Source organism: Eucyclogobius newberryi, unplaced genomic scaffold, assembly GCF_026437365.1.
Source record: "Eucyclogobius newberryi isolate DKJ021-1_F unplaced genomic scaffold, fEucNew1.0.hap1 SCAF_19, whole genome shotgun sequence".
Classification (NCBI taxonomy): domain Eukaryota; kingdom Metazoa; phylum Chordata; class Actinopteri; order Gobiiformes; family Gobiidae; genus Eucyclogobius; species Eucyclogobius newberryi.
The window spans coordinates 12,779,857-12,924,035 of NW_027315823.1; the positions used below are offsets into that span (position 1 = coordinate 12,779,857).

Below are 144,179 nucleotides of genomic sequence, written 5' to 3' on the forward strand. Positions count from 1 at the left end.
ACGTGATATATCCAAAATATCTTCAGTTACCAAATTTTAGTTACCAAAATGGTTTTCTAACTGACTTAATTAATTTGTCTGAAGCCATTATTCAGAGCTAACAGCTTCTCGAGTTAAAATCACCAATAAGAGAAAACAAGTGAACAAGGACGAGCACGCACACACAAACCTCCGCTGACTACGCTTGCCTTTCATTAGAGCAGATTTAATTAACACTATCTTAATTGAAAGTGCACACCGTCGTGAGAAAATGGCATCGGGCTGGAGAAGAACAGGCAGAGGACAAATCAGCTCATTTAGAAGGAGATTTAATTAAATGGCCTTATTTCAATTCCGGGGAAATTTGTATCATTGTTATAAAGCCTGCATAGCCTAGTTAAAAGTGTGGCCAATGTGAATGTGATGGGAAATGTGGACGCGCTTCAGTTCTGGGTGAGAAATGATGGAATGGGCTAAAAAGAATGAAAAGAATGAAAAGTTAAAAATACCTCAAGTATGAAATCAATTACTTTGATCTTAACTGTGTGAAAAGCAAAAAATGTAAATGCTATATTTCAATTTTTGTCTTTTCTATTTGATGTGTGAACATGGGTTGAAGTAGAATATTTTAGTTTTGGTGTATAAACTGTATAACTGCCGTGATGCATGTTGACCAAAGTAAATCACTCACTCATATCATTCATTATGTTATTATTTGTTATACTGTCTAATATTTTGGTGGAGCTGCAAAGTCATGAACTCTCCTATTTGCATTGGTTTTGCTGATTATCTAATCACTCCACAACGTTTGCCCAGTACACGGACTGATCATTTAAAGGATAGATGTTTCTGAGTTGTATTTCAAACGTCCAGTCAAAACTCATCCGAAGGCACAAAAATCATCGATAATAATGTAACGATAACTGTGGTATTCATAAAAATCCTACAGCCATAACGTATCCTAATACAGACTAAGGTTGGTTTTAAGGTTATGTTGGTAAAGGTAAACTTAAAGATCCCTGTGGTCAAATGAATACTCAGCAGCCTCAGCACCAAGGCCAGCGACACATCTTCAGATATTAAGCTAGAGCTGCTCAGGACGGTCTCACCCCATTTCTAAACTTAGGCCTTCACCTTCCACACCTTCTCCAGCTCCTCTCTGAGTCCTTGGTATTTCAGATTTCCTCTGCTGTTAATCCACCACCACAATGTCTGGTTGGTTTGCCATGACCATTCTGTCTGTCTGTATCTTGAAGTGACCACAGGATCTTGGCTCGGTCATTCTCTACGTCCTTTAGGGGTTTTTTCCCACACCCACAATGCCAGCCAGTTTTTAATGCGTGTGTCGCCACTATAACCATCCTCCTAGTGTATCGAGACAAGAGGCTGATTTACACCACATCTTATTCAATATTCTGGTATACAATTGCCTAATATCTATATTTATTGAAAGACCCATCACAATTTCGGTGCACAAAATGAACTGAATTCACTTAGCCCTAAGAGTTAATAATGAATCCCCCTCCCAGTTTGACTAATAGCGCTGAAATAAACTACAAGCAATTACCGGAAACAAGCCATTCCTTCTGCTGCACTATTTGTAATCAGGGTGCATGCATATTAGCCCAGCAGCTGCTAACATCCATCTTCCTGCCTGCACGCGGCGCTTCACGGTGTGCTAATGGGGCTATGAGGAGCTGGCAGATTGAAACATTAACATCAACATTACAGCGCGGAGGTCGTCGCCGGCGAGATGGATGAGGCGGGGTCGTGTGACTACACGCTCTTCCCGGCGTGTGCGGAGTGACGGGGAGTTGGCTGACAATGAAGTGTCCGTGTGGGACCGGAGCCAAAGAGGACAGCCTCCGATGGGCCGGGACGAGGGGAAGGCATTATTCTGTCCGAGGGGTCTCGAATGGGTGAAATATGGTGGTGATTTATCTCCCGCACAAGACAGAGCAATTAACAAAAACGAGCGAGAGATGGAAAAATATGCGAAAAAATATATAAATATGATGTAAAAAGTCAAATTGGGCTAATTCTTCATGTTCTTTTCTACTTTTGGAAAGTACTTTTTGACTTGTGAGGAGTTATGTGTCCGGCAATGCTTTCTGAACTCTCTTTCTAATATTTGCTTTAGATCGAATTGTACAGGCTAAAAGGTCATTGGTAAAACTTTATTATTTATGCTATTAGTTTGTTGAGCATGATTTAGACTACTTTAATCCTAACCCTTAACTCAAGTAGTTACTAAGATTAAATCATTCTTTATAAACTATTGGTTCATTATGAATTAAGTCCTCGTTCACGCCTTATTATGGTTAATTAAGTTGTAGTTATCATAAAGTGGTACCAAGTTGTTTAAAATATAAAACGTTATGGTTGTGGATGATTGTGAGGAATGAAGTCAGAAGATATACCAGAAGGTTGCCAGTTTGATCCAGAACATTTCTGTATTTGTGCCCTTGGGCTACACACTTGCCACAGTCTTCTTATGGGACACATTATGCTAAGTTATGAAATAAGTATGACATTTTACGTTTTACACATTTGTTTTGGACTACAAATCACTGCGTTACAAACATTAATCACCACATAGTTGCTTTGCCTTTATTTAGCTAACTCTTAAATTAGCCTCAATATTTGAATTTTTGTAAATCCTCACAGCAAAATTGAATTAAAAATGTATTTCCGCAACCACTGCAAAGACAAAACACTAATTAATACACAAAATGCAAGACAAACAAATGTTCTAATCATCAACATAAAGTGTTTTTCGACGAGGAATCAAAGGTTTAAAAATATGGTGTCTAGTAGTAAAAATATGATGAACTACACAGTCAAGTGAATGTACTATAATAAGTGTAACCACCCACTTCCGAATAAACGTAAATGTAAAGATCTCTACTTACTTCTAAAACAGGGCTAAATTCACACACACACTGACGTACGAGCTGAACCGGGACGAGCCTTGTTACCCCAGGAGCCCTCTGCCTCCCTGTGCTGTGTCGGAGACGTGGTGCTCCGGTTTGGGACCCTGGCTCAGCTCCGGGCAGGCTCCAGGCTAAAACACATGGACAGTGATGTATATTACAGTCAGAGCGGGCCTCCCTGTGGGTCCAGCACTTATTCTCATTCTGTCAGAGGGCCGTGTGTGCGCTCATACATCTGCACTCGTCACATTAACGGCCTCTTATCTGAGCTGTTTCCCCATGTTTTATGGTCATTTAAATGGGTTTTTCCAGGTTTTAAAAATGTGTAGAATTTATTGCCGGGTATTGGTGTTCATAATCCGACATAAAACACAGAAAACGCCCAAATCCTTCTGGAAATCGAACCAGGGAACTTTTATGGTTATGCAATGGGGTTTGGCAACTTCCTCGAGTGGTCTACAATATCTGCTGTAGGTGAACATTATCATTCAGGAATTTATGCTGAGTAACCCAAAAACGTATACCGTATTTTCCGGAGTATAAGTCGCACAGCCAAAAAATGCATAATAGAGAAGAAAAAAACATATATAAGTTGCACTGGAGTATGAAATGCGGTTGCAAGTGTGAAAATAACAAATACTTTGTTGGATTATGGTGATGGATTTATGTTAAAACAGCAAACTGTCTCTAAATACTGTGTTTCATTGGCTGCTAAGATTTGTAACTTGTTGTGGTCGACTCACATCACTGTGACCTTTATACCAGGGTTAAGATCTCAGAGTTTCACTCTCTGGATAACTTCAATTTATAAGTCTATTTCTGGTTGTATGACGACCTATCTGTGCCCCAAGCTCACGTCATATTTACAGCTTGACTGTCCTTCAATCGGACTGTCTGGGGAACGATAGTCTTTCTATGCTGCTCCCATAGCTTGGAACTTTCTTCAATCTGAACTGAGGTTATGTGGGCTGGTGTCACTGAATTGTTTTTGCTCTATTTTAAAAAACAAAGTGTGAGAATCCTGTGGAAATTGTCTTGTACCTGTTTAAATAAAGATTAATACAATAAAATAAAAACATAACTGTATAATATAAACTAGAGTAAAATAAGGTATGTATAAAAAAAAGGTGATGAATTAAAAAACAAACTTTATTGCATTATCCATTCACTTTTCCGTCCATTTCCGAAGATATCTCTTTTGACTTCTCCGATCACATTCTCTAACCACATGCATACAGATCATGACGTGCCTTGCCCAAGGACACCACCGCGGCGTGCTGGAGGAGCGGATGAAACTGGCAAACGTTTGTGTCTCACTCTGCTGGCTCGGAGACAGAACAGAGAAGCATCATTAGAGGGAATCAGAAGAGCCATAGGAGCTCTCGGGTGCACACGAGCGCTGCTATGCTACAGTGAGTTAGCGCCTGGGGCAGACCGCGCAGGCTAAAGCAGGTTAAAACGCTCCTCAGTGCTTTGGGAAAATGTGGGCTCGAGGGAAGCAACACATTTCTGTCCGACAAAATGAACTGCACAAGCTTCTAATGGTCCAACGCTGCAGGGGAAACAGAGATAAGTGTGGATATTATGTGTCATTGTTGTTGTCTGAAGTTCTGTTTTATATATTAGCTCAGTAGGTTGTCATTAACCTATGATGGTGTCTGCTTGTTGTTTGTTGAATTTGAGGGTTTCAAAAATGTGGGGGGAAATGTACTATTCAGTTCAGTCTTCAGGCCAGTGGCAGTATGATGAGCAGGGACTCCTGACTGTTTTTGTTTTGCACAATTGTAACTTTTTCGGTGGGTCCACCACCTGCCTGTCTCCATGGAGATGTCATTGCTTTGCCCCTGGACTCGAGTCAGACTTTTTACTTTGACAGCTTAAGACTTGACTTGACAAAATGGACTTGGGTCTGTCAGTGGCTCAGGACTTGACTTCCTGTGACCTGAGACAAAACTCAATTTACTTTCCCTCTCCATTTCTCCATTTCCCCCATTTCTGCATCTTTCTGTTTTTGTGCAAAAATGTGAGCTGTATTCAGGATTTTGGTGTAAAGATTTGAAAGGACTTGAAAGTCAAAGTGGTAGAACTCCGGACTTGACTTGGATTTGCCTGTCTTTGACATAGACCCTGGACCACGACTTACCTCTGTTGCTTTGCCAGGAAGGTTCCACCAAAGGCATTATACTTATTTGTCTTGTATGTATTACATTCTGTTGTTTTTATTGCTCAAAAATACCTTGAAAACCCTACGGTGAGTGTGCTTGCATCGCCATAGAGCTCACCTGTAACTTGGCCTGATGGCCTCAAGGAGATTGACATGTGTAATGCCATTCTATAATATAGGTACAAACCCTTCATCTAAAACTAAAACTAAAATGTTTAGCGGAGGCTCTTGACTCTTCTAGTGTCTAGTATTTTGGTATGAAATGTCAATAGGTTTTTGTCGATTCATTTCATTTTATTTGTCTGATTAGCTGCAGGCATTCCATTAAGTATAGAAAACAATATTTCCACATGACATATTTTAATCATTATAATGCCTAAGCTCCATGACACACATCTCACTCCTCCCACTTCAAACCCAAGTCTTTTCTCTCACCTCCCACACTGCTCTGTGGACATTTTCAGAACATCACCTCCATCCACAGAGAAAGGATTTGAAGGATTAGCTATGAAACAGATTAAATGTGTGTATAATATTTATTTATACATATACAGTAGCTGGGATTCTACCAACACAACCATTACATCAGCCTCGTTACAAGAAACTGGAATGAGTAGCCCTAGTGGGTTAGATTTTTCAACGTTTTTCTCCACAAATAGCAGCTTGATTTATGTAAAAAATTATAACGTATATGTGCAACCGGTATAAAGACACCAAATAAAGTCAAAATTGGAAAATGATAACTTAATTTAAGAACCAATGAACATCAAACTCCTGCATTGCCTGCCTTTCATTTCGTGCAGATTTTTCAGTTATTTATTTGCAATCCTGAACTTCAAAATCTGTAAATACAATAAAAAAAAAGAAAAGTCAAATTGCCAGCATTCCGGTTGTGCCTGTCCTGGTGACCCTGTCCATTCACATGACAAATGCAACACTTTAGACTCACACTTGCAAAGAAACTGTCCCCTGAATCGTCCCCAAAGTGAACAGATGTCTGGACAGCTCACGCGGCGGCCTTGCACTGTCTGTCGAAGCAGCTTTTTGGACAGATTTAGTGAAAGCTGTTCCGCAATGTCCCTGAACGCCTCGGGCATCAACACCTGCTGCGGCGCGTTCAGGTGCCGCAGGAGATAAGGATGTGTGTGCGTTCAAACACAAAAGCCTCAAATGATGTGAGACCAGCTCGGAGGGACGATTTGACACAAAGAGTTTGCGGTTTGTAGTTCAAGTTTGGTTCAGAGTTTTTGTGTTTTGTTTTATCGTCTCTGGAAGAATGCAGTTCAATAAAGTGAGGCTGCTTCAAAATTGACACGAGCTTGTTGTTTATAGCTAACTTTAGGCTGGGAACTCCAAACACAGATAACACTAGCGTTGAAGGTGTGTTGTATACTTTTTGCGCTTGTCTCCATGGTGATGTTAGTGCTTGCCTGGAATGTTTGACAGCATTAAACTGGTTTTATCTGCTCCTTTTCTCGTTATAGTCACACGATGGGCCGTTGTCAGGGGCGCGGAGAAATCTCTCAATAGGAAATTCCCCTCTTTTTAGTGATGCACTTGCACAAATGTACTTTCTGAAAGACAAAATAAAGTTAAATGTGACAAAAACAGCCAGATAAAAATTTAATCTTGACTGGTGATGATGTTCAACTGTAACTGTACAAGGATTTGTCCGTAAATTCTTCTTCTTCTTCTTCTTCTTCTTCTTCTTCTTCTTCTTCTTCTTCTTCTTCTTCTTCTTCTTCTTCTTCTTCTTCTTCTTCTTCTTCTTCTTCTTCTTCTTCTTCTTCTTCTTCTTCTTCTTCTTCTTCTTCTTCTTCTTCTTCTTCTTCTTCTTCTTCTTCTTCTTCTTCTTCTTCTTCTTCTTCTTCTTCTTCTTCTTCTTCGTTTTATGGCGGTTGGTATCCGAGTGTTACATTACCGTCACCTAAATATAAAGTTGTTGGTGGTGTTTTGTAGTTCACTCTGGAGAGACTCAGACACAGAAAGCAGAAAAGATGTTTTAGCGAACTTTATTGCAAAGTTTATTTGGCGCTCAGACCCCGGTGGAAGGCGTGGCGATCATGGGCACTCCATGATCTGATTGAATTAGATGCCTTCCCCCCGGAGCCTGGAGACTGGTGGTGTTAGATGTGGAGAGAAGGTAGAGAGGATGAGGGGAATGCAGAGGAGGAGGAGCAGGGGAGGTGGTGGGTCGCAGTATGGTTTGAGCGGTCGAGCCATCAGCCTGGGGGCTTAAATGCGACCGCCTGGCTCTGATTGGGAGCGGGGATGAGTGACTTGAGAGCGTTGATCGAGGATGAGGAGCAGGTGCGGGGGCCGTGACACAGACGTCCCCTGTCCTTCCACCCTCCTTCTTGGCCGGGAAAAACTGCAAAAACCTCTTTGGGAAAAATCAGAAACCTGGAAGAGTCCATGGTGAAGGAGGGATCTGACTCTCACAGAAGGACAGGTGGACGCCCGCTTGAGTGCGATGATAGCGCTGGGGAGAGGGTCCTTCCATGGTGGCCGTCTTCCAGGTGAACTTATGCAGGCTTCATTTCTCATCATGGGTCTTATATCTTGATATTCTCAACCACGCGTTATCTCCATGGAGACCAGCGGGTGACGCCACCAGGTCAAGTTAGAGGTCAGATCTGTGAAGAGGCGACTCCGCTCACAGTAAGGGTGCATGTTTTTCAAGACTTACAATATGTTTAATGTCACGATGTGGAACATTCCAGACAAAGCAATAACATCTCCATGGGGACGAACGGTTCATCCATTTCAAATTCATTGATGGCGTTGTATTGTATATTTTCTCTATGAAGCTGTAATGTGCACTCACTCTTCTTTGTTAAATATATTGATCGATTGATTGTTACTGAAGTGAAAACAGACTGATAATTCATTGATTTTACTATAGTTCCACAAGAAATATCCACAAAGAAAAACCTGCTGTGCCTTAGGGATCGGGTTCATGATATAGGCACGCTTTGTAAATGAGACCCCAGATCTGTGACTTAACTAAATAGATTTTTAGTTTTAGTCAAACTGACACTTCTGGTCCATCAGGTCCATCAAGTAACAAATGCATGGTTAGAATTATACTCAATCACAAGTACAAGTACATGTCTGTGTCGCCCAGGTTGCATATATAGCAAAATAAAATTGAAAAAACTTACATCATAAAAAGTATAGTTACACAAAGAAATCCACTCAATTAGAATCACGTGAGTATGTGTAATATGTTACTTCTCAGGGCAGTTTTACACCAGTTAATATCGCAAAATCCAGAATAATGATGTTTACTACCGTAACTTTTATGCATTATGGAATTTTCTGAAGGCCAGAAATGGAATAAAATGTACATGAAAAACATAACGATGCTACGATACCAGCATCTAACACTAATCTCTTGTACAAGGACCTGACTGGGAGGGAGAGCAGTGACAGCAGCAGGATATACACTGCCATACTGCGCCCTACTGGCCAAGGGTCCACTTCCATGGGCTTTCAACCAAGTAACAGAACTTATCCTTCTCATTAACACACTCAAAGTTGTATTTAGAATGATAAAAAAAAAGAAAGAAAGAAAGAAAGAAAGGAAGGAAAATATAAGTTGGAATTAAATTTACTTCTAATACATTTTTAATTATTATTTAGCGAGCCTAATTGTACAATAATGTCTTGTATTTCTAGTAAATAAAGGTGTTCAGGAGCCCTGCTTTAGAGTAACTCACGCGTTGTCTGCTTTAAAATCTTACTTTAGGAACATTGAGGAGTTTGCATTTATTTCCAACTGGGCAGTGAACAAAACAAACAATCAGCATTTTTACTGTGAATGTTCACACAAAAAGTCACAGAATTCAACTTTAATGAGAGAGAGAGAGAGAGAGAGAGAGAGAGAGGAGAGAGAGAGAGAGAGAGAGAGAGAGAGAGAGAGAGAGAGAGAGAGAGAGAGAGAGAGAGAGAGAGAGAGAGAGAGAGAGAGAGAGAGAGAGAGAGAGAGAGAGAGAGAGAGAGAGAGAGAGAGAGAGAGAGAGAGAGAGAGAGAGAGAGAGAGAGAGAGAGAGAGAGAGAGACCAAGAAAAAGAGCATTAAGAGGAGACGAGAAAATAGAAAGAAAAAGAGAGTGAGAGACAGACACAGAGAGACAGCGAGAGAAAAGACAGCGAGGGCAACAGATACAAAGAGACAGAGAGAGACAAAGAAAAAGAGAGAGAAGAGAAAGAAAAATAGAGAGAGAGAGAGAAAGTGAGTGAGAGAGAAGAGAGACAGAAAAAGAGAGCGAAGAGATAGAAAAATAGAGAGAGAGACAGAGAAATAAAGTGAGTGAGAGAGAGAGAAGAGAGGGATAAACAGAGAGAGAGAGCCCACAGAGACTAGGGCTGGAGCAGGAGGGGGCTGCGTCCAAACACTAGCATCACATCCACAGGTCAGGTCAGCCTTCAGGGTCAAAGGGCACTGACGAGGGAAGAGAAACAGAGGAAACAACCACCCATAAAACATCCATGACAACCACAGCAAGGTCACTCTTCTGCTGTGGAACTGTGGTCCTTCTGCTGCATGTGCTGGGTCATACTGCCCTCTGCTGGTGATGACTGATGCTACAACATGAATTTTCCTGTGAAATGCCTGGGGACAGACAGCATTGTACTGGCAGTGTGTCCTTGGGCAAGACACTTCACTAGGTTTGTTCATATGGCTTGGCTAAAACATTTTCTGACCAGTTATTTTGCTACAATTCTTTAAGACTGTGGGAAACATGCATTTTAGTTTTAATTTCATTGACTAAAATACTTCAAAGTTCTCGTCCATGTCATACTTTGCTGACTAAAATTACATAAAAACTCAATAAATCACAATGACTTAAACTATAACTAAAATTTCATGTAGTCTTGACTAAATGAAGAGTTCATTAACAAGATCAAATAAAAAGACATTGAGTGGATTTTCTCAAGTTTTTTTTATTTTTTAACAAATGAAATAGTGATTCTATTGCATTCTATTTAAAATGAATACAGCTTTTTGAAAACACTGCTAGACAAAAAGTAAATTGTAAAACCCTTCCACAATTCATTTAATGTTTTTACCAAAATAATACAGTATTGTAATCAAGTAAAGATAAATGAATGAAACGAGTGAAGACTAGAACGAGCTTCATTTTCAATCTCAGAGGCCCAAAGCGGAGCATAAACCAGCTCATCGTCTGAAGAACGCTCCTGCACATGTCCCATCAACTATGACAATTCATCATAGTTAAACAAGTATAAATATATATTTTGGTTGACTAAAATCGGTGCTTAAATTGATCTCCCATTTTATGAAATCTCAGAAAGGGAAACTCTGTGAGAAATGATAAAAGTGTGTAATGGGAGTGATCCTCTTCCCCAATTCACGACACCAGAGCAAAAGTGCACCAGGAAGTGATTTACAAAAAAAACCTGACAAAAGATTTAATAGCATAATATCGACTTAACACTAGAATACTTAACGCTATACTAAAACTGCAATGAATTATTTGCCTGAAACTAAAAATTAATGTATTAGTTATTTACAAAGCATGCCTACGTACAAAAACTTAGAAGAAGAAGAAGAACAATGATGGTCCAAGAACTCCCACTTGCCCTTGAGGGTTTCCGGAATTAGGCAGAAGAATTTGTGTTTCATCCATACATTTTTTAGTAAAATCCAGCGAAAAGTTTTATAAATGAGACCCCAGACGTGTAACTGGGCCTGGTTGTGCACATGCTTGTTTCCATGGAGAAGGATTTTATGCTTAAAGGTTAATGCAACACTCTGGAACATTTCAGACTTCATGGGGACGAGAAGCCGGTGACGGAGAGCCTTTACCGTAAAGTGACATAGTGCCTCTTTAACAAGCAGAAAATAAAGAACCTGTAGAAAGATCATATTTTAAGTCGTTATTTGGAATATTTAAGGATAAAAAATAAGACGGGAGTATTTGATCTGTGAAGAAGAATGAGTGGTTTCTTCTTTTCTCGTCTTTGAAATGAAAAAGTAGGACCTGATCTTCTGCATGATTTTAATTTTTCCACTTTCCAATTATGAAAAACTCCACCCATTTACCCCCACCAATCACACCACGTCCCACCAGCGCACGCTTTTCATCCTTTTTCTCACACCGCTCACAGCTATTCAAGAGGGAAATGTACTGATCTGGTTATTTGACTGTTTTATTTAAAAAAAATTAATACAGCTTTTTTAATGTATATTTCCGTTTGTTCAAAGTCCACATTTGCGCTCAAAACCTTTACGCAGGATGTCATGACGAATTAACTAAAGAATAAATTAAAACTTTTCTACATTTTGGTCCTCATTGTATTTTTAAAAACGCAGCAGAAAAGTGCAGAGAACTGTTTTCAAATATAGGGAAGTAAGAGTAATCTACTTAGTAATTTAAGTTATTTTAGTAAAGAACAGATGACTAAAATTACACTCAAGTACAGAACGGCCATCAGTAATATACTAACGTTATATTAGTAGTTTGGAAACAACCTAAACTCTTCGTAAAAAAACCACCCAAGCAAGGATTCGTTTTTAAGTCGCGAGCTATAACTGAGCCGTTACCCTTAATTCGTTCTCTAATCCCACATTCAATTATAGAAGGCAAGAAACCATTTATCATCCTGTGACGCCGGCCTCATGGGAAAGTGGAAAAGGCGGGAAAAAAAACGACATTGAGTTATTGCTTTGTTTCGGTAAAGACGTCAAATTGTATGATTAAAGTCACGAGTGAATGGGCTGTGGTGATTAAACGTGCAAATGTTATCCTGTAATTGCACAAAATGATGAATGTTATAGGGTTACCAAGGAGACGGTGGCCTGGCACTTGAGAATTGAGAAGAACTACAATCAAAATTCTACAGAGCCATGTTTTGACGTAATGAAGTCATGTTGTTTGTAACGTTTTAGTCAACGGTCGATGAATGGAGCCTTAGCAACAACAGCATCGCGACTCAGTTCTTTCAGAATAATGGAAAAGCTACTACTTTGGTACTTTGTTGACAATGAAAATGATCTTGTACGAGATAACTTTTCTGCTCGTCTCTGGCGTGGATATGTTCGCTTGGCAATGAGTCAGATATGAGGAGAGGTGACCACACAGTAAAAATGCATCTTTTTTAGTAATACAAATAATAAATGGCAAGATAGATCAATTTAATGCCATACTGTGGAACGTCGTAGATGAAGCAATAACGTGATAATGGCCACTGAGAAAAGTTAGTGAACCTTTAATGTTTTGAGTCGTTTTTTTCCATCTACAGGAAGTGTTTTGAAATGTCCGAGTAGCCTTATATTTATTATGTTACGTCAGTTCGGCCAGTCCTTTCAAAATAATGGAAGAACTGTCCAGTGCCTTTGGTCACCCCTGGTACATAGAATATTTGTGAAATTGTACTAAAATTGTAAATGTTTTAATTCCTTTCCAAGACGTTTACACCGCCAGCATTAGAATGTTCTGGTCTTTGGCACATAAAAACATGACAAAAGATTACATAAAGGAGTTTTATTGCAGAACGTGTGTCTTACAGAAAATACAGTTGTGCTTTACTTAAACATGAGGACAGATTTTTGTCATTATTGCTGTAGATAGTGAAAAAATAAACAATTTAATTTACACCAAGTTGAATTATTTTCAACACACAGGACTAGGATAAGTAAAACAGGAATACAAAGTTGTGTAGATGCTACACAATAAAGACACAAACATGCTGTTATCAGCATTTTCACACAGAAATCTTATAACATCTCAAAGCAAGAGTAAAAATATTAAAATTACACATTGTCTTGCAGCACAAATAAGGGATATTAAAACTTGATTTATTCATATGTTAAAGACTATTTACATGTTTTAGGAATGAGCAAAATACTATGGCCTTCAAACTAAACTTCTTTCAGGTACAAAAAGATAAAACTTATTGTAAAATCGTATTGCGGTTGAGGCGTTTGTTAAGGATGTGGTGTAAAAACAGTTGTGGGCGTGAGAACCGCCAATTTAACATCAGACCGTATGGAACCTTTGAGATTAAATTAAAACAACCATTGGATCTCCACATCGTCCCATATTGTTTGCCGTGTTTAGACATATCTGACTAATTTGACTGGATTTAGCGTTTAATACTGTAGCACTTTTTGCCACAGATTTGGACTTGTTTTTGTCGTTTTGGCTGATCCTTAATAAAATAAACTTGGATATAACCTATAGAATGTACAGAAGAAAATGGGGATCGTGGCATTCATGTAGAAGCAGAATAAATAGATTTGACAGGCGACCATGCGATTACGTGACTTGTTCTGCTCGAGCGGCGTCGTGCAGAGGCGATCAGTGACTCTGCCTCTCCGACACCACGTCCTGCAGGCGCTTCAGCAGAACGTCGGGACTGCTGCCGTTCTCGGGACACGCCCGCTTGCTGGGAGAGTCGCACGTGGGCGACATGGTGACGTCGCCGTCGATGTTGAAGGCCCTCTTCCGGCTCACGCAGCCCTGGCGGATCATGCGGTTTATGTCGGACAGCTCCTGGTGGACGGGAAACGCGTCGTAGAGATTAGTGCGAGTTCAATTAGAGTCGATGTGAAGCGCCTGTAGAAGCCTGATCCAGACGGAATTCGTTTTACCTCGCGACTTCAGCTAGATTGTAATATTTAGGAACATCGGCTGTGTTTCTAGGCAAGTGAATCGTCCATGTCTAAAATCGTCTCAAAAAACTCCCCCGTATTTTAGATCCTCGGGTGAATCTAGTCCCGTGCAGATGCTCCCGTCGTTGTCTCATGTGAATTGGGCGGTTTTAGTCTGTGCCTTGAAGCTTATATCAATTCAAAAGATCCAAGTCCATTTTACGTTTAAATCTGAACTAAATTCAGATCATTAATTCACCACGGAACCAAAACAATAACATATTTTGTCTACAAGTAAAAAGTAAAAGGTGCACGACAAACTGCGGTAAACATTTGACCCTCCCAGGAAGTACTACCCTGTTATCGTGGCAATTGAAGGGATGCGTCTGCGTGAATGATTTACAAGAAAGGCTCCGGCCGTTTCATAAGCAAGCCGAGCGTGCGGATGTCACTTTAATCGTAACGACGCCGTCAAAGAAAAAGCGCCTCACACTAGTAGTGTGTGTGTGTGTGTGTGTGTGTGTGTGTGTAAGTGTGTGTAAAGCTACGTACAGACCGCCGCGGCCTAATCGCGCGTGTACATTTAAAAGGTTTACGCACCGGACGCGCGCTATCGACGCCCCGGCCACTGTACACAGGCGCGCGTATGGCGCGCTTGAGCTCTCTGCGCACATGCTTGAGCTCTACGCAGTAGTGGTGTTGTCGCATGAGCAGTAGAGTCATGGATGTATTATATTATCGTGGAGTTGTTGACGGTGTGGCCTTTCATTGTGTAAAATGGCGGATATCGAGAGTGTTATTTTTGCGTTTTTGGTTTGTTTCTGTCTCTGTATTCCACCGTGAATACATGGTACAGCTCCTTTCTCCCACAAACAGCCACAATCAATCGTTCGTCTGCCATTGTTGACGAGCAAGGAAAAAGTGGCGCTTCTTGGGGAATTCTACGGGGAATACCGGAAATGCGAGGGGCAATACGTACGTACGTACGTCACTGGAGCGTCAGCTCTGATTGGCTGCTGCGGCGGCTGCTACGCTTCAGCGGCAGAGACGTGCGCTCAAAGCGTCGAGAGCGTAAAAAACTCACCAATCGCGCTGCAAAAACAAAGAAATCGCGCCGCGGATAATGCACTACGTTTACCATAGACTTTGAATGTAAATTGGACGCTTCGGCCGCGGCGTGTGGAAGTGTGTGTGTGTGTGTGTGTGTGTGTACCTTGGAGGGGCTGCTGTTGATGCAGTAGGTGTAGGCGTTGGGCGACAGGCAGCTGGGGGAGTTCTTATGAGGAGACACATACAGAGAATGCCTCTGAGAAATCCTCCGTGGAGACAGAGGCTGAGCGCGCACCGAGGGGAACGGGGACTGGGGCGGGGCATCCAACTGAAACGGGACAAGATGCAGACGTTTCAAGGGGTTTTGTTCTCAGTGTGTCAAATAAAGAGTTGTATCATACACTGGCCCGTAAACAATAGATATTGTTCCAATCTGCAGCTAACCTTGTTGTCGTGACTGGCGTATTTGAGGGCAAAACTCTTCATCTTGAGCACAAACACAGAGTTGTAGAACTGGATGAGGTCGCTGCGCTCCTCCTCTCCTGATTGGTCAGTCTCAGAGCCCTGGCTGCTCTTCTCCACAGCTGCAAAAAACACACAAAATACATTGACTTTTTATTCTTCTTTTTATAGTTTTGTTTCGTAGTGGCCATGTCATTTAAAATGTTCTTTTTTTTCGCTGTGTTCATGTGGATTTCAAAATGTGAAGTGGAGGTTCCGACTGCGTTCCATTTGCCTTTTATCTCGGGATTTTGATGTGACAAGTGAAAAAAAGTCTTTAACAGCGTTTAATAGAGCTAAGCAACCATTTTTGTTGTTTTTAGCCTTCTCAAATGCTAACCCTAGTCATTTGTTTCCATTTTCACGTCAGACAGCTAAGGTTACATCTTAATTAAACTTAAGCGTCAGGTCTTAGTGTCGTTCACAAATCTGTTGCTCTTCTACGGACGACACGGCAGCAGCTTTTGACCCGAGTTCCTGTGTACTTTTCCCCACGTGTTGGTGCATTCAGTTCCCGAAGACCGCATGAACGCAGCACGAATGTATCACAGGGAATATTTTTAGTTAAAAAAAGGTGATGCATCAGCTGTTTTGCGTGCTTAAAAAAAGGTGAAAAACAGAATGAGTTCATTTTAAACTCCTTGCAGCATTCCGCGTGTAACGCTCGAATGCCTAACACATTCCAAGTCTCCTAATTATTCAATTCACAAGCACGTTTCACAACTTTCAGAGTGAGCGTGGGGTAAAGCTAAAAACATTAGCATGCTAACAGCGCACTTCCTGTAATAAAAAAAAATTTCTGTGATTAGCACACAGTGGACATATTTTCACCCTCAGAGCTGCTTTTACAATTAGTCTGCACTTCTTTAATTATGATTGAAGGGATATGTGGAAAAAACATTGTATAATCTGAGCACTATTCTTTATCTAAGGCTGTACAATTAATCAAGAGTATAATTTTAACAGTGATTAACATGAATGTGTAAAAACATAAATGCTGTTATGATAAGGCCACTTTTATTTCCTGTTCTTGCTGCTTTTTATATTGAAATGACTGTATATTCTCATGTTTACTTGTGGGATTGTGTGAATGACGTTGCAGCCATGTTTTGAAACGTGTTTAGTCTTACATTCTCCTCCAGACACCGGGTCCACCTCCATGTTTTCATCTCTGGGACTTCGTCGGATCAGTACGCTCCTGTAAACCTGCGCACATCGCACCACGTACAGACATAAGCCGACATGAAAACTGAAGACATTTAGAGTTGGATTTGCTTTGCTTACGTGGCTGTTGGCCTGTGGTTGGCTTCTGTAACACTTCATTATGTCCTGGAAGGTGTTTGCTTCTTTGGTTACCTGTGGAAAACACACAAAAGCAAAAAGAAAAATCTAAGTTTGGATAGAATTATTTATAGAAAACGGCAAACTAGAGCATCAACTTTGAATACATGTTCCTATTCAAAGCTTATACACATTCTTATTCTCATACGCAATCTTTTAAAGAATAAATGTCAAAAAAACTATCTCAAACAATGCTTACAATCCAAAAGAAAAGATAACTTAAGTATCTGACTATGATTGGGGAGTATGGCTGCTCATAATGGCAATAGTTACAATCACAATTTTTTCAAACCATTACTCCTATACTGTCTCCAAGAACCAGTAAAAGGAAGTATAGACCAAATATATTGTATTAATAATGTTTGTAACACTTTTGTTTATAAGCCTAGGGGTAAATCAGGTGAAGCTGGACACTTCTTTGATAATAGAGTCAGGAAACCTCCTTAAAACATGCATTTATTGTACTTTAGGTCTTGAATTATTGATTCGAGCAATAAACCCAATATTCCCAAAAATGTCTCTTCCCCAAGCCAATTTCGAATGTTAACGCCTGCTCTGCACAATCTACTCGCTCCACTGCATCAGAAACACCCCGAGAACATCCTCTGCCTTTTCATTCTGAACTATCAGACAGTGGAATAAACTTCCAAACAGTCTGAAATTCATAATTAAATTCATAATCTCAGTCGAAAGTTGAAAAAGCACATCCTAGATCAGCGATCCCCAGTCTTTTCTCATAAGCACCGGTTGAAGGGACAGGGCCAGTGAGAAGGGCATAAAATGTGTGCAAACCCTTGTTCTAAATATGTTGTCATTGTCTTATTACTGGACATTTATTTGGCTCTGTATTTCAATAGTAAAACACAATGATAAAGCAATAAACTATAGAAAAAAAGACAGTAGATTTTAATATATAACATTTACCTCTGGGGCCCAGTAGCAGATGGCCCACAGCAAATCATCTGGACATTTAGAATTTTTTTGGTTATAATAAAATGTTGTACTTTTAATGAAATGTGTACTTTTTATTACTGTTGTGTTCACCTGCCCCGGGACTGCAGATGGAAAGGAGCAATAGCTAAATGTGGTACGGATCATCTTTTCTTTTGAAGATAAAGGATTTTGTACACAACCCCTTACAAATAAAGACTAAACCCATAATGAATCGTACAGTAAATACATAAATAACACTGAAAGCATTGGCGTTACCAGTTTACTAACTATTGACCACAAACTTCTAAATATGTAATTCAGGTGCGGATTATTAAAGAAAAAACATGAGTCAACAGAAGCGTCCTGAGACTCTCTGGTCTGTGGCAGAAGGGCCAGTTGAAACGTGGCTTGAAACGATAAAACGACGACAAAGAGCAGACACGTTCGGATTATCACCTTGGAGATGATGTAGATGCTGCAGAGGAGGAGCTGGTCCAGGTGCCGGTCCTTCATCAGCTCGGTGCAGTGGACCACGGCGTGTTCGAAGCAGGTCCACACCTTCCCCCTTGTCTCGGCGCCCACGTCCAGCTTCAGGCACAGGTCACGGAGACGCACGCTGGCCAAGTGGTACACCTGCGCGCGCAAAAACATGAAATACTTTAGCTTTTTACTCTTTTTAGTCAGTTTTAAAACAGGCAACATTCTAGACGTTGGTTGGGTCTTCACTTCAGCTTTATCTGGGCCAAATTTAGTAAAAAAAAAAATTTAAAAGCAAATTAATTGGCTGGGGGACAAGGCACGGATCAGACCAAACAGAACAGGGTGAAAGATTCAAATTTAAAAGGACACATATTATGCTAATTTGAGCTTTTCCCCTCAAAAAACATACCTGGAGTTGTCTTTAGCTTCCTTCACGCTAGTTTGATTAATCCCGTTAAGTAATTTCTCTCTTTCTGAGCCTAACAAAACACTCAGTTCCAAATTTCCCAGATTTGTAACATCATAGGTGGAGCTTCGAGATATTCTGTGCCGTTTTTATGTCTCCAAACTAATTGTAAATGTGTACTTAGAGGATCTCCATGAGCCTTTAGAAACGTTTCATGTATATAATTTAAAGTTAGGAAAATGTAAAATACCAATGCCAAGGTGACCAAAAGCATGTTTACAAGCCAATCAATCGCACAAGAACGCATATTGTTCTGTAGTGTAGCTGTGGCACGTGCGAATGCTTTTGTGGCGTCCTTACCTTCCTGAAGAACAGGGCTAGGGAGCCGGTGCGCCGCGGCCGCCCTGCCTGGGGGTCAGCGGGCGGGGGGACTATGTTGACTCGACTTGGGGACGTGGTGAGCAGGAAGTGGGCGGTGACGGCGTTTGAGGAGTTCACTTGCTGCATTGGGATCAGCGTGATGGTCCGGTCTGTGTTCAAACCTGGAAGAGCGGATTGTGACGATAAAACGGATTTAAATGGATTAGTACAGGAGAGTCCGCTCTAGAGGATCGGCGATGGCTCTGGTTGCCATAGTAATGTGTAAACTTCTGTAGCAATGAACAGGCCTAAAATGTTGCCTATTTGATTGTTTTGCGTTTAAAATTTTATTTTGTGAATTGAGATAAGGCTAGCAGATGACAAATGTGTCTTTTTAACCCAAAGCTTGCGCATGCGCACTCCCCCCGTGCGGACCTGCACAAGAGCATCGCGGCTAGAAGTACGTTTGTTTATTAGCGCGACGGATCGCATCGCATCTCTCGTCTCAAACTGTCTTTCTTTTGTCCCGTACACTGAGGGAACTATATTATGATGGATCCATGCGCTTAGACACAGGAAACATGCTGCTCTCCTGGGGACGAGCCGCACGCGGCTGCAGGTGAGCAGTAGGTGCGTTTTATGATTGATACGTGACAGGACTAATCGGCAGTCCACGCCAAGAAAATGAGACTCAGATTTGGGCCAAAAAATCGTCCATTACGAAATTTTTGGATCTTTTCATTATGACTTGGTGTAAAACTATTATTTATATTTACAACATGTATAAATACACCAAATAATGTATTTGTGGAGAAAAAATTTAAAATCTGTAGAAAATTACAGGAAGGCGACACACAAGGGAAACTCATTCAACAAAGGATACCTTTTATTTGTCAATGTGAAGTCATCAATTGCAGTTTTTGTTGTTGTAATAAAATATGTATAATTTTGGGCAACATTGTAAATATATTTATCTTAACTGCATTTTAGTTCAATAAGAAGTCCAACCTGTCATATGCACTTCAGCAATAACCCAATTCCTAACTATACTTCACTTAAACTGAACCAAAACCTTCAACTTCATCACCTCTAATTACCCACCACAGCAAACTGTTCATCCGGAGAGTTCAAGTTCACTTGGACTAGCCATCCTCGAGCTGCACTAAGTTTAGCACTCAGTAAAAAAGGGGTGTTTAAGAAAATGTATTCTTTAAAAAGCATTGCGGTTGTACGTCTTAAAGATTCTGGATCGTGGAAGTCAGAGTTTCTGCTGCATTCACGGTCACAATAAAATGCCTGTCTTAAACATTTCACATCATAAATAAACTGGTAAAAGCCTATGTGGTATTAACATAACACTTTATATGGTCTATGAGTATTAACGAACACTTTGCATTTGCAGATTGTAATGAATAAATTTCAGACAATTTTCCCGTTCTCATTGTGATTCAACTCTGGAGGCGTGTGCACACTGTTGATGTTGAACCTACCTTGCAGTACCACGGTGCCCTGCGTGGGCTGGGGGGCGATCTTGAGCGTGCTGGTGGAGCCGAACGTCAGCCTCTTTGCGGGCGACGGCACCACGCTCCCGTTGGTTGTGGGGGGGTCGTCACCGAAAAGGCGGCGCTTGGCACTTCCTGCTGCGGGGGAGCTGTACCTGTCGTGGACCGTCAGAGGGGAGGCGGGGATCGCTGGGGGACAAGGCACGGGTCAGACCAATCAGAACAGGGTGAAAGGTTCAAATTTAAAGGACACACATTATGCTAAAATGACTTCTTTCCTCATCAAGAACATACCTGGAGTTGTTTTTAGCTTCATTCATGCTACTCTGATGAATACTGTTTAGTACATTTTCTCTTTCTGGAACTCAGAAAACCCTCCGTTCCGCTTCGAGATCTTCTGCGCTGTTTTTACGTTCCCATCTAAATGCTCATTCTTAGCATTTCTGCCCGCAAATCACCTTTATTATAACTGCGGGCCTAAATTAGCATCAGGGGCAAGCAAGGTTTGTTTATCTCCCCTATGTAATTCCCTTTGCAGCCAGTAGATGGAGCTCCAACTCAATTCCTACTAAAACGACCACAAAAAACCTACTTTGCTTCATAATAAACATTATTTTCGGTTCTAATACACAAGATGCCAAAGCAGATGTACCAAAGAACATGTTTTAAGGACAATAACATACAAAGAAGGCACAATATTTGTTCTTTAAAATGATCAAGCGTTCCAAAAGTTAAAGTCCTCCTTACTTTTGATAGTGCTGCCGATGGTGGTTCTGAACTCTCTGATACGGGGGTGGATGATGGGGGACAGAGCAACCATGGGCAGGTGAGTCTGGGCTGGGTTTGAGCCAGTGGCCCCTGAGGCAGAGCTGGCGCCCGTGTCCAGGCTGGAGGAGAAATTCACCTGGAGACCACACAGCAAAGCGGCAAATTACTACTTTTTCCCAGCTTTGAACCCTGCGGCCCATAAAATGGTGAGATTATATTATAGATTTTTACAGGCTAACTGCCAAGCAGGAAGCGCAAGCGTTTGACACACAGTATAAGACGACCTCAGTGGACAATAGTAACTGTCAAGGCTTTTAAGCTTCATAACGCTGTGTGTTTTATTACAATCAGACCCATATTCACTGAGAAATAAGTCTAATGAAGAGAATCTAGACGCAGCAGTTTAGAACCTGCTGCATTGAAATCAGACTTCATTGGCCCGACCTGACCATCACTACCATGAACCATATTTCTGTGTAAATATCTCATGTTACAACTGAACAATCACTTGCTAAGCACAAGCAGATGAACCAGATGTGAAGGCACAGACACAGGTAATCAGCTCACACAGAGTAACCAAGGACAGAGGGGACAGTAGAGACAACTGTGATGTGTTTAAGCTTCAAAATGAATACAATCCAACATTCCATACAATTTAATACAATCCAACAATTTGGCCTAATCAGACCCCCGGTTCAAAAGACAATCGGCGTGTACTATATGTGTAAATATCTCTTGTTACAACGTGAGCACCTGCGGTTTATTGAGAGGTGCGGCCCGTATATGGACAATTTATTTTTACATAGTACATTTTGTTGCAGCTGCTTTTATGCAGGAGCGCTGTATAGTAGTAAAAAAAAAAAAAAATACGAAAGCTTATACAAAAGCTACTAAAATAATGCGTGCTAGTGATACTACACAGAGCAATGAGCATAAAAATGGAAAAATCCAGAGGCACTCTGAGCAAGTACTTTATTTGAGAAAGGTTTTTGCCATTTTACTTGATAGTGACACTCTATTTGGCATTGTTTTGGTCTTTTATAAGTAATGCTTTTTGCTTGATGAGAACATATTGTGTTATAGTGCTCAACAAGCTCTGTTTTTAATAAATATATAATGTTTGGAAACAGGAACAACATTTTAACTGATATAGAAAAATAATTCTTGTTACATTCTTTGCCTAAACAGCAATTAAAAGAGCAGTCGAGACATCAATTTTAGTAACTTAATAATGTAATCAAACTTTGGCTTAACTAATACGTTTTCTCAGTAAGTTAATATTTAGCCCACCTCTACATTGGACACACTGACTTGCAGCCTCGATATGTGTAAAGCTCATACGTGTAAGTGTGTTTATAGTCCTCACTGACCTCCTCCACAGTGGGCACCTTGTGGTTCGCGGCCTGCAGGGCAGTCCACAGGGCTGAGTCTGAGGTCCAGGCTCGACTCTCCAGGACCTGCTCCTCGATCGAGTTCAGGTGCTTCACCATGTCCCGGGACAGGCCCTCTTCCGCCCGGATGAACACCTCGATCACCTGCAGAAAGGAGAGCGTTAGTAAAGCTGCAAAAAGAAGTGTGAGAGTTGAAAAAGACTTATTATTTAAGTGGCTGAACAAACCTGTAGTCAAGGCTACAACGGCATTTTTTATGTCTCGCACACAAAACATTTTATTGTGAAGGGACTGATGATGTTGTTTAAATTGATGTTAATAAAGCAGATGGAAGCATTTCTTTTAATACACTTCCCCAGCACAGCCTATATTTGCTGTTTCATATTGCACTTTATCACCAAAGAAAGTCCCTAGTTTGCGAATCCTGTTTTATTCACTGACAATGGCAATAAACCTTTTCCTGATTCTGATTGTATGTATGTATGTATTGTTTACATAGAATACCAAAATGCTATTTCTATTTAATCTATTCTACTAGGGCTGGGCCATATTGTACATCAAAATATCAGAGTAAATGTGGTAGGTGAAATTTTAATTTGATTTCCACAATGTCATTTGCATGTGCACTGCAGCTGGCTTTCCTCTCAGAGATGAGGGCGCGGCTAAATGCTACGGCTAACGACCAAGAACACTTCTAATGACAGCGACATCCTGGAGTGGAGGCTGAACTTTGACTACACCGAGCACTTAAGTCTGACTGTATGACTCCATCTTATGCAGCTGAATTACGCAGTGGTTTTTAGGCAAATTAGCCATGTGCTTTGCTCTTAGCGTCTTTTAATGGGCTCGAAATCAAAGCCTCCGCAACTGCAGCTTCAATAATGCACAAGCTTCTGCCTCGATGTGGTTTGTACGACGGCTCGGAGTCAAAACGTTGCTAATCAAAACTATAGATGCACAGAATTTCTAGTGATCATTTAAAGCCTACATGTGTTATGAGGTAGACCAAAAGAAAAGGTTAGAAATGATGTGGACGCTAAAGCAAATACTAATCTTTGGTATTTATTTGTAATCTTACAATAGAGCAAATTAAAAACTAAGAAATGAACGAATGCAGTCATAAGTCCTTAAAAAATCTGCACAAAACCTACACATTCTACTTTTAAAATGTCGTGTATGTGCATTTGGTTTGGTTTGGATTGAACAAGTTTGTGTTTGTAAATTATTCATGTCATTTCATTATATTGCCTTTTATAATGCTATGGCTAAATTTCTTACATATATAATAAAAAACCTCATGAAAGAATCTGAACGCCGTGACACTGGATCCTCTGCACCGGTTTGGGTTAGACAACAGGTTCATTTCAGACCTTGAAGAAGTAGAAGGGCGGCAGTTTGAAGATTCTGATGATCCACGGGAAAGTCCTCTGTGAACTGTAGGCGAAGAGCACCACCTCCAGGCAACAGGCCATCAGCGAGCAGTGGAACATGTCCTGCTCCAGCAACACCTGCAACAGCACACGCAGTACCAGATTCAGCATTTCTCTTAAATCCAAGATGAGAAAAAGTAAATTGTGGCTAAAGGACAGCTACAACAGACTACCAGTATATGAATGAGTGAAAATCGTTTGAAAACGTGTCTTGATTTGAGTAATTAAAGGGGTTGTACTCAAGTGCTCCCTCTGAAAGTTGTGAAAAGTGCCTTTAAACTAATCACGGTGAATAATTCAGATGCATTAGGCAAGTGAGAGATACATGTGGACCGCTGCAAAGAGTTTAAAAATGAACTCTGTATTTTGACGCTTAGAAAAAAAAAATCAGGTACAGTTTGTTTTCCCAACTCCTTTCAGTTTGTCGCTCTAGTTCTGCTCATTTTAGATGCTGCTTTCAACTTTTTGTTTTTACATTTTAAGGCTACATGAAAATGTTTTACTTCATTATTTTTCATTGGTTTTTCAGCCCGTTCTCCAGGAATCTCGTCAAAGTCCGGGCTCGCTTTTCACACCGGGGACCGTTTCGTTTAGCGAGGTCGGAAAAGAGTAATGCCGTGTCCGACGTCGCAAACTTAGTCCAATTTGTGTTGGAAAGACGTTCATTGTTATCCCGCTGAACTTCCTGTTGCCCAGAGGAACTCGCTACGGAGAGGCCGGGAAAAATAAAAACTATTTTCATCCAGACGAAAACGAAATTTGATTAATTGATTAGAATCGATGCATCGCCCAAGCACATTTCAAGAAAAGCTATCAGAGGAATGAAGGATTTTGCTTACCTCTCTTACCAAATCTAAACAAAATCAAAACTCTAAAGCTATAAAACGCACCCAAACTACATTGTATTTTCAGTTCCTGGAGTTATATAACACACATTTGATCTAAATAACCAAACTGAGAGCACAGCGACACACTTACACTCATGTCTTTTCCCTGCAGGCGTTTGGTCTCTTGAACCATGACGTTTTCCAGGACTTTGTAGTAAAGGATTTCAGCCAACTTCATTCGGTTTTCGGCAAAGTCTAACGATAAACACATTTAAAGAAAGGTAGATTCAGAGATAATTGGACAAGCTTTGGTAACACTACACACGGCATCCAAACAGTACCTATGTGTGACCCTGGAGAGTCCTCAGAGTCGTTGGTGTAATTCTCTTTGAACGACTGTCCCAAACTTTTGACTCGAGCCAAAATGGATTCCGTGGGATCTCGAGTGCAGGACCTTTAGACACAAGACAACGGAAATGAGCACGATTCATATTTGAAAGGAACGATTCAAATTAAAATCGAGCCGAAACAGTGGTAGGTGATAGAGACAAAAATGTATATCTCGATTTATTTTTGAGAGTATGACGATATTCATCCTGATCTATTCAGAAGATGAGTCAATCCAACAGAAATGTGTTAAAATGTGTCTTTAAACATAGTGATAAACTTTTTTGATGGGAAAAAAGTAAAGACTCAGTTTTTGAAACAAAAGGCTGCGTTCCGTTAGCCTGGTTAGCATTTTCAATAGGAGAGTTAGCATTAGCCTTTTTATCGGTTTGTTGTTTATGTCAAATGAATCATTCAGAAGGTTTGATTTCAATAAAGCAGGTCACATTGAGGAACAGTAATGTTTTAAGAAAAACAAGAAGGACAGGACATTTAGTATTGTGCCGTTATCGTTGTCATGATGTAGATATTAGTTACACCAAAATGTGAAATCGTGACATTCCTACTCACACATGTTACTGTTGAAATTAAATGAGGGTAGATGCTAATTTTTAAAGCGAACGTTATTAATCGACCTTACACGCAGCGGGTCACAACAATATGACTTTGAAATGTATGTTTAGTTTCACCTATACCTACAGTAATAAGTGAACTATAGAAACTTGAGGTTGAAGTAAGATATATTCATAGTTTTTACTTGTTGGCAAATGTGATGTAACATGTAACATTAAAAACAACCATGTGTCTGTGTTGTCTACAAACTAAAAAAGTATGAGGGTACAATTAACAAAAAATCTCATTCACAGATTAATCAAATGATTTCAAACAAAACAATTAGTTGAAACTCAAAAAATTACACTTCATATTTCTGTAAATATAGTCAGAATAATTTCCAACCCACATTCAAATGTCTATACAATTTAGTTCATAAATGTTAAAAAGGTTGTAAAAGTGTACAGGTGAGGGAAACAAAGATCAGAACTGACTTGAATATCTGCTGGAGGTTGTCGCTGGGGGCCGTCCTCAAACGGGCCACCATACTCTGCAAGCGGCTGACGCTCTGAGTGGCAGACGACACCGGCGTCACCAGGAGGTCCTTCTCCTTCAGGTAGACTCGGCCTGTCAGAGGCGTAGAGGGCGCCAGCGAGCCAGACTGTGGCACAGCCGAGACAGATAAGACAAATTAATAAATGGATGAGACAAACGGCATTAAAAGGACTGGGCCATAACTGACATTCGGACAATGGGAAAAAAATCACTTTGGACAAATAGAAAAGGAACTGGACTGAATGGGACAGCCACCTCGGACGTTATGTACCCCAAAACATTTTTTTAGATGCCATATTTTTCATAATTATTGCCATAATTTATTTTACAAAGATATTGTTATTTTTATTAAAAAAAATATATAATTTTTTCTCTGTTCCTGTCATGTCCGTTTTTGTGTGTGTTTTTTTAAAGAAGAAAACGATAAATATTTGTCGTTTTTTTTTTTTTTATGTGTACATATTGTCTGAACTTTGTAGAAAAGATTTAAGATACAAATGCTCAATACATAACATACTTTGCCTTTGGATAACAATGCAGTATTTAAAGGAAATAAAAAAATGGAAACCCACATATACCTTATCAAAGCGTATAAATAAAATATATAAAAAATGATCAGCTTTTGAGAATGTCACATCATATCCGTTTAAGCCCTTCTATTTCCTCCCTAATATACCATTGCTGTCTGGCATTAACACAGCTTTCGTTTTAGTTGAAGGGACTAAAAGCGGTGTGTACCTTCTCGACGTGCTGCTGAAGCTGGTGCGCCGCCGTGTGGGCGGGTTCACGTACTGCTTTTCTCGGTGTTCCGATTTCCTCATCGGCGTCTGCGCCGAGAAACACCCGTTCATCGAAGTCTCCCACGGTCAGAACGTACTCCTCATACTCCCGGTTTAAGGCTTTACTGAAACACAATAAGGACAGTTAAAGCTTCTTTTTGTACTTTAAGATTGTAGTACAAATAGAGCAAGAGGATATCACGACTTACTTGTTATCGATAAAGTTGTGAGGGTCCAACATGTCGGTCAGATAGTCCTCGTTTCCTCTGAGGATCTGAAACAATCAAGCATCAGACATTTTAATCATAACTTTTGTTGTAGCAGAAATAGCAATCATCTGGCTCCAATAGGGAGAAGAAAAAAAAAGGTGGATTAACAAGCAAAATATCTATGCAAATGGGTTAATCTTCCCATAGCTACTTTCTATTAACATTGCGCTTTACCCTTTGTCCATATACCTTATACTTTAATTATTCTAAAATTAATTGAATTGAAAAATTATTGTGGTTTGTAATGTAAAAAGAGCAGCGTTCAAATAGATTTAGCTTGACTTTTATGGAATTTTAAAAGAGGAAAATGTGAGTGGGAAATGTAATCACATTTTTTATTCAGTTAACTTAAACTATCCATTATATCGGCGGCGTTAGTGTCTGTACAAACCCCTCTGTCGAAGAGCTTCTCTATGTAGGGTTTGAAGTAGTGTTGTTTGATGCCTTTGGCCTCCACCACCAGCCCGTCGTGCAGCTCGCAGAGTCTGTCCAGAACGCAGGGGGGAGGTCCATCTACGACAGGCCCGTCCAGTTTGTACTGAGCCGGGAGACCTGGGAAACCAGGGAGAACGGGTGTCAATCAAGCGGATTTCACAAGTGCCACAGGACATGTGAGGGGGAGTGGTTAAAGCACCTTAGACAGGTTGGACGACGCATTGGACTAAAATGCAGTCAAGATAAATGTTTAAAATGTTGCTAAAAATATGAAACATTTAGTACCAGAATAGCTCATTTTTTCGGTTTATAATTGTACTTCCTGTATGTGATTGATGACATCACACTAGGAAATTACCCAGCAAACACTGGTCAAAAACTCCTCTAATGTCACCATTTTTATGAGAGCACCTTTATTGTGTTAACCTAATGTTTAGAGGATTAAAAAAATGTGTTTATTTTGTGAAAATTCTGCATAAACTTTGTCTGGAATAACTTCCTAGTGTGATGTCACTTCCTGTCGACTTTTCTCCACAAATATCTACTCGATTGGTGTAAAACTATAATTTAGATTTACAACCGGTATAAATACACCAAATAAAGTCCAAATTTGAAAATCGTAAAAACCTGTCATAGGCACTTTAAGCACCGGTCTAGTTCTGGATTAGACCTGATGGTTCTGATGTGGACCAGGGTGATTTTGGTTTAGTCATAGTTGTACTTTAGACATGATTAGACATAGTTTCATCCTGCTTGCTTTTTTTTTTTTTATCATCATCTTGTTGTTGTTTATAGACATAATGCATTTATAACAGCATTTCATAAAGGATTTGTGGGAGCACCTTTGAATGTGGGGTTAATGAGATCCTTCCTGTTTGAACACAGAAGAGCGTTGCCAAAGACCAGGTCCAAACAGCAGAGCAGCAGGTGATAGGAGTTCACCAGGTCGTCGCCGATCATACTGAAATTACCTGAAAGGACATACGATTTTATCAGCGGTTCACGTGTAAAAGCGATACATGAAAGAAACGAAGAACAGAAAAGACCAGAAAAGCGAAACTGGAACTATAAAACGCTAAAAGGGGTTTTTGTACCTTTGGTGTAGACAAACAATGTCCAGCAAAACTTGAACACATCACTGATGTGACAGGGCAGCCGCCTGGAGAGGACACATGGACAGAGGCATTAGTTTTGTCATTCATTAAACCATTTATCAGTTAAATCTATTCTGTATTTGTTTGTATTGTGATTTTAATGCATATTTTGTTTTGTGTGTTACTTTGTGCTCTAAAAATAAACGTATAGAAACTGATATTGTCCCCAACCCAGTCATTTATATGCATTTAAAATATAACTGCATTAGTATTATTTACATCAAATAAAAGGAAAGCGTTATTGTAAATAAGTTAAATTGAAAACAAACTGCAGAAGGGTCCAAGTTTCATTTCCCTCATACAAATATCTCGACTCCATCATCAACGACACAAACACATTCCCGTAGTATCTAGCCCTGCGGTCAGTGCCTCACCGGTGTTTGCGGCTGCGCGGTTGCCGTGGCGGCTCGGCTGCCTGTGGGTTCTGAAACATGTCCATGAATATGGGCTCAAACTTCCTGAAGATCACCGTGGAGACCTCGAAGTTCCTCTCCAGCCGGTCCATCCTCAGCCTGAAGTCCTGCGACAGGTTGGACATGTCGGCCCACTTCTTCATCTTAGAGAAGAACTGGATCAGGCTGCAGAGAGCGGAGGAGACATCAAGAGGCAGAGATGTAATACCAGCACTTTTCCTCTATTCACGGGGTTCAATTTACTGTTTGTAGGCACCTCTTTGACCATGTTTGACCACCAACACAGTTAGTTGTTGTTTGAACTGTAAATTGCAATTAGGGCTGGAATAATTAATGAGGACTAGTCTATGAAATAATGGTTGTCGTATTTTGATCATCGTAATTGTCATACAAAAAAGACTTTATTGAACAAAAACCAAAAAATGTAAAATAAGAACAAGTGCTGATTTTATCAAAAGCATCAAGAGAATATTCTTTATCTAGAAGCCTTCAATGTTTTAACCTTTATTTTCTTTGATTGATCAACTAGTCAAATGATTATATCAGTTATAAATTAAGACTTTTTAACCAAATAATCACTGAATAGTTGATTTGTAGCTCACATGTTGTCATGTTACGGTTTCAGATGCTGTGGACCTGGACACGCCTAAAACCGCCTGGATGATGCTCGGTCCTGGTTAATCTACAGCCTGTCTGTCCCTGGGAGTAGGATCTCTCCTTCACTGTGGTTCTCCTCGAGGTTTCTACTTTTTCCCACTGGGTTTTTGTAGTTTTTCCTCTCAGAAGCAGAGTCTAAGTACACGGGACCAGGCTTTTAGCTAGAGGGACGTCTTCCCGTCTTTTGGACGGGGTATTTCGACATGTGGACGGGCATTTTCGAGTACAAGGACGGTGTAATTTTTATTAATACATTTTAGAAAAGGGAATATCATCATTAAATCGGGTCGGGAAGCGTTTGACGATAGTCCGCCGTGGTCCACGCCGGAGTGTGATCCGCACGGCCGAGAGGCGCAGGCGGCGCGAGAGTATGGAAAGTCAATATGATACGAGAGGCATGCGGGCGGCGTTCTAGATCGCCGTGTAGGCGCCTCCGTGTTAAAAGTGCCGCTTTATTTTGTAAAAGCGTCGAAAAAAGGTCGTGATACACATATTGGCTTTCCATAGCTTTCCCGAAAATGTTTTAAGCCCCCGGACAAAATTATTTGGACGGGGTTTTTTCAAATCCTAGCTAAAAGCCTGCACGGGACGCTCTTGGACAGCTCTATTTGCTTAACTCCTGTGAACGTTTGTTAATCTGCTTCTGTGTCATTGACCATTTTCATTGTTTGATTTTCAAACTTTCTGCCGGTAAAATCAACTATTTTGTACAGCCCTGCGAGGCGACCACTGTTGTGATTGCTGTACGCTACGGAAACAGTGCAAAGCTGACTGTGAACCCTATGAATAACTATGATTCCATATATCGTGTACATTTTTAAGACCGACAGAAGAATTGGCCACTCAAAACCACCTCAGGTCACGATTACCTCAGGTTTATTGCACGTACATTTTGACACAGACATAACACAATATTGTAATTACAGTTCTGTTTGGCCGGTGCAGAGACTCACCTAAGTTTAGAGGAGGAGCGAAGGATCCTGGTCAGAGACACGCAGTTTCCCTCCATCAGGCCTTTACCCACAGTGGGAACGGAGCCTTTCCTGCAGGCAGCGTACAGAGCACAGGCCAGCCAGTGCACCACCTCCCCCTGCACCACCACAACAAAGTCATGTTAGCAGGACATTTCACACCAGAAACAACTTTGCAATACAGTCGTCACTACTCATTTGTTCCGTTTTTGTCCATATTCTCTTCTCTTTTACGTAAAGTTTGGCAATATATATTGAGTTATTAAAAATTACAGTGGGTGTTGTTTTGAGGACTGTTGAAACTTGAGTATCAGGAATATTTTTTATCATTCTGAGCTCTGATTCTAATAAAAACTATATCAAAATGTGGCTACAAAGGATGATTAAAGTAAAACAAATTTGTGTTCAAACAAGGAAACTTGAAGATATGCAGAATTTGCACATCTTCAAAACAACATCCACAATATTATCGATAATTGAGTACTTACATTACTTACAGCACAGCAGTATATTTCCCACCTTGTCTTATAACCAGGGCTCTCGCTACATACATAAATACAGGTAAATCAAAAGGGCCCGCCAGCCGATTTGACATGGGGGGGAAGTAAACCATCTCTAAAACCCAACTTCATCCCATATTATAGGTAGCGCCATCTTTAAAATACTACTTCAATAAACAAGTCTTAGTGTTTTTATCACTTATTAGCCTAGAAATGTCATGCAAGATAGTTGGACAGGGGTGTGCATTGCGTCGATCGCGGAGGCAGTGGCAGTCGATACCAAAGCAAAGTTTATTGTCTGGCGCCAAGAGACAGTAGATTCACACGCTGAGCGAACAGCAGACAGCATGAGAGAAACATGAGTAACAATCAGCGCCAGGAGCCTACAGTTGTTATTTTGTCCACTTTCTCAGTGAGTTTCGGAAGGAGCACACCACGACACGACCTAAAGGAGCTGACTTTTTCTATGTCTCAAGCCCCTCCTCCCAGCGTTACCATGGAGCTTGTCTTATTATAATAACTATTATCATAGTTAAAAAGAGCTTTAAGTGAGGTGATTATAAGCTGCTTATAATACAACCGTCTAATATTTAGTCTAGTTACTATTTAATTCATTCAAAATAGTCCTATATTGTGTTTCTATAGTTGTTCATAGAAATAAAAAAGTAATATAAATCTATAGGTAGATCTACGGGCCTTGCAGAATCTAAAAGAAGCTTGTACGCTGAAAAAGTGTGGGCACCACTGTAGACGAAAATATATTACTAACAGCTAACTAGCTAATATATTACAGAGTAAGGGATTGGTTTATCACTGAAATCACATGAGGTTTCAGCCAATCACAGAAGATTCTCACTGAGACAAAAGCACATGTGGGAATACATTTAAATGACTATGTTTATTTATCATTTCCATGATACCATTAAGTTTTGGGTAGCCAATATTCAAATTTATTGATAGTGGATAGGCCTATACACCATGTAATAGTATGTTTAGGATGCATGTACCTTTGGAAATAATGAAGGTACATTAAACAATCCTTAAAGGAAAATGCCACATATGAGGCATATTTGCCATCCCTTTAAAAGATTCTGGGGAGAGCACGAATAACACAGTAACATTTGGTGAATTTTGTTGAATTAATGTTTAGAAGGTCAAAATTGTGTTTCTTTTTTAACTTATTTCTATTGCACATCGAGACTTTTAAAATACATTATCAACTTAATAAAGTGAGGAATATAGTGATTGCAGGCTTCCAGACAGTTCACATTTAGAAATAAAGTATGGAGAATAATGCATTTTTAACGATTATCAAATTATGACTATATGCCTAAAAACAACAACAACACGATTAACCGTTACAACCCTTGTCCCTCAACAAACACATATGACTTTTGTATAAGTTTAGCAGTTCATATTGCAGTCCCCTCTCCAACGTATTATCCAAACTATCACAACATAAATCGCAAATCTACTCGCGATCGCAGAAAAATCGCGTTTAGACATTTTTGTCCAAGAACATGCAGCAGTAGTTTCTCATTTGCGAAAAACAACAACACAAAACCCAATTATAAGTCTGTGTAAACAACAACAACAACAACAACCACCAGAAGATGTTTTGGAAATGCCCTCTGAAACTCCCAGTATGTCGCGTGTGAACGACGACAGCCGCGTGATTCCGTGCAGCAGCTGATGGGACAATGACGGGCACCTTTAACCCTTTCACACTACGTTTGTTGGGGCTATTTCGGAACTCGGTCGGTGCGGCGTGTTTTGATTCCGACCCGCGGACTGCCCCCCCCCCCCCCCCACGTTGGCCCGCAGCTTCGGCGTCGCGCGTTACGGGGCCGCGTACCTCCAGCGTGTAAGTGTTGCAGATGGCGGTGAAGTTCTCCATGGCCTCTATCGCCGTCTGTTCGTCCAGGTTTAACTCCTGACACAGCCCCTCCAGACTGCGCCGGGCCGAGCTCTCCTCCATCCTGCCGCCACCGTCGCCGCCGCCGCCCTCCGAATCCGACGACTCCTCTCCCCGCATCCGTGAGCCGTCGCCTCCGCCGATTTTCACCCGAGAAGGATTTAAAAATAACCGGCAATGCGAACAATCAAAACAACACGGTATCCCCTCGCCTCGGTAAAACTACAACGGAGCCCTGCGCGCACTTCCGCATACACTTCCCACAATGCAACGGTTTGGCGGGAAAACTGCGAAGTGTGGGCCAATCGGAGGCGCCGCGTGCCCCAGCTCGCGGTCCCCTCCTCCCGACTCTCAATAAAGCTAGAGTGAATGTGGGTTCTGTTGACGCAGTCGTCGCGGCCATTTTGCGACTGTAATAGCGCCAACTTCTTTATAACTAATATAAAAAAACGAGGCCAGACCAAAAAAATCATTGCTTAAAAGGTTTAAATTTAAATTTAAATCAAACTTCCTATAAATTATCTGTTCTTTTGCTCTGTATCTACCTGCGTTGCAACAATGAAATTTCCCCATGTGTGGACAATAAAGGATTATCTTATCTTATCTTATCTTAGACTTAATTTGGAAATGGATAAATTTGACAGACTTTGGACTAAATTGGACTTATTTAGATTTAAATGTGCAGTTGATGATTACTTGTGTCTTTATTTAATGTATTATCTCTGGTCGTTTTGTATTCTTTATCTTTTGTTTATAGAATTGGAAAAATAAAATATAAAAAAAAAAAGTTACAGAATATATTTTTAGTCTGAGCAGCCTTTTCTCCAGCCCCTCTTCGTACATGTCGGTTGGTTCTTGTACATGTCGGTTGGTTCTTGTTTCCAGATCAGTGTACATTCATAGCGTGTCTCCAAATACAGTGAATTTGCAAATGTTTTGTGTGAGAAGATAAAGGCTCCAGTGACTTTAGGCTGTGAGCACCACTTCTGTCTCTGGAACCACCAGGGGGAGAACCAGACCGAAGACTGTCCCAAGGTGGTCCAAATAATGGCCAGTGCACTTTGCTCTGAAGAAGGAAGGTTTTATTCAGTGACAAATAGAGAGTTCAGGAGTTTAGAGGAACAGATGGGAGGGAACAAGGTCCTGAGGAGAAAACGTCCTGAGGAGACTTTATCCGTATAAAAAAGGGAGTGTCCACATAGGAACAGATCTCTTTGGAGGTGGAACTTCAGTTGGAAATCTAAAGACTTGTGCAACTAACAGAAATGTCTTGCTGAGAATATAAAGAAGGAAAATGAGGACATCACATGATCTCTCTGGGTGGAGTGGTACCCGTGTTACCTCGGGTTCTCTCTGGGTTCTCTGGCTTCCTCCCACCGTCATGTCTTTGGTAAATTGGCAACCGTAAATTGGCCCTAGTGAATGAATGTGAGAATGTGTGAACGGTTGTCTGTGTGTCTTTGTCTTTGTGTTGACCCTGCGACGAGCTGGCCCCTGTCCAAATAATGGACAGGGGACTAAGGCCCAAAGTCACTGGGATAGGCTTCAGTCACCCGCGACCCCTAACTAAAACAAGCAGTAGAAAATGAATGAATATTATGAGGACAGGTTATACACTCAGATACAGGCATTGCAGTAGGATCAGGGAACAGTTCAACTACCTCCACTATATTCTGATTCAGGAGGAGTGTATGCAAGTGTATGCGAAGGAGCAAGAGTTTTGCTTTGGCTTAAATGAAGCAAGACCTCTGCTGCAGCCGCTCATTGTTCATCCCTCTTCATTGAAACTGACAGCTTGTGCCACGCTTCCTCTGCATCATCCTCTATCACCACCAGCATCCAAGCCCCAGAAGAAGACACTCCCCAAAGCTTATCTAACATTGTCCATGCACCCAGGTCCTAGCATCAACGCTTTTGCAATAAAAACCCAAAAGTCCAAAGAAGACAACTTTATCTAAACAACTTACTGCTATTTTTAGATATAAAATGTATAATTATAATTGAATGTCATGCTTCACCAGCTTTGTTTTATATGAGAATCAATCAGCATCAAAATGCTCTTATTCTTCCTATTTTTTTTTTATAGTTTTTGTTCATATCTCATAATTATTAATACGATTATAAAACATCATAAACAACAGTGTAATTGAACTCTTGGCTATACAAGAAACGATAGTCTTTCATTGTTCCCATTTAATCCCAGAATAAATCAAAGAAATGAAAAACACAGGTCTGATTTTATTAATTTTTTTTTTATTATGTTCACGCATGTCTATGATATTACGATACTTCAGCAAAACAGCCTGCAGAATAAAAGTCGTCTATTTTAAGAAAAAAAAGCCTAATATAGAAGTATTTTAGTTTATTGCTATAACTATTCTATGTTTATTTAAGCCTATTGCCTTGTGTAATATGTAATGCCACTACTATACATGTATATTGCGTGTTTTTAGAGTTAAGCTCGTCACTAGCAACATTATGATGATGCAAAGCTGCACTGTACACCTTGAGATTGTGTGGACAGGCACATCTAGAATTTTCAGTTATCAAAAATGTAAAACTTGTGGAGATTTTAAAATGCCAAACTTAAACTTCGTCTTAAACTCAAACTTTGTGTTATTTTGAATGTATTCTGACACTATTGTGTGATAAATGTATTTACCAGTAGTGACCCAGCAGTTGTTCCAAGGCTTAGGATATTTGTTTGTTTAATATTGGATTAAACAGTTACATTTTTGACATTGTACAATCCCAAAGCTTGCATTTTTCTTTCAACCTCATTGTGCACTAACCTCTGGTGGAAGTTATGCCATCAGTTCTCCTTGGAAATGTACCGTATTTGCCTGGAACGTTCCACAGTATGACATTAAACTTGTCTATCCCCATGGAAACAAGCAGGTGAAGTTACTGGTCAGATCTGAGTAGAGGCGACCCTGCTCACAGTAACAATGTGCGTTTTTCAAGATATATGCAGTTTACTGTAATTCAATAGATGCTAAGTTTAAAGGGACTGCACCGGATTTTTACAGATTAAAAAACTAATGAAATTAAATTAAAAGTGAAATTCTAATTTTTTCACTTGATTTTTTTCTTTTTTTAAGCCATTCCTAGCATCCTACTTTTCCACCACTCAGTTTATAAGCACTTTCCATAACATTCAGAGTTTCATTAGCATGCTAACAGCACACTTCCTGGTTCTCGGATGATAAAACGCTTCTCAATGATTACATGCGGACAGAGCACAGCCGTCTCATTTTTACCCGACGAGCTCAACTACATTTTGACGTAATACTGGAAACATTTCAGGCAAAGCAACAAGCAGGGGGCAAACCTTACACTGGAAAAGTTAGAGAACAACTTTAGGCAAACCAAATAGAACATCTCTCTTGAAGAAAATGTTTTAAAGGTGCCATAACATGCTTTTTTTCACGTTTCTTAGTCTATCCTAAGTGTATAATTGATAATAATAAGTGTTGTGTAACACCCTTAACATAATAGTTAAGAAATATCACCCAGACCTTGGACCCCCTCACCAACCCGGAAATGCAGACGGCTTGGTTTGATATTCGCCCTCACCCTTGCGAAGAGCGATCTGGCTCCCCCGCCCAACCCGTGATGTAGTCTCAGAGCGCGTGTGTGCCCCGCCCAACCCGTGACGTAGTCTCAGAGCGCGTGTGTGCCCCGCCCACCCGTGACGTAGTCTCAGAGCGTGAGTGCCCCACAGCTGTTAGCTCCGCCGTGCGCCGCTCCGCGCAAGTGAGTGAGAAACGATAGAACTTCAGATCAACACTACTAGGCGGGAGGGGGAGGGGGGTGGAGAGGGGGCGGGGGAGGGGGGATGGTGACGCGTGCTTGCCCTTATGACGCGGTCTTGCCCCACCGCCCGTCAGTTTGGAGATTCGCGGAAAGGAGATAGTCTGTAATATAGATAAAAACTGCGGGAATCAATCAAAAAAACACTCTGGGAACATATATGAAGCACAAATAGCAATGTAAGAAGGTTAAAAGCTCTGAAAAGTCGATTTTGCATGTTATGGGACCTTTAATGCTTTCAGCTTGACCTGTATATCTTGTTTTATTTAAAACCTTTAATCATTTTATGATGATTCTGTAATCACTTGGAGCATGAGCAAAATTTACCGCTTTTCTAAACAATGATGATTTCACATTTTGATATTGGTTTACAACTTATACAAGCATTTGTCATTGATCATGTCCTAGTGGAAGCTGAAGCGGCTGTTGTCCCTGGTCTCTGTGGTCTTTATGAGCAGCTTGGGCTGAGGCGAGCTGCTCTGACTGCTGTAGCCATTAGAGCTTTTAGTAGTACCTGCACACAGGGGGAGATCAGTTTTATTTCTAGTCTTGAACCAGCTAGAGTCATGTCAATGTTGCTCGTTGGTCTGGCCGTGGGCTGTGGTCCGGTTTACTCACTGTAGTTGGAGACAGACTGGATGTTGAGGATGGACTGTTGGCCCAGTCTAAAAGAAAAGCACCAACAAAGAGGTCACAATGTGGGGTTGTTTTAAGGAGAGACACTGCAGGTCAATGGGAATCAAACTTAAAAGATCAATTTGAAACTTCTTCTGTAGTTTACCTTTCCATCATATAATGGTTTACTACAATAATAAGGCATTTTATGAGTAAATATTGCATAAAGTGCACATAATTGGGACATAAAAATCTGAAAACTGGTAAAAGCCAGGTCATACTTTTGCTTCACTTTGTTGAGAGATTAGAAAAATACTGAAGGTATTTTGTATTTAGTATTTTAGAAAACTAGATGTTTACCAAAACAATTGTGTACATTTGAAAGTCAATCTTTTTTTGGTAAAAATGTATGACTTTCATAAATTAGGCTTGGAATTAGATAAACAAATTATTTGTTTGATGTGTGTAGGTGCTGTCTTTTTGTCCCTATTTCGAAAAAACAGCCTTTGAATTTACAATGTCCCATATAAAATTTGATTCAATCAAATGATAAAACATCTTTAGGTGCCGATTGGACCATTTTTTTGCTTCCACATGAAAGCTTGGATATTGAGAGAGCAGACTGACCTGCCTACAGTGTTTCACCTTAAACTGATTTAAAATTACTGACTTTATGATTAACAAAATGAAGTAAAAACAAACTCGTAAATGCCGCATAACAGTAAGAGCAAAAACAACACCTGTCCTCTTCTCCTTCCAGAAGCTTCCTGTAGGTGGCGATCTCAATGTCCAGAGCCAGTTTTAGATTCATCAGGTCCTGTGGATGAGAATTCCATGGTGAGAGGTCAAAGGTTACTTCATCTGGGAAACTCAGATATCAACATGATTTACAGTTCTCCAGCAGAAGTAACAACATGAGGACGCATTCATGTGCAAATTCACACTCGATTTATAATTCCCATAGCAATTAACATTTAGTTAATTATAAACTGCAATATTTATCTAAAATAGCCTGATAATAGAAACTATTACTAAAACTCCATTGACTTCCTGTTCAATACTACAGAACTGATAATTTCTGGGGCTTATCAAATTTCACCATAATAAGCAGTGAAATGTCATTGACATGTTTTACTTTACTTTAAAATGCCAGACTTAGAGTCAATGTAGGCTGATGTTTAAACATGGTGCTGTTTGTGCAGAAGGCGCAGTAGTGCACACCTATGCTGTTACATCTGGGCTGTGTATTTATTGATTAATTTAAAGCCAAGGGATTGAATGTTGGCACCCCAAAAATCTGAGTCTGATGGCAGAACACAGTGAAAGTTTGTTCAAGGCAGATGGTGTGAAAACATGAAATACCTGATCATTAAAAAGTTAAATTATACTGGGCACTTCATTAAAATGTAAAGTGAGGTTATAGCGATCACTTGAGCCCTTCATATCATAGCAAAGTTATGGCAATATTGCGATGACCACAACAGCCCTAAAAACACTGTAGTAAAAGGTTATCTGCTAATTAAGTTGATTTTTTATGAGACATCCCCTTTAAGTTTGGTATCCCTCCATGAGTTGGAGCTGGGCCCAGGACCTCGGAGCGTGTGCAGGCGATTACATGTGGACGTTTGTGGCGGACAGCAGCGCACACTGACCTGGTACTCGCGGAGCTGGCGGGCCATGTCCTGCTTGGCCCTCTGCAGTGCATCCTCCAGATCTCTGGTCCGGGCTTTGGCCTCCTTCACTGCCAGCTCTCCTCTCTCCTCTGCCTCAGCCAGCTGGTTCTCCAGATTGCTCCGCTACGGGCCACACAGAGTTAAAGCACATTTACCTACAGTGTTGGGAAGAATACTTTGAAAGTCTATTTAGTTACAGAATACTGAATGCCTGCATTAAAATGTATTTTTCAATGTATTCTGTGATATGGTCAAGTTTTTATTCTGAATACTTTATGTATACATTGCATTATATTATGATTAAACACATTTTATTAATCCACAAAAGAAATGACTTGGACACAGTAGTTCACACATACTATCCAGATAAAAAGGTGGTAAATGTATTTATTTTTTATTACAAAGCAAAAACCGCAATATGGGTCAAATAACACGCACTCACCACAAGAGCTGTGTTTTTACTAATACAGTGCAGTTTGAAGCCTAATTTAGATAATGAAGTACTGACTTCTACCATCACCAAATGAAAGAGTAACTGTACCAGAAAACCTTTACATTCTCATAATTAGCAGACCTGTTCTGAATGTGCATTTTTGGTGCATATAGTTAGTTACTTCCCAACACTGGCCATCTATCTGAATGTATTTTACCTGTGCTTTGACGGCCTCGATCTCACTCTGCAAGCGGCTGATGAGACGGTTCACCTCGGCCAGCTCTCCTTTAACAACCCTCAGCTCATCCCCAAACTGACTGGCCTGCACCGACATCTGGTCGAACTGAGGGCAGATCAACGTTCTCTCATAAAATGTCTGCATACAATTTAGACAAGCTGTGCTGGTTCAGTTTATTGACCATGGCCGACACAGTGGGGAGGAAGGCCAGATGGAGATGATTTAGGCGTGAAAAGAGGAATATATGGATAAAAGGTGAAGAGGGCAATACCAAATTAAAATGGTGTCTGTAAAAAAAAGTTGCAAAACATTAAATATCAGATTTAGTTGTAGTATATTGTGTTTTTTCACTAAAATATTCAGTTATAAAATTAAATCAAAAATAGATTAAATACGGTTTCAAGTCATCTCACAACCTCCAGCTCAGTGCCTCGCGGCCGCCATTTCTGGAAGCACTGAACCAAAGCTCCAATGTTGATGTTGCGTGTGTTTGTACTGTGTTAATAGCCGGTTGCCCAGGTGACTAAGAGGCGGGGCTCTGGTCTGGATCCTGATCCAAGGCAAGGCAAGTTTATTTGTAGAGCACCATTTTTACACAAGGCAATTCAAAGTGCTTCACACAACAATGAATTAAAATACAGAAATCACAAAACAGTTTAAGACATAAAAGAGAAAAGTGCACATACAATTATTTCAGTCATATACACAGCAAATAAAACTGTTTTTAGCTTGGATTTGAATGAATGTGACTAATGTGATCGTACTTCCTGGTTCTAGTCAGATGTTCAAATACTTAATTGCAGCAATAAATATAAATAAACAAAATATAATAAATAAATTATTCAAGAATCATACAATGTGATTTCCGGATTTTCGTTTGTTTCTCACAGTGGAATAACACCTCTGATGAACATTTCAGACCCCTCCATAATTTCTAAGTGAGAGAACTTTCAAAATTGCAGGGTGTATAGTTATAGTTATAATTATAGTTATAGTTATAATTATAATAGTAATAGTTATTTTCCTTACTGTAGGTATAATGTACCCTATATTCTTTGTATTATAGGTAAAGGCCATTTAACATAAAAGTACAACAACAACAACAACAACAACAAAAGAAGTGTAAAGAGGAAAACTTGAGCTGATTTAGTTAGAGCCTACTTTATATCAATAATTCATAATGAGGGGAAAACATTGGTGCACTACTGTGTTTAAAATGAGAGGGGTTTATATAAAAAGTCACATTCGTCACCTTCGGGACCCTAGAGGGTCCCCACTTGGCCAAATGAATGGCCAAAAAATCCACATAGAGTTATATTTTTTTTCTACTTTCAAAACTCTTTTCATTTACAAATCTCTTCATCTACTTCTATTCTTCACATATATGCACAAACTTCATTAATACTTACGTTTTTACTTTCTAAGACCATATAACATTAAAAGTACACCCCAAATAAAAAGTATAAAGATTACAGATTTTCAAAATTAAAAAAGTGAACATGAAAATTTGAGCTACATTATTAGAGCCTGATATAATCAATAGTTCATGGTGAAAAAATATATGGTGCATTATTGTGTTTTGAATGGAACACTGCATATCTCCATTGACTTCCATTATAAATGCATGTTTTCACAAAAACAATATAAGATGGATTCCAAAAGAACTATGACCAACATTTTTATTGTGTTAGTCTGAAGGTAAAGATTGCCTGAAGTCCAGCAAAGACACTGTCACCCTGTGACTGCCTCCTGTGGCCCCTGTGTGTACACATAACTCTGCCCAGAGAAGAATGTCAAAACAAGTGGACCTCTCAAAGATCAACATTTATCTTTTTTTGGCCTTCACAAAGGTGGCTGATATGTTTGGATGGGTCAAAGTGTAAATAAAGACAAATGCCTTTTGGTTGAGCTTCTTTGGTCATATTTTGAGTAAGAACATAAGTAGAGGAGGTAAAGGGGAGGCTCTTGAGGTTGTTATGCAGTTAATTGAAGAGGAGTAGAGCAGCCAAGAGGAAGAGGAGGATGAAAGCTCAAGGTATGAACTGAAAATGAAACTAAAACTACAGATGTACACCAGACAGGTGACAGATCGAAGGATAGAAGTGAGTTTACTGAGGCCCAGACTCCAACTACAAGTTCTTTACCTCTGCACGCCTGCCAGAGGAACCCCTCAGAAAGCTGACCTTTGTGGAGACAAAAAGGTGGAACAAACATGAGATACCATCCAAACCCGTCCACACCAGCCAAGGTAAACTAACTTGGGTTGAAACCTTATGCCCTGGATTAGAATAGATGGGGCATGAATGGTTGGCTGTCCTGATGAGTTGCAATGATTCTGTTTCTTGCGTTCCAAGCGTCCAGTGTAAGATCCTCCTCTTCCAATATTTGGCTCTTCACTCTCCATCTCTCATCGTCAAACTCTTTACTCTCCTTCTCTCCATTGTCCTCCACTTCACTCTTTCTCTTTGTCTTCTTCACTGACCTCATTGTTTCACTCTTTGTTTATTTCCTGTGCCTTTTTGCTCTACTCCTCTTTGGCCTCTCTCTCTTCTCTCCTTCTCGCCATTCTCCTCCTCCTTCTCGGCCCAACTTATTAATTTCCTCATCTGACACCTTGTCCATACCGATGCAGTGATCTTGAGCTCTAATATTCCTCTTCATTTTGGCTGCTGAAATCTTCTTCTTCGATCAGCTGCATAACAGCCTCAAGAGCCTCCTCTTTATTACAACCACTTTACATTTCTTACCCCAAATGGCAGCTATGAAAATGTCAGTTTACACTTTAAAAATATCAGCCACTTTTGTGACGGCCAATAAGAAGATAAATGTTGATCTTATAGATCCACTTGTTTTGACACCACAGGGGGACAGTCACAGGGTCACAACGCCTGTGCTGGACTCTCTGACACTCTTTACTACAATCCTACTTCCACTCCCCTTGTTTCTTTTTCTTCCTCTCCTTCTTCCACTCCCCTTGTTTCTCCTTCTTCCACTCCCCTTGTTTCTCCTTCATTCCACTCTCCTTGTTTCTCCTTCTTCCACTCTCCTTGTTTCTCCTTCATTCCACTCTCCTTGTTTCTCCTTCTTCCACTCCCCTTGTTTCTCCTTCATTCCACTCCCCTTGTTTCTCCTTCTTCCACTCCCCTTGTTTCTCCTTCTTCCACTCCCCTTGTTTCTCCTTCTTCCACTCCCCTTGTTTCTCCTTCTTCCACTCCCCTTGTTTCTCCTTCATTCCACTCTCCTTGTTTCTCCTTCTTCCACTCCCCTTGTTTCTCCTTCTTCCACTCCCCTTGTTTCTCCTTCTTCCACTCCCCTTGTTTCTCCTTCTTCCACTCCCCTTGTTTCTCCTTCATTCCACTCTCCTTGTTTCTCCTTCTTCCACTCCCCTTGTTTCTCCTTCTTCCACTCCCCTTGTTTCTCCTTCTTCCACTCCCCTTGTTTCTCCTTCTTCCACTCTCCTTGTTTCTCCTTCTTCCACTCCCCTTGTTTCTCCTTCTTCCACTCCCCTTGTTTCTCCTTCATTCCACTCTCCTTGTTTCTCCTTCTTCCACTCCCCTTGTTTCTCCTTCTTCCACTCCCCTTGTTTCTCCTTCATTCCACTCCCCTTGTTTCTCCTTCTTCCACTCCCCTTGTTTCTCCTTCTTCCACTCCCCTTGTTTCTCCTTCATTCCACTCTCCTTGTTTCTCCTTCTTCCACTCCCCTTGTTTCTCCTTCTTCCACTCCCCTTGTTTCTCCTTCTTCCACTCCCCTTGTTTCTCCTTCTTCCACTCCCCTTGTTTCTCCTTCTTCCACTCCCCTTGTTTCTCCTTCATTCCACTCTCCTTGTTTCTCCTTCTTCCACTCCCCTTGTTTCTCCTTCTTCCACTCCCCTTGTTTCTCCTTCTTCCACTCCCCTTGTTTCTCCTTCTTCCACTCTCCTTGTTTCTCCTTCTTCCACTCCCCTTGTTTCTCCTTCTTCCACTCCCCTTGTTTCTCCTTCATTCCACTCTCCTTGTTTCTCCTTCTTCCACTCCCCTTGTTTCTCCTTCTTCCACTCCCCTTGTTTCTCCTTCATTCCACTCTCCTTGTTTCTCCTTCTTCCACTCTCCTTGTTTCTCCTTCTTCCACTCCCCTTGTTTCTCCTTCTTCCACTCCCCTTGTTTCTCCTTCTTCCACTCCCCTTGTTTCTCCTTCTTCCACTCCCCTTGTTTCTCCTTCTTCCACTCCCCTTGTTTCTCCTTCTTGGAGTGTGGTGCTTTTGGTGCTGGCCTGCAGATCCTGGTGCTTCTTGGCTGCCTGGAAGAACACTCTCTACTCTGGATGAGCGCTTCTTCATTTGCCTGGATGATCCGTCTTGCTAGATGAACCACCATCTTTCCGCCCCAGTGGTTCTGGGTCAACAGTGTATCGTGAAATTGAACTGCGTCAGCGTGTCTGTCAGTGGGATTAGGATCTCTCCCTCACTGTGGTTCTCCCCGAGGTTTTTACTTTCTCCCATAGGGTTCCTTGTCGAGAAGGAGGGTCTAAAGACCGGGGATGTTGGGACATTTGCTAATTGCACGTCGAGGCAACTGCTGCTGTGATTGCGGACGTTACAAAAATAAATTGAATTGAATAAAACGGTTTGTAATTATAAATGCATGTCAAAACATACATTTATAATGGGAGTCAATGGAGATGTGCAGGGATTTTGTACATAAACCATTCAAAACACTGTAATGCACCAAATATTTTTCACTATCAATGTAATGTACATGTAATAAATTTTGCTCAAGTTTTCCGTCTTTTTTCCCATGGTTTACTCGGAATGTACTATGTTATGAAAAATGCCTTATAATATAACAAAAAAGCATCTTATATACAAAAGTAGATCAAGAGATCTGAGTTTTAAAAGTAGAAAAACTGTTAAAAAGTGGTGACCAATGAAAATCAAATGAAATTGAAAAAAATAAAAGTGTGGACCCTCAAGGGTCCCAAAGATGACAAATGGGACTTTTTTTAAGGTGACCAGGGGAATGAAATGATGATAAGATTACATAAGCACTCCTTCTACACCCATGTGTGCATCTTGATGGCTGTGTACCTTGGTCTTGTACCAGGCCTCGGCTTCTTCTCTGCTCCGGGCAGCGATGTCCTCATACTGGGCTTTGACGTCAGCCACGATCTGCTCCATGTTCAGGCTGCGGCTGTTGTCCATCTGCACCACCACAGATGTGTCCTTGATACTGGCCTGCAGCTCACGCAGCTCCTACACTCAGGGACACACAGGGACACACAGGGACACACAGGGACAGACAGGGACAGACAGGGACAAACAGGGACAGACAAATCAGTAACAGTATGACAGAGAAAATATTGCATCAGTGAAAATGTACAGTGGCTTGCAAAAGTACTCAAACCATTGGAACTTTTCCACACTTTGTCACGTCACGACCACAAACTTAAATATATATTAAACCTAAATAAATTAGTCAGTATATTAACTGAAGGTTGTGAGGGGGACCATGCCTCCACCTCTGTGTTTGGACCACACCTCTATTACCGAGAAGCCTTTTTATCCCAGCCTAATGCCTCAGTCACCACTTGACTCTGTTCTCTTGCTTTTCCTCAGCAGACAGGGAAGCTGCTCCGAGCTGATGCGAAGATGGATGGAGCCAAATACAAGGAAATTTTGGAAGAAAACCTGTTGGCATCTGTAAAAGACTTGAAACTGGGGCAGAGTTTCACCATTAGCAGGACAATAACTCTAAACCTAAAGCAAGAGCTACAATAGCTAGAATGACCCAGTCAAAGTCCAAACCTAAATCCAGTGGAGAATCTTTGGCAAATGCCCTCCATCATATCTAACTGAGCTTGAGCTGGTTTGCTCAGTTTTGCTAAAAAATTCAGTCTGTATGTGATCAAAGCTGAAAGACTCACACTCACACTCCAAAAGACTTGCAGCTGTAATCGCAGAGAAAGGCGGTTCCATAAAGTTTTGAGTCAGGGAGGCTGAATACTTTTTCATGCTGCACTTTTCCGTTTTTATTTATTTTTTCATCTGGAAATTATGTATAATGCTCATTGTAAAGGTACAAGCCACTGTAAAGGGATATTCTAGCACACTTAACATCCAATATTAAACAAATGTTGAAAATTGGATGTGTAAAAAAAACTTTAAAATATTCATACAAATTAAGGATACAAAGTTAGATAAACACAACTTTTTCTTCGTCTTCTTTATCAGCAACTGGTGATTCTTTTCATTCATTCTGTATTTATTTTCTGACATTCTCATTTTCATTGTCATTCTTTTATTATAACCCTGCGCTCTACTGGCCATTTCACACATGCCACATTAGTGCGATATAGTATTGTTTAGTTTTATATAGCTATCAAGTTACCTCTTCATAGATGTTGCGCAGGAAGTTGATCTCGTCAGTCAGGGCTCCCACTTTGTCCTCGAGGTCGGCTTTCACCAGGTAGGCGGAGTCCACATCCTGCTCACAAACAATCAACAATCAATAATAATCACATTTTTATAAATTGTAGTAAAACTTTGGATTTAAATAGCACCTGTCAAAATATTTTAAAAGAAACCTTGTGGTGGTAAGATAATAATATTTACCCTAATCATTCACACAGCACATTCATATACTGTACTCACTATTTACAATGACAATGACAATAAAACTTATTTTCATTCTGATATAGACAAGGTGGAAAGTGAAATGCTTTGCCCAAGGACACAACGGCAGCAGGCACCGGTCTGAATGGAACTGTCTCCACCACTCTGAGCCAGCTTTTAAGATCAGATGTGATCAGGCATTCTCAGGGTGGTATACAATAGTCTTTTTCAAATTAAAGAGCACATACTGTATGATGCATTCTTTGTTTTGTTATTAGCTTTTTACTTGTGGCATTTCATGTTTTAGAACTCAAACTAATGCCTATGTACAGAACCACATATCATTTTGCATATTAAATAAACCTGCTCAAGCAAAACTGATAAGCACGCAAATGCAATGAATGTGATTTGTTTGTAGAAACGCAAATAATATTCGAATTTGGCATAATTTGTCCAATAAGCCGTGCATATTAACCCAACCCTTGACAGTAAAACAGACACATACAAATTCAAACCATGAGGGAACTAAATTATGACCAAACATGGGATAATAACCTTTGAATCCACCTTTTGTAAATCTCTAGCATTCGTCATTCTTGTTTTTTGTTGTTGTTGAAAGTGTATAAGGGACAATGAAAGGTACAATGATAAAGTACAATAGACAGTGTCACGTTCCAGACCACACCTGCGTGAATGAGACTGACCTTCTTCAGAATCACAAAGTCGTTCTCCAGGTTGTTCCTTTTGTTGATCTCATCCTCATATCTGGCAAAACAGGGCAGAAATAGCATAGACATTTTTAAATGGGACCACATTAAATGACTGATATATCAATATATGTTTTTGAAAATATGAGTATCAGTATAGGGATGTGCAATTCATTTTCACATTAAATGTGATTACAAAAAGTTACAAAATGAGTGTGAAACAATAATAGAGTCATCTCAATTCTATTTGTGATATGAGATCCAAGCTAATCTAAAAGTGGCTTTTAAAATAAGAAACACCCTTTTGTAAAGGGTTGTGAAAAGTATCAATATGCAGATAGTAATCTAAAACTTGTATCGAAAGTAGATTGTGACATATCACATGAACAGCAAAAAAACTGAGCATTTCTGAATCATTTTATCAATATCAGAACTAACAAAGCCACATAATACTATTCAATAAAGTAGACTATAAACTAGATTTAGTTTAGAAAATGAAATTATTGTTCTAAAAAAAAAAAAAATATATATATATATATATATATATATATTAAAATGAGCGATGTAGATTCCAGATTAGGCTTGTAGAAAAAAGCACACTATGATCAGGGAAATGCAATCATCAATATCTCAACAAACTAAATCCTAAATAACAATAACATCAAGGTTTTCGATATCGCAGCGCTTTACAGCCATTTAGCAAAAACGTTCAATATCGTGCTGCATAAGATGGTTTCTGACATACAATAATGTTTATTTCATCCATTAAAACCGGGCCTAAGGGTGTAGTTTTTGTGTACTTGTGTTTGTAGTCCTCCACCAGCCCCTGCATGTTCCGGAGCTCCCCGTCCAGCTTGGTCTTGTCGTTGTTGACCAGGTCCATCTGGCGCCTGAGCCCGGCCATGTACGCCTCGAACAGGGGCTCCACGTTGGACCGGCCCACGCACTGGCCCTGCATCAGCTCCAGCTTGGTCTCCAGCATCTTGTTCTGCTGCTCCAGGAAACGCACCTGCACAAGCACAAGAGATATGTTTCTTTTATTTACATTACACTTGTTTTAATTCTTTTAATTTATTTTAAATTTTGACATTTGACATTGTCTTTTTTGACATTTATTTTGAAATGTTCTTTTTTTGACATTTTCTTTTTTTGACATGTTTTTTTTTTATATTTTATTTTTTTATATTTTATTTTTTTTGACATTCTTTTTTTGATATTTTATTTTTTGATATTTTATTTTTTTGACATTTTCATTTTTTTGACATTTTCATTTTTTGACATTTTCATTTTTTTGACATTTTCATTATCACTATCATTAAACAAGAACAAGATAATACAAACAACTGAATAGACAGAAGGGGGAAAAAAAACAATCAAAAATCAATCAATATAAGTTCTATTGAAAATAAAACATATTCATGGTTGTGAACTCGGAGACAGCGCGACACTTTCTTTTACAGCTGATACAGAGATACAAGGTTTCCATTGTTTGTAGAATCTAGACATAATTCCTTCATGCAGAACGTTTGATCTTTTCTAGTTTGAGAAAGAAAAGCAGGTCATTGTACTTCGGTTGGTGACAGAGGATCGTTCCACTTAAAGAGAATTTGATGACGGGCTAAAAGTGTGGCAAAGGCAACAAAATCTGATTGAGTTTGAGACAGTATAAAAGTTGGGTCCAAGATGGGGCGTGGTTCAACTGGTTTACCTATAGAGCTAATTAATTCATAACAGGACAAATTGACTCATCATAATCTTCATTTACTGTTGTATTCAGTTTTCCATTCATCTTCCAGCAAGTACTTTTGATCTGTTATATATAGATGAAATGACTCTACCCTGAAATGTTGGGAGGCAGTCTAAACCATAACGATATTTAAATACTTATTATTTCTCATTTGTTTTCAGCTTGCTAGTTAAAATCAGCAAATATTGGTTGATATATCGATCGCAGACCCGAGTATCGTGCAGTATCGTGATTGTATCGCAGCTTTTTTCTAATAATATCGCCAAACATCACGTCTTTGGTCTTATAACTGCAGAATAATCTTAAGGGGATCAATAAATATAGTAATCTATCGATCTATGTATCAATCATTACTAAATCGCTGCTTCCAACTCTGAGGTCCTCCCCAACTTCAAGAAAACACCCATCTGTTCAGAACTGCTTTTAATCTTTAAAGTCATTTTCACATGGGATCTGCTGTTTTTATCTTTTCGGCATGATTTATTCAATAACCTTTTCCTTAATTGACTGTTTTGTGAAGCGCCTTTCTGTGTCTTGAAAAACGCTATAAAAAACAAAACATATTATACTTATTATGACATCCTGACAATTTTGTGCAAGCATTTTTAGATTATTGTACCTTAACAGCAACAAATACAATGCAATGCTAAAAATATATATATATATTTCGGCAATCTTGCTTGAATGCCTACTAATTTATGATGTATTTCAATAAAAGTGACTGTTTATTTCAGCTGTGCCACATCTCAAAACTTAAAGAAGAGGTTAAAAAAGAGAAATCTGGATCATTAATCATGCTTTTGTAACCTAGACTATTGCAAAAACCTCTTCACCAGCCTCGACAAGAGAGACAAAACATCACATTCTTTATTGGGTCTGGGTTTTATATCCTGTGCACTTTATAATCTTGTTTTCTGATCTTCTGAGCGCTACATTTGCAGGCACTCGCTGACCTGATCAAACCCTAAACTCGACCCGGAGCCTCATTTCCTTTGGGCAGAATCTTCTGAAGAACCTTCGCACCTCGACTTTGGAGTGAAGTTTGAGATTTTTGGACTCCTCTTCAAACAAGCGTTCCAGCCTACTGCTCATATTGACTGTATGTGTGTCGTGTAGGCCTACTGTATATAGAAGTGTCTTTTTTATTACCGTTTGAAGCACTTTGTGACGATTTGTCTGTAGAAAAGAGCTAATAACGAACGACGTCTGTGTTTCTTAGTCTTGTGCAAGTGAAAACGTCTGTAAAATTTCACCCAAATTTTACCTACTGCAATTCAGCAAAAACTCAAGAGCTTCTCGGGTCAATTTAGCTCCGTGCGAATACTCATGTCTAGGATTTTGGCTGTTTTCATCTGTGAATTGAAGCTTAAATTCATTTACTAACTTACTTATACTGACGTGCTTTTGTAATAAGATATAGTACACAGAGTTAAAAGTGCACTAAGTAACTTTTCTAAATAATTCTCTCCATAGATATGCTATCGCTGTGACGAGGATCAGTCTGGCACAAAAACAGGTGACGCCGCCGGCCCCAGCTACAGGTCAGATCTGTGGAGAGGCGTCTCCGCTCGCACTAAGATACTAAGTTAAATACTATTACACCGTGCAGTACAATGACATGGGAACTCTCCGTCAGAAATGTTACATAGTCTTTCATTTTACGGAACGATATTGCACATTCTTGACTTTTTGCAGTCAAATCCTGTCACGTCCGCGTCCGCGCATCAGTCAGTGCTGAAACCGTCTCCTTCCTGAAGCGTATCATTCCTCTACGTTTCCCTGGAGTTTTCGGTGTCTCGTGTTTCCCCCTGTAGCTGGCTCGTTTTATCCCTCTCTCCTCCAGCACAAAGCCCCAGTGTTCGGGCCCTTCTCTGTGGGCCGACGTGACCTCTTTATCAGGTTACACCGCTCAGGGCTCCATGGGACGGGAGCGCGGCAGCACACACCCTCCCGTGCACCGGTTTAGTGCAGGGGATATGGTTTGGGCTTAAAGGTGTGGTGCGTTGAAAGCTCTGGGAGTCCTTTCTGCTACTTACTAATGTAGAGAACCATAGGGAAAGAATGGAAAGTAAGCAATATGTTGATCCGACCCAGTAATTGCACCACACCTGTAGTCTGGTCTCGAATTGTCTTACAAAAGTAGATACAATATTATTATTATAGATACAGTCGGCATCCGAGGGAACGCCCAAAAACGGACCTCTGTGGGAGAAGCAATCCGTTCATTTCAATGTAAGATAAGATAAGATAAGATTACAAAACACTCTTAATAGAAGAACTCTTATAAATAAAACTCTTATAAACAAAAACTCCTTTAGACAAAACCTCTCATTTCCTAATAAGGAATGGAGGGGAAAAATAAAGACAAAATAAAATAAAAACAGCTAGCGTAAGACAAGATAATACTAAAAATAATGGTAAAATAAACACTCTATTTTCATCAGTTATATGCACATGAATGTGACATTATTGCATGAGAGTACGACGGTAATTGCACATGAATATGACGGTATTGCACATGGTTAAGTCAGTAGAAGAGCTGCTCTGTCACCACTGTTCAACAACTACAAGAGCAAACTTAGAATAAATACTGTGCCAACTGCAGGCAGGACGGAGAAGAATAAAGTGGTCCAACTGCCCAGATTTGTACAGTTATCCAAGAATGCAAACAGCAGCATCTACAGAACAATTTTTACTTTTAATCTGGGTTAACTCTATATGTCGACAACTTCCAAGACTCAGCTGTGACTCAACTTGCTTTAGTTGTTCTTAAAATACACATAATTCACCAGGAAACATATTGGAATGCGTTTGCTATTGAGTTCGCAGTGAGTTTTGCCCACGGTGGACCACGCCCCTCAATACGATACGCTGCTGACTGTATCTGTTTACTGAATCATGTTTTAAAGATCAGATCTACATTTATACAGAACACCAATTCACAGCTTGGTGCATTTTTTATGTTATTAGTGATAAATGTGTATCAAATTTGCTTCATATTTTACAAAGTGGTCTATATGTGATTTCAAGCGCACTTGCACACCGAGTTGGGGACATTTCAAGATATCCCTTTAAAAATATGACAGTATTTAATAAAGGGAAAGTCAAAACTAGACACTCATTTGAAACAAGAATCAATCCTAAAAATCAGAACGAATAGAAGACCACGCAAAGAAAGTACACAGAAAAAATCACCACAGAAATTAAAGGTCACACACTAACATTTTGTTGTTTTGTTGTTTCAATGAGCTTCTGCAATGTAAAAAGATTCATTCATTTTTAAGCTAAGATCTTTCATTGATGATGGGAAATGGGATGAGTGACCACTGCACAAAGCCTTCTCCAGCTCATTCCAAAAAGTACAGTCCTCAAAACTGCCGCCTGATGTTCACTTTCTATCCTGCAGCTGTTATACTCATGAACAGTGACTTTTCATGACTTTTCATGACCCAATGCTGCTGTCCCTCGCTAATGTCTGTTAGTGTTTAATGCAAACTTCAACTAGTATTTATTATTGCTCTGAGTATGGTTCTTCTCTTCTTCGAAACTATCAATGGGTTACAGGGACACATTTAATTAATCGTCATTCGTCATGTTTCTTTGAATGTTGAAAAATTAGGCAAAAGAAACTATTCACATACAGGACATTAGGGGATCAGATGCATGCTTATTTTGGCGGTCCCGGTAACTAATGTAATCAATGCTATTTATATGAATGATAATAAGCCCCCTTTTCCATCTCTACTCTTCTCAAAGGAAACATGTTATGCTTATCCGGGTACTTTGTCTTAAACTAAGTAAAGAAGAGCATGATTTTACATTGTATTCATTGGAAAACACAATTAATTGACTTCCCGTTCAAAACTGCAGAACGTCATAGCGACATTTCACCGTAACAGGCAGAAGATGTTTAAATTTTTGACAATTTAGAACACGACATGTATCATTCAGAGTCCAAGTACAGGCATGTGGGCGGGGATACGGGGTGGGTGGAAAACCAATTCTGAGCTGGACAATACAGGATTACTCAAACATGCAGATATCAATCAAAATACAACTTTGAATAAGACAATTACGAGGTTAAAAGCACGTTTAAGTTGAATTTATATAATACGTCCCCTTTAACCTCTTGTTCTCCTTTCAATTCTTCCCGGATGTTTATTGGCTTTGTGCTGGATGAACGCTCCGCTGACCGCGCCGCATGAGGGCCTCTGCTCTTAAATGTTTCAGTGTTCCCGGACAGGCCAGAGGGGGCAGTGCGATAGGGTTACGAGCCAATGAGAGGGGCACTTTTTACATGATATGAATATGTAAGTTATTCTGGAAAATCCAAAAGAAAATGTACATCATTGAAGAGATTTGTATTTTCTATTTTTTTTTATTAAACGATTACAATAAAATTAGTTTGGGCCATGTTTGATTAGCAGTGTGTGTGTTGTATTTTAGGTTCAAGTTACATGCCCCTGGTACTGTTTGGCAGTTTATTCTTTATTTTAATATTTTATTACTACTCTATTCTACTTGTATTTGTTGTAACTGTTTCCATGTAAAAAAAAAAGGGCTGCACAGTATATCGTTAAAGTATTGATATCGCAATGTTAGCTGAAGCAATGATCGATTTTGCCATGACACTAAGGTTCTCCATCTGACAGAAAATTACCCTTTTATTAATGAAAACTTTGAAAAGGGCAGATTTTGATGATGGATTTTCCTTATTCTGTTTAAATTAACCTCGATTTAGTCACAGTTTTGTCTCTCACATTTGCTTGTTTGCGGTCTGTCAGTGGCGAGGTCTGGCATGAGTGAAAAATCTAAGAAATGTAACTTCAACCCTCTTTTAAGAACTTTCTATGTATGTATTCTAAGTATGTGTAATTTTTGAACAACTAATTCAAGTCAGAGTTTTGATGGAGGTTGTGATGATGAGGTTGGGGTGGTTTTACCCCAGAAAAGTAAACAGATTGTTCTGTAGATGTTGAAATACAGCAGGCGGTGCTACGATCGCTGTAGCATTTAGCCCACAGCTACCGTTAGCAGGGAAATATACAGGTTTATTTGGCTAAAAAGCATATTTAAATAAAACTATCATGAAGAAAGAGCTTTCTATTGGCTATTATGCCATTAATTGACTTCATGAATATTATGCTATGTGTCTTACTTGTAGTTGGTACAGGCCTACACATAGTATTTTTGGCATCATGGAACTGTCCATATTTCAGGTAGAAATTTAGGCTTCAAATGAGTTAGAAACTGAGATTTTTTCCTCCCTCTAAGAGTGATGTTTGTACACATGTGGGGCGGTTGAACACTTTATTCTTTTCCATTTCCTGTCTGTATTTGACACAATATAACTCCTAAAGTCAGTGTTTGTTCTTGTAGTTGTTGAACAGTGGGAACAGCAGCTCTTCTTCATTAAAATGAATGGATTGCTTTCCCCACGGAGGGCCATCAGTGGGCGTCTCCCCGGATGCCAACTGTATCTATAACTGAAATAATATCAATGTCCCAGGACTTAACAGCCGTATAACATATCACAATCATTTCCAATATTGTGCCGCTTTAGCTGGTTTCTGCCTCATGATGATGCATATTTCTGTGGCATTTACACCGGGCCTAAATCGTAATCCCTGGAAACCTGTTGATTGTCATCGGTGAGTCTCTATGCACCTGGAGAGGATCCAGTGATGTGAAGAGGTTTGAATGGTCCTATTGTGCGAGTGTTACAGACGCCGTGAGAAAGACGAGATGAGCCTCCAAATGCAGTATCGCTGACCGACTTTAGCAACCCGCCACGGAGCCCTTTGGACACGACTGCGCTCCCTTTCACCGCACGACTATTCAACTTTTTTCAGCCAATTCTGCCTTACATATGCATTTTACAAGTTGCACAGATATATACACCAGCTGGATGCCCTTCCTCACATGCTCTTCCTTCTCTGTGCATGCCCCCCTCCCTCTGGAACTCTCTCCTCCGTGACATTGGACAGATAAATTGCCTTTTGACTTTTAAGAAGCATTTGAAAACATTTTCTAAAAAAATATATATATATAATTTGTTAATATAATCTGTTTTTTGATTATTTTCAACCTGTGTTATGTGAAGTGCTTTGGAACTTAAAGCTTTATTATTATTATTATTATTATTATTATTATTTTTTTTTATTTTATTATTATTATTTTATTTGTATTTATTTATTTATAATTATTTTTATTTTATTTATGATTATAAATTAACCCAGATCCTTTATCCAGGCTTGGAACTGGCACAAAAACTAAACTGGTGGTGGAGAATCTAAGTACAGGGATGTGGGCGGGGATATGGGATAGGTAGAAACAGGAATTTTCGGAGCACTCGAGCCTCCGTTGCAGGATTACTCAAACATGCATGAATCCATACAAACACAACTTTGAGTAAATTAATGATGAGGACGTCAGTAAAGTCGATGCTGCATAACAGGTCATAAATTGTCTGTCCCGGGGCGGTTGTGGCGGCAGGAGTAGATTACTACAACCAAGAATAAAGACGAAAAGTTGTAAGTCCGATGCCATATTATTTTCTATTTTAAAAAGAAAGTCTCCATTTCTGTTTTACTTTTATGGAGTACAAACACCAAATTTGACATGTAAAACTGCTAATGCTAATGTTTCTATTCTCTGTTTTGTCTTGTTTTGACCACAGGAGGTTCCACAGTTCCACCCTTAAGCCCAGAGCTGCCCACACACAGAGGCTGACACTGACACCGCTTGAATGACGCATTAAGAATTAAGATCTAACTTCCCTTTCTGACATCGGTGAAACTTGTTTTATCCCGTAGCAATGCTTAACCTTTCAGCCTTTCAGGCTTAACCTTTCAGCTCAGTCTGTATAACACGTATTGTCATTTACACCTCGTGCTTTTCAATTGTTTTCTTAGATTTATTTATTCTTATTTATGTTGGGAGTTATGATCAGCACATTTCTGGATTAGCATATCATTCTATGCTTTTTAAATTCTGCTCTTGAGATTCTGTGGACTATCTAAATGTTAATATTATTATTTTTGTATTCAGATGGCAATTTTTTAAGTTATGGTCATGGTTTTGTCCTACAGTCTCGATCCTGCTCAGTTTAACTCTGTTTTACTATGCCCTGGTTTAGATGTTATTCAGAGCTTTTTAATCAGCTCTTTGTGTAGCGTTTTTTATTATTATAAACCATGTGTGCCAATTTTTTCCCTTTCTTTCATATTTGCAAGTTGAGGGCTAGTCATGTTTTGCATTTAAACAGTTTGTATGCAAAGACATTTATGATTACATTGTTTTCAATAATTGTAGTTTTTAAGGGCATAAGCTGGGCTGGACTCCCTTAGATCAATTGACAATCTTTTTTGTGGAACAATGAAGCAAAATAGATGCCTCTTACAAAATCCAGCACCCCTTGGCAGCCCAAATTACACCCCCCGGAGAGACAGGTTTGACAGGGACTTTGGGCACCACTGGTATAAACAATCGACTCCATGTTCAAATCCTGCAGACCTTCAAAACAACATTCACAATATTATCCATTACTCAAATTGTTAGTCTCAATAGTCTCATTTTGAACTGTCACATTTATGGAGGGACACTTTCTTCACAAAAACACAATTCTTCATCCTCGATCCTCTCCCTCCCTGGACGTACCTTATCGATGAAGGATGCGAAGCGGTTGTTGAGGCTCTTGATCTGCTCCTTCTCGTGGGCGCGGCTCATGGACAGGTTGGGGTCTATCTCCAGGTTGAGCGGGGCCAGCAGGCTCTTGTTCACCGAGAGCGTGGCCAGCGGGGCGCTCAGACCGTGGTGGCCGTTGGCGTACAGGGAGCTGGAGCTGAGAGACACCCCGGTAAAGCCGCCTGCTCCCGGGCCATAGCCGCCGCTGACCCTCCTGCTGCTGCCGCTGCTGCTGGCCCGGACCGACGCGCTGGAGCTGATTCTTTTGGTGCGGCTGAGACTCATGATGGCAAAATGGAAAGAAAAATGATTAAGAAGTGGAAATTTGTCGGGAAATTCTGGCTGGAAAGGTGCAAGGAGGCTGTGGGATGTCCCGTCTGAGAGGTTTAGGTGTCCACGGTTGGTTTTAAAGCAGGTATGGGTGGAGCCAGGTCAAATGCTGCACGGTGTCAAGTGAACGGGTCATTGTTGAGACTGTGGAGGTGGATTGTATCGTGAGATAGGTGGTACAATCATCATCATCTGGGATAAAATTACTACAACTCTTAAAGGGGACATATTATGGATGAACTGACTTTTGTAAATGTAGCATACCTCATGAAGGGTGACAATTTTCTGACGATTTTTAGATTTTATTGCAAAAAAATCTGGCAAATACATCGTAAAAGCTGAGGAAACACACAAGATATATTTACACAATATTATTGTGTAAATGCTAAGTGCTAATTAGCATGCTTGTTTACCTTAAGGCGCAATGGACGATTTTTCGGCGATTTGAGAACGCAGGCGGAAGTGCGCATGCGCACTCCCCCGTGCGGACTGATACAACACACATGTGCGTTTGTTTATTAGCTCGACGGATCGCATCGCATCTCTCGTCTCCCGTAGATTTCCTTCTCTTCTGAGTCAGCTCGAACAGTCTATCTCCGTCCTAATTTTGTCCCGTACACTAAGGTAACTATATTATGATAGATCAATGCGCTTAGACACGCGGAACCGTGCTGCTCTCGGGGGACGAGCCGCACGCGGCTGCAGGTGAGCGGTAGGTGCGTTTTATGATTGATACGTGGCAGGACTAATTGGCAGTCCACGCCACGAGGAAATAAGACTCAAATTTGGGCCAAAAATTTTTTTCATTCAACCTTTAGCAAAAGAACAGTGGCGTTAGCTTTACAGTCAAGTAACCATGTTTCAGGTACAAACCCAACATAACATTCACTTTGGGACATACCATTTTACAATTGCGCTTATATGAAACTTAAAACATACCTTAAGCCTTTTCAGGAAACTAATACAAATCCATGTTGTTTTTGCTCATCCATAGACATTTTAGTGTCTTTTTCTGTCAAGCACTAAACAGGAAGTGAATCTTCAAAATAAAAGTGTACTCTCAAAACAGGAAGTAAGTTGCTACTCTCAGCATCAGTCCTAGTGACATGAGGCAAAACCTGGGCCCTGCAGAGAAGACACAGACTGTCGAACCTCTCCAAGATGCAACCCCAATGCTCACAACTCTTAGAAGGTTCAAGTTATTACATTTAACTATTACTATTTAATTTCTCTGTGGGGGTCCTGTGTTGGGATCATGATCATTTTGAGGGTCAGCTATCTGACCTTTGTGAATGGAGGAGCCGGACCAGAGCCATACAAAATGACCTCCAGTAGACCAGTGTGTCTGGCCCTGCAGTGCTCACCACTGGGCCCTATTCATTTTGCATGAATAGACTTTTGATATGTTTTATTTGTTACATTCTGAGTTAGTGTGAATTTACTTTACACTCTATGATTAGAGTGCACAAATTGATACAATCAAAGAGTTGTGGGGACTCAAAATGTCCTATTTTTGTGGAATGACCCTAATATGTCTTCTTTAAATAAAAATACAAGTAGGCTATTAACCTAATAGTGTGCCTGGCCAAACAAATAAGATAAAGAAGCACTATGTAACTTTTCTGGAGGAGGGTATGTCACCTGCAGTGTTTTTATTGGTAAAGAGTCTCCACTTGACACAGACCTGACCTGTAACCTGGCCTGCTGGTTGTACATATAGAGATAAGAGATGCCATTCTGTGGAACATTCCAGGCAAGGCAAGGCAAGTTTATTTGTAGAGCACATTTCATAGACAAGGCAATTCAAAGTGCTTCACACAGCAGGAAAAATGCATTAAAATCACAAAGAAATTACAGAAACAGAAATACAATAAAATATTAAAATAAAAATAAAAAACACCTAGCCACAAAGGGTAACGTGTTTTCGGAGTCCAACTCCTTTTTAAATCCTTTTTAAATCAGTCCAACTGATTGTACGTACTTTTACACGTCCAACGTGTTTTGGAGTCCAACTCCCTTTTAAATCAATCCAACTGATTGTCTAAACTAATGAAATCACAAACATAAAAGAGAAGAGTGCAAAAAAAAATCCTTTCAGTCATACAGTTTTAGCTTAGATTTGAACATTGTCAGAGTAGAAGTCTGTCTCACATCTTCAAGAAGACTGTTCCAGATTTTAGCTGCATAAAATTGAAACGCAGATTCCCCATGTTTAGTCCTGACTCTGGCACCAGCAGGAGGCCGGTCCATGTTTAGTCCTGACTCTGGCACCAGCAGGAGGCCGGTCCATGTTTAGTCCTGACTCTGGCACCAGCAGGAGGCCGGTCCATGTTTAGTCCTGACTCTGGCACCAGCAGGAGGCCGGTCCATGTTTAGTCCTGACTCTGGCACCAGCAGGAGGCCGGTCCATGTTTAGTCCTGACTCTGGCACCAGCAGGAGGCCGGTCCATGTTTAGTCCTGACTCTGGCACCAGCAGGAGGCCGGTCCATGTTTAGTCCTGACTCTGGCACCAGCAGGAGGCCGGTCCATGTTTAGTCCTGACTCAGGGCACCAGCAGGAGGCCGGTCCATGTTTAGTCCTGACTCTGGCACCAGCAGGAGGCCGGTCCATGTTTAGTCCTGACTCTGGGCACCAGCAGGAGGCCGGTCCATGTTTAGTCCTGACTCTGGCACCAGCAGGAGGCCGGTCCATGTTTAATCCTGACTCTGGCACCAGCAGGAGGCCGGTCCCTGAGGTCCTCAGAGTCCGAGATGGTTCATATGGCACTAACATATCCAAGATGTACTTTGGTGCTAGGCCATGGAGAGACTTGTACACAAGCAGAGCTGCTTTAAAGTCTATTCTCTGAGCCACAGGAGCCAGTGCAGAGACCTGAGAACAGGACTAATGTGATCATACTTCCTGGTTCTAGTCAGGACCCGAGCAGCAGCGTTCTGGATGTACTGCAGCTGTTTTACAGCTCGTTTGGAGAGGCCAGTGAGCGGCCGTTACAGTAGTCTAATCTACTGGAGACAAACGCATGGATAAGTCTCTCTAAAGCATATAACATTTTCAAAGGGACAAGCAGGTGGTGGACCAGCAGAAAAGTTACACAGTGTGCCTTTAAAAATGTTGACACTAAGCCAGAATTGAGCCCAGTTTTTACAAAAGAACAACAGGTCAAATTATTAAGTATACATGAGAATTCACAGTGAATAGATTAATACTTAAAATATGAGGGGTAAATTATGAGTTTATATCTGAATAGAGCTTATTTGCTCTGGACACGTCTCTTCTTTACTGGTGAGTTGGACTCTTCAGTGGACGCTCTCCTCTGGTTTGGACGCTTCTTCTTTACTGGAGTAGCTCTCTTCTTTCTGCCGCCTTTAAAAGTGTCAGTAAAAAACATCAATATTTTGGAAATGCTGCTTTTCAGCAGGCACAAAATTCTCACCTTGACAATCGTCTACTTTTGGTGTTTTCCTCTTCACGGGGCGTTTTTTTGGAACCGTTTTGAGCCTCACCTCCACGGGATAATGATCACTGATGCTGAGAGCCTGAACAGAGAACAAACAAGAGCAATCACAGTTAAAATGTTTGTTGTTTAGTGTTCGTTTCATAAAATGGCAACAAAAGCTACAAAATAAAATAAAAAGGCTCTATCCGATTTTTGCTTCATACAATAATGTTAAATCTGTTTCTTAGGGTCAGTATCAGACCACTGTGCGCCGTCTGCATCTAATTATACATCGTTTTATTCTCTCCTGTTAGCATGCTAATGTTTGTTAGCTTTACCGTGACAGCAAAACTCCGCTCTGACCTCTGAAAGATGTAAAAAGTGCTCATGAATAAGAAAAGCATAAGGGAAGTGAGCAATACATTTGGACTGCTGCAAACAGTTTAAACCAGTTCTGTTTTTCAAGTTTTAGAACTCAGGTACAGCATCTTTAAGTCCCATTTGGCATCTTAACAATAAAAAGTCACTATGCTATGTTACATTTCTATCAATTTTATATTAAAAAAAAAAAAAGGACTGTGTGCCAAAACTGATTAAAAAAATACAAATTTTGACTATGTGCTCAATGTGGAAACAACCAGAGCACGACTAGATCATCCAAGACGTTTGATCACAAAACCACTGGCTCGTGATTTTGATCATAGTCGCTATGAAAAAAGGCAGGGCGTTTGAGTTATGCATTTCTGTACAAGAAGTCAATGAACCTGTTCCTATTATCGTTTAAGCTCAATATTGGAGTTTAAAATGAACTAAATGTAAAATAATTACAGTACAGACCAAAAGTTTGGACACACACCGCAGAGTGAAGGCAAAAGGGCCAATAAGTGCTAAGCATCTCTGGGAACTCCTTCAAGACTGTTGAAGACCATTTCAGGAGACGACCTCTTGAAGCTCATCAAGAGAAGAGTGTGTGAAGCAGTAATCAAAGCTAAAGGTGGCTACTTTGAAGAACCTAGAATATAAGACATATTTTCCATAATTCCACATGTGTTAATTCATAGTTTTGATGCCTTCAGTGTGAATCTAAATTTTCATAGCCATGTAAATAAAGAAAACTCTTTGAATGAGAATGTGTGTCCAAACTTTTGGTCTGTACTGTATGTTATAGTTTAAAAGCAGAAACAAGCATAATGTCTTCTTTAAGTTCTTTTAGTTACTTTTTTCACACACTTTGCAAAGCTACTCATTTTGCTTAATACACAACAGAAAAACAGACTATAATCAATGTCATATAAATCAATTTGCTGTAAAAATGAATACCAACTAGATGACTTACAGTGTCGTCATCTAGTTTGAAGTGCTTTTGGAAGTTAAAGGTCTTGGCTGAAGACGGCACGACAGCGCGTAACATCTCCTCTCCAAACACCACGATCCTGCAGGGAAGAAGTACACGGTCGTGATACAGCGCGTGCTAAAGCGCCGCGTGTGAGGGAATCACCTGTCGTAAGTGTTGTCGTTACGGTTACTGCTCGTGGTGTCGACGTCGTCTTCGATCAGCCAATGGTACGCCTCGGAGCGGATCCTGATGGTTTTGAGTTTCTTTTGGGAGAGGTAACGTCCATCTGCGTTAAAGTCACCTAAAATCACTATATTCTGAGGGTGAAAATTACAAGAAAGTTGACACAAAGTACACATACATTTTATTGCAGTATATACTCCATGACTTCAAGTATACTCCATATTTATCTTTAACGTTTATTTCCCATGTATAGTACACTTTTTGTATTCTATTAACACTTTGAATCAAACATATTTCCAAGTATCTTATTATCTCAAGTTTTTAAAGGTGCAGTATGTAACTTTGTCTACCTACTCGTCTCCGTGGTGATGGAATTACTTGGCCTGGATTTACTTTCACTCAGTGGGTCAGTGTAATCCCTCATTTGTCCAGGAGAGGTCCATAGTATGGCATTAACCCTATTCATCGCCATGGAGAAAAGCAAGTGACAGCCCCGTAATTAATAAATGCGAATTGGACAAGGTTAATGCCACACTGTGGGACATTTCAGGCAAAGCAATGACATCTCCATGGAGACAAGCAGGATGTAAACTCTTTCACCAGAAAAGTTACTTGGTGCACCTTAGTGTCAGGAAGAATACTTAATGGATACCTGCATTAAAGTATTCCATTACACGGTCCAATCAAAGTACTGTATTCTGAATACCGTATTTTCCGGACTATAAGTCGCACTTTTTTCATAGTTTTGGTCGGGGTGTGACTTATATTTATACTTATGTACTTATACCCAGAGGCGACTTATATGTGATATTATTTGTTATTTTCACACTTGCAACCGCATTTCATACTCCGGTGCGACTTATAGTCCGGAAAATACGGTACTTAGAAACACAACAGAGAATTAAAAATGACTTCATTGCAATATTTGTCACGCAGTTATTTATCATTATGCACACGCACTCACCACAGCAGCATTCACATAGTGCTTTCCACCTTCAAGGCACTCACATCAAGGAACCACTCCCATTCACTCACGCACTCACACATGTACGCAGACACTGAGGGTGAGGCGGGTTAAGCGTCTTGCCCAAGGACACGACAGCGCTACACGAAGCGGCTGCGATCGGATTGCCAACCACGGTCATTTACGCTGAGAGCCTAAATGATCATATGCCGTCACGTATTTAAGAAAGTATACCACCGAAAAAGTAGCGAGGCAGTATTGGCACTCACGCTGCTCCCCCAGGTCTCTCGAATGACTTGCACCACGTCGTGAAGCTCGTCCAGCTCCTTCAGGGAATCTTCTGGCTTTGTGTGGACTGGGATCAGAACCAGGTCTTTCGCAACTGCCCCAAAGACAAAGGTAAATAAGAATAAACCACGAGTAGCTGTTGTGCGAAGGGAGACGGCAACAACAGCAAAGTCTACAGACCGGTTGTTGGACAGCTGAAGCGCAGAACAAAAGGCTCTCGGGCAAAAGCATCTTTATCCCCAACCTGGTTATCTTCGTACTGGTGACAGGCCTCCAGAGTCACCTCGTCCTTTCTGAAACACACACAAGCAAAGTTCATTCATGCAATCTTATTTCAGGTCTATTGCCCATGTGCTAAATGTGCTAAATGTGATTAAATTGTACTTAAACAGTTCATGTTCATCCATTTGACTGGACAAATCATCAACAATTTACAAATACAGTAACATACATGCTCTCCAGTGCGAGGTGCCAAGTACAATTTAGTGTTCAGGCTTCCCGCTCCCCAGACACTTCCTCTACACTTCTGATATTGCAGTGATAATGTTCCGTTACCTGTAGAAGCAGACAAACTGTTCCTTGTAGGTGTCTCGTCCCAAAGGGCAACTGGTCACCATCAAATATGGACGCCTTCTGTTAGAGCTATAAAAACAACATACGTCATTTATAATATGTCCAATTATTGATCAAATCTGACATTTTTACTATTTATGTACTTAATAAAATGTATTTGAAGCCCCACTAGATAACTTTTTTACCAAAACAGAGTAGAGTGTTATATATATATTTGTTTTTATTGCACTGGAAACATAGACATCTGATTATTGTGTTTTTTTGTATCTTGTCTTTTTTTAATTATGGACCGCCATAAAACATATAGAAATATAAGTAAATATATATACATGTAGAAAAACTGCTTGTTTCCATGGAAATGTAATATTCCACCGTATGGCATAAACCGTAAATGATAAAAGCTCATATTCTATATAGCCATAAAGTTTCCCGCGATGTACACAAGAGTTCAACTGTGATAAGAACGGCTTTGTCTCGTCGTTTTGAAGTTGTCTGGACGATGTGAACGTGACCCACTCGCCTGTTCAACTTCTCAAGTAACATCTCCATCGCTTTGCCATTTTTATCCATCACCTCCAGGACCACCGCCAAACTGTACCGACTCAGGATCTACCAGACGAGGCAGAGAGACAGGAAATATTAGATAAAAAACAAACTTAAAGTGCCCATGACCGATTGTACCACTCATTGAACTAAAAATTTTGCTTAAAATTATCAAAATTGTATCACAGAAAAGCACATTTTTAGGTTAATAATTTTTCTTCCTGTTTATAATTTATGACATCACACTAGGAAATTACCAAGCAAACACTGGGCCAAAACTCATCTACTGTAATGTTGATTTGACAAATAAATATATTTATTTGTTGAATTAATGTTAACAATGTCAAAAAAAGTAGCTTTGTGTAAATTATGCATAAACAGTCCTTACCGTGATGTCACTTCCTGTCATTTTCTACAGATTTTTTACGTTTTCTCCACAAATACCTGCTCAATTGGTGCAAAACTATAGTTTATATTTACAACAGGTACAAATACACCAAATAAAGTCAATATTAGAAATTCATAAAAACCTGTCATATGTCACTTTAAAACATTACCTTGGTCAGATAATTGACCACTGTTGTGTCCGTTACTTTCTTGATCCCCAAGTTTTTAGCATTGAAGGCTGCAATCTTCATTTTGACGTAAATTATCTGGAAATTAAGAACAAATTTAAAGTTGCGAAATTCAACATTTAATATATTGCGTTGAGTTATACATTCCTTATAATACAGGCGTTTGCATGTATTGGCTTTAACATAGCAACTAACATTTTTCTCTTCTACAAAACATGAAATATTCAAAAATAAAGAAAGTAATCTGTAATAAATCTTAATGCTAATTGTAAAAATACTAGCTGTGTGTACATAGGCATTGCAGTTGTAAATATTCCAAAAATAGAGAAGAGCAACACAAAAACAAAATTTTAATTGCACAAGTCCAGGATTGTAAATATATATATACCGGTATATACTTACACATGTGCAAGTTTTTAATTAAATGTATTACAAAAACTATCACCACGATTACTCACCAAAAGCTGCTTCAAAACTCGAAAACAAAGTGCGCAGAGAAGTTAAAACTCATCAAGATTACAAAGAGGAAGTGGCTTTTGCGTGCTTCCTGGAGACGCACAACAACAAATAACCATGTAGGGTTTTGTAAAAAAAAAAAAAGCTTACAGGTAACAACTTCTAACAGTTTACAAAGCCCTTTTAACAAATGCTAATTAACTAATGCTAATGTTTGTGCAGTAGTACATTTATGGATAAAGCCGTAATATGGTACAAATAATGAAAATATGCGAGAACCGTCACAATAATTACTTTATCAACATATTGTTCAAGAAATTACCAAATTAACTATATTTTTGGGGTCAATATTAATCGTACTTTCTTTTTTTGCTTTTGAACATTGAGCTGTTGGATTTAATAATTATTATATTGATAACTTACTATAGATATCAACACGCTTTTACGCACTGTACATTGTTTGTACCATTTATCATCTGCATTATGTTTTATGAGCACTTTTGGAAAATGGTTTATTGGGATTTTTGTTTGGGTGCACGGTTGAGATTGAATAGATCATACTATAAATTGTCATCGTGACCGCCATAAATAATAATGATATTCAAAATTTGGACAATTACAATTTTGTCTTTGAAAATGTTCAATGTAATCCCTCATTTGTCCAGGAGGGGTTGCAATTGTAGTCATCCAGACAATGTTTTTGAGATGGAGACTTTTAACGGCCGTCCAAACGCCATTTTCAATCTAAAGGTGAATCCACGATTGCTATTGATACATTTATCTTTAAAAATACAATAACATGAAACACAATGTATAAGGTATTAACTACAGATGCAACAGTAACCAAAATACTGGGATAGTTGTAGTGAAAGTTCTGATGTTGCACCAGTTTAGACCTAGTTCAGTCTTGCATATACACTTTGGACGTGGTTTAACTGCTTTTTTTTTTAATCTATCGAATTGTGTTAATCCCAGTGATATTATTTATTTGCTTATTTATTGTTTTTTACGCATTACCTAAAAAAAAAAAAAAAAAGACTTATTGGAAATTGGCAGTGCGTTACAAATATAGACTCACAAGCACCTTAGGATTAGCTTTGTTTCTGCAGAGGGAACTACAAAGACCATGATCCTTTGCTATTAAAATTGAGAAATTACTGCAATTAGACACTTTTTGAATGAGCATTTACACAATTCTCTCCACATTTGATTCATATTTTACCATGGAGTGAATACTGTGAGTAATACTGCGAGATGTTGACCCTTAGCTTCATAGTATTTACACAATGTTAGAACAGTTAAGCTTTTAAGACCCACAAAAATGTACATCACTTATTTATTTAATTACAAACATATATGAAAAACATTCTTTGTTTAATTTTACATTTGAAAACACAGGATTAAAATGATTCTTCCACATCGTTCGCTTTAAGGCATGTCTGAAAACACCTTTTTTCATTCCCTCTGTACCACATTTGCCCCGGTCATAGTTGTGTTATTATCCTTTTATTTTTAATCCATTTAAAAAAAAAAAAAAAAGTAGCACCGGCATCTTGGATTCAACTGACAACTAAATTCTGCAAATGATAAATACATCTTTTACGTCTGAGGAATGTTTTACAAGCAAAGATTCATGAGATGGTCAAAAGTTGCATTTCAATTAAACAGAATATTGTGGAAACAATAAAATTTCTGCGGTCGATTGAATTATTTAGTGTATTTTTCTAATATTTTCCGAAAGGCTGCACGCTGAATCTAAAGCCTTTACACTTAATATTCTTTTTTACAAATGTTATTATGAAGACGAAGCAAAAGTCTTGTTTTTCCATCAGCGGCAAACAATACAAATCTCTTAACAATAGTTTGAAATATTTCCCTCACTGATCATGTTTTACCAATATAATCAGGATTATTTTTGTCTATTATTTGTCTTGCTGTTGTGGTCGAAAATACACAACAACGTTAGCAAATATCACTTTTGCAAAAACAAAACGGATTTATCTGGGAAATAAAATAATGTGTCATTTGTGTAAAATTAAACTAATTGGTCTTCTACTTCCAGTTTCACTCATTACTCTGTTCAAATAATGATATTACCAAAAAATATAAACCAACAATCATGTCGAGCTACTGAACGGTTCCCACAAAATTATAATTTATTGACATGTATATTACGGAGTGCGTCTGCTAAAACCATGAGTAATGTTTGTCTTCGACGGATGAATCGGCCTTATCTCTTTCTTTCTTTCTTTTCGCATTGGGCGTCCCAGAGTCCGGTTTGGATCAGGGTGAAATTGTGGCTCTTGTCGTTGTCGCGTGTCACTGTTCGTTCTGCGTCGTGTCTGTGATGGTGGACACGGCCCCTTGACCTTTACTGACGTCGCTGATGCAGGCCCACTGACCGTCCATCGACTCCTTCCACAACGTCACCTTCGGGAAAACAAAGAGGCAAAATGAGCTTCAAGTCGCAACAGCCAAAAAATGCATAATAGAGAAGGAAAAAAACATGTATAAGTTGCACTGGAGTATGAAATGCGGCTGCAAGTGTGAAAATAACAAATAATATCACATATAACAAATAATATCACATATAACAAATAATATCACATATATACTTATACTCTGGAGCGACTTATAAGTATAAGTCGCAGCCCGGCCAAAACTATGAAAAAAGGTGCAACTTATAGTCCAGAAAATAGGGTATGTGTAATGTTTTCTAATAAGGGGTGTGGCCAGTAGCTACGGAGTCAACGATGCAAGTAATTTAAGGTGCAAATATCAGATGAAATGATGTTATCTTGACCATACAATTGCAAATGTTCATACTTTTTCGTGTAACCTTAGTTTGGTTGATATTTTCAGAGATGTAACAATGTTGTCATAAATACATCTATTGAATGAAGATAATAATTACACAATCTTAATTTGTCAATAGGGGGAGGGAGCTCCACTGACCAAATACAATAAATGATGTGCCTGACCGATGTGCGGTTTGTTTTTAATTGTGTTATTTAATATGATCTATCACATACGTCATTGCGTTTAATCAATAAATGTGTCACATGGTTGTTTTTATTCTTTGGTTATTTAATATAAATATAAATGTTGTTTGGTTGCACTGTTTCACTTAGGTTAAATAAACAATGTTACATTTTCATAATTTAGCTAAAGATGCAAATTATGTAAATGCCGTAACGATCAAAAGTCAATGTGAGGATTGTAGAATCTGGTGTATCTTTGCTTTAAAATGAGGTATGGCATAAGCTGGATATTGTTGATCAAATTGTGTCTATGTCCTCTTGGTGGAGCCAAAACATTGGCTCAAAGCGGCAACATTTGGGTCAATTGTCTTGTGAGACTCTAAAACTGAAAGATTTTAAAATTGCAAAGCGATAAAGTGGTCAGGCGCCACATTACCTTATTATCTCCTCCGGACACAGCCAAGATATTCCCTGTGATGGACCAGCTCACGTGCCACACCACGTCATTAAACTTATGCAGCAGTTTGGCCGACCATGTGTTTCCGGCCGGGTCATCACATGTCCAGATGAAGACACGCCCATCCTGGAAGTAAAAAAAATATACATATAAAAAAGTTAAACAAATGTTACTGCCCTATTTTGTGTGTGTCAGAAGTTTCTCTTATTCAAATGCCTTCTAATGAAAAGATGTTGTTAGATATACATAGTAGTAGTAGTAATAGTAGTAGTAGCAGCAGTAGTAGACGACTAGTAACACATTAGGACTAGTTGAGAAGTGAATTTAAATGATAAACTGCAGAATATTTTTTTTCATGTAACCATACCTGGGAGCAGCTGGCAATGGTGCTGGTGGGCAGTCCAATAGAAGGAGCCCAGCCCACGTCTCTGACCCAATCACTGTGGGCTTCCAGCTTCTGGTCCTCCTTCCACTGACCGTCTTCCTCCCTAAAGGTGGCGTCACGTAAATACCATATAAATCACCTTTGCGTAAACATCTCGGAGGAATTTCACGTGAATTAGGACTTACTTCCAGAGTTTAACGAGGTTATCGCAGCCACCGGAGACGAAGCGTTTGACGTAGTTTGGCTTCTGTCCTGAGGGTTGGTCGATCAGGCTGCCGGGGACAACAGCGGGGGCCCAGCTCACTGCGTTACAACCAATCTGGAAGAAATCAAAAATAATTCTTAGGTTTTCTTCAGCTGTGCATATGACCAAAATTATTTTCTTTGAACTCTTCTCTTTTATGTCTTAAATTGTTTTGTGATTTCTGTCATGTCTTTGTGATTTGAATGCATTTTTTTCTGTTGTGTGAAGCACTTTGAATTGTTTTGTGTACGAATTGTTCACCTCAAATAAACTTGCCTTGCCTGTGTGTCTGTATTTGCATTTGGACCAATATAAGTTCAACAGTCTGCATTTGCTCTTGTACTGCACACTGGGTGACAGAACAGCTCTTCTACATTATAATGAATGGATTGATCTCCCCACAGGTCCGTTAGTGAGCGTTCCCTTGGATGTCGACTGAATCTATGCCTTATTATTATTTATATTATTGACATCATTCAAACCCATACTTTTGTGACCATGCTGAGGACCATAAAATAAGTAGGAATGTTGTATTTATAGTTGAGAGGTATTTTGGTTTATCCTAGGACTGTCATAAATGTGCATCCCCTTTACAGCTTACTGTGTGCGCGTTGGGGATCTTCTTTATGTCCCACTGCTGATCGCCAGTAAATGTGAGAAGGGAAATGGCTCCATCAGAACTGCCACAGGCCAAGATTAAACCAAATTCATAGGGACCCCAGCAGACAGAGTTCACTACAGGGACAAAATGGCACAAATCAACAAACCATGAAAAAATATTATGTTAGTATGAAATATCTGTTAATCATCATCATTTCAGATCTTTAAATGCTTTAAAACAGACAAGCAATCTCACCAACCTGACGACTCATGTCCTGTGTACTCATACATCTTGTCCCATGTGCCATTCTCCTCTTTCCAAATGATAACTTTTCGGTCATAGGAGCAAGAAGCTAAGACGTTGCCAAACATTGGATGGGCCCACGCAACTTGCCACACGGGACCCTCATGGCTGCAAGGTAAACAGAAATATAAATAAATCAGAAATAAGGGTGGGTGATAACAATGTTCAGATATTTTCATCAGGAATAAAATGTGCCAGCTAATGTCTTATTTGAGGTTCAAGAATTGCTCAATGGACTGTAAAATTAACCACAAAAGGGCAGAAATATCCCTGTAGAAGATTACACTAGATGTTTTTACTTTTGATTGTCAATGTACTTTATATACTATGTTTTATTTAGTACACAAAAAAGAAAAAAACAGCTAAACAACCACATCTAAACAAATATATTTAAAAATTGTGGAATATACTTCAACAACTCAATATGAACAGTGGTTTTGGCTGTTTACCCTCGAAGATCTGCCACCAAAATCTGTCCTCCATTCCTGACATCAAATATCTTAACAGTTCGGTCAGAGGAGCAAGTGGCCAGCCGGGTCCCGTAATAGTCCATTTGGGCATCATGCTGAAACAAACAGACCCATTACTGCAAACTGGAATTTGAGGAATTATCAAACACTAATAACCCATATTGGTAGTGAATTTGACAGAAATGTTACGATTAAGTAACTATAAAACAAACAAAGTTACTGCTGTGTTTAGGGTTGAATACAAGTCAGAAGTGGCATAAACACAACTGAACTTAAACTACAATTATCAGTCATTTGGATAAAAGGCAGTATTTGACCTTTATGTTGCTAAAGCTTGCTATGGTTGCGATTTTAACACTCAAACTTACAATCATATCCTCGTGGGACGTGTCCACTGTGTTAATTACGGAAACCTGAAAGCACAAACAACGTACAGACATAAGGAGAGCACAGTAAATAAAATCTAGAATAAAACTGGTTTGTACATAATATTGTGTAGCCTGGGAGTGGGCGCTAATGCTAACAACTCCCACTGTCAACGTCAGCATCGGAGCAGAAACATCCATCAAAGTTCACAGCGTTATAAAGAAGATGATTGATTATTTGAATACATACCATGGTTGAAAATGTTTTAAAATCCAAACAGGGCAAATTACTCTATATTAATGAATGAATAAGCAGAACGTCTGCAAATTCCGACGTGGCATCAGAAAGCCGCTTTCCAGTGTGTCCGTCTGTGCGTAGCTTCCGACAGGAAACAACGACGGCGAGAAGAAGGTTCCGCAATGATGAATCCAGCGAAAAAACTACTTTTTATGATGATGTGTGTTTTTATTTTATTTATGGGATACTACGCTTCAAGCATAGTTAATTGTTGCAAGCAATCAATAGGAAATGCAACTTTTTTTTATCAGTAGCGTTATTTTAGGAGTGAGCCAACTGTTCAATGTAATGTTATGTTAATTCAATGTGTTTTAGCGAGTTTAAATGCCGAAAATAACGTAAAAGAAGCAATAATGATTCGCTGTAATTTGTTCTTACAAGTTATTCGTGTTCAAATTATTTTGTCCACAGGATGGCGACATTATACTGGGGGTTTTCACGTCTATATTTATCCCAAACCCACCAAAAGTGTCAGGTTGCCCCCGCGGCTGGGCATGTTGGACCTCCTCGCCATGTTCTTGGGTTAAATTTTGTTTTGTTTTATTTTCTTTCAGCGGCGGTGACACCTGCCAAAACGAGAAGATGTCGAACGTGTCCTACCACATCTCCAACTTACTGGAGAAGATGACCTCCACAGATAAAGATTTTAGGTAAGGGGAAGTGAACTAAGCCTGACCCAACAACCAGACATGAGATGACAGTTTTGGGAAGGCTACTGCAGGCTAACAACACAGAGGGCACATCTTAGTTAGTGACTGTGGTGTTTTGTAAAGTGCTTTAATGTGCAATTGACTTATTACTACACCATGATTCACCTTAAACTAAATTATTAAGTGTCCATCTTTACACTCACACTGAAACTAGAGTAGGAATGAATGATCTGACTATAGGATTATCATTTATTTTACTATCTGTTTAGGTTTGTCATACGGTTCTGAAATCGTGATTGCAACGTTTTCAAGGCGGCGATCTTATGTGTTTAACCTGTTTACAACGGTGTTTCTACATCATTCGTATTCTCAAAGTTGTATTCTGATTGATTCTTGCATGTGTGAGTGATCTTGACTTGTACTGTCCGGCATTCAAGAGCTCATTGAGAAAAGTCCTGTTATCACCTACCCCCTATCCCCTCCAACATTCCCTGTACTTGGTTGCAATTATTTGAAAAAATTAAGATTCAAAGTGACGCGTGCAGGGTACTAAAATGTCACGTTGTAGCCACTTTTAAAAATGTAAAACAAAGCTGCTTGTTACGGTGAAATGTCACTATAAAGAGGCGGGGCTTATCGGTTTTGCAGGTTTTAACAGGAAGTCAATGGATCAGTTTAATTATTAAGCCGTTTTAGATCAATCTTACGCTTCACAATGGAAAAATAGAATAAAATTGTGATCTACTTATGTTATAGTTCAATTCAATGTTCTGAAAAAAGAGCATGATGCATCTCCTTTAACAATTGGAATTAAATGGTTGCTTATTTTGCCCCCCAAACCCTGTAGCAAAGCATTCATTTCATTTACTGTTTGGATCAATTGGATACTTTACAAAAATTCTTACCAATCGCAACAAAATTAGTCCTTGAACAGCTGTAATCTGAAGCCAAAGTACTTTTTACCCAAAAACTAAACCACAGCGCGGTAAATGGACATTCTTCCACAAAATTAACAAAATATTAGCCACCAAGTATTGAAATTAAGTTAAAAAAACATCCTTACCATTGTTTTTCTAGCGAGTATTTGTTGATATTTTAAAATTTAAGATGAATAAATACAAATAAGTCTGTACTCTACTACTGGTGAACATTTCATCGTATTTAAAATAAGTGATTTCAATTATAACCTAAAAAATGATTGTGATTGCATTTCTTCATAATCAAGCTGTTCTAATAATGACCAAATTAAATTAATAAGTAACTACACGTTAACTATTTCCAATCTATTCCTGATTCATTGAAATGTATATCATAATCATGGGCTATAGATGCGTTTTCTTGTTCTGAATGTGAACAGGTTTATGGCCACTAATGACTTGATGCTGGAGCTGCAGAAGGACAGCATCAAACTGGATGAGGACAGTGAGAGGAAGGTGGTGACGATGCTGCTGAGGCTGCTGGAGGACAAGAACGGAGAGGTGCAGAACCTGGCTGTCAAATGGTAAATGCTTTCTCAAGAGGATTCCATAAAACTGTGATTTTTGAGTTGTTTGTTTCCTCGATGATGAAACTTTAGCAACATTTGTTCATTTGGATTGAGAACCAAATAGATGGATGGATAAATAAATATATTGAGATATTTGTGGTCCAAAAGTACAAAACAAACCGAGAAACAATATGCTGCAGTTTTAGTATTTGGTGCATTTGTCTTTTTTTGGGTTAATCATTATTTACAACTACTTTATCCAAGATTTTAGTTTAATTACAGACCTTATTTTCATTTTAGACCAAGTATAGCCATAATTTAAGTCCATAAAGTCTTGTAAAGTCCAGGTTTAGATCTGGAGATGGTATTTGCTGTGGTAAGTTTGAGAACCACTGAGAGCATCACTGCAGGCCTCTTTCAGTCTCTGTAGGATGGACTTTAACCCTCAGCAGTGCAGCGCGTGGTGCAGTATGCTGTGAACAAACTCACATTAACTCCAACTTAACAGGAGCCTGTTTTGTCCTGCTGTTTGTCCTGTGCTGACAACATACAGCACTGACGATCACGTCCTCCTCATCTAAGAGGAAATCTGTCAGGATAGTTACCACGTTAACAGGCAAATTATTGGCGGGCAGTTTAAAGTTAGCCAGGAAATACCAAGGCTCTTTTCAATGTAGTTTATCATGATAACACATGCAGATTTGTATTTCATTATTTGTATTATTTGTTTATTTGGTCAGGTCAGTGCATGTTAATGAAGATACATGATAAACCAGCTCTTCTGTACTCTTTCATACACCAATATACCTGTTCTCCATTCACAGAACACACTTTAAGCGGCTCACTTGGAGATCAGCTAAAGTTCTAGTACCTCCAGTACCACACCCAAGCTGGTACTCAACAAACTACATTTTCAAAGACTTATTTTGTTCTTCAGGATTTATCACAAAGCACCTCTTCAAAAATATTTCACTTTGCACAAACTGGAACTAAATCTAAAACCAAATCTAATCTACATTTCCATCAACAAATTGTAACTACTTTCCTCAATTGTGTTTTTATTGTGCGGATGCCTTAAGAGGTCTGAAAGAGTATGTATTTAATTTAAATATATGTAATAATAATAATATTGTCAAATGATTATATACTTAACCACAGATAAAATGTATAGTTTACCGTGACTAAACTATAATACAAACTAGCTTAAAGTGCCGCTACGTCATTTGGTCACACTATTGGTTTCTTCCAGCCTGGCTCCTCTGGTGAGTAAGGTGAAGGAGCCTCAGGTGGAGACGATGGTGGACACACTTTGTTCAAACATGATGTCCAACAAAGAGCAGCTCAGAGACATCTCCAGCATGGGCCTGAAGACTGTCATCGCCGAGCTCCCCCTCTCCTCAACCGGTACTTCTGACAACATTTTGGCTCACTTGTAATCTTTAAATGTTATCCTTGGTTGCATTTATATCTGTAGGCGTGAATCTTACCACTGCTGTGTGCAAGAAAATCACCTCTCAGTTGATTGGGGCAATGGGAAAGCAGGAAGATGTGTCCGTCCAGTTGGAGGCTCTGGATATCCTTTCAGACATGTTGGGAAGGTACTGACAATGAAAGAAAAATATCCTTCATTTTATGGTCTGAGCAATTCAAATGTTTGCCTGCTGGACGAATGCTGGATGTAACTACTTTGTGTTCTGTCCATCATATTTTCAACAGGTTAAGTGGTGCATTAGTCGGTTTCCACGGGTCTTTGCTGTCCAGCCTGCTTCCTCAGGTAAAAACCCTTGTAGACATTTTTATCAGCATCTTAAAGGACACATATTATGCATTCTTTGTATTGTTATTGACCTTTAAACAAAGCCATATACTTTTACTTTGGCATCTCATGTTTTAGAACTCAACATCATTTATCTGCTGAAAGGACTCTTTACTTTAGGCTATAGGTTAGAGCTCCATCTACTGCAAAGGGGATCAAGGGGAAATATTCAAAAGCATAAAGGGGAAATAAACAAAAGCCCCGACAAGCATGCCATGAGCTGAGAAAAGAGGTTTTATGACACTGACAGAGCAGTTATTACATGATTATTTGCAGCCCTAGATGGCAGAAATGCTCAGAACAAATGAACTCAACTCTACTTTTGTTTTTGATAAGGGAACAATGTTAGAACACATGCTCAAAAAGACTAGTATGCATAATATGTGTGTTTTAACGCTTCAACTGTACACATCATCAGTATGTACAGTATTTGAGGTCTAATAATGTAATAAGCATTGTCAACGACTCAGTTAACAAGCCCCAGAATGGCGGTGAGGAAGCGCTCCATCCTGGCTCTGGGTCACCTGGTGCCCTGCTGTAGCCCCGACCTCTTCTCTCAGCTGACCGGACACCTGATGACAGAGCTGGCCAAGGCCCCAAACACATCCCTGTCCCGAACATACGTCCAGTGTCTCGCTACAGTTAGTCGTCAGGGAGGACATCGAGTTGGTGAGAAACCGCTTTCAAGTCAGATACTCTAAGTTGATGGTAAATGTGTCTATATTTTAACAACATGCCGGCAACCTCTTTTCTCTTGTGCCGGAGTTATTTATTTATTATTATTTATTTGACAAATTCTTTTCCACAAACACAGAACTTGTTTGACAAATGCACCAAGAGACAAAACAACAGTAAACATATTACAATAAAGTAACCCTACAACATAACAGGCTGATTAAACAGTAGTAAAAGATGAACCGCAACATAGGGTGCTTTTACTTTCCAGATTTCAGGCATAAAGATTCAAAGGATTTGACATGGCAATAGCACAATTCTGATCAAATTATTATATTTTGTGAATGGGGAAAGGTCTTCACAAAATCCTTTAAATCAGGAAGGAATTATTTGCCTGAAACCCATGCACAGAATATTCAGTCTGCTCAAATTTTGTGGCAATGAACAATATCGATGCAAAAATCAATTTTGGGGTTGTCAGAGGTCATTTGAGTATTGATACTGAAAAAAAATGAATCCTAATAATAAATTAAATCCTTCTTGCAGTGTGGTGCATCAGGGCAATCAAGGCAAGCGGTGATAAAATCTTAAATTACCGTGTGTCACAACTATATTTAAATTGTTTGGAAATATATCCAAATACTGTAAGCCCTCACTTCTGCTGCTGGAGCTTGGCTGAAGTCACAGTGTCTTTTAGTGACATCTACAGGCCTCTGAGCAGTACTGCGGGAAGCATGCTTCTTCTTCTCCCGCCCCTTTTCAATCTCGGACCGTGTTCAAAGCTTAACAGACTTTAGTCTGTGTCTGTAGAAAATAGTTAATAAAACATGGACAGTGGCAAAGGTTAAATAAAAGTTTAATCCGGCTTTGTTTTGTTTAATCTGTGTGCATTTTGCAGGTGAACATTTAGAGAAGTTAATTCCTATGGTAGTGAAGCTGACGAGTGCTGAGGATGACGAGCTTACAGAGTACTGTTTCCAAGCTTTTGAAGCGTTCATAAGGAGGTCTGTCACTTTCACACACATCACAACTCCCTGTCTTTCAATGGCAAATATTGTATTTACAGAAATTATTTTGGTTTTTCAAGGTGTCCAAAAGAAATGTCGCCACACATCTCCACGGTGACCCAGCTGTGTCTAAAGTTCATGACTTATGACCCAAACTATAACTATGATGATGAAGAGGAGGGCAGTATGGGTGCAGAGGACGACTTTGGTGAAGGTACCAGCATTTTACATTCAACACCACATTTGACAAGACCATATTTTCAGAAAAAGGTGCAAGAGAGAAAGATTATATCACCATTTTAAACACAATTGAAGTTATGATGTTGGCACCAAAATCAGCAGAATATTATCAGTAAATGTAGGAATCAAAAACTAAACGGTTACAGTTTGCACGTAGCATACAATCATTAACTTACTACAAGAGTTTGCAAGAGTTTAAAGGTGCACTATGTAACTATCCTGACACTAGGAATGTTCCACAGAATAGCATTAAACTTATCCATCGTACGTTTATTCAATTAATGTGGTTTTATTGCCTGAAAAAAAACATGCATTCTTATAGACTTCTCCACAGACCTGTCCTGTCACTTACTTGTACTCATGTTCCAGCTATTAAAAAATAAGATCCACACAATGGGGACATTTCGGATGTTTAGTGTACAAATGAACAAAGAGTATAGGGCTGCAACTCACGATTATTTCAGTAGTCGACTAGTTAAACTATTATCTCTATTGTTCATTGAGACGTTTCAAATGCATTATCAACCAAATAAAGATTGAAATATGATGACAGAAGGCGTTAAGGTGGAGATTATCTATGGATAAAGTGTGTTGTTGATAAAAATCTGAAATTGTAAAGTCCAGATAACAATTACGATGATCAAAATCCCATTTACCGGTAGTTTATTAATCCCCGCAGCCCTAGTCAGACCACAATACTCTCAGCAACTTGGAAAACCTTGACTTTCACATATTTTGAAACTGGTTAGAACCATAGAAACATCTTTCCCTCCAGAGTCAGACGATGAGTACAGTGACGATGAGGACATGAGCTGGAAAGTGCGACGTTCCTCCATCAAGTGCCTGGAGGCTCTGATCCACGCAAGGAGAGACCTGCTGCTGTCGTTCTACTCGTCCCTCTGCCCCGCCCTGCTCTCCCGCTTCAAGGAGAGGGAGGAGAACGTCCGGGCCGATGTCTTCTCTGCGTTCTCTACTCTGCTCAAGCAAACGCGAGTGAGGAGCGGCCACGTTGGACTGATATCTGAGCAAGGGGGCGCCGGAGAGGAGGAGCCAACGGCCGCTTTGTTGAAGAAACAGGTAAGTATTGACAAATGAACTCAGATGCAAGTCGGTGTAATGACTCATTCGTTCAGGTTTTGTCCATAGTAGGAAAAGGTTTCAGAAGTAGTCATCTGGAGAAGGTTTCTTTTTGATTTCCATGCAAAAGTTATAAACTGTTTTGAGACGTTCCTGTTCTGTTGTGATCTGTCTGACGCGCAATCCTCATTGTTAAGACCCAGTTAGCATTTGATTTGCTTGCCTTCTCACTTGACTAAGGTGTGAGGATACTGCTATAAACAGATGGCAAATTATAATGTGCCTTAATCCATAATTTATGTTCAAAGAAGGATTCACTTTTCTCACAAAATTGCCTCTTTTTCTCCTCTTTCAACCCCTCTCTTCTCCCTGCTTAAAATATTTCTTCAAACGAGTGGTTTGTGGTTTTAAGGTGAAGCTGCACGGCCGATTGCAAACCAGAATTTGAATGCCTTGATACATAGATCTATTGGATACCTCCAAGTTTATGCTTCCTGCAACCTTCTTCACTACAATGGATTGAATAGTCTTGATAAAATAAAACAACAACTTTGTTCTTACGACTTTGAAATGTTTTTCTACTATAAATTTCAGATTATTATCTATTTGGAAAAACTTTCTAGATACAATACACTGCATTGAAATTGTCATGTTTTTTTCTAGCTAAAACAAAACACATTCTGAAACACAATACACGTGCTCCCCATATGTTCATTAGTATTCAAGAAAGTTAGTAAATACTACTTATAGTAGATATACAATGTATTTTGTATTTTGACTGGCGATGAGAACGGATAAGATAAGATAATCCTTTATTGTCCCACATGGGGAAATTTCATAGTTATTACATTCCTGTTATGTATTCAAATCATCATCAAATCAAGAGAAAAAGTGAGTTTTACAGAAGGAAATGTGAAATAAAATAATACTGTTCATTTATTTATTAATAAATGCATACAAATACAATCAGCGGTATCATGAAGTAAAGAATGAATGGGAAAAAAAATCTGTGGGAAAAAGCAGTCATTTCTGTTTGTTTTTTCTCATTTCAGTTTTAGTATAAATGTGAATAAAACAGAGCAAAACAGCCATTTAAGTTGCCGAAACAATTTTTGCACGCAAATAATATTCCCCTGGAGAATTTCCAAAATGGTTCTTCATCTGCCATTTGCCGCTTTCCTTTTAATTTGTATAATCTCTGTGTACAATTGTGCTTCAGGTGCCGATGATAGTGAAGGCTCTGCACAAACAGCTGAAGGACAAGAGCGTGAAGTCTCGACAGGGATGTTTCTCTGTCCTCACTGAATTGGCCCACACTGTCCCTGGAGCGCTGGAGGAACACATCCCCGCTCTCATACCCGGTAATGTGCAAACGCTTTGGTGTGTGGTGAAAAGTCAACTTTAAACCAAGCCACCGCAGTATCTCCTCATCAGAAACACATTCACTTCCCTTTCCCCTGAGCTGAAACCACAGCTCTATCTAACTGTGAAGCATCTGCTTGAGCAATTTTGATAAGAACTATGCTTGTATATCCATGTTATGCAGATGACATTACAACATGCTGTACTTTGATAGTGAGTGGCAAAAATGTAGGCTTGTCAATGGTGAGTAATTAAATTGTCTCCCGTAAGAGCTCAGAACACAACTAACACGTGAAAGAGCTGCTACAGTCTTATAACAAATATAAAAGTCTACAACTCATCTTAAAATTCATCATAAACAAAGTGTAAAACCAGATAAACAACAGGAAAACTGCATGTGGTTCACATTCATCACATATACAAACTTTGTGATCCTATACACTTGAACTGCCTTTCTCTCCTTAAATAATATGTTTCACTGTGGGTTGTGGAAGTTAATTTTTTTGGAGTGAGTTGAAGTGTCCTTTATCTCCCCCTTAAAGCTAGCTAAGCTCTGCACAGTCAGGGCAGCAACCGGATTAATTTTAGCAAAACATAAGCTCTGCGGTCAAACATTTTATCAGTTGCGCTGCTCATAGATGTCATCGGTCACACGGGTACTTCTGGGCTGGCGCTACAGCCACGCCCCTTTTGGGTGAAAATAAACAGTGTTAACAAATAGGCGGGGATTACAAATTGTTAATATGTTATCGTTTTGCAATATTTTAAGAAATATAACTAACTAGCGACACTCAAGCCTTGGACGGAGAAGTTGGTGAATCGTTATAAATAAAAACTGTGAGAATAGGGGTCGAGAGATGTCCGTTTAGCTTACCAGAATCCTTTTGGCAAAATGACCCCACACAGTTGCCGGAGGTGTTGTTTCCCGACATCTACTACTATTTAATTCAATCTCCAGGTAATTTGTTTGACACTTTACTCCTCCATCCCTCCAGATTGAATTAAAATATTCACCAACTTCTCAGTCCATGTCTGCTGTGTCACCAGTATCAATATTCTGATGTATTTTGGAGCAAAACGATACAATTTTTACAATTTGTACCTCCCGCCTTTCTGTTAACACTGTTTGTTTTCACCTAAAAGGGGCGGGGACAGTCTGGTGGTACAGGAAGTGACATATGACCCGAGACAGCTATAGTTCTGCCACCAGAATGAGGGGCATTTTTGTGTGGAAAATGATGTCAGGTGATGTCTAGCTAATGCTAGCAGAGGGCATCAGACATCCATCACATTATCTGCCACTTGAAAATAAGCAAACTTCAACATCTAACTCTTCTTCTTACTGTTTCCAGGTCTAGTCTTCTCTCTGACGGACAAATCCACCTCCTCCACCATGAGGATTGATGCTCTATCATTCTTCCATGTCCTTCTATTGTCACACCGTCCAGAGGCCTTCCAGCCACACATGCAGGTTTCCTACAAAAAAAATTGTTTTCCTCTTTTCATATGTGACTTTGTTAAGCAGAAAGGCTTCTTTAGGTTTCAAATAATTAAAGGGGACATATTGTGTTTTTTGTCTAGGTACTTGGTGTAAGTAGATCATCATTTTACATTGGTTTTACTTTTGTGTTCGTTGTAAAAAAAACAAAAAAACAATATTGGTCTAAAACGGTTTAGTAATAGGTTTTGTTAATGTTTTGTAAAGTTTCTTTGAATGTCCTGAAAAGTGTTGTATAAATCAATTATTTTAATCATTATTAGTTCAAACAGGTGACCTGATAATCACATTTCACTGTAACATTGTCATTTACATGTTTTCATTTTGGAAAAGTGTCACTCAGAGTTTTAATTTTTCAAATAGTCACAACTAAGTACAGAGAAGTGGGGGTGGTTAGGGGGTAGGTGAAAACAGGTATTGTCTAAGCACTTGGACCTCAGTTGCAGGACAATACAGGATTAGGTTAAAAGCTCAGTAAAGGAAATTTAGCATAGTATGTCCCCTTTAAATTTTGACTTCGTAGTGTGCTATTATCACTGTTCATCTCTAGTCTTTTATCCTACTTAGGTGCTGCTGCCCCCGGTGGTGGCTTGTGTAGAAGACTCCTTTTATAAGATCACCTCAGAGGCTCTCCTGGTCACACAGCAGCTGGTCAAAGTCATGAGGCCACTCGACCAAACCAAAGGGTTTGACCCCAAACCATTTGTCAAAGAGGTAGTAACGTCCCTCTAGACTGATTTGTCTGGAATTAACATAAGTAGTTTGCACTTTAAATCACTTACAATCACATTCATTTTTATATACATCTGGACTCATTTCCTTTCCTGAAGGTCTTCTCCTCAACGATGAAGAGGCTGAAAGCTACAGACATTGACCAGGAAGTCAAAGAGCGGGCTATTTCTTGCATGGGTCACATAGTCTGTCACCTTGGCGACCACCTAGGGGCGGAGCTACAAGCTGTCTTCAGCATCTTTCTGGAGAGGCTGAAGAATGAAATCACAAGACTGACCACAGTGCGGACCTTCACCCTAATGACGGCATCTCCCCTCAAGGTGTTTTTTCAAAATACTTCATTCAATAGTTTGTAATCGAGAGAAAAAAACAAGATAAATAACTAAAAATATACTTAAATCTAACACACTTTGCAGGTAGAACAATAAGAGGCTCTGACTTTAGGTTGTGTACTGTCCGCTCCCATTACACACATAGGGCATCAAGTGCTCCGAGGGGCACCAACCTGACCAGGCAGTCTGTACAGCAGCTGCACTGTTCTTTTACAATTAAACCAGGAACCTTATGTAGGCATAGTCTGTTTTTAGTTTTATCAATTCAAACTAGGACTCATATGTAAGCAAGGTTGAGATGTGCAGGGGCAGCTACAAGCCTCAGTTTAAACAGACACAGAGATCGGTGGCACAGCAGGGAATTTCACATACGTACATCAGCATTTACGTTATTACATACTGTAGTGTAGATACCAACCATAAATTGTGCCAACATATACGTTCAACTTTTAAGAGTGTTAAAGTGTTATGGCATCATGGGGATGCAACCAAATGCAATTAAAGTTGTATTAAGAACAAAACTATCCGTATATAATATTTTTCAGATTGACTTATCCTCCGTTTTGCCTGAAGCCTTATCAGTCCTGGGTTCTTTCCTGCGTAAAAACCAGAGGACACTGAAGCTGGGGACTCTGGCCTGCTTAACCGCTTTGGTCTCACATCAAGCCTCCAGCATCAAAGCAGTGGCTCTGGAGCCTGTCCTGAGTGAACTGCCCCCTCTAGTGGACGAGAGCGACATGCACGTGTCACAGGTATGCACACTTTTATATCTTTTATAAACAAAATGTGTTTCACCATTACACAAATCATTATTAGTATTGGTATAAAGTATCTTTACAGTTTGTATATGATTTCCTCAATTGATATTTGATGTCTATTTTTTGTGTTATCACGTCAAGGATCAAGCTTTTTTTTCTTTCTTTGCCTTGTAACATGCTTCAGTTTGACATATTACAGCTTTATTTACACAGAAAACTGAAATTCTAATGGTTAAAAATATATAAGTTAGAATGGGACATAATAATGTCCACTGTAGACATATGATTGATGACATTTTTTAACTGTCACGAACAGCAGAACGGAGCCTTTAATAAAATAAGACAGATAAATACAAAGTTCTTCCAGCAGTGGTCAGGTCCAGCATACAGCGGTGTCAGAGAACAGGCCAGAGTCGTAGTCATAAATCCTTTCCAGGTTCGGTACACAGGCAAACAGCAATATCAGCGATCAGGCAAAAGGGAATCACAAGACGGTCCAAGGTCGATGACGGCAAAACAGGAATCACGAGGAGCAGGCAGAAATCAGAGTCAGAGTCAAAAATAGGAATCAGACTCAAAGACGCTCAAATGCTGGGGCTAACAGGGCAACGCAGACAACCTCGCACTGAACAAAGGAAAACCAACACCTAAAATACTACACCCAGTGATTAACAATGAGATACAGCTGTGAGTGAGCAGAAAGACAAAAGGGGCGGTAACCAGAGGGAGAACAAGAAGGGAGGAGGGAAACGAAGAGGAGCAGAGATAGAAGGCTGTGTAAAACATGACAAACATATACACCAGATCAGACAGTGACCATGACATTAACCTGGCACATTTTTATTGAATGTGCTGCAGTATGACAGGGGAGGTCACACCACAGCATAAATTAAAATATCAAAAATGTTACATAAAAATGATGGAATGCTTGAGAAAAGCCATCCTTAAGCTTGTTGTAAAACTGATCTGTTTTTAAGAAAATCTTTAGCCTCAAAGGCTCCGCAGGGATACCACCCGTTCATATTTAACTGATCTCATTTCTGTCTGTGTAGCTGTCCATCACGTTGCTGACCTGTATGGCCAAAGCCTGCCCCCCCTCTCTGACAAAGATCAGCTCCTCTGTGCTCCCTGAAGTATTCAAACTGGTCCACTCTCCACTTCTTCAAGGAGGAGCGCTAGCAGCCATTCTGGATTTCCTCCAGGCTCTGGTGCTCTCCAAAACAAGTAACCTAGGATATAGGTAAAGGTCTTTCCTTGTACTGTACAGATTCTTCTTGGTTAATTATAGCAGTGAACACAGTGAAATTATTTAGATTTGAGTGACAAATCCATGTTCCTGATGCAACCTGACATAACCAACACAAATCACTATAAGAAAGCACTTGGTTTGATTCTAAGACCATGTGGGGCGCCTGTGGAATGTGCTTGTGGGTTGTGATGCTATTTATGCGAGTCCATGCGACATTCTTAATCCCCACTCTCCTCTCTCGGTACAGTCAGCTGCTGAAGTCCCTGATGGAGCCCTTCCACAGTCCCCAGTGTCTGGCAGACATCCACAGACAGTCGTATCACTCTGTCGCTCGCTGTGTGGCCGCGCTGTGCACTGTCTGTCCCAAAGAAACTCCAGGGACGGTCTCCAGCCTCCTACAACAGGTCAACTTAATACATTTACAGCATTAATATACTGAATTTGTGTTCAAACTATTTGCGTTGCGGTCAGGTATGAAAAGGTGTTCATTTGGATCTTAAATGAGAAATGGCAACAAGATTGTATTCAACTGTGTTTTAGAATGTAAATAGATACCTTTGGTTATGGAAAATGTAAATGGAGAGATTGAAATTGAAATCGTGTTCTTTTATTATAGACCTAAAAATTGTACTATTGGTTGTGTTTTCCAGGTGAAGAGCCGCAGTTCCTCGGAGTCAGCTCGAGTCCTCGCCCTCTGGTGTTTGGGGGAGGTGGGAAGGAGCGGCAGCCTGGGGGGCAGTAAGGAGGTGCAGGCAGTCATCCTGGAGGCCTTCTCCTCCTCCTCCAGTGAAGAGGTATACATCTGGCATATTTATACAGCAATCAATACAGCTAACTGGTAAAACACTTTCTCAGCCACTCAAAGACACCTATATAAAGTCCCTACATAGGCTCCCTGTTTCTTTTCTTTGTATTAATGTACATAACACAAAAGGAACACAGAACAAACAAAACAACATAAATAGTTCTAAACTTGTGATCCGTCATAATGATCCCATTTTGAAATTTTGTCTGAATGTAATCTCTCCACTTTTCGATTGTCAATTATGTCCGTCCAGTACTTAATTGTTGGTTGGGTTTGTGTCATCCATTTCTTAGTGATGGCTTTTTTTCCTGCAGCCTGAAGAATGTTCCAGACTGTATCCATTTATTGTATGCATGTCTAAAGTTTTGAGGCCCAGAAACAGATCAAGTGGGATGGCGATGTCAAAGACAGTCCAATATTTATGATAAGAGGACTACAAGCAACTACAGTTTCTCCAAGACAGTAGTTAGCATCTCCTTGTGAAACATGTGCACTTTGTGATCCACTTTTCCAACAGAATTCTTTCCAAACATGTGATTTTGTGTTCTCCACTGAAATGTACATATATTTTCCCATTCTCAGTCAAAATAAAATTACCCTCTCTTTCTCATTTAAAATATTAGACTGGCTGTACGAATGATTATTATATTCATATAGTTTTGATATTATTCCCCTTGAAAGTTCAAAGTAATAAGCCTTGATAAAAAAAATCAGTCAGAGGGTTATAGTGGTTGTTGCTTTGTTTCATTTCTTGATTAAAATAACTCCTTATTTGTAAATACCTGTAAAAGTCCTGTTCCTCCAAGTCAAATGATGAACTAACTGTGGTCATCCAGACCTTGAATCTCAGGTTGGTGCTGTTTTGCACAAAACTTTGATCATGAGCCAACCAGCTTAATATTTTAACATGTTTGTTTAGTTTTGATTAGAATCAGAAAAGGTTTATTGCCGTTGTCAGTGAACAAAATTCGCAAACAAGGAACTTGCTTTGACAATAAGGTGCAACATAGAACAATGAATAATAATTATAGCAAAATATATCAAATAAGGCATCCATCCATCTTCTTCCGCTTATCTGGGGCAGCAGTCTAAGCAGGGACTCCCAGACTTCCCACACCCCAGACACTTTCTCCAGCTCCTCCGAGGGGATCCTGAGGCATTCCCAGGCCAGATGCCCGAGCCACCTCAGCTGGCTCCTCTTTCAACGTAGAGGAGCAGCGGCTCTACTCCGAGCTCCTCCCATGTGACTGAGCTCCTCACCCTATCTCTAAGGGTGCGCCCAGCCACCCGGCGGAGGAAACTCAGTTCGACCGCATGTATCCACGATCTTGTCCTCAGTCATTACCCAAAGCTCATGACCATAGGTGAGGGTAGGAGCGTAGACCGACCGGTAAATCAAGAGCTTTGCCTTTCGACTCAGCTCCTTCTTTCCCACAACAGTTCGCCTGATCGATCTCACGCTCCATCCTTCCCTCAATCGTGAACAAGACCCCGAGATACTTGAACTCCTCCACTTGGGGCAAGGACTCCCCACCCACCCGGAGAGAGAAAGCCACCTTTTTCCAGTTGAGAACCATGGCCTCGGATTTGGAGGTGCTGATTCTCATCCCAGCCGCTTCACACTCTGCAAACCGTCCCAGTGCATGTTGCAGGTCCGGGTTTGATGGAGCCATCAGGACAACATCGTCTGCAAACAGCAGAGATGAGATCCTGAGGTCCCCAAACCGGACACCCTCCGACCCCTGACTGCGCCTAGAAATTCTGTCCATAAAAACTATGAACAGAACCGGTGACAAAGGGCATTTGTCTATTGGGCATTTGCCTATTTTACTCATTGCAGTTTCAATTCAATTAGACATGGTAACATCTTTTGACCATGGAATGAAGCCCAATGGAAAGGAATTAACGCTATTTCAAAATGTCTGTTGATATTATTCGTTATCATTATTATCGCTATTATTATTATGAAAATGTTAGCTAAAAGTTTTTTTTGTTGAGTTTCACATGTGAATGTTTGCGTTTCAGATCAAGACTGCGGCGTCCTGTGCTCTGGGCAGCATGGCAGTGGGCAGTTTGAACGACTACCTGCCCTTCATGTTGAAAGAGATCGCCTCACAGCCAAAGAGACAGTACCTGCTCCTGCACTCGCTCAAAGAGGTCATTAGGTCTGTGAAGGTCTTGTATCTGTGTGTTTGATGAGTCCTCTCCGTCTGAGCCTCACAAAACACTGCCATTTTTTGACATATAATTTGAAATACTGACATAGACAAACATAAACGGGGTGGGGGATGGGTGTGGGGGAAGGATTTACAGCTAGTCTGAAATTACACTATGCTGACTTTAAGAGGACACATATAAATGGGAATGCCAAGATTTTACAGTGGTGATCATCCAGGTCACAGTACAATCACAGAGCAGCAATTATGAGAACCGAAATGACAATATCATCACTTTTCCATTCAGAAGGGTTGACTTAGAAATATATATATATATACAAATATATATTTGATAAAATGTCACTCGTGTAAGAAACAGTGCCAACAACTGTGAACAATTGTCGAATCCAGATGTTTCCACTCATGACAATGTCAAAAGTCAAATATGACACTGTAACGTTGCTAAATCAGAAAACAGAGAGTCCTCCGAGGCCCAAAGATGGAGCAGAGAGACCAGGCATACTTCTGACAAGGGAACAAAAAAACAGTCACGTACGTTTTTCTACAACGTGAGATGCCAAAGCAAAAGTACTCCATAGCATGTTTAAAAGCCAATAACAACAAATAATGCATAAAATGTGTTTAAAATGTACAGTCTTTACCTACAATGCGTTGCCGACTAAAACGCTGCCTGCATACGTTTGTCCGCAGTGCTTGTCCAGCGTCTAGCCTCTCCCCACACCTGGAGTCCATCTGGGCCCTGTTGTTTCAGAACGCTCAGTGTCCAGAGGAGGGCACCAGGAACCTCGTGGCTGAATGCCTGGGAAAACTCACGTTGGTCAACCCCGAGCAGCTCCTCCTCAGACTCAAACAGCAGCTCAAAGAAGGTACAGAGGGGGCCGGGTCAATCCATTTCGATGGTCAGTGACTGTACCGTAAAATGTTAGTGTCGACTAATGTGGTGTCAGGCACAGTTAATAATATTTCTAAATATAAAAAGAATGGTAGATTTATTGTTGCGTGATTGTTTGTAGATTTAAAAAGCCAAATAAGGGCTGTTAGTCAAATCTAATCTAATCAGTGGTGGAAAAAGCTATCTTACTTAAAGAGAGTATGACACATGATTAGACAACACATTTTATTAAAACCTAGTGAACATGGTTATATTTGTATAGTCTATATATACTCTAAAGATTTTTGAAGATTTTGGGGGTTTTTTGCCAATTTTTCCCCAGTTTTGGTTAAGTTTATAATGTTACTTCCTGGTTGGACATGAGCAGCAAATGTGACAGGTAATGAGCGGTAATTCCACAACTGTTACATAGCAACCATACTGTAAAGAGCCAAAATCCACATGAATCACACAATAGTTATGTCTTTACAAATAATAATACCTGAGAATAATACCTTTATTTTGTTGGATTATTGTTTAAACTGACTCAAAGGTGTCTGTTGATTTCATATCTTTCTTTTGCTCAACTCTCCCAAGACTTGTACTCAAAATTTAAATAACCTCTCGGGTTAGGAGAAGTACGTTTACACTTCAATACAGTTAAGAAGATGTAGTGGTATAGAAAGTAAAAAGTACACTGTACAACTGACAAAAAAAATGTAAAAAAATGACCTAATTACAGTGCTTTAATTTACTCTCCACCACTGACACCAAATCAACTTTTTTTGCAACTAAACTGTGTCCATGGAATTATAATAACATTCTGAACTGTTCCTAGCCCATTTTTCTTTCTTAGTCTTTCATTTGTGCAAAGTAGGTTAAATTGTAGAGTTTATCGTGCTTTTGAAAAATCTCAAATATCCTCCTTCATTTTTAGGATCTGCTTTAGCTCGATGCACAGTGGTAACGGCTGTAAAATTCACTATTGTTGACCATCCCGCTCCCATTGACGCGCTCCTGAAGGACTACATAGGTAATGTATTTTATAACTACAAATATACTCTCATTGTATATGACATTGTCTAATTTTCTGTCACATCTACATTTGGTTGATTACTTTTGTCTTTGTGACAGGTGAATTTTTATCCACACTTAAAGACGAGGATATAAATGTGCGCCGCGTGGCTTTGGTCATGTTTAACTCTGCGGCTCATAATAAACCATCACTCATTCGGGGACTCCTGCCAAAAGTCCTGCCCCATCTGTACCAAGAGACGCAGATCAGAAAGGATCTGATCAGAGAGGTCAGTCTTGAACGTTTAATGGCATTTTATTTGTTTGGTAAACATATTTATTTCAAACTTTATTTATAAAACACTTTTCGTACAAAGATTGTAATGCAATGTTAAAAATACTCCCCAGAGAACACGCTGTCCTTCATCAACCCTCAACACCCTATGTATACACACACACACACACACACACATGCACACGTGCACGCACGCACGCACACACACACACACACACACACACACACACACACACACATGCAGACATACACGCACACACACACACACACACACACACTCACACACGCACACACACAAACACACAAAAAGCTTAGTGCAGATGGACCAGTTGAGATAGCACCATCAGAGGAGCCATCTGCACCAAGAGCAGAGTCGCCCACAGCCACAGGAGAATGAGTCAGGGTCCAGAAGAGAGATGAGGCAGACACCAAACCTCCACCAGGGGCCCATGGGCCAGTGGGAAGGCAGAGGCTCTACTCCAAATTGCAATTGTTGTGTCCTTAGGAGACACATTGCAGATTGTCGGCCTCAGGGCAGCTGTGGCTACAGTATGGAGGTAGTATGGAGGCACAGGCTTCAATACTCCATACATACACAAGTACAGAATGGATGAATGGTCACGTTTAAACAGCACTCTTTTCAACACACTCAAAGCACTTTAAATCAAGGGACCGTGAGTGGTTTTTATGTCAGGAGCCGGATTCAAACCGCCAACCATCAGATCAGAAGCACTCTACCTCTGTCTGCCGCTCCACAATGAATAATGAAATGTAAAACACAGAGTGTCATGAAAGGCACTATTAAAATCCAATGATTAATGAATTAATATAATCATAATATGAATGAATATTCATGAAAATTCTATCGTACCAAATGTGAGTACTTTTACTTATCTGATAAGAAGTTTGACAATTCTACTTAAGGAAAAGTTGTTTTTAGTGATAGCAATGGGTAGGCAATATTGACAAATATTTTACATCTGGATTAATTTGGTACTCTGAATAACAATATTCGTATTTTTGCAATCCATCCAAAACAAGGTGAAAGCTGCTTTTATGTTGACGTTTAAGGTATTGTTATAGTAATATAAAAAATACCGTACAATGTAATACAAAAGGGCATACCATTTACCTCGTTTGGATGAGTACAGCTTTATATGTTCTAATTAACATTGTATAACTTTAAAACAACGTTTTTGTTATCTCATCTTGTTTGATGCTGCTGTAGGTAGAGATGGGTCCATTCAAACACACAGTCGACGATGGCCTGGATGTGCGTAAAGCAGCGTTTGAGTGTATGTACACACTGTTGGACAGCTGCCTCGAGGGGCTGGACGTACTGCAATTTCTGGACCACGTCGAGGAAGGACTCAAAGACCATTATGACATTAGGGTGAGATTTCACTCAAATAGTTTGAATTGTCAGCGTGGTAGAAGGGAGATTATTGAAGTCCTATCGAGAAACATATTCAAAAAAATATATAAAAACAGTATATGTATTTTGAGGTTATTTTTTTCTTTCACATTTTTAAATATCTGTAGATGCTGACCTTCTTGATGGTGGCCAGACTGGCTTCTCTGTGCCCTGCTGCTGTTTTACAAAGATTAGACCGACTGGTGGAACCACTGAAGGCCACGTGCACAACCAAGGTAAATATGCATGTAATTCTACCATTTTGATTAGACCACCTTTTAAACAAATGTATCTTGCCTTAACAATACAAGAATGCATGGATAGATGGTGAAAAGGGGTTGGTTGAAAGAACAATACCCTCCCAGTGGTCACTAATAAACTTTCACCAATGTCTAGTTTGAGAAAATGTCCACAAGCTGAGGTCCAGAACTTCACAGCGTTTATTTATGCCACTTTTATACCATTTGATTATATTTTATATCAATTAGCCTAATGATGTTCTTTTAAATGAATTGAACTATATTATACATTTTATATTTCTATAATTTTAGCACAATTTGCAAACATTTTAAATAAAAACATTTTGCGTATTAGATGAAGCCTATTTCAAGCATTAGAAAAGTTACTGTCTTGCTCAGCCTTGCCCAATGAATTCACTTTATGATAACTGCATGAATTAGCCATAATGAGGCACAGTCTCAATGTGTAATAAACACGTTGTTTATTAAAAAGGTTTTAGGCTTAGTAACTCTTAACTTAAGAGGCTTGCATTATTATATTAACTAAGGCAGGGGTGTCCGCATCCGGATCCGGCCCCCCAGACGTTTTAATACGGCCCGCCAAACATTTCCAATTTATATTTATTAATTTTATATAGCATTTTTATTGCTAGAACTACAAGTCCAACAATCCTTTGCAGCCACCGCCTCTCCCCCACCTTCCCGAGGGCTGAGAAGTGCCGACATGCGTAAACTTGAGCAGAGGTCTGAGTGGAGAAAGAGAGGTGTGATTTTAGGAAACGCGTGGAATAAAGAAAGGAGGCGGTTTTGTGGCAGTAGCAGCGTAAGTGCTAGCTGTCCAGAATCTTCTCTCTTCTCCATACTGCCACTTCTTGAGTTACTAGCTCAGTTCAGAGTATTTAAATCCAACGCTGCCTCATTCAGAGCCATGAATTGTCAGAGAGCATACAAACAGGAGCGTCACTCTGGAGCCACATTCAGCTGCACTACGGTATCTCAGACACACAAGGTTTGAAAACTATTTGTTATGATTGAAGACAAATTGGTAACCAGTGAGTTTTTAGTAAAAGTCCCTGTCATTGAATGGCTCCAAAAGTAAAATAAATATGTCTCTGTCTCTTTCAGGTGAAGGCTGACTCTGTGAAGCAGGAGTTTGAGAAGCAGGAGGAGCTGAGACGATCTGCCATGCGCGCTGTCGCCGCCCTGCTGGCCGTGCCCGAGGTGGAGAGGAGCCCCAGCATGGCTGAATTTGCCAACTTGATCCACACCAATGCAGACATGGCCTCCATTTACAAGAGCGTCAGAGGAGGGGACACAGCCGGGCTAGGCCCAGCGGAGGGCATGGATCTGGGCTAGGTTCGACCCACAATACACCAGTCTATCACACAATACCAATAAAGCTTTTAGACAAAGAAAAACAAAATCAGATTTTAATTTTTTTAATGAATGTTTTCTTGAATTAAAGCAAAGCAGTACACTGAAAAATAAATGTGTCTGTCTTTTTATTTCAACACATGTATTTTAGGATATTACGCTCTAGTAATACAAAAAGTCATCTAAATATAACAGCAAGTATTAACTTCAAACAAATAATGCAACTGGTCACGCACTCCATTCACTTTGCCTGTAAAGATTATGTAAAAAAACAAATAAATTGATAATTATTGCTAAAGCTACTTGCAAAAAGGTAAAGCAATTTTTCAGTAAGAAGTTTTCAGGTGTAGAAAACTTCCATTTCTTCATGGAAATGTTGTTCCACAAAACAGAACTAAAAATGTAATGGCAGGTTCTCAAGAGCATGTTTAAAGGCCAATAACAACACAAATAATGGATAAAATGTGTTGATCCGATAGCTTAAGGCAAATAATCAAGGATAATACAAAGCATTTACTGCCTTCCCAAATATATTACTACTGTGGCTTAAGATTGGCGTACAGGTCCTCTGATGCTTCTGAGGCAATGGTACATTTGTCTTTCTGCTTAATGAACACAGCGTTGTATTCACAGTGAGACCCACTAGCTTTGCACTCCGTAGGGTTGGGACTATTACCAAAATCAAGGGTCACATATTGAACAGACTCTTTACAGGCCTCCACTGTGCTGTATACCGTGGTAACTCCCCTTCCTGTACCTGGATCCTGTATCTCCTCATAGATAACTTCCTCCTGTTGACCGAAGAGAAAACAACAATGAGCAGGAACTTCTGGAACTGCAAGTAGAGTTCATCACCTGCATCACTCCATGGAGATAGTACATTACAAGTCAGGTTTGTTTCGAGGCAATGAAAAAACCCTCTTCAACAGTAAGGATACACGGTGTATAATGAAAAGAAAGATGTTGGCTGCGCCTGTCTATAAGCCGCAGGTGTCCACGTTGTAAGGCAAGATATTTACACAGAAAGACGGTACAGGGTATTGACGCGCGGGTTGTCTTTTGACCCACAGACCCTGCGGGGTACCTGGGTTGGGGCGGGCCAAGAAATTCTCATTTAATTGCAGGGTGGGTGGTGGTTTATAAAATGCTGGCCGCCGTATCACATGTCCGCACTGAGTATTAATTTTTTCCCCTCCATCCCTTGTTGGGAAATGGGACATTTTGTCTATGGGAGTTTTTGTTTTTAGGAGATCTTCTACTGAAAGTGTTTTTCAAACTTCCGATAAGTGATCTGTTCTTTTCTTCTGTATCCACCTCTGTATCTACCTGCGTTGCATCAATGAAATTTCCCCATGTGGGACAATAAAGGATTATCTTATCTTATCATATATGTGCCAGATTGTAATAAACACAGCATTTTGAAGCTTAACATACAGAGTACACCTCTGAATAGTCCCTACTGTGCCCTCTGACCCTGATTACTATGTGTGAGCTGATTTACCTGTCTGCCTTCCCCCACATCTGTCTCTGCTCCTGTCTTGTGCTTTCCTCGATATCAAAGTATTAAGGAGATTGTTCAGACGTAGCGAACACATTTTTTCCGTACGCTCCAGTTGGACTCCTGTAAATTTGAAGGCAGATGCTTTGGAAAATAAACTGACCAGCAGACGCACGTTCAAGGCGTCCAGCACATATGTGCAGTGGAGGAGTGGTTGTATTTCCCGGTGTGGGAAGTCCAAAAACGATAGTGATTGGCTCAGCGGTTTGTCTGGGTTCACCAGATATTTCAGAAGTGAGCAGAGTTTAGTGAATATCATAATTCACTCCAAGAGCTGTGTCTTGATGATATTTTAACAGTGCAGGGGTTTTTTGCTCCTTCTGGATAAGTGTAATCTCTGATTGGTTAACGTGCAGCGTCAGCCGCCAAAAGTTCAGTTTTGTTCAACTTCATCTACGTTTGATGCTAAAAACATGGGATTTGCGCTGGTAGGACCCTCGAAACGCACCAGAAAACGGTGGACGCTCAGGACGCTCATCCACATAGACCTTGAATGTGAACTGGAAGCTTCGACACTGCAGTGGAACGCACATTTACGCTTGTTGCTAGAGCGCCCCTAGAGGCAGTAGCCTGTAAAAATCTATAAATTGCCCACTTTGTTTTATAGGCCCCAGGGTTTGAAAAAAGTAGTGGTTGGCCAACCCTGAAAACAGCGCAATATTGCCAATGTACTTTTTTGCCTCTTCTCCTGCAAAGAAGAGAACCCTCAAGTTTTGTTACATTTTGTTACATATTAGACTTGAAAATGTTGTCGTTTCATGTGTAACGTAGGGGGCAATAGAGAACTGTGGTCAAATGATTAAGATAAGATGAGCCTTTATTTGTCCACACAATGGGGAAATTTTGTTATTACAACACAAGTAGGTACAGGAGTAAAAGAACAGATAACTTATAGAAAGCTTTAAAAAAACAAAAACAAAAAAACTCTCTTTATACTTTAAATCCATTCCATTCAGACCCAGATCACACAATAGTGATGGATAAATAGTGTGGCTTTTTGCCGGAGTGCAACACAGAAACTGGACCATTATCTGTTCATCATAGGGCAGTGCTCCAATTCAATTTTAGTCTTATCTAATAGACACTGGTCCAAATATTATGACTCTTGGCCAAAATGTACCCGTCCCATTTCCCATAGGGGTCAACTTCTAGGCAGCGCTGTTGAATTGATTCGGGTTGAGCTTGCTTGGGGACTTTTCATCGATCTTCAGGGGGTCAAAAATGCAATTGTTTTGGAAGAAAATGTTTTGCAAAAACAAAGAGCAATGATCTGCTCCAGTTTTCTGGCTCAGGCCAATTATACAGTTCTGGCATGCGAACCAAAATTGGTATTAGAATGGTTTTGTTAATACTTATTTTTAAACTTTCAAGAGAACAGAAGTGACACAAACCTGTCGGTTGTTCTCTGAAGTGTTTTTTCTCTTTTTCCCTGAGGAAAAGTGCAAAAGTCAAAATTTAGTGCATGGAACTGCTAATGTAGCACAATGAAACATGGTCCACCTACGAGAATATTTAGCCTTCCAAACACCACTAGATCTAAATCAGGAAAACCAGACTATTCTAGGTCTGAATTAGGAATAAAATATTTCTCTCAATAGTTGTAACCCAAAGGAATTGAATCTAAATTCAGCCAATATTTGAACTGCAGAGGACCTTGTGTACCAACAGTTGTACCCAAACTTTACGTACAGTTTGAGAATTACTGCTGTATCTTATAAATATATAACTTTAAAAAAAACCAAAAAAACAGCAATGGTTACTCACAAAGTATAAGTATCACAATGACCATTACCAGCACCACCAGAATCACGGAGACACTCAGGCTTATGATGGCAAAAGACATTCCTGACAACAACAACAAATCTGTTAAAATCAATCATATTTGACTCTTTATGCAATTGTCTTACCTAGATTTTTTTTCTTGGATCTGGTACCTGTGGAGAAAGGATGATTTAAAAAGCTTTAAAGTGCATGTGACATGTTAGACTACTCATTTCACTATTACAAAATCTTAACTTAACCAAAAAATCATACTTGTGAACACTGATGATGCCAAAGTGTTTGTGAGAGCTATTTCCTCCTTTTGCGTTTTGAAAATTGGATCATGCAACTTTGAATTACAAAAAAGGACTTACTGATTGATACATTTTCCAAACCAGTCATAAAAACCATGGGTTGCCTGTATTTACGTGAGTTTCTTTCTAATGATTGAAAAATTCGATTTTTTCAGTATTTTTATTTAACCATCCTGTTTTTTATATATACTGTATTATAAATGACATGTGTGATTTTGTGTTACTGTTACCTTTTGTTTTCATAGATTCTTCCAACTGCATGTGAGAAGAATTTGAGTGAACAGTGAGGAAGACTTTTTTGTAAGTCCAGTAATAGGCATTTCCCTGTGCGACACACCAATAGAGGCCCTCGTCTTCTGGATTGACCACACTGATGTTGACATAGAGGCCACTTGTGTTGTTCCTTGAGGCGATTGCATGTGTGTTGATCTTGAAGATATCTTCACAATCAAAATCACCTGTTTCTTTGCATAAAAATGTCCTTGGACTTAGTTTGGTTGAATGTGGGTTTCCACATGCAATTGTAGTCTGTGCTTTATTGACGGCAGTGCTGTTTAGGGTTTGTGAACAATCCTCTGCAAACAAACATTATTCAAACATTAACATTTTGCTATAAAGAAATTACTCAAGTACAATTATTCTTAATGATTGTAATAGTTTTAGTTGAACCAGGAGATTTACAGTTGTCAATGTTGTCACCTTGTCGAAGATCTTTAACCACAAACGTAAATTTGTCTCCCACAGATTGTGTCATTTTTGATCGGTTTATTGGGAGGCTAATGTTTGAGATTTTACAATTGAACTTGATCCATCCTCCTGGGCAGCCAAACCATGGCATCAAAGCACTACCTGTTAAAAAGAATAGACAAGCATTGATTAAAAAGTGCCTTTTCTTGGGATTCAGATGACTTCTTCAATTGAGTCTGGTCACCCCGCCCTCCGTCACACTCGAGTCAAACTCAAAGAGTACTGTGCAATTCCATCATGCATGTGAACAGAGGTGCTCATTAAACATCTATCAACAAAATCAAACTCACCTCATTATCAATCACTGATTTGGCGGACCTTGCCTCTTAAGTCAACTGTTCTTATTGGCTACTCGCAATAGCTGTCAATCTTTGTGTAGTTCGTTATCTTACCTATGCACTTCCTGGGTCCCTTTGTGTTGGGTCCTGTTCTTTAATCAAGTTGAACAATGTATTTAACAACAATCATTGATCCTAACGCAGTTGTTTCTGGGGTTCAGTGTCGTGGCCTGTCACCCGGCGCCGGACACACACACACACACACACACACACACACACACACATACACACACACACACACACACACACACACACACACAGCAACACTGTCTTCACTAGAGCCTTTCCTCCTTAGATCAACACCTCTGATAAGGAACAGGATGGAAAGTTTCTCAGGATTAGGTCCTTAATGACTATATTTCACATCTAAACTGACTTAATGCTTATTATGTGATCTAAACTTGTAACTTAATCATGTTTTAGTTTAGTTTGCCATAAGAACTGTGTTTGAAATGTGTTCATGTTGTACTTAGGGATGCGTACCGCTACGACGGACCGGATCTGGACTTGTAAAAATGTTTCTGTTCAGGTCCAAAAAAAAACAAAACCCCGGTGATTCGGTTCTGGACTCTTATAAAATATAGCACTGACATACTATATCCTTTACGTTCTAGAATCTAGACCATCTTAAACCTTCTATTGATCGCGAAATTTGCGCTGGAAAAGACGTAAACACTGCCATGCGCCGCTGTCAATAGCGCACACAGACCCTAATTAGCGACGCACGCGTCTTCCGGGCATAAGTTGAAGTCGGCAAAATAAGTTTAAAGATGCGAGAGACGGAAGCGCCTCGTACGTGTCGAGCTGTGCAGAACTGTGTATCCACATGTGAACATTGAAGCCGGTGAGATCGCTGGCTTTATTTGATCTGTTTTAAGCTGTGGCCGCCGCGTGCGATGTTGTGATGGTTAACGTGCTGCGGGTGTCATCACGTGTTAAAGGGGCGGGGTCAGCGTGGTCTTTGGTCTGGGTCTTTCCTCCTCTAAATATGAATGAAATAACTTAAGTGTTATGTTGTGGTGTGATGTATTTGGCATTAAGTAAATACTAAGTCAAAGTAATATTGCTTAATTGCTGCATTCATTAATTGGAGTTTATATTTTGTAATAGTATTTTGTATTTGTATTCTACAGTTGTTAAATATTGTCTGGTGTTTAATGCTGCTAATATGATGTATTATTTTGATTTGTTGTGTAAAATATTTTCATATTCTACTTTTGACAGTTTGAAGTTGATTGCTTTATAGTGATTCAAGTTGACTTTTATGCTAGTTTTTGTAACTCTGTTATTTTACACTGTGACTTAATTATTTACACTGGTGAATTATCTGTTTGAAGGTTTTTACTTGACTTTTGATGCCAATGGATCTGTAACATTAAAGAGTGGAAATGTGTCTAAAGGCAAAACATTGTGTCAGATGAAACAGCTGCTTTGACCCTTGACCCAGACTGACTCTGTCAACAATACTCAACATGCTCTTGTTGTTGAGTTGAGTCTTAGCTCGTAGCTTGTGATTTGTAAGTTGTAACTTCTGTTAAAAAACAGTGAATAAAGCAGACAAGTTGAGTTTATTTCAATCTGCAGTTAAACCTTGTGGTTGATAGTCGTCCTTGTTCAAGTGTCTTCAACTTAATTTAGCGAAGTAGCTTGTGTTACGCTGTTGTAACTTTATGCAAATCGCATGGTTCAGGTCCGGACCTAATGAGTCCGGACCTGAACCTAAACCTCTGGATTTGAATCCGGACTTGAACCTGAAGGCGGGTTTAGGTCTGCATCTCTAGTCGTACTTAAAGTACTTCCTCATTGCCTGCTAATGATGTGTGTTCATTGACGATGTTGCAGTATTTGTTATGGTTACATGTCATTTTTGCTGGGTTAAGTTAAATTTGTCCAAACTGAGAATAAGTTTGACCAAGAGTTAGTCACTCCCACTCTAGGCCACTCCTCCGAGGTCAGATAAAAGACCAGACCGAGTCTGCGCTTCCCTCTCTTCCCTTCGGCTCTTGATCTGAACTTCTGCCAGGACAAACCGGGTCGTGGACCCCGGGGGCCCCTCCCCCACCAGGGAAGTTCCATTGTCTTCAAAACTCGGCTTTCAGCAATGGCTGAAGCTACATCTTCATCAAAGATTGCACAAGTCAACGGATCTTGGACTCATCAAACTCTTCGAACGCTAAAACCTGCTCAAGGATCCGCGCCACAGACAGCTCTAAGGACCCAAAGAGCTCTAAGGACCCAAAGAGCTCTAAGGACCCAAAGAGCTCTGAGGACGCAAAGACCTCTAAAGACCCAAAGACCTCTAAGGACCCAAAGAGCTCTAAGGACCCAAAGACCTCTAAGGACCCAAAGAGCTCTGAGGACCCAAAGAGCTCTAAGGACCCAAAGAGCTCTAAGGACCCAAAGAGCTCTAAGGACCCAAAGAGCTCTGAGGACGCAAAGACCTCTAAGGACCCAAAGAGCTCTGAGGACGCAAAGAGCTCTGAGGACGCAAAGACCTCTAAGGACCCAAAGACCTCTAAGGACCCAAAGACCTCTAAGGACCCAAAGATCTCTGAGGACGCAAAGACGTGAGGAGACCTTGCTCCACATCTGAGCCTTCCTTGGACAAGTGAGACCAGAGTGGCTGATACTTGCAGAGTGGCTAATACTTGCAGAATGGCTAATACTTGCAGAGTGGCTGATACTTGCAAAGTGGCTGATACTTGCAGAGTGGCTAATACTTGCAGAGTGGCTAATACTTGCAGAGTGGCTAATACTTGCAGAGTGGCTGATACTTGCAGAGTGGCTGATACTTGCAGAGTGGCTGATACTTGCAGAATGGCTAATACTTGCAGAGTGGCTGATACTTGCAGAGTGGCTGATACTTGCAGAGTGGCTAATACTTGCAGAGTGGCATTGGCACATTGGCAGTGGAGAATATACATTACATCTTGGTATAAATGTGTGAGCAGGAAACGAGCATACCCTACACAGCTACCGGATGTATCTAACCGCTAAAGGCTAAACTGTGACATTCGCTTCTGAGCGCGGCCCACTGACTCGAGCGAGCACCATTTTGCAGGATAACACCGGTGGCTTCTTTTGTTTTTGTTTTGTTTATTTAACTAAAATAGCTAAATTTATTTTTATAAATGGTAATACAACACCCAATCTGCTAAACAATGTTTTCATCCCTCTGATCATTCTTTTCCTTTTTCCCTTGTAAGCAGCAATTTTGACTTGTCAATCACGCCCATGTGAGTGCGAGAGATGAAACTGGTGACCGCACTGACAAAAATATAGCAAAATAAAATTCTGAATTCGGGATTTGAACTCACAGCACTCTGGCCAGCTGCTGAAGCCTGGCATGTCTGCTGCCGCATTAACCACTGGAACACTGGGCAGGACAGTGTAGTACCATTTTGACAGAGAGTGAGCTGATCGTAAGTTTAGGCTGGATGACCTAACGCCATCCCACCTACTTCCATCACTTCACCGGAGGTCTCCAGCCTCCACCATTGCACCCAAATTACTCTTCCTACTTCCTCTGCATCCAATCATCACCCAGTTTGCCCCGTTTAAACCCTCATGCTGATGGCTCGTCCACATTCAGGCTGTGCTCCTCCTCAGTGTACTCACATCGTCCCCTCTACTCTACCCTCTGTCATCTCTTACCACCACCAGTCTCCAGGCCCCGGGGGAAGACATCACCTAAATGCTTCTCTTGTTTCTGTTTGAGTCTCTCCAGGGTGAATTAGATTAGGCCACTTGTACGGTCATTTGAGGGTTACAATGTGGCCTTGGAGTTATGTAAATTTGAGCAGGCTTGCCTCTTCACAAATCTGACTTGTCCTTGGACTGGTGGTGTCCCCTGGTGTTCTCCAAGGTGATAGATAAGTTAAATGTGGCACATTCCAGTCAAAGCAATGACTTCTCCTTGGTGAAAACTAAGTGTATAATCTTGAATTCAAAACTCTCTTCCATCCGCTCTCTTCCTCTACGTCTTCTCATTTATCGGCACCTCCCACTCTCTTTTCCACTTGTCATTCCTTCTGTCTCACACTTATTGTGCTTTATCTCCTATATTTTGTAAATATAGTTAGTATATTTTTTCTATTTTACTGTACGATAGGGACACGCGCTGGAATAGTTTTTTAATTCAACTGTTTTTGACTTTTTTCGGCTGGATTTGAGCGTTTTTCGTTGCGTTCGTTGTGTTGTTGTGACGTGAGCTAGCTCCGAGCGAGCCCACCAGCCCCCCCCCCCCGCGCCCTCCGGCCGCGCTAAAGTACGGCGTGTCGTCGGTACACGTTTATATACACGTTTATATGAAAGAGGAACTTCACGAACGATCGGGACACGCACTGGAATCGCTTTAAATTAACTTGTTTTGACTTTGTTCGGCTGGATTGAGTGTTTTCGTCGTGTCGTTGCGATGTGTCTTGGCTCTGAGCCCCCCGGCTCCGGCCCCGCCCCCCGGCCGGCGCCGTACCGCGTTTCCACAAAGGAGGAACTCATGAAACTTCGGAGAACAGTCGTCTTACCCGGAGATCGTCACGTTATCCCGGCGCAATACTGACCTAACCTAATACTGATGTGCAATTCTGTCGTATGTGCAATTGCTGTTGGAATTCATGTGCAATTCATGTGCTGTCGTGACACATATTCATGTGCAATTACCGTCGGGATCACATGCAATGGTATTTATGTATTTATTTGTCTATGGGAGTTTTTATTTATTCATAGGAGATCTTCTACTGAAAGTGTTTTTCAGACTTCCTATAAGTGATCTGTTCTTCTGTATCTACCTCTGTATCTACCTGCGTTGCACCAATGAAATTTCCCCATGTGGGACAATAAAGGATTATCTTATCTTATCTTATCTTATAAAAAGCCCGAGAGCCAGTCACTTATTCCGAAGCCCCAAACTGGCCGTCCAATATCACTTTGTCTCCCTTATTAGACCAACAATGTAATGTATAACTTCGAGCATTTTCTTTATATTTTGATACTTTTATGAAATATCTTTCACACATTCCATTTTGTATTGGAGTTTTACTATTTACTTAAAAATCAAGATCTTACCTATTGTGAGTGAAAACACGAGTAGAAGACAGACGTTCATGTTGATGTGTAGTAACATCTTCATGTTGATTCTAAGAATGTCGTGCTTATCGCTGTTTCCTGTGTATATCTTATCTCTTCTTTAGATCTTTTCCATTTACGAGTGGGTGAAAACAGCCGCGCTCTCCTTCATCTTTTAGAATATTTGTTTTAATTTGAGTTAATATTAGTACAGAATAATAACCCTAGTTGAAAGCACGATAAACAATGATTATGTCAACTACAGATATTTTCAATCTATTGATTTATTGGCATGTTTTATCTGTGACTGGATTGCTTTGTATTTCTAAGCAAATAAAACATATAATGAAATAACATGAAATTAGAAATGTCCTTTAAGTTTAACACACTAAATAAAAACAATACACATTAAACAAATAAAATATAAAAATATGATATATAAAACAGACATCAGGATTTTTATTTTACAATACATGCAGGGTGGATTCACAATGCACACAATTTAAAGAAAAACTGTCATTGCGCATGCTTCTCCTACAATGTAGCTATGGGTTGATAAACAATATGCAGCAAGATTATAAGATTGCAAGATATTTTTTAACATAGACTAAAATCTTAAAGGCCCTGTAATTGACATAAACTTTTACTCAGACTGACTAAAGCTGGTTTCTCTGTCATGGTTCAACAGTGAGAAAGACTCAACTGTGTGAGTGGAGATAAACATGTTCCTTTAAGTTTCAAAATTGTTAAAGGGCCGCTATAATTATAAAATGTCAATTAGCATTATTAATAAGACAATACCATTTTCAAAGAGCATACAACCAATATCTAGTCTGCTCGACGCAATTCACATTCACAAAAATCTGTATCTATAAATGTTATGCACTAACTAAATCAATTTACATGTTTTTTTTATGTGTCCTCCATAAATATTATTTTCTCCACCATAAAACAAGACCTTGAAAATTGTACTCATATCCCATACTTAATGATTGAAGCTATAAAAATTCATGTTTCGCTGAGACGTCTCGCTCTATTCCAGAATCTCTAGATTTGTAGGGCAGGACAAAAAACCTAGAATCCGATTCAAATCTCTACAAGTACCAAAAGAAAAAGGAGTTCTACCTTGTCTAAAAATTACTTTATATCAGCGCGTTGCTCTACTGGTGTGACCCGGAGTATGAGGTTTAGTGGTAAAATATTGAATGTAATGCTGTGCCTGAGGTTCCTGCACAGGCCTTACTGGCAGACAACAAACGACTGTGTCATCTGGAGGAAGTTGAGAATCCCTGGGTAAAATCTGTGCTTACGACATGGAAAACGTTAATCAAAATATATACATTTTAAAAAGGCGTTAACATTTTAAGATGGTTGGCTTATTACCAAAGTATAAGCCAAACAGCACCAACCTGAGATGTAAGATTTGCATAACAAAGCACATCAGATATTTTTTTAACCAGATTGTAAAAGAAAATCAAAAGTAAAACCTGTGTGATATTGAATTAATTATTCACTGTGACTTAAATCTGGAAGTATCTATGTCCACAGTAGCAGTGTGAATTCATTAAATGTTTGAACCATTTCAGCGAAGAGTTGCAGTTTGTATTATCGTTGCATATAGAGGACATTGTCTTTAAATGTTGCATCAGTGGATGGCTTATTTCCAGCACTGTCTTGTCCAGGCTTCACAGTGTGAAGAGCAGCAGTGGCATAGATGGTCTGGAGTGCAGTTCCTGGAACGGACTGCTGGGGGCGCTCTTGTATCTCATCATAGAAGTGGTCCTTTAAAACATGCAAAAACAGAAACTTTTTTTTTCTAAAATTCTTCGTTATTTATTTCATTGACATAATATGACTCATGTATGGTTTGGGTGCACGGAAAGGAAATACCAAAACAACAGAAGTGCCAGTTCGTAGGAAAAAGAGGCCAAAGAGAGAAGGGTGGAATAAGGTAAATAGTTGTACAGTTTGTATTGCTTTTACAACATTGCGGAGCATATTTTATATACTGTATAATCAGAACTAACCTCTTTGTTAGTTGCTGGCGTTGGGGTTGCAAAAAAGCTAAGTCCTGAAAAGAGGAAATCATGTCAACTACTAAAGTAAATATATTTCTTCTAGATTTTGAATACATAGTAACGGTGTGTAAATACATACTTTTGTGGAGGTAGAAGATGAGGATGGCGAGCAGTACAATGATTGCACAGATCACTGCTGCAATAACTATAATTTGCCAACGCTTGTCTATGAAATTGGAATAATACATTAGAAAGTACATCATATTGATTTCCGTAAGAAAATAAAAGGGCTCTTGTTTTTCTACGCAACAAAAGATGTTAGAATTCCACATATGGATTTGCAACAATTGATGCCAATGAATGAATAAGGTGTGATTCAATGGTGATTCAATTATGTTGTATAAGACATTCTGAAATACATATTATTTGGAAATTTGAAATAATGACTTGATTCGAGTTTCTCTCACCTTGACTGTTCGGTTGTGGAGTGAAGTAAATAGGATCTGTGGAATTCTTCGGTGGTGCAGATGACTTTGCAGACTCTGTGGAAGCTGTAAAAACAAGATATAGGTGCGACATTCTAATAATAATACATGATTTTTATTTAATGGTGACAGACGATAAAACAGACAATAATAAATAAAAAAACATAAATTTATTTTCTACAGCTTGTTCCCTTTCGTGGTCGCGGGTGACTGGAGCCTATCCCAGTGACTTTGGGCCGTAGACGTAGACATTACATTCATTCACTGGGGCCAATTTAGAGTTGCCAATTTTGCCTAACACATGCATGTCTTTGGACGGTGGGAGGAAGCCGGAGAACCTGGAGAGAACCTACGGTAACACGGGGAGGACATGCAGACTCCACCCAGAGATCATGTGATGTTGGTCTGGTCCGGGAATTGAACCCATGATCTTCTTCTTGGCAAGAGAGGCAAGAGCGCTAACCGCCTTTGCCACTGTGCAGTTTTTGTTTGATTGTTAAGCGCATTCAGAGTTTCCGGTGTGAGTAAAAGTATTGAGTGCTGCGTCCGGGGCCCATCTCCAGTTACCATCCCAAGACGAGACACTAATACCCATTTGAAACTAATTTGGTAGTTTACTTAAAAAGTGTTTTTTTTATCATGAAATTGTTGCCAAGTGCGAATGCAGGCTAATGTTTTAAATATTAGATTTGATACCACAACGCGCCCTCATCTTACACGAGGAGACAAAGGCTGTTAGGTAATCTACAAATATTTAAAAATGCAGAAGAAATAATTAATGCTAACTTCACTTACCTGTGTTGTGTACTGACTGTGTTGGTGTAATAGTAGGATTTGTAGTATTCTTTTCAGGTGGTGCTGGATTTGACTGAGACACTGTGGAGATGTACAAAACAATATATATATATATATATATAATAAATGAAAATAAATAAATTATATATATATATATATATATATATATATATATATATATATATATATATATATATATATATATATATATATATATATATATATCTTTTAATACCTAAAAAACACTGTTATGTATATTTGGCTAGCGTCATACATTTTTTTCCTCCTGCTCTTAACCCTTGTTTCACATATATCAGTCCTAACAATAGGACAAAAAACATCTTCGATTTTTTCCCTGAATTATCCCTTTCCGTAGCTACTTTATGGCTGGGAGTGATTTAGATATGGTTCTTTTGGTCTATCTTTTAAGCTCCACTTTTAATATGACCTAAATGTTGCATAGTAGACACACCCTTTAGTTAGAGCACACTGCACTTTATATCAGTTCAACATGAGTCTGGCTTGTAGCCATCAATCAGCAGTTCAAGTTGTTTCTTGTTGAAAAGAAAACCACACACACTCATATTCATATGATGATTTTCTATGCCGCTACCTGGGCTTCATTAAAGCAAATGAAAAGTATCACCTGCATCCTGTATTCTGTGTCCTGACCGGCACTTGGGCCGGATACCAATATCTGAGCTAACATCTTTTACCTCTCAATAAGTGATTAAAGTTTACCTAAAGGAACTGTATGTAGCAACATTCTTATTGTTTTAAGAAAGAAGTACAATTACAACTGATGGCAGTGTCCTGGATAGTACTTAACCTGCAGAGAAAGACACATAAGTGTTTCTCCCTCACAGTGTATGGACAGACCATGGCCTTCTCTAGTGGAGGTGTAAAACAACCATAAGGTTGTATTACAGACAGCAAACCCCTACATATTACTTAGTTCAAAGGTGGTTGGAGGCATGGGGGTACCACTGAACATTTCTGCTTAGGGCACCCAAATGGTTATCAGCGGCCCTGCGTTAGCCACTTACCTCAGCTTGAGTCACCATCACAGGCAAAAAGCTGAATAATCCAGTCCATTGCGTGGTGATTATTGGTCTATAAATATGTGTGTGTCAGATGAATTTTTGTTTTTGTTTGGAGTTTAGCTGACTTTTTTTTCTCACTTGGACGACACAGTCACATGAGGAAGGTAAAGTACTGAGCTGAGTGCCCGGACCGCTCAGTGATTAAATGCATTGTATAGTCTGCTAAATAGTGTGAACATTCGGACACAGCCTCTATCTGCAGGTTATGGCTCTGGAAAGACAGGTTCAATTGTGATTGTAGTTCCTTTTTTAAGCGCAGGCTTGACAGTTCCTTTAAACATGAAAGACCTTAAAGTTTAAGGCAAAGGCCACTGAGATGATCACCACTGAGATGAAACACCACTGAGATGATCACCACTGAGATGATCACCACTGAGATGATCCACCACTGAGATGATCACCACTGAGATTATCCACCACTGAGATGAAACACCACTGAGATGATCACCACTGAGATGATCACCACTGAGATGATCCACCACTGAGATGATCACCACTGAGATGATCACCACTGAGATGATCACCACTGAGATGATCCACCACTGAGATGATCACCACTGAGATGATCCACCACTGAGATGATCACCACTGAGATGATCACCACTGAGATGATCCACCACTGAGATGATCACCACTGAGATGATCACCACTGAGATGATCCACCACTGAGATGATCACCACTGAGATGATCACCACTGAGATGATCACCACTGAGATGATCCACCACTGAGATGATCACCACTGAGATGATCACCACTGAGATGATCACCACTGAGATGATCCACCACTGAGATGATCACCACTGAGATGATCACCACTGAGATGATCCACCACTGAGATGATCACCACTGAGATGATCACCACTGAGATGATCACCACTGAGATGATCCACCACTGAGATGATCACCACTGAGATGATCACCACTGAGATGTGTGGGATTTACCTTAGTCAGTGATGCACGGACAAACCAAAAATACATAATGGGCATGTTTGTAGGACACAGTAGGAACAAATGTGGTTACAAAAGCTAATTTTACAATTTGAGCTTCAAAATGTTGAGTTAAATGTTATTATAGATTTACATTTATATATTTATAATTTAAATGTTACTTTAAAATAGACAAAAGTAACTTTTTCCATTTAATTATTTTATGTTGATCAAACTGGGTTGCAAGATAATCTTAAATGTTTTTTTTTATTGAAAATAGAGACATATTTACATAAAGTCAACATTCTTTTTTTATATATATATATAAATAAATAAGTTGTATGATTGTCATTTGCAGCAGAAATGCTCGAGTCTGGAACGAGTCTGGGGATGATTTATAGACTTGGAAACTGTACTATGATGTGTGACGACCCAATCACAAACTCTGGTGTTTAACTGTTGGTTAAACTGGTGTTGATTAGATTCAACTTGGTTCTCATTAAGTACAGTGCAACAAAATGCAGTTACATATCTAACCAGATCTACAATGACGCAAGAAGGCTTCTAGATTAAAAAAAACATATAAGGGATGTATGTAACAGTTTGACATCATATACAGCATTAACATAATACTTTTTGTTTGTTCATAGTCTTAGAGATTAGATGAAATGGAGAACGGGCTCTTACCTTGAAGTTCTATTTTTTGTCTCGACACCTTGCAATTGTTATGGGCTGCTTTGCCGCACCAGTAGACCCCCTGGTCCTGTTTGTTTACATTCCTGATTGTTGAGGGGACTGTCTCACAGGTGAACTGATTCTCTTTGCAGATGAAGTCTATTCCAGGTTGACAGGTGATGTTGGTTTGTGCCCCTTTGTAAGCAGTCTGAATTGAACTGGGGCAGGCATTGTTACCTAAGAAGTATTTCAAAATAATATATGAAAGAGCAAAAAGAGCAATACCAATGCCAAGAAATGACTGAATGATCTAAAAAAACAACATACCATCATTTTCCAGATATATTTCCCTTTTTGTATTTTCACACTCGCACTCGTATTGGCCAAAATAATTCCCAGTGAGTTCTTTGACAAGCACTCTCCACTTATTTCCAGCTGTTTTGTAAAATAATGACAGTTGTGTGTTTGCTTTCGTCCAGTTATTTTCACTTCGCAAATTCAATTCTCCTCTTGGGGTTTCAACTTTTGGGCACGGGCAAATGAATTCAAACCAGCCTTCAAGACATCCAACAACGGTGACTGAATCACCACATCCTGCAAGCCACAACACCCACATTCACGAAATAACATAATTTTCATTTCAAAACATTATCAGTAGAAAAACTAATTTAGCATAGTTGTATTATTATGTCTTTTGTAACTGTAAGTACTATTTGGCATATTTACCCGAGTTGAGTAACAGGACAAAGAGAAGAGCAAGAGCAAGAGCGTTCCTCATGTTGAAAGTGCTGGTAGTTCTGGTCAAATAGTTTCCTCTGTGGATTGTACCTAATGAAATTTGCAGCACTTCCCCTTTTCTTTCACTTCTGCCTCAAATGTCCATAAAGGGTTGGCAAAAACAAAACTTGTATTAAAGCATGACTCTTACTTGCCCGACACATTTAAATAACTTCATACACAACTTCCCCAAATTCTTCAGAAATGTCAGTTCCCACATGAAAGTGCAACAATTAGTATCCATTACGTATTATTCTCCCACACAAGGTAACTGAGTATTGCGTTTTTGCATAGATATTACAGGGTCACTAATTTTGCGCCTGGTGTTACAGTGGGGACAATGATTTTGCTGTATATTCATTCTTCCCAACACTTTGTACAGTAAAGCTCAACCCAGGCTGAGGCCAATATTCTAGGCCAGAGTTGCGTAAGCTCTGTCGATATTTTTGGGCTCATATATAGGGCCTTTCCATTAGTTTGGCCAAAATATACGATTAGATTATGATTGTACAGTGCTCTTCTCTTCTTTCTCTTCTCTCTTCTCTCTTAAATGTATTTTGAGGAAACAGAATACAATAAGAGGTGGGCGTGGGACGTTCATCGCATGCATGTTGACAATGGAACTCTGTGCATACTTATACCCTTTGGTTTCGCAAAGTATAGCACATAGAAATGGAAATACTATTTTCTAGACGTACAGAATATGCATGTAGATATTCCTGACCGACACATATACAGAAATGTTCTGGCGTCAAACAAGTCAAGAGTTGGCAGGAAGTTATCTCGGTCTGTCTGATAAGTTGAAGATATGTGGATGCGTCTCGAAACAGTAGACTTTAGTGTTCCAATGTGGGAGACATGTTTGCAAGCATCTTCCATATCAAGACACAGAGAAGTTCAGCAGAAAGTAGATGTATTTGAGAGATACATGTACATATGGCAGCCATAGTTGACCGCTGTGACCATTTCTTCGCCGTGTATTGTGTGACTTTTCTTGTCTCCATGGAAATAAGGTTATAAATTACCAAAATGTTCCATGGTAAACAAGGGTGTTTTTTACAGCTAAAAAATACCTTAAAAGTCACATTTGCTAATGCTGTAACACACCAATGTGTCTCAAATTGTAATCCATATTTATATTTGTGGGCTAAAAGTGATGGTGGTAATAGAAGGTTTTAGGCTTAGTAACTCCTTAATAAAGGGGCTGAATTATTGTATTAATTAAGGAGTTACTAAGACTGAATTGCTCAAAATATAAAATGTGTTCATTATTAATTGAGTGTTTGTTCACACTTCATTAAGGCTATTAAATGTGTAATTGTTATTAGGTGTTAGCAACGTTTGTAATTATTTGATGACGATGCTTTTATACTTCAAATTTAAATGATCACAGTTGGATCTTTTTTTTAATCTTGCCAAGAGCCAGTGTTAGTTTCCTGTGGTTTTCTGCAGAAATGGGCTCTGACTGGTTTCCATTTGGCTAATGTGATGTCACTCCTGCGCTACACTGGGGAGTAGCTCTTTGTTTATTTTAACATCTAAAAAATACTTCAAACTGCCACTCATACTTATCCTACATAAACCAATTAATACATGCAATGATTTTAAATCCGATCCATATTTGCCATGCTTTTTTTAAAAGCTATATTGTCTATTTGACCTTGTCTTTAGCTTATTATCTGCATAGTTTTTACGAAATGTTTTGAAAAGTTGATATTGAATTCTAAACATTATGACAGCTAATGGTGGGAACACTTTGTCCATTTATACAGAGCTTTTGAAGTTTCTTATTAGGTATTTCTCACTCCCGGGCTGAGTGCATTCCTGTTTGATTACAGCTCCTACAAATCAATGGAAAAAGATGATAGGCTTCTTTTGCTCCCATTAGTAGTGTGTGGTATGACATGTTCCTTGTGATCATTTTAGCTTCTGACACCCACTGAGTTTTGGTTTTATTAAGTTCATGTTATTATGTCACAACTTACAATTTGGAGCTGAAGGGGTAGAATTAGTTTTCATTAATTTTATTAGGCCCGAGCCCCAGCAGGGGGTAGGGCCTATTGGACCAAACATGCGGGCGCAGCCCCTGGCAGCCCCCTGGCAGCCCCTGGCAGCCCCTGGCAGGTCCTGGCAGGCCCTGGCAGCCCCTGGCAGGCCCTGGCAGGCCCTGGCAGTTCCCTGGCAGACCCTGGCAGCCCCTGGCACACACAGTGAACCGAAGGCATGGATCATGCATACTTACTTCTTCTTACTTCTGCAAAGTTGACTGTCACTAATGGGAAAATCACAAAATCTCTGAAATGTTCACATTTACGCTTCATACTTTAACAAACTCCTAACGTGGGCGATAGCCCAATCAAGTTAATATTTGGGGAATATCATCTTCAGGAGTGGCGCATCAAAAGTTATCACATTTTTTATTTCAAATGTCATGGTCTCTTTGAGGCGGAGCCGCAAATTTGATTGACAATTGTGTTCAATTGCACTGGTCAAGCACAGCGTTGGCCATGTACATGTCGTCGTCTGTATAGTTCTTCGATAACACACACAATGAGGGCGCGTTTTTTATTGTATTTTGGAAGTGATTATAGCTCATTTATTTGATATATGGCTGAATATTGCCCAAAATGTCATTTGTGAATCACTGATAACAATTGTTAAGCTGATTTATTCTTAGTTACAAAAACATTGGACATGACAGACTTGTTGATGTCGTCATTTGGTCTTTTGTTTCTCAAGAAATCAAAATGAGCCTCATGAGTCTCAGTTTCGCGGCTGAAATGTGGTGTGTTTTAACCTATGCTGTCCTCTCTCTGATCCGAATGGTCACCACCTAAAGCCCAGTCATGAATCAGAGCTAGTTTGGCCTCTGCAGCTGAGTGAGCCTGGGATTCTGGAAAAGAAGGAGCTGGAAACGAGCCATGGCCTGAACACAAACTGAGAAGGAGAAACCCTTGGATACGTCTCTGTTTGCGGGTGAAGGTTTGTACTTTTGCAGGATACAGTACAAACCTTCCCTTCAGTGTTCAGTGTCAACGTATACCAATATGTTTTACAGTAGTTATAATTATAATGAACTTATAAGCACTGTAAATGAGGAGCTAGTTAAAACAAGAAGTGGATGGATTCTAACATCCAAGCAAGCTCAAAGTAATGATGTTTGGCAATCTAAAAGTTAAATAAGCTGACTTCATTGACCAATTCATTGCACAAATTAGAGTTCTATGTTACTAAAACATTGCTTGTATTCCTAACTAACATCAAATCATTAAAAACTTAGCTACAAACAAAGACTTGTCTCTAAAATATAGTTTTTAAGTAAGTTTGTTGAAACTCGGCATGCGACCTCCAAACATCCTTGATTCCCACACAGGTTTATTCAAAGTGGTTTGAGGTTGTGGTCCTCAGAGCATTTGCAGACCTCTAAAAGAAGCTGTTGTCTGCTCTGGTTCTAAAAGCTCATGTTAGAGAGCGGAGCATGAACGGGCCTCTGAACACGGCCACAGACTGAGCAGCTGTGGTAAAGCAGAACCACGCTTCCCCCGCAGTACAGCTCAGCGGCCTGTAGTGGCCACTAAAGGACACCATGAGTTCAGTCAAGCTTAAGCAGCAGAAATGAGGGGAACATTTAGATATATTTTGGAACAATTTATATATAGTTATGACACACGGTAATTTTAGATTTTATTGGCCAATCACTGATTGTCCTGACCGCACGCCACTGATCAAAACTCACTTTGTCCATTATACTGTTCCTTGGTACTCCTTTATCTCACATATTGTGTTGAGGGGTGAGGAAACACTTACCAATCTACAGTTAATCTATTAGTTATTTTACAGAAACGTGCAGTGCGAATAATCCCCAAAAATTCATAATCTATTTATTAATTCCAAGCTCAATTAATCAATCAATCAATCAATCAAAAAGTTAAAAACACATTAAAAAAACACACAATCCAGTACAAGGCACAATAACACACACAAAAACCAAACACGTATTTAAAACAGTAAAAAACTGTTCATATGCTCGACCAAACAGCTCTTGAAAACTCATGACCTTACACATTCATCATTTTATTTAAAGCATTGAACAATCTATTGCCAAGTAATTAGCAAGGCTTGTTTACAATTAAAGTGCAAAATCATAATTTAAGAGGGTATGGAGATTTCAAAATGACATTTGTTCGTTTGGACCATTTGTAAAGGTTTGTGTGTCTGTAAGTGGTGTCAAACTTTGGAGAAGTCTGCATAAACTCTTCAAACGATGCCCAAATATCAATACATTCAAGATGCAATATAAACATAAAGTCTGGGCGCAGTATATAGAGTGGGTCTTAACACTATCTCAATACTCCCTTACATTGTTTTCCAAAGAAATAAGAGTTACTTATTGTCCTCATGTACAAAGATCTGATGTAAATGTTTAAAGTTTTATAATTGTATCAACCGTCTACAAGTATGAACAAGGATTTATGCCCCATAGTAAATTCAATCACTTTCCAAAGATGAATAAAAAAAAAAATTAAAAAAAATGTTGACCTGAAACTTCACTTTATTAGTAAGACAAATTGCTCTTATGGTGCGTTTGTGATTTGATAATATCATGCAACTCAATGTGAAAGTAGAAAAACACAGCACTCACTCAGATTGAACTTGGACGTGAAAACATCCAAGTATTCAGAATACAGTTATCTGCTTGGGCCATGGTTACAAAATACATTTGAATGCAGTTTTTCAGTATTCTGTAACTAAATAGGGTGCATTTTCCCTTCATACTTTTAAGTGAAAGGAAATCATTACCTTCTCCATCACAGACAGAAAATTTAGGAAAAATAAATACGAAATATGAGAAAATTGCATTATTTTGGAAGTTTAATTGATAGCAGCACATTTGGTTGCAGTCATAATCTAAGGGGGAGGATAATAACTCTAGTCGTATGTAGGGTAAATATAGAATAGTAGCTGCTCTCCTCTCGCATTCTCTGGGACAGTCCCGCTCTGGCTCTGTTCCCATGAGAATGATTGTGTCTTGGGCCAGAAGCCATTCCCAGGGCAACCTCAGTGTTCCCCCAGAGTAGCCATCAGACATCATGAAGAAACCCACCCAGGAAAGACCAGCGCTGGAGTCATAACCAACAGAGGACAGGATAGAAGTGATTCTAATATTTGACTTTTTATATAAAAGTAATGTGAAAAATGTGGAGCAGTTTGTAAATGGACTAAAAGATACATTAAAAAAAAGTATACCTTATCTTCTATAACTCAGTCTGCTTGTCTCAGGGGGATAAACATGTTGACATAAAACTGTTAAACACTGATCACTTAGCAACTCTGGACTAGTCTGGTAACATTCTGTTTGGAGCCAGCCCCGTGTAGTTGATTTCTTTCCTGTAGCCATTAGCAGAGTGCATTTTGTCAATGGTCTATATATTCTAATGGCCTTCTGTGCACAATTTTTTTCCCCTGTATTTTGCTGCATTTTAACAATATATTATTCTTGAAGTCAAATGCAGCATCTCTGCGCTAAACACATCTTTGAATGTCAGCGGCTTGTTTCTCCATGAAAGTCTATGATTGTAATAAAACATGCATCATTTTGAAGCTTAACTGTTGTTGTTCTTTATATCTACAGTTTCTCTGAGCTGATTTACCTGCGTCTGCCTCGCTCCCTGTGTGGCTCTGTTCCTGTGCAGTGTGCAAACGTGCAAGTGACAAGAGAAGATGTGACGAAACAAAGCACACTCCTGAATGATTTTTCCATTTGTCTGATGTCACCATGTCAATCCTGTCCTTGATCGATTGTGAGGTTTGTGTCATCCATTTGTGGTGGACCTTTTTTCCGCCTGCCAGGAGTATGTCCCAAGGTATCCATTTTTTGTAACCATGGCAGGAGTTTTGAGGCCCAAGTACTGTAGTTTGAAAGTTGAGACTGATGTCAATGTCGAAAACAGTCTGCAGAACATTGTTAATTCCAGTGCAATATTTTTGAGCAACAGGACAAAAAGAGCTGTTTTCATTATATTTATGATTTTTTTTTTTTTTTTTTTAATTTTGTACAAAAATACTTTGTTGATAGATCATTTTACTTGCCCAAGAATATCTACTGAGCAGAATCAACAGGCCGAAAACCATGAGAAGTTAGAAGGACTGATATACCTATACTCAAGTTCAAATGATGCACTTCTTGCCGATAACATGATGCATTTCACACATGGAAGATTGTGTAGTTGTAAAGATAATCTGTAATAACACAAGTGTCCAGTTCACAGTGTCCTCACGTTGTGGAGCTTGTTTCTCTGGACCAGTCTGGAACTAATCTGTGTGTGTTTTCAGAAGACACTGACTGAAGACAGAGCCAGGCATGTCCTGAACTCTGGGCAGGCTCACTGTCTGGGCCTGGGTCATGTCGGATTCAGCAGATAACAGTGGATGATGCATACAGTGATGTGGAGGAAAGGATGCATATTTGACCATGTCAGAGGTTAAACAATAAACGAAACGAAGTGAAAGAAATACTGGGGGGAAAAACCTGTAATGAAATGGATTGAATTTGCTGAGACACAAGCACATAATTATTAGTTTTAGTCGTAGAAACTGTCTATTCATTCTGTTTTCTGAATGGATTGGCTTAGAACTCAATACAAACAAACACACAAGCAAACAAACAAATAAAATGCTAACATGAACAACTTACATAATGTTAAATGTTGTGTGAATAATCCCAAATTCTGATGTAATTGTTATCAGTTAAATGAAGATTTTAGATGATGATTGTCCACTGGTGAGACGTTGGACTTTTACTTTATTTATTAATTTTTTTACACCATGTGATAAAAGGAAACTGCTTGATATGTTGTACTTACAAATAATGCTATAACCAACTTATTTCCAGTAAAATAAATATTTCTGGGAACTCCAAATTGACAAAAAAATATTCTTAAATTTAAAAAAAAAAAATTGGAATTTTATATGGATTCCACCTGGACATAAAGGCGGTATGGACGATTTTTCGGCGATTTGAGAACGCAGGCGGAAGTGCGCATGCGCACTCCCCCGTGCGGACTGATACAGCACACACGTGCGTTTGTTTATTAGCGCAACGGAGCGCATCGCATCGGTCGTCTCCCGTAGATTTCTGTCCACTTCTGCGTCAGCTTGAACTGTCTTTCTCTGTCTTCATTTTGCCCCGTACACTGAGGGAACTATATTATGATAGATCCATGCGCTTAGGCACGCGGAAACGTGGGGACGAGCCTGACGCGGCTGCAGGTGAGCGATAGGTGCGTTTTATGATTGATACGTGGCAGGACAAATGATTTATCCACGCCACGAGGAAATATGATAAAAAATTTGCTGAAAAAAATCGCGCTAAAAAATTTTACCCGAACTTGTTGACTGGTGAGTCTTATATCTGTCTGAAGGGAGGGGCTAATCAGAGTATGCTGATACGAGATGGATTACCCGTTTTATCCAATTTCCACACACAACTCGCTATGATACTTTCCAACAGAAATCCATTGTTTCATTGATTTAAATCATCATCGCTCCGTTACATAAAAACAGGACAAAAGCAGGACCAAGCAAGGCAAGGCAAGGCAAGGCAAGTTTATTTGTAGAGCACATTTCATACACAAGGCAATTCAAAGTGCTTCACAGCAGGAAAAATGCATTCAAATCACAAAGAAATTACAGAAACAGAAATACAATAAAATTAACTAAATTAAAAATGATCAATCCAACTGATTTTCTAAACTAATAAAATCACAAACAAAAGAGAAGAGTGCAAAGAAAAAATCCTTTCAGTCATATGCGCAGCTAAACAAAACTGTTTTTAGCTTAGATTTGAACATTGTCAGAGTAGAAGCCTGTCTCACATCTTCAGGAAGACTGTTCCAGATTTTAGCTGCATAAAACTGAAATGCAGATTCCCCATGTTTTGTCCTGACTCTGGCACCAGCAGGAGGCCGGTCCCTGAGGTCCTCAGAGTCCGAGATGGTTCATATGGCACTAACATATCCAAGATGTACATTGGTGCTAGGCCATGGAGAGACTTGTACACAAGCAGAGCTGCTTTAAAGTCTATTCTCTGAGCCACAGGGAGCCAGTGCAGAGACCTGAGAACAGGACTAATGTGCTCATACTTCCTGGTTCTAGTCAGGACCCGAGCAGCAGCGTTCTGGATGTACTGCAGCTGTTTTACAGCTCGTTTGGAGAGGCCAGTGAGCAGGCCGTTACAGTAGTCTAATCTACTGGAGACAAACGCATGGATAAGTCTCTCTAAATCTGGTTTTGACACTATATTTTTGAAGCAAAGACTAACAAACTGCCAATCAATAATGTAGGGGAATGGAGATGGACATTCCACGGCCAGATAACAGAAAATCTCTCTTTGAACATTGGGGGTTTTTCGTTCTCACTCTGTCCCTCACCGCAGGGAGCCGCTGTGACTTTTGTGATAACAGATCTTCTCCCCACAGTCTTACAGGAGGACGCCCCGATGTAAACTATGTTTTATGTGATTATGCCATGAATGTTTGTCCGAATCAACTCCCTACACCGCATGTTTCACCTTGTGTTACGTATTTTTCCACTGTTTAAGGTTTTATATTCCCAATGCTTTAACTCGAGCGCCCATCACAGGTGAAAGAAGATGTAAAATGTGTCTACCTCAAGAAATAATGTGCACAAACTGCCAAAAGTGTTTAACGTGTAAATGTTTAAACAGGGTTCAATGTTTTTACCATTATTATTTACGTTACTCCAGTTTATTTTCTCGGCCAGGAAAATGTTAAACAGGAAGTTTTCGCAGTAGCGCCCGCCCCTTTTGCTCCCAGCATGCCCTGCGGGCTAGGTAACAAGAGGATGCGCCAAGCTGGAAACTCTGCTCTTCTCTTCTCATCCCTTTTGTGTTCAAGCCTTTGTCTTTTTCTCTTGGAAGCCGTCTCCACGGAAAACCTGAAACCTCTGAAACCACCTGAAACCACCTGGAACCACCTGGAACTAAGCTTAAGCGCTAAACCGGACAGAAACTTTCTTTGCTACTTAGTTTCTCTTCTTTTTGAAGTAATCTACGCCGTTTACGTGGATCAGCGCTACGTTCTCATCTGAGTAAAGGCCGCGTAAGGAGCTAACACGCCACTAAAGCGTTCTACCGCTAAGGAACTCTCGGATATCGCCTCCGTTGCCACCGGCGCCAAGGACCTCACAGCACGCCGCTGCCTTCGCCGCCACACCACTCCACGCGACGCCTCGCTACGGATCTCGTCCGCGGACAAGGACCAGCCGGACCGAGTCTCTACAAAATCGTAAGCCGAGTTCAGTGTGCGGTTCTTTGTGGCGTGATTTGGGTAGAGCTCAGCTGTTCCTCCTCCCTTTAGCTTCTCACTTTCCCTCTCTTTTTGATATAGATTAGCATAGACACGTTTGATTATCAAAGGCAAACCCTGGTTTAACATTATCTGCATGAAATTTGCTGTCAAATCTGATATAACATCACCTGTGATTTACCTGTGCACATTTCTGCTCCGGTGTTTTTGATTGCCCTTTTGATAAATAAACTACACGAAAGAGTTATTGACTTTGTTTGTTTGATTAGACTATGTATAAGTCCCTGAATCGTGAAACACCCTTCAGACCTTTTTAACGAGCGCGATTAAGGACCGTATCTTAGCTCTTTGGGTTTAACCCTGGTGCCCCGTCTTGTCTCGTTTCTGCTAAGAAATCTTCCTTAATCATAAACTGAATACCTGTAGTTTGAGACCCTACAATACAAACCAGACTTGAACCAGAGCAGATCATGGTAGAAGATCTAGAACTAAACCTAGTCCTGAACCAAGACTCAACATATTGTAGGTCATATCAGGGTTAACCAACATCTTGAACAGGATCACAGAATCTGAACCAGGACTATAAAGTCATAAATATAAAAGACAATAAAATCTGATTTAATTGATCTCTGCTGCTGTTCACGATGAGCCAGAGACGACGCGCCGAGCTTCGTCTGGACCATAGTGCTTAGTGGGCCAAATTTGTCCCACAGGCCGCCAAATGAACAGCCCTGCGTTAGGAGCTAATGGGTGTTGGGGGGACATGAAAAAATATGCTAAATATGACTCCGCTGACAGTGCAGTCCTTGAAGTAGTCGTAGTAGTTTCAGTGTAGTCAGCTCATCCCATCAGATGCTATAAAGTAGTAACTCACTCTCTCTCTGTCAGAAGAACTGAAGACTTGATGATGAGCAGCAAAACGTCTTCACACCAGTCGAAATAATTCAATTTTCTTTTCCCCCGATTTGTTTTTAATGTTTAATGAAATGCATTGCAGAGAACGTTTGGTCCAAACTGCTTTGAACACACTGTTGACATAGTTGCACAAATGAATTCTCTTGCTCCTGCTCTTTCCTTTTAACTTATTTGTCCAGTCCTTCTCGCCGTGTCTCCTCGGTCTCTTTCCTCTGCCCCCTCCTCCTTCTTTCCCTCCTCTGCGGGGCTGTCCTGTCTCTCTCTCACATGTTTCCTTGGCTTGTCCCAGATAAGACGGGGGGCCGAAGCTGTTCTCCGGACCACTTTGGACACTACCGCCAACTAAGAACATTCTTTCTCCTCTGAAATGTCGGAATTTACTTTAAGAATTTGCACATTTTCTGCTTTTTAATCATTCACATTTCCAACAATGGAGGTAACTTTAATTAGGATACATCAAGGGTAAATGATTCTGTGGAGACACCTGTTTCAATTTGTTTTACATGCAACATTTTTTAACATTTTTGCACAACCCAAAACTATATCATCATTCAAATACCTGTAACATGGATTGACTCTAATTGTAGCACTATGGACATGTATGACTGCATGCAATACGTTGTTCTAAAGTGAAGCATTTTTTGCCATTCCCTATTGAGAAACAAGGCAGCTTTAAAGGCATTCAAGGGAGCGTCATGAAGCATCGTAATCCTTATTGGAGCTTCCTATTCATTATATGGACTTTAACGACTTTCGCTGACGCTGCAGGATCTACGAGCACTTCTGACAGAGGACTTGGGAAGAGCCAGAGGAGAGACAAATCCACCGGAGGAGCAGAGAAGAGGAGGAGGTTGCACAGAATCCAACACGGACAGTGCAGTTACACGTTCGTGCTGCCGGAGTTGGAGAGTTGTCAGGGGAGAGGGCAGGTCAGCACGGGGGTCAGACCGGGAGCCAGCGTGGTCCAACGAGACTCCCCTCCACCCCCGGACTCAGACTGGTCCACGCAGAAGATACAGAGGCTGGAGAACACCATGGAGAACAACACGCAGTGGCTGCAAAAGGTAAAACATGGTTTGGCTGAAGGATTTGTTTGCAAAAATATAGGTTGTGGTCGACTACCTTTCACTGTGAATTGTATGAGTGTTCAGGGCAACTCTGTCTGTCTGTCCCTCGAGTGCAGACTGAGTTGGTGAAATGAGCATTCAGTCAAGCTGCTCCCACAGCTTGGAATTCTTTTCTAACTGAACTCAAATTTTGTGAGCTGGTTTCTTTGAGAAGTTTAAAGGATGCATAATTTAAATTTACTTTTGGCACTTTTAACCATGTTATATAGTTATTTCCTCATCAAAAACTTACCTGGGTATTTGGCCAGCTGAATGAATCCTGGTTAGAGAGTCCGCTCCCTTTTAAGTCTATAAATCATCACCAGACTCCTTCCGAGCATTTCTACCATATAATCACAATCATCAAAAGGGTGCGGCTTCATTAGCCTGTCCGAGGCAATCACCTCACCTCACCTTTGCAATTCTCCCTGCAGCCAGTGGTCGATTCCACTGTCTTGGGAAACGCTTGAGTGACCTAAAACAGTTTAGTTCTATAACATGAAATGCTAAAGTAAAAGTAAAGTAAAAGCACTCAAGAACATGTTTAAAGGTCAATAACAATACAAAAATGCATAATGTTTGTCGTTTTAAAAACAAAGAACAAGAAGAACAAAAGGCTACAGAGTTTAACGTTGACCAGATTTCATGATACATATTCTACATTTTCAAAAACATCTGGTTATAAATACGTTGGCTGTGAAAAGCTTTGTAAAATGTTTGTTACGACGAAACAAACACAAAGTCCGTCCCTCCTGGGATTTGGCCTGCCTTTGCTGGTATGAAATATCAAAACAGGCTGTTTGGACAATAGTCAAGTACACAGTGCTATGCAAGAGCTGTAGTGAGGTGTGAAGAACTTTATTAAACTGCTTTTCAAAAACAAACTGCGGAATGATTTACTTCTGTTAAGCTCGTCTTCACAAAGAACTCCGTTTGAATTGTCCCTGGATTGTTGCATCAGAAGTACAACTCCAAGTCCATAAACCATCACTGAACTTGATAATTGTCACATTCACAATAAACACATTCACGTTGCCCAAGTGCTTCATTTATGTATTTTTTCAATCGTTCATTCAGAGCTCCATTGCCTAAATACCTCATTGGAAACAGAGGTTGAATTTGTAAGTATTTATTTGTTTATATATTGTATTTATTATATTTTAGTCAGTCCATACAAAGAAGTAACTGTATGATTTAAAAATGAAATACTACTGCCAAGATGACCAAAAGCATGTTTAAAAGCAAATTAAAGTCACAAACATTCATAATATGTCCACTGAAAGCAAAAAAACAAAGCAAAAAACAGGTTGCTAAAACTGTGTAGTGTTGCAGTGTGAAGTGTGAAAAAAATATATATTTATATAATAATAATAATAATAATATTGACTCAAAGCCTTTTTAAGTTCACTCAACTTTAAATATAATTGCATTGAATGGTGTTTATGCATTAATTCAACTTTTAGTCAGATAAAAATTTAACTAATTTTTGAGTTCTGTTTAATGGCAAGTTGGGTTTTTAACAGTGTCGCAATTTCAAGCAAATCAAACGGTTAAATGTATGAAATAAATGAAGAGGGGGTTGATCTGAGAGCGAGAACTTCTAAAAATGCAGAATTACTCAAACATCAGTAAATGAAACAAAACATGCATTTGCATTTATTAAATAGTGAATCTTATATGTACGCTTTGTTTGAGTGTTAAAACACCTTTTAACAGCCTGAATTGGTCACAAGATTTAGATTATTTTTCAGCTTTATCGACATTTGCTGCCCAGGCCGGTAAACAATATTTGCAGATACCAATATTTTGGATTTTAATCTCTATAGAAATAATAACAACATGCATTTATGACATGATTTGTAGCATGACTGTGTGACATAATTCCAGACTGAAGTTCTTCTATTTATATTTTTTGTCATTTTGTTTGTGCACTGATAACAAACTGGGCCCACACAAAATATCAGCGCCAAATATGGGCCAATATAGAAAAATTTGACAACTATGGCAATGTCGCTGAAACTCCCTGATACCAATATTGGAACTGATATCGCCCATCCATACAAATAAACACATCATTGGAGAACCGAGACAGATTTTAGACAAACTTTACTGATCCAGAAGGGGAAATCAGTTAAAAAATGACTGTATTTTCAAGACTATAAGTTGCACCGGCCAAAAAATGCATAATAGAAAAAAAAGCACATATAAGTCGCATTGGAATATGAATTACATTTTTTGGGAAATGTATTTGATAAAATCCAAGACCAAGAACAGACATTTAATCTTGACTGATTAGAGAACATGGTGAATAGGTGTACGTATGCTAACGCTAACACCTTCAGCTACATGACGCACAGACAACGAACTGTGGTACGTGTCTGGTATGTTAACGTAACATATTAACAGTTATTCAGATAACTATAGCATAAAGAACATGCTAACACGTTTACCAAAGCATCAGTTTTACCCCAAATCACTAAATCCATTGAATTCTTCTTCCTCTGTGTCACTTCTAAACAACTCCACAAACTCCAGAGGTAGAGGAAGTGCATATTCTTCTTCTGGGTCGCTTAGAGCCTAGAGCGCCCTCTTGTGGTTGTCAGTGTGGAAATAATCAACATGTGAAATGCGTCTGCCAGTGTGAAAATTACGAATGATATCTCATATAAGTCGCTCTGCAGTATAAGTCGCACCCTCGGCCAAAACTATGAAAAAAGGTGCAACTTATAGTCTGGAGAATACAGTATTTTATTTTACTCATCGCTTTTTCTGCGCAAATCAATAGCAACTACAATGTTTTAGTAGGAGAGTGTAGCCCTGGTTGCCAAATATTTTACATATGTACCAATTATTTTCATTTCACAAGTTTGTTTTAGAAAATGATTAGACTTTCTTTGTTCTCAGCATTACCTAAGTGTACATTCCACAGCCCTGCACATTGAATAAGCATGTTGTCATTCATGTTTGGGCCTGGCACATAGAGAAGGCTGTCGAGTGTCGCAGGGTCTGATCTGGACTGATTGCCGCGCAGATGTTGGACCACAGATGGAGTCGAGTGAGTGGCAGCTGGTTTCCATCACTACAACAACAGTCCGGTGTTATTTTAACCATCCATAATTCTCCCACGTGTAGCTTCAGCTGGTCTGCATGTAGATTACTTCACAGCTTTTGCAAATACGGCACTACAACTGGATGAGATGACAAAAGGAAAGCGTGTGCCTTCTGCAAACTCTGAAAAGACAGTATTTAATAAGCTGCATGGTTCACTTTATACCAGGACTTTCTCACAGACAAACATTGACGCACATTGACTCACTCTGCTCTGGGAATTGTAATAACTTGATGTAGGTTGATATCTTAATCTATTTGTTAGTTGCATTCAGCTTAAAGTGCTGGATAAATGCAGCCTTATTTATCACACAGTATTATCATGCTTATTGTTTTTATTCTAAGTTCATCTATTGAATACATTCTTAAACTCACTAAACTTGAAACTTTTTCACACCCTTTGCGAAAATGTTTTTATTTTATATTTTTCCCTTATTTGAAGGTCAAGTTGTCCATTTATTTTTCTTCCCTACTTGAAAGCAGGTCACAACCGGAATATTCTGATATTGTATTATCTCTCAATCATATCCTGGGCTGTCACAATATGAATGTTAAAATCATTTGTTTACATTCATTATTTCGTTGCAGCAACAACAAGAAAACCAACTACATAGACCATGATCCTTTGCTCCATTTTAGTGCAGACAACATGAAGACACTTTTACATCTTAATTCTTAGGGATATGAAAGTAATGATTTGCACAAACGCTTGCAAAGAGATTTTAAAAGGAACATTTCTGTTAATTACTTACTTAACTCTGTTTTCCTGTCTACAATATCACAATAAATATTGCATCATGAACTGAAAATCGTGATAATATCGTACTGTGAGATTTGCATATCGTTACATCCCAACTTGAAATTATTGGATTTCCTTTCCAAAAATAATTCAATTTGCAGATCAAACTCCAATTTTCCCAACAACCCCGTGTATCCAGCCTACGCACATTTACACCCACATCTTTGTAGAAAAGTGCACGGCTGTGGTCCGGAGCCAGATGAGTAGCATTAGGCCTTAATGAGCATTTCTCTAGCCCGTTCTGGACTTCCTCACCCAGGGACAGGGAGGCGCGCACAGACGGGAGTGATTTGACTGCAGCAGGTGAAGTAGATCTGCTAAATCCGATTATGGCTAAAGAAAACACTGTGCTTAGAGGTGCTCGACACACATTCATCATCATTATATGGTCTAAATGTTACAGAGGAATGACTAATGCCACTGTTAGGAGGCACAGCCCTTATCCATCATAGGCAGCAGCAGGCATGGAGCTCCATTAGACTGTCCATGTAACAGAACGCAGCTACTGACAGTGAGATGGGACACGTGCGTGAATGGGGAACACACACACTGTTATTATTAATGGAGTTTATTGTGCAAAGTGTGTTGTTTTTCATCATAAACATGTATTTGATTATTCATTTTTAGCAATTTTCTGATGTTGGAGTACATTTTTGGAACCAATCTGCATTACAGTTGTACATAGCTGGGGAATTAGCCTAGTTTGCATGTGTATGTGAAATATTAGGGCTTGGGAAATAAATAATCTCGTTCCACCAACCATTGGCCAAAAGAGAAAGTCATGTTTTAAAGAGAAAAATGCTAAATACTGTTTCAAAAGTGAAAATTCAGCAGTCAATGTTTGCAAAGTCACACGATACAGGATCAATAAATAATTTTGGTTGTATTTAGATACATTTTGCTCAAACACATGCAAGCAAGTATCCACTGCTTTAAACTAAATTGTATAAAAAATATCAAATATTATGGGAAAAAGTCTACAGACTGTAGTTCAACATTCATATTATGGGTTTCAGCTTTCTTTCATATGGTGCCATTTTGAAGACAGTTGACAATTTAACCAATATAATATTTAGTTTTGACGTATTAATTGCTATGGCGACAGTACCAACTCTTCATCATTCTGAAACCTGTGGATAACAAGAAGCTGAAACCTATGAATAGACACAATAGATCCGGTTTCCTCTCATAGTTAGTTACATTCCTCTGCTAATGGAGCAAGTAAGAATTTCATTAATTCTGCTGCCCACCAAAGTGGACAGGAGGCTTTGGGTTTCCACTGTGAAGACCCCAAACAAGGGACACAATAATACATTTTATAGAATTGATGAATGTGATGAAAGTTTACAGATGGGGGCACAAGTCTCTATTCATTTCTCATTTGTATACGTTTGTTCATAAGAAATATGAAAAATATAAATCCATTAGTAATAATATCTGTTGTTCAGCTCTATTCAACCAACCACACCACATAATCTGCATGTCAGTTTTTTTTGTAACACTTTCCAGACTGGTTATTTGTTCATAAGCACTTTTATCATTTACTATTAGGATTAAAAATAATTTAAGCAGTTTTAAGCGTCTTGTTAATTCTCTTAAAAAACATTTGTACATGGTTTATTAATGCACACATGCTTATTGTTTATGGTTTATTAACATTCTAAGCCATTCTAAGCCATATAAATGCTTGTAAATGCCTTATGTGCATAAACAAATAACTAGTGCTTATTATTGCCTCATATAGTACTAAGAAACCCTATTTTAAAGTATTACTGTTTTTATTGCAACTCCACATCTCCGCAACTAACCACGACAGGCCTTTTTAATATGGGATTATTCAAATATGGCTTTGACCAATCAGAGTGCGAGCTGCTAGAGGGGAGCAGTGCAAAGCAGAGTGAGCCAAAGCTTCGATTAAAAAGCTGTTTGTACGAAAACGGAAGGACATTGAACCACGAAAAAGTTCATAAAAATAGGCAAAAGTTGACAAAAAAAACAACCTTTTTGGAATCTGTAGGTCCCTGTCAGCCGAACACAAACAGTTTGTTTATTCATTCTGCTCTATGTGAAAGAGTGTAGAGCAGTTTTTGACACCGTGCTCCGTTTTGTTCATAGATCAGCACTTAATATAAACAGGACAAAGAAGCTTCCCTTTCATAAATGTCTGTGTGATAGAAGTTGATGTTTCCTGTCTTAAAAACATGAAAAGCATTATAACATCTTTATAAACTGTTTGCAGCAGTCCAGAGTTACTGCTCTCTTCCCCACTGCGCTCACAGAGCTGCTTGTGCTATACTATATATCAGTACTAGAACACAACATTAGACTTAAAGGAGAACTAAGTCTTTGTAAGTCCCTGTGATTGTTAAATACCGTATTTTCCTCGCACCTTTTTTCATAGTTTTGACCAGGGTGCAACTTATATTTATATTTATACTTATATACTTATACTCCGGACCGATTTATATGTGATATTATTTGTTATTTTCACACTTATAACCGAATTTCATACTCCAGTGCGACATATATATGTTTTTTCTTCTCTATTATGCATTTTTTGACTGGTGCGACTTATGCTCCGGTGCAACTTATAGTGTTTCGGCGCGTTTGAAGTGTCCGCCGTCACCCCCTGCTGTCTTTGGGCGGAAAACCATGAACATTTGCCAACATCGACCAAAGAACAACTATCCTGAGAAACACTAGCGGGAAACAGGAAATAGGCACTGACAATGTATTTTCCCAAGGGAGCAGCAGGGGGAGCTCTATCACCAAAATTACTTAGTTCTGCTTGAATAATGCATATAGACAAATCGTTCCATGTGACGTCATTGCGTAACCCAATCCCATTGTGATGTAATTTGAACTACAACCGTCGTATGAACAAGCTCATTCCCGTCGTATGAACAAGCTCATTCCCGTCGTATGAACAAGCTCATTCCCGTCATAATTTTGAATGATTACTACGAGAGTAAAGACCAATGTTTTTACCACCCACGCCGTTAAAGCTCCGAGGACACACGGGTCAGATCCGGAGTTTAGATGGCCAACATAATGACACAAGACAGAGCACCGACCTTTCACCTTTGACCTTTTGGGGTTCACACGGTCAGACATCAGTATCTAATCACCCCACGGCTTCAGAACATAACTGCATCCTCGTCACCGCCGCAATCAAGTCACTTTCAATTAAAAACGGACCAGAAAAAAAACAAAAAAAAACAAATATACAGCTGGGAATATTTGTTTTTACTTATGTCCAGGGAAATGAGTATTCCAACCTGCCGTCAATTATCGGAGCTTATCTTTGTGTCATGCTTTTCAAAACTAGTGGATCTGAGTTTCACAGTAGTTCAGACTCAGCGATGTGAACCCAGGCGTGTGCGAATTCTCTTTATCTTTGTGCGCTTTTGTGAACTCCGATCGCAGCTTCGAGATCTGATTTGAGACTTCCTCTGCTCTACTGCTCCACTGACCGCATGAGAACCATCCCATTCCAGCTGATATTTTGTAAAGCAATATGAAAGCAGGTTTAAAGAACGTAAAACAGCATTGAACTAGGTAAGGCAAGTTTATTTGTAGAGCACAATTCGCACACAAGGCAATTCGAAGTGCTTCAACTACTAAAAACAGGCAGCAAACACAACACAATACATTTGCAAACTTAAAGAAAAAAGTCCCATCTAGTCCAAAGTCTAGTAAATTTGTCCATTTCCAAATGAACGTGTATTAATGTGATTTTTTTGTATGTCTTGTTACATCGTCAGTCCAGTCCTCGTGTGTGGGTACAGATTGTGTCATTAATATTTTTGTACGAGCCATTTTTCCTGTTGCCTGGAGTGTGTTCCAAAGACATCCATTTATTGTGTCCATGGCAGGAGTTTTAAGGCCCAAGTACATTGTTTTGAAATTGAGGGAGCCTGAAGTGCATTGTTAATTCCAGTCTAATATTTCTGAGCAACAGGACAATTACCATTTCCTTGTGAATAATGTGCTCTTTGACATTAATCTATGGATTGACAAACAGCACAGGAGACCTCTGGATCTCTTTGACGTCACGCTTCAGCCTCACAGCAAGAAGGTCCTGTGTTAAGCTCTTGTGCGCTGCAGGGCCTTTCTGTGTGGACTTTCCTCTTGGTGCCCACTAAAAACATGTACAATAGGCTGCCAACGAGGCGACTTTAATTTAGCCATCTTCAGGTAGAATACCCATCAGTGTTGCATTCAGACCAAGTTGTCAAATATGCCGTGTTTACATGCACATTCTCTGCGGCGCGTTTCCAAGAGTTTGGAGCGATGCGACATTAAGATACCAGAGATATATTGACACTGGATCCAAACAGTACATGTAATAAAGACTACTGAAAACACTTTCTGTTGGGCTTGAATAGATGCAGCCCGACCAATAATGTAGATAAGTGTAATGCAGTGGCAGCCTCTTCAGTGGCTCGACAGTCTGTAAACAGCAGTAAGTGTGGATGTTTAAGTGTTTAGCTTTCTGCCAAATGACTGAGCTGAAATGGGCCCGCTCCTCAGGGACACACAGGAAGAGATCTGTGGTCGGATCTGAAGAGGCTATCAGGCCCTGGTCTACATCCAGGACTTTGAAGTGGTCAGGGAGGGCACGGGGAAGATAACCCCAGCGAAGTCAAATACAGTAGGTTTGAAACACTATGAATGCTTGAAGACATTTCAAAGTTGGGAAGATTTTGTTTACGATGTTTTGTGGAGATGTGCGGTCGAAGCTGCCATATGCACATGTCACTGCTCCTGTGCAGCGTGTCGCCACACAACCGGGTCATTATGTTGTACTTTATCTGGACCCTTGATAGATCCACACACAGCCCGTGTGTGGAGTCTTCAAAGCAGCAGTAGGTCTGTCCCATAGATTACAGCGTTCTTATCTTCACTGTAGCCTGACACACTCCAAACTCTGCAGACACATAGGGAGCAGTATAGTTTTTGTCCAGTTCATTCACAATATGACAGATGTATTAAGTGCATGTTTTACTGGCTAACTGTTCGTGTTCCAAGCTGTGGGAGCAAGAATCATGAACATTGTCTGTTCTTTTAAACGTACGGCAGTTTTTTATATTCTTAAATGTATGAATGTTTTTATGTGTGCTGCAAGATAACATTGTAATTGTATGTAATTTCATTTGCAGTGCATTGAGTTGAATAACTTTTTTTTGTATTAATCAGTAATTGCACACTTTCGAGTTAACGTCACAATTCCAAGCAAAGAAACTAGAGTAGAAACTAAAACTGTCCGGCTGGAGAAAGATGCTGGGTGTTTCCACATGTTTAAAACACTTCTTTTTACCTTACTGGCAGTTTCACTAGCAAAGACCACGCCACAACAGTGGAATATGAAAGAATGTTTATTGATAACAGTGATGATGGATGATGGATGGAGGATGGATGGAGGACGGATGGATGATGGATGGACGATGGATGGAGGATGGATGGAGGATGGATGAATGATGGATGGAGGATGGATGGAGGATGGATGGAGGACGGATGGATGATGGATGGAGGATAGATGGAGGATGGATGATGGATGGAGGATGGATGGAGGACGGATGGAGGATGGATGGAGGATGGATGATGGATGGATGGATGGATGATGGATGGATGATGGATGGATGATTGATGGATGATGGATGGAGGATGGATGATGGATGGAGGATGGATGGATGATGGATGGATGATGGATGGATGAAGGATGGATGATGGATGGATGATGGATGGATGATGGATGGAGGATGGATGGAGGATGGATGGATGATGGATGGAGGATGGATGGAGGACGGATGGATGATGGATGGAGGATGGATGGATGATGGATGGATGATGGATGGAGGATGGATTGATGATGTGTGAAGATGATAGAGACATGGAGTGGGAGGGTGGGGTCGAGAGAACAGAGACGACAAGAGATGCTGGGATAGGCCTGTATAAATAGGGCTTCTGGGTAAGTAGAGGTGTGGTTAAAGAGTGGGGGTGTGGTTCCTGGAGGAGTAGGAGGTTGAAGCGTGGTCCTTCTCCTGAACCTCAGTCAATGATTAACATCGCTGACTAGATTTTTTGAATCCCGCACAGTCCAGCATATGAACGTTTAAAAGACAGTCTAAATATTAACTCTTTGTAAAGCCAGAACCTGAAAAACTAGAACACTTGAAATTGAGGATGTTTCTCCACACGTTGAAATACCGCCACATAAACACTGTCAGAATTTGTAATATAATTTGTCCCTCTAGTCTAGACTATTTCTGTGTCTAATGTGATTGTTATTTATAACACAAATGCTAGCTTCGTTGCTGTTGTCTGCCTGGCGTTTTATTATTTATTCTGTTCAATTCATCTACTCTCAAGAGACAAAATTGTAGCATGTTGCGTTTCAGCGTGGTGGAAGTCACTTTATAATGCAACTTGTGTGTTCAGGCTGCAGTCATTTTACAAAAAAATAATGTATCTGATTTAGTACCACATACAAAATATGTTTAGGGCTACATTCACACTGCAGGTCATAACGCCCACTTCAGATTATTTCACTGATCAGATATTTTTGGAGCGGCAATTCCCTCTGCAGATGAAATGTGACTCAAATCAGGTTTCAGTCCTGAAGTGTCAGAAAACTAGACAAAAGCAGAAGTCGTGCTGTTGTCACATTATGAGACGGACTATAAAGAGGAAGCACCATTTAGTCAGTAATCCTTATATTTTGTCTTTAAGAGGCTAAATTTGATATTTTGTCTTTGTCACACACATTTTACAAAAATATTTCAGGAAAATAAATAGATTAGCTGCTGTTGCCGGGCAGGCATTCAAAATGGAACCTGTTTTATGCCTCTGTAAGTCAGATAAATGTGACTTGCCTGTTCAGACTGCAGTCACTTTGCAAAAGATCAGATTCAAATCATATTTAGTACAACATATGAAGGTGGCCCTGGGTTGCATTGGGGAAAAAAAATCAAATTTGGGTTGTTCTGTCATTAAAAAAAATCTGATCGAGGTCACATTTAGGCAAAAAAAAAAAAATCAAGCCACTTTGAGCTGCAGTGCAAAATCCTACAGTTATTATTTGACATGGTGGTTGTTTCAGTTGTTAATGTTCTGTTTATTTGTTGAAATCATATTATTTAAGTCTGTGTGTGGTATGATTCATTCACCCATTCATGCTGACCGGACTGAAGTGAGTCCACAGAGGAACAAAGAGGCTGGTACAGATTAGATTGGGTCAGAAACTGTGGAGGTGACGGCAGCTGCCACTCAGACCCGACGGGAAGTCAAACCACATCTGTCATATACGAGAAAAAAGGAAGAGGCAAACATAGAGTTAGAATGCATCATCACAAAAAAATGAGTGAAATAATGGAAAGTCCAGTTTGGGCATGAGCTCTCTCAACATTGTCTATAAATAAATGGTTTGATTTCTTTTGTTCTTTATTGTATAATTTGTTATTGCATTGTTTATGCACCAAGCACTTGTATATGCCAATGACAAATGTCCCCCTGTGGGACAATAAAGTTATATTATCTACAGGTGTCCATTTGGCATAAGTAAATAGCTTTTTCCTGTGCCTTACCTTAAATATGTACTAAAATACATAGTTAAATTAAATGGTTATCACTTTTCATCTAGACTATATCTGAATATATATATATTTGTTCTTTTCCGTTTTATATTTTCTATATTTTCTTGATAATTATGCAATATATTCAACCTGGAGATACTCAAATGAATATGTGATAGAAGATTAATGAATAATTCATAATATTTAACGGTATATATAAAATTGCTTTGGCACCTAGACCCCGGAAGGTGGTAGAAATAAAAAGATTAGACAGCGTAAATATAGTGTTGAGGTGCAAAGGTGGAGCTGGGGTGGAGGTGCACGAGCTGAACTGCTGAATGAAGAGACGGAGGGCTGAGTTTAAAGCGAGTAAGCTGAGCAATGATAGTCTGAGCTCTGCCTATGAGCGCGGAACAGGACGGTGAAGGTAGGTGAAGGCACAGGTGAGGCAGCGGGGGTGGTCTTCCAGGGGTAAACTTCACTTGCTTCTCACCAAAACAATGCAAAGAGCGTGACACCGAAAACATACAAGACATCTGACCATAGTCTTAATATATGGTCAGGTGTATTTGTCCTAATTGAACGTATTATTAGATAGAAAAAGATAGTCAACATTTAGTTTTTTGGATGGTGCTTTGGCTGGGGGGCCAGTCTTATAGCAATAAGTTCGTGGGTTCGACTCCTGAGGCTTTCGGTGTGGAGTTTGCATGTTTCTCCTTGTGTCGTGGTGGGTTTCCTCCAGGCGCAAGATTCCTCCATCCAAAGTCCTGACGAAGCCTGGCTCAAGATGTGGAGACAGGTCCCAGAGAATAACTTTCTAGTCAAATTCAACTTTATTTCAATTGCGCTTTAAAACAGCAAAGTTGGAGTACACAACAACAATCATAAAACACAGGAATGAAAAGTGCACAGATCCCCAAAACACAAAGACGTACAAACACACTGTACACTATTAAAGTCTAAATTTCAAATCAAATATTCAAGAGGAAAAGATTAGTCACGCTCCGCCCGTCACGTTCAGGGTTAACAAACATTATAAACAACCTCAACTACACAGATAAATACAATAAACCCTGAGTGAAAAGGTTTTGCATCTTGAATATGGCTGAGTGGTTAATTTAGGTGCCTGGAAAGTTTGTGAATTCATAAGTGATAACCCACCAATCAGCAAATTCAAATACATACTGTATATCACTGTTGTGTTCTTGGGCAAGACACTACATCCATATTTTCCACTCCAGTCACTATTGGTTACAACAGAAAGGCTGGAAAGGATGTGTAAAAACCTTCTGTGCGATGTTGATGTGGTTTGCCAGATGAAAAAAAGAGCCAAGAAGAATGAAATTAAGCATCAAAACCAAGCATAATTTTTGTGAAAAGTAAAAAAAAGATGACGTTTGAATTCATTCCAATGCGCACATGAAAATTAAACATTTAGAGGAAATAACAATGAAATAAGTTGGTTACATTCTATCTTGCTTGAGTAAAGATGTTTATAATTACTAATGAGCAAATATTTACACCATTATACTGCTTTATGTCCTGCAGATTATTTAATAAATGGTCGGGACATTTTAATAGCTCTTAAGTAAACGTAGAATCATAGGCTGCAGTCTCCCTGATTACACCAGTACATGAGAACAAATGATTGATTGAATTACTCCATTCTGCATTCACAGTATCGGCCGTGTTTTTAGCGTTGGCGCTCCCCACTAATCAGCTGGAGATTCCCGTTGGATGTCCACATAAACTGCCATCATTTGTCACAGAGATTTTCCCAGAGAAACATTTGGACCAAACCCAAAGCCGGGACTGTTCCCCAGTGTTGCCCCGGGACATGCCTCTGCCCCTAATGTGGTGTTTAGCGTCATACAGTGAAGTATATTTAACTACTACATCGTAAGTGCATGTGTGTGTGTGTGTGTGTGTGTGTGTGTGTGTGTGTGTTGTAGGGTGACAGTTCTCATGTCATTGTCCATGTGCTTTTACCATAAGTGAGTGTATGAAGAATTTACGACGAGGGAGGGGAGTATCGGTATCAGTGTATCGATATATCATGTGGACTCGGTAAAATTGGTTTGGTATCAATTTTGGTGTTAGGTTCATTGCTTGATTCATGCTTATCAGGTTTGTCTTTTAGAGCCAATTTGAAATCCTTCTTTACACATTTTTGCCTTAACTATATGAGCAGTTCAGTATTGAGTATTGCATTGAAAAAATTAACCCCAAAGTACTGTATTTTCCGGACTATAAGTTGCACGTTTTTTCATAGTTTTGGCCAGGGTGCGACGTATACTTATATTTATACTTATATACTTATACTTATACTGGAATTTCCCCATTGTGGGACAAATAAAGGCTTATCTTATCTTATACTCCGGAGCGACTTATATGTGATATTATTTGTTATTTTCACACTTGCAACCGCATTTCATACTCCAGTGCAACTTATATATGTTTTTTTCTTCTCTATTATGCATTTTTTGGCTGGTGCGACTTATACTCCGGTGCGACTTATAGTCCGGAAAATACGGTACTTGGCATGGTATTGATATCAACAATTGTGGTTTCGCTCATCTCTTGTTACAGCTGTCTGGATAAACGTTCAAGTATCACTGCGGGAAAAACAAGCAATTAAAGGGATTTCGTAGCTTCACATTCACAGGGAAATATGCTGATCTTGCGATTCTCAGAGCAGAGCAGGGTTCTCCCGAGGTTCCGGAAGTAAATTGTAGCACCCTGTCTTACAAACAGCGGTAAAGGTTTAGGGCATCTGATCTGCTCTGTGTCGAGGAGCACGTTATATTGTTGCCCTCTCATCAAAAACACCCGGAGTGGTTTTTTTTCTTCATTCCTGCTTGTTTCATTAATCCAGTTTACAAGCTTCTCTGAGCCTCACACATGACAATTTTCCCCAGACTGTTGCGTCGCAGATAAAAACCCAACCTTCTCCTGCACAGTTTTTAATCCATACACCTTCACCGGATGTGTTCTGCCATCAATTGTTTACAAGGGTATAGCATAAATGCAGCTAACTGTTAAAGGTATTTTATGTTGATTCTTTCTTAGAAACCTACTGCAGTGTTCTTGAGTCAAAAGAGCCTCAGAAGCTGTAGTCTACATTTTACACAGTTTTGATTAGAGGCTGTTGTTTGGTCCAAGTCAAACACAAAGATTATGTTATTAAACCCTGATTAAAAGTCGCACTCTGGCTCGACGTGGCTTCATTTGGGGGCTTGGTGCCAAATGGTTAAATGAGCGAAAATCCATCACTGTATGTATTATGGCCCAAAACTTAAACCTTATCAAGTGCACATTTGGATAAAATAACAGTCACAGGTTGCCAGTTCTCGAGATGGCCGCTGATAGTCCTCCGCTGACGTCCTTTGGGCACAGTTTTTGTTGAGTAATTCATACAGTATGTGCGCTTTGAGTTTGTTAGACTTATTCAAGCGTTACAAAGGTTGACGCAAAAATTAAAGGGGCTACGTGAAGCATTTTACCATTCTCCTCAAGACAATTTAACTCTTTTTGTCAATGCCTTATATGTTCAAAAACCAAACGGCAGTCTGTACACGCTAATCAACCAGAAAAGCTAGTTGAAAATGCTAGATTCTGACTCTCTACACATTCATACACTTCATAACCATTGAATGTTTTTTCCCCACCCGTTACAGGTGGTTTATTATGCCTTACTGCAGCTTAAGAACCACACCAAAAATAAACCCGTGACTACTGATGGCACAGTTGTAGAAGTTCACCATCAGCTTTATTTCTCTCTTTAAACATTGTTCCTCATCAAACACACACCCAGAAACGCATTTAGTTTGTTGAAAGTCTCTCTCTCCGAGCCTCAAAAACACTCCCAATCGGACGTTTTTCTCTCTCACATAGGTTATTCCCTCGGCTCAGTTTTTCCTCAAGTAGCTGCTGCGTCTTCTTCCTCCTTTGTGTCATCAAGGGCACATTGTTACCGTATATTAATAATGCCCTACATTTGCATTACACTATTACTCACTCTTCATACTCGGCGATGGTAAACTTCTGTAGCCACAACTGCCTTGGGGTAGACTGACGCCGGAGACTCCTCAGACCACCAATCACTCACCAACACACCATATTCATTTTCAAATATAAAATGTTAAAAAATAAAACATTGAAAGAACACAGAACTCGACACAGAGAAGAGAAGGGGAAAAACAAAAGACATCCAAAAAAGCTACGGCACATGCTGGTCAACACAAAAGTCCCATTTAGTCCAAAGTTTGTAAAAATGATCCAAGTACATTTGTATTTTCCTCATCATTACTTTTAAAGGACACATATTTTGTCAAATTTACTGTTTTTGGCTTTTTACCATGATACAACATTGTTCACCTCATCCAAAAACCTACCTTGAGTTGCATTTAGCTTAATTCACACCTATTTTAACAAATCCTCTTCCTCTGAGCCCCACAAAACACACCAAATATGCCTGTTTTGTGACATCATAGCTAGAACACCGGGTAACTTCTGTGCTGTTCATCAGATCCTCACCAGACTCATTTGGAGCTTTTCTGCGGTTAAATCGCATTCATAACGAGTGTCTAGAAAGCTAACGTATGTTTTTCTTTCTGGTAAAACATGAGCTGTCAAAGTAAAAATACTCAAGAGCAAATACTCAAATGATGCTTAATGTGTCCCTTAATTATGACTGCAGATGTATAACCTGCTCGGGGCTCGGGACTCGGACAATGAGTTGCCTTTGAGGTTTGCTAGATTCTAATCCAGTTAAGCATCTAATGACTTCTTCGATATGCCCATTGACGCTTACCAGAAACCCCACTTGCATTTCTTTGAAGTGTTAAATTATATGAACAACTTCCTTCACGTTTTGTTAGTGGAAAATTCACTTCGTAATGACCAGGTTTCCTGCTCCAGTTGGTCTGCAAGCTTTGATCCAGACATCGAAATAAACAAGGCGGTATATTTGTGGAAGTGATGTGACGAACTGCAGTTTATACACATATATACTTCTACTCAGAGGTGGGTGCTATGTTACATTTATTTTACTTGAGGTATACGTTTGACAGTGGAACAGTATTCTTACGTGTGTTTTGGTTACACTTTTATATAATTCTACAGTGACATTCTACATTTTATGTTGACAGTGTTAAATCATTTGAACGTTTGTGTTTCTTGATTTAGTCTTTCATATTTTTGTACCTGTCTTTTAAAAAATTCTGATTTTGTCAAGTTGTTAAAGTGTTTGTCTATTACACTACTTTAATTAATCAGTCATGCAAAAAATGACTTAGAGCAAGGTTTTGATCATTTGTGAATATGAAATGTACCCAATATAATCATTGTATTTATACATGTATTGAGTTTTCCTTTGGACTGTTTTATGTTAACTTTTTAATATAATTTTCTTTTTTTGTTTGTAATAAAAAATAACTTTAAGATATATCAACATTTTGAATGAAAAGGTGCATCTTTAAAATAAGGTGAGCGATGTCTTGGATCTTTATTTTCACTTCAACTTGAGTAACATTATTTTGAAGTAACAGTGTTCTTACATGAGAGCATTTTTGGACTATTTTATTTGGACGTCACGCACAGATGTTGACGGTTTCACTTTCTGCTTGACAGCTTTGCATATTTTGGTTGTCAAAGGACGTACTTTAGAATGGGAAAAGTTAAGATAAAGCAGTCTTCCTCCCTTCAGTGTTCGGGGGCGTCTGTACAAAGTAGTCCCCACAGATCAGCAGGGTCCACACGAGAGAGCATATCTCCAGGCAGATTGTGGTCGGCCCCTGGGGTTATCACAAGTATTTTAGACCCATCAGTCAAGAGCTGAGAAAGATCTTTTAAAGCTGTAAAATGCATGTTTGGCAGGGGAAATATTTTAGTTTTATTATTTGTACACAATAGAAAAGCTGTAGAATTTGGAAATCAACAAAATAGGTTTAGGTAAGTAAATTTATAATCAATGTAATGTTTTCAAATAGAGATTTGTAGTTACTGCGTCTCTGGGTCGGTTTTCAAGCTATTAGTGTTCTTGTGCAAAACCACGTGCGAATGCGTAATGTTTGTCAGGGGCCGGTCCTGGAGTCAGTGTACACCAGGCAAGTGTCTGTACCCAGAGCGAGTTTTACCGTCCCGGGTAAAGCTGACAAACGTTAGCATGCGAATGACAAACTTCCTGATTCTCAAGGAATAAAACACTTGAAAAATAAGCAAATGCTCCACATAAAATAAATCATTTGTCGACTGTACGTTTGACAAAAGCAAGGTTGTTCTGAACGTAGGATCTCTGTATTTCATTATCACAATTAACGGTGCAAATGCTAAATCACGGTGCTGGATGACTCTAAACGTCCCGCTGCCCCGCTTGCGCTGTACCTATTCAACTCTTTTAACTGCATTTAAACTGGGACTAGACTTCTTTGTGCATGTAAATAAAGTGTCCGAGACACTAGAGCAATTCAAATCTCACCTTTTCTCTCTGGCCTTTTGACAAGTGCAATTGTAATTGATTGTATTTATGTGTCGCTAATATATTTTATTGCACTTCCATGTTGTTCCCACATTTTCTGAAACTTTTCATGAACTTCAATGACTTTTCTCCACACTTTACAAACCCATTCACGGTCACCAAACAGTTCAGAATCTGTTGTAATAGGCGATTGTAAGAATGACACATCATAAGCACAATAATCACACTTATAAACAAATCTGACCATCTTCAGGACACAGGGAGAGAGAGAACGAAAGCACCAGTATCACATTGTTACTGAGAGTCTGCTAATATCTATCAAATGTTACACAAATCTTTTATGCAATCAGAATTATTTCATATGGATCTAAACCTGATTTAGACTTGGTTTCACAATGTTTTATATGTATTATATATGTCTTCTATTGTGACTCTTGTGTGTTCTGTTGTGTCTTTGGTGATTGTGCCGAGGTCAGAGGGTTCTGTTTTTTGTTGGACATGCAAAGAGAGTGTTACAATTACATTCTGTGCTGAAATATGTTGTGTTTTGTAGTTGTGAAATGAGAGTTGAGGTTTGAAAACTGATACAAGCCTGTGCCAATATGAGTATTTGCTCCCAATGTCAAGTTTTGGAATTTGTGCTGAAATCTAGACATGTTACAGCGATTGAAAAAATGTGTAAACCATATTGCTCCCCAAGAAACTATTTGACCCACCAGCTCTCATTGTAAAACTTTATCCCAGTTTTGACAGACATATTACTGTATGTATTTTCAAAGTGGTGAAGTAGATGGAGTTGAGCTGAATTGGCAGAAGCCGTGAGTGCGTAAAATGCTCGAGTTGTTGTTGGCTGCTGTGTGCGTGTTTGTTTATGTGGGTCTGAGAGTGGAATCCACCGGGCCACGGCTCTTCTGCGGCGCTACAAGTATGAACGCCATCGCAAACAAAAACAAGGACATCTACTACAAGCTTGGGACTAACTTTATCATAACACACAATTAATGGGCTGGAATCCAGTGCAATCAAACGTATAGGCCTGACTCCGCACCATAGAGCCACCATTAGCAACGTCAGCGACAAATGCAGAGGAGCAGAGAGTGTTTAGAATTTAGTCAATGTTGCATTCTGTGTGTTTAACTATAGGATTTGGAATGTAGCCAAAGGGAAACCCAATTTACCTTTGGTGCCATATTTGTATGTATAGAGCTCCTGCATTCAGGGCCACTGCTAGGATTTTGAGGGCCTTAAGCAGAAATGATCAGTGGTGCCCCAGACCCATCCCAAAAACAAAAACAAAAAAACAGCGTAATACAGTTTTACCACTTAAAAAAGGTTGTTATTTCCGTATTTTCTGGACTATAATTCACACCGGAGTATAAATCGCACCAGCCAAAAAATGTATAATAGAGATGAAAAAAACATATATAAGTTGCACTGGAGTATGAAATGCGATTCCAAGTGTGAAAATAACAAATAATATCACATATAAGTCCCTAAGTATAAGTATAAGTATAAATATAAGTAAAAGTTGCACCCCGGCCAAAACAATGAAAAACGGTGCGACTTATAGTCCGGAAAATACGGTATTATGCTCTACAGTCCCCAATAGACCTATGTTGTCTTGGACCTGTGTGGGGCCCCAAGCCATTTGTGATGAAACATGTTCCAGAAGGGGATTCATAGGGAACGTAAGTGAGATGAATCCATTGTTCAAAAGGCCACACCATTTGTATGATCAGCAGACAGGCCGCTATCAGAGGCACCAGAGTCTGTCCAGAACACACAGGAAACAGGCTGTTCTTTGTCTGATCAGGGGCCACTTTTACATTATTTTCATACTGTTCTGTGACGTGATTATACCTTTTGAGGCGCCAGCTCGTTGGACATGTAATTATTTGCCCATTAACAGAAAGGTTGGCAGTTCAGTCACCACAACAAGCAGAGCATAGACTGATTGGATAGTTCTGTGAAGTCACTTTACTCAGTGTAACTAAGCTGGTTTACTTTGGTACCTATTAGTACAACGTTTAATAAGTCAGGCCACAGCTGTTGCAGAGTGTTGCCATGGAGACAGGCAAGCTTAGAGTGGAACGTGCATGGATTCACTGGGGGCTCTCAATTGACTTGTTTTGGGCCTAAGAGCTTATCCTGTTGTATTTCACTTAAAAGAGACTATTTATGCAACCAACTTTTAAGAGCTTTAAGAGTACTGAGACTAATACTGGCGTAGTGCACATGGGTCGATGCAGCCGGCTTGTGGGTTTGCTGCATGTCCTCCCTTCTCTCATCCCCCATTTCACACTTTCCTCTCCTGTCTAATAAAGTGACGGGCAACAACATCTTGAAATAAATAAAATAAAATAAAAACATTTAAACTAGATCTGTTTAAAACTTTTAATTAGTTTTAGTCCGGATTTGGTCAAATTAGTGTTAATAACAATCTGTAATACATTTAGTCAATTTGAAAATGTTTTTTCATTCTAATTATGGTAACTTTTATGGTAACTCAATGATGTATTGTTTCAGGGGCGTTTGGTCTGGTTTGTACTTCTGTGATTGAAAAGATGAAGCTTGAACCTAATCTCCACTTATCCCTTTTATTCACTTTTATTTAGTGTATAAAAGTCAGTGAATATGATGACGGTGCTTATAGTTGACAAACATATTTACCTTTACAAAAATACCTATCATTTTTCTCATCTTTGTTTGGTTTAGTTGGTTAATTGTTCAGTTTGTTCCTTTGTTTGGTTTAATTGGTTGGTTGGTGGGCTGGGTTGGCTGATTTAGTTGATTTGCTTTAGTCGTCACTGAATGAGTTATTTTTACAGACGTATCAGTTTAGTAGACAAACTTAAAACTTAAGACTTCATCTGGCCTAAACCTGAAATACAGTGAGATGGTTTATTCTTCACTCCTGATCCCTTTCAAACATCCTTGACCCGAGAAAGGTTGTGTATTTAACATCCCTAATCCCAATAGCTACCACAATTTGAGAACCACTTGATCAGACACTTAGGAAACACATTAAAGGTCCCGGTGACAGTGTTGGACATAAAGAGGTCAGTAAATGCGAGATTCCCATTGATTCTTGAACCTAAGCCAAACTGACCACAGCAACATGGTGCTTCTTGGAAACTCTCTCTTCTACGCACACAACTGGCCCTGTGCCAAGTACCACAGTCCCCCTTTATCACATCTTAACAAGCCAGCAAGTCCAAGGCCAGTCCCCCTCGGTCCACACGGGCATCTTTATGGGCAGCTGGTAGTACAAATTCGATCATTATCTCACATATGAAAGCCATTTTTCTTCTCCGCAGGAAAACACAGGGGGTTGAAGTGACGAAAGACCTACTGGACCAAGTAACATTATACGACACAAAATATAACATACATATGAGTGTTCTCTGATTTGAGTAATGATTTAAAAGGTTCAGGTCTAATTTGTTGACCCCATAAGTAGAGAGGAAACAATGGCAATCTCAAAAGTCTCCTTTGAAGTACTGTATGTCTAAATGGTTTATTTTGTTACAACACATACTTGTTACTACATACATATTTGAGTGCAACTGTCACTCTTCTGGTGGGAGTCCCCCACCCGCGTGTCGCCATGGAGATGCTACTGCTTTAGGTGGAATGTTCCACATTATCGTATAAAAAGTATCATTGTAGGTGTTTTATTGATCATTGAAAAACACCTTGAAACACAAGTATTCTCGCTGCTCCACAGATGTGACCTGTAACTTGGCATAATGGAGTTACCTGCCTGTCTCCATGGAAAGATATATGTTAATACTATACGGTGCAAAGCTTTGGAGACAAGCAAGTAATGAGCGTTTGACCACCAGTGACAATGCACCTTTAATAAACACAAAGTGCATATGAAAGGATCTCATTTCATTGCTTCGTTTGGTGGGATTGTAGCTTGTAACTTGTCAGTAGTAGCACAGTTAATTGGCCTATAAATAACTAATAATAAATATCCAACATGCAAGCGACAGACACAGTTTTCTGAACAATTAACAAAATAAAGGTGTTATTAGGTAGTATTAGTAGTCATATTGTAACTATTGTGTAATTTATATGAATTTTGGTCCTTGTTAAAACCTTATGGTTGCTCGGTAACAGTTGTGGAATTACCTCTATGTCCAACCAGGAAGTCACATTATCAAACTGGGGGAAAAAAGGCAAAATCTTCAGTAAAAGTTTGAGTGAAAATGTGTAGTCTAACACTTTAATAAATCTTTAATCTTTTGAATTTGACAGTGACTGACCTGATGACAAAGACGTAGCATTTCAACAAGACTTCACCAAAACTGTGCAATAAATATGGAACTATGTAATATTTACACAGTATGATAACAGCTATAATTGCTTTGCTTTTCTTTCTTTTGGACACTTCACGTACCAAGCTGGAGGATTCATCTATGATCTTCTCAATGCCTTATTTTAAACGTTTATTAGATTGGACATGTTCTTTTGCAATTGTTTTTAAAATACATTATTTTTCATATGATTTCTTCTTCATTCACCCAGACGTGGAGGTCCATGGCTGGTGACCCCTTTGGCACATATAACAATAGACAGTTTTGTTAGCTGGACTGCATAATGTATTAATATATTTTGTGTCAAAGGAGAAGCACCTTTAGATTCAGCTGTCTGATTGTGTATTTAAATGCTTGAAATACAGGAATCTGCAGCTGATCTGATTCCAAACATTTGCTTTGGACTTGAGGGCTCCATAATCCATCTTTCCATTTCTATTGGATCAAGAACTGCACTACATTGAAAGCAGGTGTCGCCTGTTAAAATGTTGGCCTCGGACACTTGAACATAAATTTGTGTGTTTTACGTTGCACTAAAAGGATTATCATGGTTACATTTGACTTTTTTTTTGCCCGCTCAATGTTCAACCACTTGTTTTAACTCTTTGGAGCAGCCAGAGGAAACCTGCACAGGGAGCACATGCAAATTCTACTCCCCTTATTTGATTATTTTTCTTTGCACTTAATCAGTCTTAACAAAGCAAAAACAAAGACTTAATTCATCCTGAACAAATTGTTTACCAAGAATTACTTTGTAACTACTTAATTGTCCACCCCGAACCCGGTGGTGGACACCGGAAGTAAGGGATGCCGTCAGACTAAAGAAGGAGGCCTATCAGGCCACTCTGGCTTGTAGGTCTCCGGAGGTCATCGACGGGTATCGGCAGGCCAAGCGAGCCGCGGCTCGTGCTGTCGCAGAGGCAAAAACCCGGGCCTGGGAGGAGTTCGGGGAGGCCATGGAGGAGGACTATCGGTCGGCACCAAAGAAATTCTGGCAAACCGTCCGGCGCCTCAGGAAGGGGAAGCAGTGTCTCACAAACACCGTTTACGGTGCGGGTGGAAGCCTGCTGACCTCGACTGGGGATGTCGTCGGACGGTGGAAGGAATACTTTGAGGATCTCCTTAATCCCTCAGTCACGTCTTCTGAAGAGGAAGTAGAGACCGGGGACTCGGAGGCTGGCTCATCCATCACCCAAGCTGAAGTCACTGAGGTTGTCCGCAAACTCCTCGGTGGCAGGGCTCCGGGGGTGGATGAGATCCGCCCTGAGTACCTAAAGTATCTGGATGTTGTAGGACTGTCTTGGTTGACACGTCTCTGCAACATCGCGTGGCGTTCGGGGACCGTGCCTCTGGA

General features: G+C 39.7%; 6 protein-coding genes and 1 long non-coding RNA gene across 9 annotated transcripts in view; 2 read left to right on the forward strand and 5 right to left on the reverse strand.

Moving 5' to 3' along the window:
• Nucleotides 1-12,574: 12,574 nt before the first annotated feature.
• Nucleotides 12,575-33,499, reverse strand: rbl1 (retinoblastoma-like 1 (p107)). Its single transcript, XM_072451759.1, has 22 exons — nucleotides 33,215-33,499; nucleotides 30,842-30,978; nucleotides 29,193-29,396; nucleotides 28,759-28,823; nucleotides 28,507-28,635; nucleotides 27,621-27,781; nucleotides 27,170-27,234; nucleotides 26,920-27,085; nucleotides 26,121-26,287; nucleotides 25,029-25,141; nucleotides 24,839-24,942; nucleotides 23,801-23,938; nucleotides 22,410-22,574; nucleotides 21,019-21,175; nucleotides 20,260-20,460; nucleotides 18,770-18,951; nucleotides 17,980-18,156; nucleotides 16,534-16,605; nucleotides 16,380-16,455; nucleotides 15,193-15,332; nucleotides 14,912-15,076; nucleotides 12,575-13,600 (listed from the first exon to the last, which is right to left on the reverse strand). The coding sequence occupies exons 1-22, from the start codon at nucleotides 33,392-33,394 to the stop codon at nucleotides 13,406-13,408; spliced, it is 3,159 nt and encodes a 1,052-aa protein (XP_072307860.1). The 5' UTR covers nucleotides 33,395-33,499; the 3' UTR covers nucleotides 12,575-13,405.
• Nucleotides 33,500-37,308: 3,809 nt separating this feature from the next.
• On the reverse strand, nucleotides 37,309-57,246 carry LOC140365374 (intermediate filament protein ON3-like). 2 transcript variants are annotated; one of them, XM_072451760.1, is made up of 11 exons: nucleotides 56,747-57,246; nucleotides 48,141-48,349; nucleotides 47,338-47,398; nucleotides 46,410-46,505; nucleotides 45,110-45,274; nucleotides 42,191-42,229; nucleotides 40,026-40,151; nucleotides 39,355-39,498; nucleotides 38,443-38,519; nucleotides 37,706-37,752; nucleotides 37,309-37,601 (listed from the first exon to the last, which is right to left on the reverse strand). In XM_072451760.1, exons 1-11 carry the CDS (start codon nucleotides 57,056-57,058, stop codon nucleotides 37,492-37,494), a joined length of 1,386 nt encoding a protein of 461 aa, XP_072307861.1. In that variant the 5' UTR covers nucleotides 57,059-57,246; the 3' UTR covers nucleotides 37,309-37,491. The 2 variants fall into 2 exon arrangements, with proteins under 2 accessions (XP_072307861.1, XP_072307862.1); XM_072451761.1 differs by lacking the exon at nucleotides 42,191-42,229 and having other exon boundaries at nucleotides 37,313-37,601; nucleotides 56,747-57,240.
• Nucleotides 57,247-60,308: 3,062 nt separating this feature from the next.
• On the reverse strand, nucleotides 60,309-65,079 carry LOC140366151 (deoxyribonuclease-1-like). The gene is made up of 9 exons (XM_072452825.1): nucleotides 64,985-65,079; nucleotides 64,405-64,493; nucleotides 63,867-63,953; nucleotides 63,492-63,604; nucleotides 63,293-63,405; nucleotides 62,039-62,193; nucleotides 61,877-61,973; nucleotides 60,538-60,640; nucleotides 60,309-60,467 (listed from the first exon to the last, which is right to left on the reverse strand). The coding sequence occupies exons 1-9, from the start codon at nucleotides 65,063-65,065 to the stop codon at nucleotides 60,355-60,357; spliced, it is 951 nt and encodes a 316-aa protein (XP_072308926.1). The 5' UTR covers nucleotides 65,066-65,079; the 3' UTR covers nucleotides 60,309-60,354.
• A 1,706-nt stretch (nucleotides 65,080-66,785) lies between these two features.
• sec13 (SEC13 homolog, nuclear pore and COPII coat complex component) lies at nucleotides 66,786-71,653 on the reverse strand. Its single transcript, XM_072451763.1, has 9 exons — nucleotides 71,515-71,653; nucleotides 71,268-71,312; nucleotides 70,879-70,994; nucleotides 70,386-70,537; nucleotides 70,127-70,260; nucleotides 69,467-69,600; nucleotides 69,264-69,384; nucleotides 68,876-69,022; nucleotides 66,786-67,888 (listed from the first exon to the last, which is right to left on the reverse strand). Exons 1-9 carry the CDS (start codon nucleotides 71,515-71,517, stop codon nucleotides 67,778-67,780), a joined length of 963 nt encoding a protein of 320 aa, XP_072307864.1. The 5' UTR covers nucleotides 71,518-71,653; the 3' UTR covers nucleotides 66,786-67,777.
• A 387-nt stretch (nucleotides 71,654-72,040) lies between these two features.
• cand2 (cullin-associated and neddylation-dissociated 2 (putative)) lies at nucleotides 72,041-92,935 on the forward strand. Its single transcript, XM_072451762.1, has 24 exons — nucleotides 72,041-72,212; nucleotides 73,570-73,713; nucleotides 74,948-75,102; nucleotides 75,173-75,296; nucleotides 75,415-75,472; nucleotides 75,985-76,183; nucleotides 77,088-77,193; nucleotides 77,277-77,410; nucleotides 78,212-78,513; nucleotides 79,733-79,874; nucleotides 81,228-81,346; nucleotides 81,941-82,087; nucleotides 82,204-82,425; nucleotides 82,983-83,189; nucleotides 84,248-84,435; nucleotides 84,692-84,848; nucleotides 85,095-85,238; nucleotides 87,275-87,414; nucleotides 88,117-88,292; nucleotides 89,235-89,330; nucleotides 89,432-89,601; nucleotides 90,835-90,999; nucleotides 91,149-91,256; nucleotides 92,385-92,935. Exons 1-24 carry the CDS (start codon nucleotides 72,145-72,147, stop codon nucleotides 92,613-92,615), a joined length of 3,702 nt encoding a protein of 1,233 aa, XP_072307863.1. The 5' UTR covers nucleotides 72,041-72,144; the 3' UTR covers nucleotides 92,616-92,935.
• Nucleotides 92,936-103,963: 11,028 nt separating this feature from the next.
• On the reverse strand, nucleotides 103,964-104,661 carry LOC140365420 (uncharacterized). Its single transcript, XR_011927826.1, has 3 exons — nucleotides 104,573-104,661; nucleotides 104,443-104,486; nucleotides 103,964-104,197 (listed from the first exon to the last, which is right to left on the reverse strand). It is a non-coding gene; the product is annotated as an uncharacterized lncRNA (long non-coding RNA).
• A 15,082-nt stretch (nucleotides 104,662-119,743) lies between these two features.
• The window catches only part of angpt4 (angiopoietin 4), a 61,277-nt gene continuing 36,841 nt past the window's right edge, over nucleotides 119,744-144,179 (forward strand). Inside the window, exon 1 of one of the 2 annotated variants that reach the window (XM_072451765.1) lies at nucleotides 119,744-120,502. In XM_072451765.1, the coding sequence (XP_072307866.1) occupies nucleotides 120,134-120,502 (369 nt within the window). In that variant the 5' untranslated portion in view covers nucleotides 119,744-120,133. The remainder of the gene's footprint in view (nucleotides 120,503-144,179) is intronic. The other variant, XM_072451764.1, reaches the window with a different exon arrangement.

What these genes read in the sequence shown, in the direction of transcription:
- rbl1 (XM_072451759.1), bottom strand. Translation starts at nt 33,394, where the DNA reads ATGCGGGGAGAGGAGTCGTCGGATTCGGAGGGCGGCGGCGGCGACGGT. An exon ending in CACAACTTTATCGATAACAA is followed by an intron (nt 27,086 to 27,169) that starts GTAAGTCGTGAT and finishes ATTGTGTTTCAG; the next exon opens with TAAAGCCTTAAACCGGGAGT. An exon ending in CGCCCTTCTACTTCTTCAAG is followed by an intron (nt 22,575 to 23,800) that starts GTCTGAAATGAA and finishes TCCTTTCTGCAG; the next exon opens with GTGATCGAGGTGTTCATCCG.
- LOC140365374 (XM_072451760.1), bottom strand. Translation starts at nt 57,058, where the DNA reads ATGAGTCTCAGCCGCACCAAAAGAATCAGCTCCAGCGCGTCGGTCCGG. An exon ending in TGCGCAACATCTATGAAGAG is followed by an intron (nt 45,275 to 46,409) that starts GTAACTTGATAG and finishes CCCTGAGTGTAG; the next exon opens with GAGCTGCGTGAGCTGCAGGC. An exon ending in CTGGAAGGAGAAGAGGACAG is followed by an intron (nt 37,753 to 38,442) that starts GTGTTGTTTTTG and finishes CTTTTCTTTTAG; the next exon opens with ACTGGGCCAACAGTCCATCC.
- LOC140366151 (XM_072452825.1), bottom strand. Translation starts at nt 65,065, where the DNA reads ATGAAGATTGCAGCCTTCAATGCTAAAAACTTGGGGATCAAGAAAGTA. An exon ending in AACGACAACACTTACGACAG is followed by an intron (nt 61,974 to 62,038) that starts GTGATTCCCTCA and finishes TCTTCCCTGCAG; the next exon opens with GATCGTGGTGTTTGGAGAGG. An exon ending in TCAAACTAGATGACGACACT is followed by an intron (nt 60,641 to 61,876) that starts GTAAGTCATCTA and finishes TTCTCTGTTCAG; the next exon opens with GCTCTCAGCATCAGTGATCA.
- sec13 (XM_072451763.1), bottom strand. An exon ending in AGATCCCCAACGCGCACACA is followed by an intron (nt 69,601 to 70,126) that starts GTAAGCTGTAAA and finishes GATTTCTTCCAG; the next exon opens with ATTGGTTGTAACGCAGTGAG. An exon ending in TGTCCGGAGGAGATAATAAG is followed by an intron (nt 67,889 to 68,875) that starts GTAATGTGGCGC and finishes GTTTTCCCGAAG; the next exon opens with GTGACGTTGTGGAAGGAGTC.
- cand2 (XM_072451762.1), top strand. Translation starts at nt 72,145, where the DNA reads ATGTCGAACGTGTCCTACCACATCTCCAACTTACTGGAGAAGATGACC. An exon ending in CTTTCAGACATGTTGGGAAG is followed by an intron (nt 75,297 to 75,414) that starts GTACTGACAATG and finishes TATTTTCAACAG; the next exon opens with GTTAAGTGGTGCATTAGTCG. An exon ending in TCGCTCAAAGAGGTCATTAG is followed by an intron (nt 87,415 to 88,116) that starts GTCTGTGAAGGT and finishes GTTTGTCCGCAG; the next exon opens with TGCTTGTCCAGCGTCTAGCC.